The sequence below is a fragment of the Notechis scutatus genome, chromosome 1, assembly GCF_049901735.1.
Source record: "Notechis scutatus isolate UNSWTSFEM ecotype Mainland chromosome 1, rNotScu1.2, whole genome shotgun sequence".
In the NCBI taxonomy this organism is placed as follows: Eukaryota; Metazoa; Chordata; class Lepidosauria; order Squamata; family Elapidae; genus Notechis; species Notechis scutatus.
In genome coordinates this window covers 301,921,842-302,030,737 of record NC_142009.1, presented here as the reverse complement: position 1 = coordinate 302,030,737, position 108,896 = coordinate 301,921,842, and the positions used below count along the sequence as shown (strand labels likewise).

The 108,896-nt window shown below is 41.0% G+C and overlaps 3 protein-coding genes and 1 pseudogene across 3 annotated transcripts; all 4 read left to right on the top strand.

Annotated features, from left to right (window-relative positions):
• The first annotated feature begins 12,338 nt into the window (after positions 1-12,338).
• LOC113419805 (alpha-1-antitrypsin-like) lies at positions 12,339-17,775 on the top strand (annotated as a pseudogene).
• Positions 17,776-34,879: 17,104 nt separating this feature from the next.
• On the top strand, positions 34,880-42,745 carry LOC113419808 (alpha-1-antitrypsin-like). Its single transcript, XM_026679376.2, has 4 exons — positions 34,880-35,599; positions 38,370-38,640; positions 40,085-40,232; positions 42,113-42,745. Exons 1-4 carry the CDS (start codon positions 34,936-34,938, stop codon positions 42,314-42,316), a joined length of 1,287 nt encoding a protein of 428 aa, XP_026535161.2. The 5' UTR covers positions 34,880-34,935; the 3' UTR covers positions 42,317-42,745.
• Positions 42,746-51,737: 8,992 nt separating this feature from the next.
• Positions 51,738-59,706, top strand: LOC113431869 (alpha-1-antitrypsin-like). Its single transcript, XM_087952129.1, has 5 exons — positions 51,738-51,768; positions 54,132-54,761; positions 55,655-55,922; positions 58,341-58,488; positions 59,444-59,706. The coding sequence occupies exons 1-5, from the start codon at positions 51,747-51,749 to the stop codon at positions 59,627-59,629; spliced, it is 1,254 nt and encodes a 417-aa protein (XP_087808255.1). The 5' UTR covers positions 51,738-51,746; the 3' UTR covers positions 59,630-59,706.
• Positions 59,707-65,702: 5,996 nt separating this feature from the next.
• Positions 65,703-102,086, top strand: LOC113419691 (alpha-1-antitrypsin-like). The gene is made up of 5 exons (XM_087952130.1): positions 65,703-65,810; positions 86,460-87,089; positions 87,974-88,241; positions 90,604-90,751; positions 101,826-102,086. The coding sequence occupies exons 1-5, from the start codon at positions 65,789-65,791 to the stop codon at positions 102,009-102,011; spliced, it is 1,254 nt and encodes a 417-aa protein (XP_087808256.1). The 5' UTR covers positions 65,703-65,788; the 3' UTR covers positions 102,012-102,086.
• Positions 102,087-108,896: the final 6,810 nt, after the last annotated feature.

The window sequence follows — 108,896 nt, the reverse complement described above, 5'->3', positions numbered from 1 at the left end:
TTCGGTTTGTCTATTTCTGAAGGGTCTGAAAAATTCGTCTTTGTCCCCTTCCGGCCATCCTTTTCCCACCCAGCTTAGGACTCGCGCCAGCCGCTTGTCTTTATTTGTTTCTCTGGCAATGTCTGGCGCGGTCACTAGTGGGTTGGGCATTGTCTCTATTTGGAATACCTCCGTCGTGGGAGCCGGGTCATCTTCGAGGTCAGGCAAGGGTGAATGGCTCAGGGCGTCTGCGTGGGTGATGTCCTTCCCGGGTCGGTGAATCAGCTGGTAGTTGTATGCTGACAGGAACTCAGACCACCTTGTCATTCTTGGTGATAGAATGTTCGGTGTGGCCTTATTTCCTGCCAGGATCCCTAGCAACGGCTTGTGGTCCGTAATGATTGTAAAAGTCCTACCGTAAAGGTATTCGTGGAATTTCTTGACTCCGGCGACGACTGCTAGGGCCTCCTTGTCGAGCTGGCTGTAGTTCCGCTCTGGTTTTGAAAGTGTCCTTGATGAGAAGGCGATGGGTGCTTCCCTCCCGTCTGGTAGCTGGTGGCTGAGGATGGCGCCGATCCCAAAAGGCGATGCATCGCACGTTACCGTTAATGGCAGAGTCTCGCTGTACTGGATTAGTACCGCGTCAGATGTTAGCAGTTTCTTTGTGTTGTTGAAAGCGCTCTCCTCCCGTTCTCCCCAGGTCCAGGTGGCTGTTTTATCTAACAGCCTATGCAACGGTTCCGCCACGGTCGCCTTTTGGGGTAGGAAGACATTGTAAAAGTTTAACAGTCCCAAGAAAGCCTGCAGTTCCGTTTTGCTTTTGGGTCGTGGCGCTTCCTTATGGCTCTCAGTTTCTTTTCTGTGGGGTGGATGCCATGTTTGTCTAGGAGGTACCCTAGGAACTCGACCCTTTCAGCCCTTAGCTGGCACTTCCCTTTTTTGACTTTGAGTCCCGAGTCTCTGAATTTCTTCAGTACCTCCCTCAACCGGTTTTCTAGTTGCTTTTCGTTTTTCGCGGCCACCAAGACGTCGTCAAAGTAGGGCACCACCCCCTCTATGCCCTGGAGGAGTCTTTCCATGAGGCTTTGGAAGACCCCGGGTGCCACGCTGACTCCGAACTGGAGCCGGTTGCAACGGAAAGCCCCCCGGTGCGTTACGATGGTCTGGGCTTCGGCGGTTTCGGCGTCGACCGGCAGCTGCTGATAGGCTTGTGCCAGGTCGAGCTTTGCGAAGACCCGGCCTCCCCCCAGTGAGTGCAGAAGGTGTTGCACAACTGGGACGGGGTATGCGCTTTGTTGGAGCGCGTGGTTGAGGGTGGCCTTATAGTCCCCACAAATTCTCACGGACCCATCTGGCTTGATGGGGGTGACTATTGGGGTCTCCCACCTGGCATGGTCGATTGGCTCCAGTACCCCTTGTGCGATGAGCTTATCTAGCTGCTCATCGATTTTGGGCTTGAGGGCAAATGGCACCCGTCTGGGCTTAAGGCGGATCGGTGCGATGGTCGGGTCAATATTGAAAGATATAGGGGACCCCCGGTACTTGCTTAGGCTGTCATCGAAAACTTCCCGGAAGTCCTCCACGAGCGCCGCTTCCCAGTCCGACTCTGCGGTATGGTGGATTCCGGTTACTTCAATGCCTAGCGGCGCGAACCACTGTAGTCCCAATAGGCTCGGCCGATCCCGGTCAACGATGGTCAGGGGTAGTACTTCGGTGTGGTTCTTGAATGTGACTTTAAAATGGCCTCTGCCAACTACAGGGATGCGGTTTCCCTGGTAGTCTTTGAGGGTTAGAGCTTGATCTTCTAATTCCTTTCGGCGGATTGAGGGGACCAGGCGCTTGATGGTGCGCCATGAGACCATGGAGAGGGAGGACCCGGAGTCCACCTCCATGTCGCATGGCTGGTCTTCTATTCCCACCATGACGTATACTTTCCTGGCGTCTCTTGTTGATGAATGGCCGACGATGACGGTCTGGTGCGTTTCCTCCCTTTGCCTTACTTCGTTGAGCCGCCTGTTCCGACCTTCTTGGCTCCAACGGCTCTCCGACTGTCGGTCTCTGTGGCTGTTGGTGGTGTTCTCTTGTCTGTGCGGGCTGCCATCTCGACGCCGTGGGCTGTAGCGTCTTCTATTTCTGCACACTTTGGCGATGTGCCCTCGTTTCTCGCACTGCCGGCAAACGGCATCTAAGAACCGGCAGTCCGATCGGGGGTGATCGCCTCCGCAGCCAGCGCACTGGAACCTCGACTTGCAACCTTGGTTTTCCCGTCGCCCTCGGGCCGCTTGCAACCGGTGGATTTCCTCCTCCTCGTCCTCGGTTCCCGAGAAGGAGTCTATGTCACTGTGGTGTGTGGTTGCGTCCCGGGGGTCGCTCTCGGGTCGCTTCTCGGTGTTTGGTGCCGTCTCGCTGGTCGCTGCTCGGGGCGTGATGCTCGATTGTCGCATCCGAGCCGCCGATTTCTTGGCTGCTTCTGCCGCGGATATGTCGGTGAGGGCGTCGGCGAGGGAGATGTCGCCCTTCGCCATGATGCGGCTCTGGAGGATGGGGTCTCGGAGCCCCAGGACGACGCGGTCTCGTAGGGCCTCATCTAGGTTGGCGAACTCGCATAGGCCGCCCAAATCTCATAGGGCCGCTATGAAGTCGCCCAGCCCTTCGCCATCGCGCTGGTCCCGCCTGTAGAATTCGTGCCGACGGATGAGGATGGGCACGACGGGGGCGTAGTGGCTTCTCAGCAGGGGCTCAAGTTCATTCCATTCCATGGTTTTAACGTCCTCGGGCTTGGCCAAGGCTTTGGCCGTCTTAAATACGGTTGGTCTGCAGTGTGCGAGGAAGACGGCCCGCTTCTTGTGACCGTTGGCATCTTTAAGATTGCTACACTCGAGGAACATCTGGAACCTATTGGTATAGGATTCCCAGTCCTCGGTAGCGGGATTGAAGGGCGCGGGTGGCGAGTTGACGCCGGCCATGCTGCTTGCCGCTGTGTGCCGCTCCGCCACGTGCTGGGTGGTCTCTTTGTCTCACGATCCCATCCTCGTCGCCAGTGTTAGATCTGAGGTGGATCGGGTCGGATGAGACGCGAGACCATTCTGTGAGTTCAGCTCTTTATTTGAAATAAGAACAGTCTGGGAATACAAGCCACGGCAGCCCTTCATATAGGGCTGGCTCGCGGCTCGACGGCCAATGGCAGCGCTTCGAATCTCCCGCGATCGGCACAGCCAATCGCGGTAGCTTCTTAGCGCTCCAATCACGGCCGGGGTGTCGACCAATCAGGTCGTTGTCCGTCGGGACCAATCGGTTTCGAGGGTTTGGAGTATGCTAATACAGCACACTTACAATTATCACAGCATCCCCATGATCAAGTGATCCAAGTTTGGGCATTTGGCAACCAGAATGTTGTTTACAACACTTGCAGCTTCCTGGGATTCTATGATTGCTGTCTGAAACCTTCCCAGCTGGCTTTCCACAACAAATCAATTGGGAAACCTGGATTCGCTTAACAATCATGGGGAAAAAGTGATAAAATCAAGCACAATTCACTTAACAACCACTTTAGTTAGCAAGGGAGATTCTGATTCTAGTTCTGGTCATAAGCCAAGCACTGCCATAACTTTATTTCTTTTTTCTAACCCTGGCCTACGACAGTAGTCCCTTGGCAGCCTTCATTCTCAATTACTTTTCCACACATAGCTATTTTCCCCTCAGTTATTATAGTTAGTGGTAGAATATAACAAACAAGTGAAACAACAAAATATAGTAATGATTATGCAATTAAAGCAATTGTCCACATTGTGGTGATGAAAATAAACGTGATAAACATGATAAAGAAAAAGGAACATAAAAAGAAGAATGTATGTACTATATTTATGAGTGTCCAGGTGTGTCTGTGTTACTATTATTACTATTTCTCAAAATTAACTGTACTCAGACAACACGCTGTTCAAGTAGACATTGAATTTTTTTATGTTTTGTTCCATTGTACAACCTTTCATGCCACAGTTGTTAAGTAATTCACTGCAGTTGATAAATTAGTAATGTCAAGATTGAACCGCTTTGCTTCTTTCATCCTTAATTCTTTTCAACATGTCAATGAACTGGGGGGAGGGAAGGGGGAAATAGAATGCTGAGAATGAGTGCATGGACAGTGAGAGCCTCGCAAACATCGAGGTCACCCCTGCAGGTGCTTGAGAAAGAGATGGACTGTTCCCATAACAAAATGACATCTCATAACTGGACAATGTGATCACCCAGGGTGGGGAGAAGAGGGAGCTATTGTTTAACTAAGCAAGCATTTGCACAGAAAACTAGAGTTGGTTTTGTTTCTTCAGTACCAAAATGGTATATCCAATAAAGTTTTATTTTTGGGAAACTTTGGGAAATTTTGAGGTGTGAGAGGAAGGCAACTAGGCCCTAAAGATGGTGTAGGCCTCTTCTTGATTGAAGGCCTTAAATTAACAATATATAATAATGCTGGCCGAGCTGATTTTGCAACCGTGGCAAAATATTAGTAATCCAATGAGATTTTGCAAGCTTTGCAATACGTTACTACCTGCTACTTCTGCAAAAAGCAGATATTTGCTGGACAATCAAAAATAGAGCTATTTTGGATCACAAATGTCTGGGAAATAAGAAAAAGGGGAACTGAAAGTAGCAGATGGTGAGCGGTTGGGAAAGAGTTGGCATATACCTACAAGTGGGTACCAAGTGATGGACAGTATGTGGGAATAGGGAAGTATATCCAGTAAGATTACATACCACTGGGTGGGCTTCAGAGGAAGAAGGGTATAAAAGAAGAGGGTAAATCTCAAATAGGGGCCACCGATGGTAGCTATCCTCTCTGGAATTAGCTGCTATTTCTGGACCTCCTTTCAATGGATTGTTTTTAGTAAGTATTATCTTACTTGAAATGCTGTTATGTTATGATGGCTTTTCATGTTCCAAACTACTCATGAAATAAACCTCTGATCTCAAAGTAAGAATTATTGCCTGTGGTTTGTCTGTGTATTTCTTTTACTAAATTATTTTTATAACAGGGCGACTTCAAAGCTCCCGAGAGTGTTTCCTTATTTTGGGTTCACTAGTTGGACAGTTGACAAGTAACCTGGTAGTTAAGTGAATCTGGTTGCAAAAGATGATCACATGACTTTGGGATACAGCAACGGTCATAAGTAGGAACCACTTGCAAGCATCTGAATTCTGATCACATGATTATGGGGTTGCTGCAAAAGTCCCAGCTGGGAAAAATGGTCCTAAATCACTTTTTCAGTGCCGTTGTAATTTTGAACTAAACGAATGGAATTAATAGGCAGCGTGCTAAAGAGGAAACATATCTTGAGTTCTAGTAGTGAGGTATTTTAACTGTTTGGGTGATTACTATCAACATCTCACCTAATATTAAGTTGCTATCATCACCTTGCCTGGCTGATTTTATAGTATCACATTATCTGGTAAAGCACTGCTTTTTTTTAACACATTCAGGATTATGTGACATTCTTGGTTTTTTTTTTTTTAATTGTGCCATTTTTATTTATTATTCATTATTATTTGTTATTATTATTTTATTTATTACTATATTATTTACTATTCTTCAAATCAGCAGTTTTATCTTGAAAATACCACAGACCAGCGGTGGGATTCAAATATTGTTGCCACCGGTTTAGTGGGCGTGCTTTGGTGGGCGTGCTTTGTATGCGTTGCGTGCATGCGCGTGCCAAACGCACACTTTGTGCAGGCGTAGAGGCATTCTACCTTGCCTCCTGCAAGCCTGCATGATCTCCCGATCGCTTCAGCAGCTGCCCCGCGGCACTCTTCTGTGCCACGCAAAGCAGCTGCACTTCAAATTCAGCGGATAAAGGTGAATATGGAAACCCCGGGCGGGGGGGTGGGCCCAACAGCAGAGCCATTAGAGTGGCAGAGAGAACCGGTTCGGTTTCCTCTGCTCATTGCTCCAACCGGCTCTCCAGAACCGGGCAGAACCGGTCAAATGCCAGCACTGGCTTGTCAGAAGCTGTGGCCTCCCTGCTTAATTACCATAGAGCTCTGAGGCGAAATTACAGCTTCTGTGGAAAGGCATAATAATGAGATTCCCTTAGGTTTGGCACACTTAAAGGGAAGGCTTTTTATTTCATGGAAAAGTTCCAAAGTTCCCAGAATTACAAATTATGATCCTGTGCCACCTGCCAAAACATTTTGGTTCCTTTCTTGAGTGACTCTATTTCTTCAGTCAGTCAGAAGAGAGCTGGAAGGGACCTTGGGGTCTTCTAGTCCAATATGATCAACCACTTTAAATTTTCTTATACAGTCCAAATTTTTGAAATGGGTAACCTGAAGCTACCTATATATATTAAAAGGATCCAAATCAACCATTAAATTTGTGGAGAGTCTGCATATTTGTACTATTCATAATTTTGTTTCTGTACCACCTTGAAAAATATAAGAAAATTATTTTTCTTAATTAATAATGTTCATTAAGTATGATCAATATTACAGCTATGTATCTGATCAACTAACAATTGAGATACCGTGAAACAAGAAATAAATTTAAAAAATTAGGTGTGAATTGTTTTTTTTTATTTACAAAGTCCTGCATTTATTTATATTGAGAGAGAGAGAGAGAGAGAGAGAATTGTGTCAGATATAATCACCCATTTGGCTAACAAGAGTCCCTGCATTCACAAGGGGTTCTAGTTTCCCAAATATAAAGAGAGAGAGAGAGAGAGAGAAAAAGAGAGAGTTTTATAGGCATAAATGAAATTAAGCCCTCCCCAAATTAGGCCTATTTTAAGGAATGGGGAGGGTGGGGGCGGTAGGTCACCACCAACGCCAAGGTCAACATCCAAGCCATCACCACTCACCCGCCCGAGGATTGCAAGGGGGGAATTAAGTCACCCCTGAAAAGATCGGCCTAGCCGGTTTTTGGGGGCTCCTCAAAAAAAGCTAAAACCCGTGCCTTATTATATGAGAAACATGGTGGAGGTGGGGGGGGGGGGGGGGGGGGGGGTGTTTGCTGCCATTAAGTAAGCTGTTACTAACTAAAATTCATAAATTTCTTTTTAAAATGTCAGCTTGTCTATAGATTTCATGGTATCCTTAAATATTTTGAAATTTAGTGTTGGTGTCAGGATTGGGGATCCTGGGCGGCATATACAGTAAGAATGGAAGCATGTAGAGCTGTCCCATCCCCTAACATACTGTTACTGTTGCTTCATCTATTTACAAGAAATAAAATAAATGTTAAAACAAGAAAATAAAAATAAATGTTCTTTTTTTAAAAAAAAAAAAAATCCTTCCTTCCTCTTGCCATTCCCTTCTAAGTGAGCATTTATTGCACTGATACTATTGCTAAACTCTTATTTCTTTCATTATGTATTTTGTTAGAGTGGGTATAGTATAATGTTGGTCTCAGCTTGAAAAAAATTAGATGGATGACTTGGTATAGTAACTTACAGTCTACCCTACTTCTACATTACTTCTAGTTGTAATTTTATGGTAGGGATAAAATGGAGACCATTTTATATTCGGCCTTGAACTTCCAAAGAAAAAGTTGACAAATTGTGTGTGTGTGTGTGTGTGTGTGTGTGTGTACGTATGTGTGTATGCATGTGGACAGTGGACAGCCACTTGCTAGAAATGGTATAGAGTCTCCTGCTTGAGCAGGAGGTTGGACTGGATCATCTACAAGGAGGAGGAGGAGGAGGAGGAGGAGGAGGAGGAGGAGGGAGGAGGAGGAGGAGGAGGAGGAGGAGGAGGAGGAGGAGGAGGAGCCCCGAAAAAATGACTAGGCTGTCTTTTCAGCTTTGTTCGGGTATTTTCCCACATCATTATAGTTATGCTTTTAAAGTTGTAGCGACGTTTCAGCAGAATCTCATCTGCCATCATCAGGCTTGTGTATTGTGTTCGTCTGTGAGTCAGGCTTTCACAGCTGTTTCTGTTTTAAATTTGGTGCTAGCCTACTGCTGTGTTAGAATGGTTTTTTTCTTCATCTTGATTGGTTGGGAATCTTGGTCTGTGTTTATTGGTCTTGGAGTTTGCTGTGTTCTGCTTGATTGGTGTTTCTAATATCTTCTGTCTGTTTTGTAGAGTTTTTTTGTCTTGATTGGCTGGCAACATTGTGTTTCGTGTATTGGGGGCTTTTAGTGTGGCTTGGCTTCGGGTGAAACCTAGGAAGCTAGGTTTCATTCGGGTGCCTGGTTGGGGTGTGTTTCGGCTGGAGGTATTGGGGGGGGGGTGTCTGTTTGTGCCCAGGTGTTTGCCTGGCTGGTGTGGAGATTTTTTTGTTTGTGAGTGCAGGCTTCCAAATAATTGACAGTCTGGTGGAGTCATGTCTTCTATTCATGCTTTCTGGTCTTTTTTCAATCTCTATGGCTTCTCTGATAATTCTGTGGCTGGGGTTTTCTATAGTGGCTAGGGTTTTGGTGTCACTGAAGTCGATGCTATGACCTGTGGCTTTCATGTGTTGGACTAGTGAGGAAGTGTGTTCCAGCTTTTTTACTGCATTTTTGTGTTCCTCCAGGCGGGTACTTATTCTTCTATTGGTCTGTCCAATGTATGTGGCAGGGCGTGATGCACAGGGTACTTCATATATGCCTTGGTTTTCCTGGTCAATTTTATCTTTGGGGTTTCTTAGGATGGCTGCTATTTTTCTGTCTGCTTTGAAGGCAGTCTTGATGTGATGCCTCTGTAGTATCTTACTGATTTTGTCTGTAGTACCTCTTATGTAGGGCAGGACAGCTGTTCCATAGGTCTGTTCATCTTCTAGGTCTCTATTATGTCTCAGTGTGTTTTTGTGGATCAGGCCTGTGATTTTGCTTTTGTGGAAGCCGTTGGCTGTCAGTACTTTTGTCAGGGTGCATAGTTCAGTATTTATGTGTGTCTTGTCTGCCAGGCATTTGGTTCTGGCAATTAGTGTTTTGGCCACGGAGTTTATCTGTGCTGGGTGGTGGTGGGATTGGGCGTTGAGGTAGCGGTTGGTGTGTGTTTTCTTCTGGTATATGGTGTGTCCTAGTGTGCCATCTGTTTTTTTGTAGATTAGTACATCTAGGAATGGTAGATGTTTGTTTGTTTCCGTTTCCATGGTGAATTTGACTTTGGGGTGTGTGCTGTTTAGGTGTGTTAGGAAATGGTTTAGGTTTTCTTTTCCATGGGGCCAAATAACAAATATGTCATCGATGTATCTTAACCATAGTTTGGGTTTGTGGGTGGCATTTGCCAGGGCTCTGGATTCAAATTCTTCCATGAACAGGTTTGCAATGATGGATGACAGTGGTGATCCCATAGGGGCTCCTTCAATTTGCTTGTATCTTTGTCCTTTGTATATGAAATATGTGTTGGTTAAGCAGTGTTCTGCTAGTTCCATGAGGTGTTTGGGTGGTTGGTATTTGTTTTTGATGATTTCTAAGGTTTCTTTTATCGGGACTTAAGTGAATAGTGAAACCATGTTGAAACTTACAAGCAGATCTTTTTGTTCCATGTGTAGATCTTTGATCATTTCTAAGAGGTGGTATGAGTTTTGTACATGTGAAACTGTTGCTTCAGCATGGGGCTGTAGCTGCTTTGCTAGGTATTTGGCTAGGTTTTGTAGCAGTGCTCCTCTGGAGCTGACTATGAGTCTGAGAGGTATGCCTTCTTTGTGTATTTTTGGGAGGCTGTATAGTTTGGGGCATCTGGAAGATTTTTCTTTCTCTTGGATCTCTTTGCTCATGTTGCTGGTTGGATCTCTTTGCTCATGTTGGATCGTCTGTTGGATCTCTTTGCTCATGTTGCTGGTTATGATTTACATATATATCTATCTATATCTATATCTATGTCTATATCTGTATCTATATCTATATCTATATCTATATCTATATCTATATCTATATCTATATTGCATTTATGCGTGTGTGTGTACACACACACACACACACACACATCAAGCTGCCTTTCTAGCAATAATAATAATAATAATAATAATACATACATAATAATAATAATAATAATAATAATAATAATTATTATTATTATTATTATTATTATTATTATTATTATTATTATTACTGTTCGAAAGGCAGCTTGATATGTTTTGTAGTTACAGGCATTAAGCTAAACACTAGGAAACAAAGCCAGTTACTCTCTCTCTCTCTCAGCCTTAGGAAGAAGTTGTCAAGAAAACTGCAGGGACTTATCCATAGTTACCTCAAGTCAAATTGAATCGAAGGCATAACATACATACATACATACATACATACATACATACATACATACATACATACAATTGTTACTAATAATAAATCAATAAAATGATGGACGACCTAACTACCCAAACTACCATTTCATATGTAGTAAAAATACACACAAAAAATGCAAAAAAAATTCCTGCTTAGCTGATTGGACCTTAGCTGATTTGATAGCTACAGCTATCAAAGCTACAGCTTTTCTCGGAGAGGTTTCAAATTAAAACATCACAATTCTTTGGGGAATCTTGTCCTAAGAGTCCTACTAGAAAAAAAATATTTTCATCTAAACTATCCTAATATTTTATTGGAACTGTACAGTTTTTAAACAATTCTAATGTGTTTCTTCAAAAGGTATAAATAATACAGTATACATAATATGGAATGTAAGCAGTGATAGTAATTCAAGCAACTAAAATATCTGAAAGTAGAGAGCAAGAAAACAGACTAAGCAGGACTTGATATGACATTTTAAGAGAAAGATTATCTGGGAATAAGAAATCAGCCCACAAAAAAACATTTCTCTATTACCAGGAGAACTGTACAAGTTGGTTGACCAAAAAAAACCCCACCCACATACAGACAAAAACTATTCTACAACTATGACTAAGGAAGGATTCCAGTAGAATTACATAAAATTACAACTAGAAGTTATGCAGAAATAGGGCAGACTGTAAGTTACTATTCCAAGTCATACATCTTAGTTTTTCCATAAGCATGAAATATATGAAATTATTTCATGTGCATGAAATATGTGAAAATTAAGAATATCTCAAATTGAGAAAAGAACTTTAAGATAGATATGGTGAATATAAGAAGTAGCCTGCTAGATCAGACCAAAGTTTATAATCTGCTTCCTTGGTGAAACTCAAATACAATACAATACAATACAATACAATACAATACAATACAATACAATACAATACAATACAATACAATACAATACAATACAATACAATACAATACAATACAATACAATACAATACATGACCTCAATAACATCAACCCTCAGCAACACATGAGTTCAACAACCCTCTATACTCACTATACTCACCCAGAAATGTTGATAATAGCATAATGACCAACAGCATTTAGATTTATATACTGCTTCACGGTGCTTTACAGCCCTCTCTAAGCGGTTTACAGAGTCAGCCCATTGCCCCCAACAATCTGGGTTCTCAATTCATAGAATCATAAAATAACAGAGTTGGAAGGGACCTTGGAGGTCATCTAGTCCAATCCCCTGCTCAAACAATTTACTGACTTTGAAAAGATGGAAGGCTGAGTCAACCTTAAACCCATTGGGATCGAATTGCTGGCAATCGGCAGACTTAGCCGGCAATACTGCATTCTAACCTCTGCACCACCATGGCTCGGATAAAAGATATAACCTCTAACACTGGGAAAATATGTAGCTGTTATAGATAATTGTTTTCAAACATTAAAAAAGAAAAAGAAGGGTTATTTTCCCTACGGGTAATAAAAATATAATAAACATATAAAATATAAAGTCACACCACCACCAACATTGCTAGGGCAAGCCACTGTATGTTAAAAGGGAGCAAACTGCACACTCACTAGTACTAATGATGGCATCTAATTTGGGTAATGAAATGTCTGCAAGCGAACAACCATTTCCAAAACACCAAGGACTCCACACAAATGTAAGAAACAGCTGGGCAAATATGTGGGTCAATATAAGAAACATTGGCAAGGAGAGAACCAACCTAGAACTAAGGACTTAGAACAATGCCTAAGGGATGATTGTGCTATAAATGCTCATTCTTAGGACAAGAATCTAGAGAAAGATACTAAAAGTGTTAAAGAGGTAGAAATAAATAAAACTGGATATAATATAGTAATTGATATTTTCCTGTAATCAGTATGGAACTTTAATGAATGAGACTAGGGTAAATATTGCCTGTTTAAGTATATCATTAAATTCAACTGATATTTTCATTTGAGAAATAGTGATTTGTTGAGAAATAGTGGCATCCGCTGGTGGGAACTAGTATAGCATTGTAGCAATATTTATTTATACCTATAACACACCAGAATTTAATTGAATTGTCTCTTAAATGAATCAAATCAAAAATAATCTGTTAAATGAACAAATGCATTTTCTTTTTTGGAATTTCTTAGAGGAGGAAAATGAAAACCATTTTCTCTGTTGTTTATCACTGGAATCCTTGCTGACAATTCTTACCCACACATTTCTATCCATCCTAACGAGAATAATTGTGACGATCACCGATATGAACCTAACCCAAGAGATGCCTGGACACCAATGCAAGTATTAGTTTACAGTAATTCTGACTTTGCCTTCAAGCTCTTCAGGAAGATCTCTTCCAGTGAAAGCCATCAAGGTGACAGAAGCAATATTGCCTTCTCACCCTTATGCATCTCCTCCGCCTTTGCAATGCTGGCCTTGGGTACAAAGGATAACACTTTAGATCTGATTTTGAAAGGACTTGATTTTAGGCCATCAGAGATCCAGGAGAGGATGATAAATGAAGGCACATGCTAAATAATAGAGGAGCTGGACACCAGATGGAAATCGGGAAGTTTCTCTCTGTGCAAAATCAGCTAAATCCTGAAGAGCAGTTCTTAAATGGCCTCAAAAACTTCTATGGAGGAGACATTTTGGGGGAAAATTTTAAGAACACTGTAGCAACTGAGCAGCACATCAACAGTTACATCAAAAGGAAAACCCGTGGGAAGATTTCTAAGCTTGTTGACGAAGTCGATCCCATCACTGAAATTCTGCTAATTAGCTATATTTATATGAAAGGTAAAACAAATTAACAGGCTTTGGGGCTCCTCCCCCCCGCCCCCCGCCAGTCATAGCTGACCTCAGTTTCCTGGCACATTATTATATTATGGTCTAGGCAGGCATTCAATGGAATTATGAAACTGGAGGCGGGGAGGGTACACAAAGAACCTCTGCCTCCAATATGCCTAGCGCCACACTGACAGTTCTCAACTTTGCTAGATAACATCAAAGAAGAAAAGGTAATAATTGTATTCGAGTTCATTCTGTATGCCTTTCTGCTTTGCCTTAACCTGCTTTTTTTAGGGGGGGGGGGGCTTGCTAATCCTTCCTCCTACCCACACAACCTTTGTTCTGACAACTGATTTCTGCTCAGCAGGGAATCTTACTCTGATGGTTTGTGTGAAACAGCCACTTAGGAGTTAGTACCGCTGATACCTATCTTTAGAAACCATAAATTCAAGCTATTTAGTTATGCATTGTGGCTAAAGTTATATTCTTCCAGCAGCCAGGTTCCAAAGCAATATCTGGCTTCAGAATCAAAATCAGAATCAGAATTAGAACTGAGTTGGAAGGGATCTTGGAGGTCTTCTAGATCAACCCCTGTTCAAGGAGGGGATCCTATACCATTTCCTTCTCTTGTAGAACTGTGCCAGAAGGGTAGCTATCCTCACAGTCACTGAATTGCACAATTCTTTCAAAAGACTGTGCTTTATTACAATCCAGACAAACACACCCTCTATTTCAGAAGCAGCCCTACAAGGGTTGAACAAGCATCCAAGGCTGTATTTTCCTGGCAACCTCCCAAGTCAGTAAATACCAAATTAAGACTCCCTCCCTCTCTTCCAGAATTTATCACACCAATTTCTCTTAACTCCTCAATTGTATGGCCCACAGTGTCAACTCGTGAAGCTTCCCTAACCTGCTCCCAAGTTGCCATAGGCAGCGGGATGGGAAATGGACCCTTGTAGCTGCATTGAGGAATTTGCACCTCAGTCAAAACAACAGCACATCCTAGCTGGCCAAAGTCAAGGCCATCTCCACAGCAATAACCGGAGGGAGAGACTTCTACAACCCACAAAATTGCTTTGTTGGGGAATGTGACTGATGACATACCTTGGGGGGAGGGAGAAACAGGTCAGAGGGTCAGAGGCAAGGTGCAAATTGAGTGGGTTCAGAACTGGCTTCACTTGGTCTGTGCCGACATGACACTCCTAATAAACAATTGGATTTTTCTTGAAACTTTGCTTTTATTAGGGCATCAGTCAGAACCCTGACACACAGTTCAAAATTACTTGCTTATTTATCTCTTCTTTTCTAAATTAAATGGAAGAAGCCTTTTAATCCAAAGTACACAGAGGAACACAACTTCTATGTGAATGCTCACACGGTTTGAAAGCGCCAATGATGTTCCAAATGGGCATGTTTGAAATTGGACGTGACGATGATAAATTTTGTACGGTTTTGAAAATGCCCTATGAAGGCCACACTGCTGCATATTTTATCCTCCCTGACAAAGGACAGCATGAGAGGGTGGCCAGCAGCTTGTCATGTGGAGTTTTAGAGAAATGGAAAAGTATACTTTCAGAAAGGTAAGTAAGATAGATTAAGCATTAAGCACAACAATGGTGGGATGAGCTTCTAAAAGCAAGAATGTATTTAGATATACAATCTGTGTCCCTTCAGACTGCTTACCCACTAATGGCAGATCCTGGAAGTCATTCAGCAACATCTGAAGAGACACAAATTTCCTACCTACACAGTGAAAGAAAGATCTTCCATTGTCCCTGGGAGGAGGTAGGGGAGAGAAGTCAAAGTAAATGCAAAGTCAGACCACATGAAACAAACCAAAACAGTGATTGGCATAAGCCAACTGAAGACTAATTACCAGCCAGTTGCTTCTTATGAATAAGGCTTCAAACTAAAAGCCATATTAACAAACAAACAAACAAACTTGTCCAAAAATCTGACAGAGCTAAAGGTATCCAAAGTATGTTGATGTGTGAGAATGACTTTGGCAGATCGTAGCAAGACCCGCAGCCTAGGCAAGACTTTCCATTCAATAAGCTTGTGCCAATATATTTTTAAAAGCTATTTATACATGTACTAGGAAGCCCAACAAGCTTTCTGTTCACCATACTATCAAATCTGAATTTTACAGAAGGAACAGTGAAGGTAGCATTTTAGTAAGCCTGTGAAGTCAGCAAAATTGCAGTCAGCAGCTCTTATTCAGTAGCAGTGACTATGATAGCATAATATTATAAGTAGCTAAACTGAATATTAATTTGAGCTGAGAGATGGTCACACTAGGCATTAATTCCAACAGGAAAGCAGCTATCCATAAATAAAGGATGAACTAGTCAACTTGTAGGATTCTTAAGTAAAGCAGGAACAAATAAAATGGGTTTTCTGAAATGCCACAGAAATCGAGCTTTTAGATATTTGTGCCAATATTGTTCACAGATTTTGTTCAGTTGTTATGGTCATAGGGAGAGAAAATAGGGAGAGAAAAATTATATGAAAATATTCACAAATGGGCCAAGGACAGAAATTTTAGCTTAGTAGTTTAAAAGTTTGATAATCATCTAACTGTAGCCCAATCTTGTGAAAGTCCATTCCACCTCTTTTTCATCAGATAAGCCAGGTTTGCATTGCATTCTTAATGTAACTCAGAAATCTTTCTTCGACAGCAATATAAATGTTTATATACCAAAATGCCTGGTAAGTGGAGAGATTAAGCTGAAGAATATAATGTACTCTATGGGGGTGGCTGATGTATTCATTGACCAAGCAGATCTGTCCTGAGTTACAGGACAGCCCCAGCACAGGCTCTCAGAGGTAAGATACAAGTTCCGCCCTTTCCTGTAGGAGGCACTAGATAGATATACCTGCTTCAAAATTTAGCATGCAGTATGTGTAGACTTGCACTGCTGGTTTATATCAATTGAAACATGATAACTGCTCAAAATAATCTTAGGAATTATACTTTGGTAAAGGTGACAGTATTTCCTGTTAAGAACAATCATCTGTGTTTGTTTATTTGACTACTGTAAGTCTAGAAAGAAGTCTCTGTTCATGGTATGCAAATATTTTACTATAATGTATTTCAAAATGCGTAAGTGTAGCATATTGGCCTTTTGTGTTTAATGAATTTTTAAAAAGCATACATCCCTTTGGAGTGTAGGAAAATGATTGATAAATGCCTTCAGAAAATACATAATTATCAAGGGACAATTATAGTTCAGACTCTATAGTTCCATAGAAACTTACTCTACTCATTATGTGTACCTATTCTCTGCTTTACTTTTCCTATGAAGTCCTGTTTCTTCTAAATATCTTCTCTGAAAAACCAAAGACAATTCAACATAGGTGGGATCATCTCTTTTGGTTTATGAAAGAAAACAAGAACTTGGGTGGATGGGGAGATGGTGTTTCTGCAACTGGAAAAGGGTTTTCTTAGATCTTCCCCATTCATTCATTCGTCTTCTTTAAAATAGCTTTAGAATCCTGGATATAGCAATCTAAAACAGATTTATGTTCATCTAAAAACAAAATGACATGCTCTTTCTCTCCCTATCTTTTTTCTCTACGCTATTTGTTAAGTTTGAGGCATGGGTTTAATGAACGGAGACCAGACCATAAACCGTGAACTTCAGCTCTTTATTCACAAGCATAACAGAGGCAAAACCCCGGCTAGCAGTCACTCTTTTATAGAGTAAGCTGCTATCCGGATAACCAATGGATAGCGTTATAGCGTTTGAATCTTGGCGTGGCCCGCCAACAGCCAATCAGATTGCTCGGAATGAACCAATCATAACTTGCCATTATATGGGCCAATAGGAAGTGCAGGATTACGATCCTGCTGTGCAAATGAATCTTTATTAAATACATTTCTTTAGTTCACAACACTATTCATAAAGCTGTGATAATGATTGATGAGAAAGAAACAGAAGCTTCAACTGCCACTTCCAGGGACCTGGTGCTCATGTCTGCATCTACTGAAGTAACATTTAATAGGTTATTCATAGCAATAGTTCAAGAACAAAATACTGAAAGTATATTATTCATGGCAAAAAAATTTAAACCCTGCTGAGGAATAGGTCAGAATGCACCTATTAAGGGCACATATTAGAAAGCAATAGCACTTAGATTTATATACTGCTTCACAGTACTTTACAGCCCACTCTAAGTGGTTTACAGAGTCACCATATTGCCCCCAATAATCTGGGTCCTCATTTTACCAACCTCAGAAGAATGGAAGGCTGAGTCAACTATGAGCCAGTGAGAATCAAACTGCAGAACATATTGGTCTGATCACTATTGACTTTCTTGCTGATTTGAGAGGTGATAAGAGTATAAAATGGCTGTCCCCATTCCTGCTTTAAACCTATCATTAAATTGCTTTAGAAATTATTGGGAAGCATTATTGTTCTGTTCCCTTAGCAAGTCCATTATTTGCCCTTAGGAGTTAAGGCTGAAGCACTAGAACAGCTTCGTTCAACAACTGTCTTTAATCAGGTGGTATTTAATGAGTAGAAATGGCACAATTTTAACTCCAGATATTTAAATTTCCTCCAACGCTGAACCAGCTAAATACTCTTTGGATCTGGGAATTGTTCACCTTTGATTTTGGATGGGGTAGAACATCCCCATTTGGGACTAGTGTATAACTTAGAGGTGCTGGTCTCACAAATGCTCACTCAAAGAGGAGGTAGCAGCTATGATCACAATAACCTTTGCACAGATTTATCTTGTGTGCCTAACTATGCTCATTCTTAGGGTAGGAGGCCATTCAGACAGTAACCAATGCCCTAGTCATCTCACAGTTGAACTTCTGCAAAGCACTTTATATAGGGATGCCCTTGAAGAGCTTTCAGAAGCTACACCTTGCCCAAAATAGTAGTAGAAGGAAGTCCTGGGCCACTGCAATATATGTCACTTATTATTTATTTAAAGAACTTATATAGTTGCCTATCTGACATAGTAGTCATCAGTGGCTCCCAGCAAAACCAATAAAAACAACACATACACCCATCCCACCGAAGTGCCATAACAACTGCTGTCCCAGATGTTGTTCCAAAGGGTGATAAGAAGGCATGCTTCCTTGGACTCATAAAAAGACAACATTTAATAGAAGGGATCTGGAGCATACTCACTCTGCCAGAACATATTGAACAGGTAGAAACAGTTGTAGGTAGGCGATCTCTCAGATATCCAAGTCCTAAGTGCCATACTATCATTGATGTTTGTTATGTTACAACAGCCACCACAATCCACCATTAGATCAGTTGGAGATTGAGATTCCTCCAGCCTATATATTCATTTATTTACTTTATTCTATTTGTTTGCCATCCATCCCACTTCGAAGTGACTCAAATATTGCTCTCTTTAGTTCTTTCATTCTGCACAAGATAATCTTTCTTTGCATGTCATCTGATCAGAAATTTTCAGTGCACAAATTTTATCCATTGCTACCCATATCTCCATACCTCCATCTCTACGTGCCTATATATCTTTTTACCACCTATTTGTATGACCAGAAACATTTGTTGAGTTTGCCCCAATTTACAACTTTTCTTGCCGCAGCTGTTAAGTGAATCTTTGCATTTGTTAAGTTAGTAGCATGATTATTAAATGAATCTGGAATTCCCATTGATTTTGCTTGTCAGAAAGTCGCAAAAGCTGATCACATGATCCTAGGACACTGCAGCCATTATAAATATGAACTAGTTGCCAAGTGTCTGAATTTTGATCATGTGACCATGGGGATGCTGCAATGGTTGTAAGTGTGAAAAACGGTCATAAGTACTATTGCCATTTTTTCAGTGCCATTGTAATTTTAAATACTCACTAAATGACTGTTGTAAGTTGTAGTTACAAAATGAAGTCTAAAGTTTAGTAAATGAATACAGGCAGGGGTGGGATGCTACCGGTTCTGGCCGGCTCTGTAGAACCGATAGCTCTGAAGAGCAGCAGACACCAAATCGGTTCTGTGTCTGCTGCTGTTTGGCCCTACCCGCCCGCAGCACAGCTGAGGTTGAAAAAGCAGGAAAAAAGTGCTTTTTGAAACACTGCGCACCCGCTGTCCTGGTGGCTCAGCTAATGGTGTAATACACGTGCGCGCAAAAGGCAAATACTGAACTGGTAATAATGCTGGTTGAATCCCACCCTGAATACAGGTAGTTCTCAACTTACAACAGTTTATTTAATGACCATTCAAAGTTATAATGGCACTTTAAAAAAAGTGGCTTATGACCATTTTCCATATTTATAAGCATTGCAGCATCATATGATTTATATTTTGATGCTGGTTCATATTTATTGCTTGCAGTGTCACAGGATCATGTGATCATCTTTTGTGATCTTCTGATGAGCAAAGTCAACGGGGAAGCCAGATACACTTAACAACCATGTTACTAATTTAACAACTGCAGTGATTCACTTAACAAATGTGGCAAGAAAAGTCATAAATGGAGGCAAAACTCACTTTACAAATGTCACACTTGGAAACATAAATTCTGGGCTCAATTCTGGTTGTAAGTTGAAAACTACCTGTTCAAAATTCAATACCCTAACCCCATGATGGAGAACCTCTCTGTGGGCACGCATGCCATCACCCCAGCCCGACTCCAAATGCATTTCTCTATCACATTTCTCCATCGCGTTTCACTCAATCAGTTCCAACTTCTCGTGAAAGAAAAAGATCTTGCGAAGTTGGAATCGATTGAGTGAGGGGTCCCGTCCTCCTCCTTGAAGCCCATTATGATGCGGAGTGACAATGCGACCCATGTGGCTCTTTCACCTCTCTGCTGCGGCTTCCTGTGGCCCTGTCATGGCAGAGGGATGAAAGAGCTGTCACCCTGGCGTGGCGTGGCGATGGCCAGGGCCTTGGTGCGGGAGCGAAGCGCCCCTGTGCGAGAGCGAAGCGCCCCAACGCATGTTTCCAGCATGCGCTCCTCTGTCCCAAAATGGGATTGGGGGGGGAGGTAGGGAGAAGGGAGCAGGGGGAAAGGTAAGAGGGCTTCTAGGAGGAGAAGCCCAGCTGTCTTTCCTTTTGGCATAGGGCAGGGGGAAAACCCAATAAAAGTCCAATTTCCTCCCCCCAAAAATGGGGAAAATAAAGGCCTGGTAGTCCACAGTCCAAAAACGGGGGTGGGGTCTGTTCATCAGAGGATCGGAGAGGAAATCAGTCGAAATCTCTGGTGGGAGGCTATTCAGAGAGGAATCTGCCTGGTTCTCCTCTTCCCTCCCCTTAGATTCCCCCCACACACACACACATTCTTCCCTAGCCTTGTTTTAAGGGGTGGGGGAAGCAAGGTGGAACAATAGTAGCTAAAAGGCTGCGAGGGGGGTTAGGGCTAGGGTCTATTAAAGATGGGGATGGAGAAAAGATGCCATTCCTTTCCCAAGGAGCCAGGGAAAGCAGAATAAAAATAGGTGTGTGTGTGTGTGTGTGTGTGTGTGTGTGTGTGTGTGTAAATAACAGCCCAGGATAGCTTGAGCCACAAACGACAGCTGTTTTATTTTTGCTGAGAGCTTCTAAGCTACACAGGATTCTTTAATAAATACTAACAATAACAAACTATAATATACAGGATTAAAGGAAGGAAGGAGGGGGGGGGGGAAGGAAGGAAGGAAGGATGTGATGGCCCTCCAGAGGCTACTGCACTACAGTCCCATCATTCCTGATCTGTGCTGTTAAAGAAATCCAGTGCCACCAAGGAGAAGTCAAGTTGTGAAAGAGTGATTGAAATTCCTCACAAAACCTCCTTATTCAGGCTAAATTGCCATGTTGGCACTTTGTGATAAATAAGTGGGTTTTGGGTTGTAGTTTGGGCATTCGGTCCCTAAAAGGGCATCACTGCCCTAACCTAAGTGAAAGAAGGGAAAAAGGAAAGGGTGTTTAGAACAAGTGCCATGGTGGTTCAGTTAGAATGGTTAGGAAGTTAGAATGCAGTACTGAAGGCTACTTCTGCTGACTGCTGGCTGCCAGCAGTTTGGCAGTTCGATTCTCACCAGGCTGACGGTTGACTCAGCCTTCCATCCTTCTGAGATCAGTAAAGTGAGGATCCAGATTGTTGCTGATTCTATAAACTGCTTAAGAGAAGTCTGTAAAGCATTGTGAAACGGTACATAAATATAAGCGGCATTGCTATTGCTATTTAACGTGGTTCACCTGTGTTAAGTTCTCACCATACACTACAAAGTGCAGTGGTTTGCTTTGCTCTAACAAAGGAAATATGGAGATGGAGAAGAAGTTGCTTGGGAAAGCAAGAACCAAGAGGATAGTCTATTCCAAAAGGCAAAATCCAGAATTTTCTTCCTATGGGCATCTCCCCTTTATAATAGTTAAGATGCAACTATTCTTTTTCTTATATCTTGGCATATCACTGTCCCTCATTTTTCACCTGTCTCCATGTTACCTTCTTTTCTATAGTTTAGCCTAATAAGACTGCTATTTTTCTTTAAAATTATATTTTATTTTTTGCCTTTACCTTCTTAAGGCTGAGAGAGCAAAGGTCACTCAGCTGGCTTTGGGCCTAAGGCAGGACTAGAATTCATATCTCCCAGTTTCTATTCCAGAACTTTTAAACACTACACTAAATTGATTCACTGACATTAGAATCCACCGAAAACCATTCTGATAGGTCATCAAACTTCAAATGTCCTTTAGACTTCCTGAAATCAATGATTTCTGGGTCAAAACCTTTATGACCCTGTCGAAATACAGTATTTGCATTATACCTAAAGCATGATTAATATTTAGCTAAACAATTATCTGTAAGGTTTTATCCACTGTTAATCTTCATCGTTGGTTATTGGCATCTTAATGGAATTAGGACCTCTATATTCATTTGCTCGCTTTATTTGCTTAACTTCTTAGCATAGATAGAATGTTTTTAGAAACTTCCATAGACACTTCAGAACCAACAGACAGTACTCTGGCTAACTCAAGTTAACAATATAACCTGATAATTTATTACATTTCTGTACAATTGCAACACATTTGGGGGAAGTACATTTATAATTTATCTGTCAAACAATATGTTCCATACTAGCAGGCTTGTAGGCCTGCATTCCTATTGGTCCGGAAAAGCCGGGCCGTGATTGGACAAAACTAAGCGTTCTGATTGGTTCTTATTTGGCTGCTGCGATTGGGTAAAACCAAGCGCGGCAAGCTCAAATACATGTCATAGGCTGCCTAGCCGCAGCCAGCTCTATAAAAGGAGCTGCCTCGGCTGGGAGTCTTGTCTCAGTATCTGGTTTCCTAATAAAGAGCTGTTGTCACTACTTCGAGTCTCGTCTCTCCTTGGGACCCACCGCCCAGACTTAACACTGGCGACGAGGATGGGATACTGAGACAACAGAGCTGACTAGCACGTGGCAGATAGCGCATAGATGACCTGCAAGATGGCCAGCAGCGCCGTGCTACCCGCACCATTCAATCCGGCCAGCGAGGACTGGGAGTCCTACATTGATCGTTTCCAAATGTTCTTGGAATCAAACAACCTGAAGGACGCCACCGGCAGCAAGAAGCGAGCGGTTTTTCTAACCCCCTGCGGACCCGCCGTTTTTAAAATGGCCAAGGCACTCGCAAAGCCAACAGACGTCAAGACCATGGATTGGGATACCCTAGCTCCCATCCTCCGGAACCACTACGCCCCGGCGGTGCCGATTCTCATCCGTCGGCATGACTTTTACCAGAGGGATCAGCGCGAGGGCGAGAGCATTGGAGAGTTCGTAGCCGACCTGAGGGACCTAGGAGGCTTGTGCGGATTCGCCAATCTAGACGAGGCCATACGTGACCGAGTCATCCTCGGCCTGAAAGACCCAACTCTCCAAAGCAGACTGATGGCTAAAGGGGACATCTCCCTCGCCAACGCCATAGCCGAAGCCACCACAGCTGAGGCCACCCGTAAGTCAGCGGCGTGAATGCGGCATTCAAACGGAAATGACCGGCAACCCACCAGCGAGACGGCAACCGCAGCAGACAAACACACAGCATCCACCCACCACGGCGACATCGAATTCCCTTCTGACAGCGAAGAGGAAGAAATTCACAGACTTCAGTCGGAACGCGAGCAACAAGACCGGCACAGTCGTAAGTCGAGGTACCAATGTGCCGGCTGTGGAGGAAATCACCCGCATTCTGAATGCAAGTTCCTGGACGCTGTTTGCCGTTTTTGCCAAAAACGAGGGCATATTGCCAAAGTATGCTGTAACAAACAAAATTCCAGCCCCCGACGACGGGGAAACAGCCCAAGAAGAAGAGATGGCACCCCCACCATAAACCAGGACCGCCATAATGACAGCCAATGGAACCGGGACAGCCGACCCAGAAAGTTCCTCGAGGTACCCAGAAGAGAAGAAACGCACCAAACAGTCACCATCGGCCATGCTTCATCAATAGACGCACGAAAGATACGTGTAGAGGTCAACATCGAGAATCAGCCTTGCACCATGGAGGTAGACTCCGGTTCCTCCCTCTCTATGGTCTCCTGGAGGACCATCAAAAGACTAATTCCCAGCATCCGCCGCCAAGAGCTAAGCGACCAGAAGCTAATATTAAGAGACTATCAAGGTAATCATATTCCGGTCGTTGGCACTGGACATTTTCAAGTTTCGTTCAGAAACCACACCACCATCCTACCACTCACAATCGTCGATAAAGACAGACCCAGCCTACTCGGGTTGCAGTGGTTCGCACCGTTGGGGATCGAGATGGCAGGCATCAACCACACAGAAGATGAAAACTGGGAAGCAACGCTCATCCAGGACTTCCAAGAAGTCTTCAGTGAACATCTAGGCAAGTACAAGGGGTCCCCTATCTCCTTTAATCTCAGCCCTGACATCGCTCCCATCCGTCTCAAGCCGCTCCCATCCGTCTCAAGCCTAAAATAGACGAACAATTAGACAAACTAATAGCGCAAGGCGTGTTAGAACCCATCGATCATGCCCGTTGGGAGACCCCAATTGTCACCCCCATCAAACCCGATGGCTCCCTGAGAATTTGTGGTGACTACAAGGCCACCCTCAACCACGCATTGCAGCAGAGCGCCTACCCGGTGCCAGTAGTCCAACATCTCCTGCACTCACTAGGGGGTGGCAAGATCTTTGCAAAGCTCGACCTGGCTCAAGCTTATCAACAACTGCCAGTCGATGCTGAAACCGCCGAAGCCCAAACAATAGTGACACATAGAGGGGCGTTCAAATGTAACCGGCTCCAGTTTGGGGTCAGCGTCGCACCGGGCATTTCTCAAAGTCTAATGGAGAGATTGCTGCAGGGAATTAAAGGAGTCGTGCCCTATTTCGACGATGTTCTGGTAGCAGCCCCTACCAAAAAACAATTGGAAAAACGACTGAGGGCGGTCCTACAGAAATTCAAAGACGCTGGCCTCAAGGTGAAAAAGGAAAAGTGCCAATTATGCACTGAAAGGGTTGAATTTCTTGGCTACCTCCTTGACAAACAAGGAATTCACCCCACAGATAAAAAATTGAAAGCCATCAAAAACGCCCCCAGACCAAAGAACAAAACGGACCTCCAAGCTTTCCTCGGACTCATTAATTTCTATAACATTTTCCTACCCCAGAAAGCGACTGTCGCAGAACCTCTGCATAGACTCCTTGATAAAAAGGCTTCCTGGATATGGGGACGGCGAGAAGAGCACGCTTTTCACCAGATAAAAAACCTTTTGACTTCAGACGCAGTCCTCATGCAATACAATGAAACGCTACCTCTGACTGTTACTTGCGACGCATCGCCTTTTGGGGTTGGCGCCATCCTGAGCCACGTTCTACCAAATGGAACGGAAACCCCCGTTGCATTCTTTTCCAGAACATTGTCCAAGCCACAGAGGAACTATAGCCAGCTGGACAAAGAAGCCCTCGCCATCGTTTCAGCAGTAAAGAGATTCCACGAATACATTTATGGTAGGACATTTTCCATTATTACAGACCATAAGCCCCTACTTGGCATATTGGCGGGTGACAAGCCCACTCCACACATCTTGTCACCTAGAATGACAAGATGGTCTGAATTTCTTGCCGCTTATAATTACAAATTGATACATCGCCCTGGCAAGACAATCTCGCACGCCAACGCTTTAAGCCGCTCCCCTTTGCCAGACTTACAAGAAGACCCAGTACCCACATTACCAGTCTTGCAAATTGAAACAATCTCCATTCCACCAGTAACCGTGCAAGACATCGCCTACGAAACTAGGAAGGACAGATGTTTGGCGTGAGTTCTCAGCTGGGTGGAGAGGGGATGGCCAGAAACCGAGCCAAACGAACTTTTTAAACCGTTTAAAAGCCGGCAAACTGAACTCTTTTCACAAAGAGGTTGCGTGTTGTGGGGAGATCGGGTAGTAATACCAGAGACACTACAGAAAAAAGTTTTAGACTTGCTGCATGACGGGCACCCTGGTATTGTGCGCATGAAAGCCCTGGCCAGGAGCTACGCTTGGTGGCCAGGCATGGACAAGCAAATTGAAACCTGGGTCGCCGCTTGTAACAGATGCCAAGAGACTCGCTCGGCTTCCCCTAAGGCCCCACCATTAGAATGGGAAACACCCAGAGGCCCTTGGTCGCGCATCCATATTGATTTCGCAGGGCCAACCAAGGGGCACACCTTCTTAATCACTGTTGACACTTATTCAAATTGGCTCGAGGTGAGCACAATGAAGACAACCACCACGGAAGCTGTCATCAAGAAATTAAATAGACTTTTCGCGACGCATGGTCTGCCATTTGTCATCGTTTCTGACAATGGGCCACAATTTACCGCCTTGGCTTTTGAACAATACTTAGCAGACCGCGGCATCCGACATGCATTGACATCACCAGCTCACCCGGCAGCGAATGGTAGAGCTGAACACATGGTTCAATTTACAAAAAAAACTCTGCACAAAATGGAACATGGCAACATCCACGAGAAGATCACCAGGATGCTTCTTCTACAACATATCACACCAAATACCACCACCAACAAGAGCCCAGCAGAGCTATTAATGGGCAGAAGACTCAGGTCACCTCTAGACCGCCTGCACCCTGCTTACACTCCAGAAAAACCCCTTGGTTCCAGCAGCAAGCACCGCGCCTTCAAGGTAGGAGACACTGTATTTGCCAAAAACTTTACAGGGGACCCACTTTGGATCCCTGCAAAAATCACCCAAGTCACAGGCCCCCGCTCCTACCGGCTCGAGACCACCGATGGGAGGTCGTGGAAACATCATATTGACCAGCTAAGATCCAGGCTGGCCGCTTCCCCCCATAGACTCTAACCAAGAAATCAGGGGGGGGGACCTCAAGTTCAGAAAATGAACGAACATCTGTACAAGTAGAACACCCCTCACAGACATTAAACAAAAACCAACAATACTTACCAGCCAGAAGGGAGTCGTGGTGGACGGGCACTTCGCCTGGAAGCAGCAGCCGGACAAGCTCCACCAGCCCAGAGAGCCCAGGCGGGAGCAGCGGAGCAGGCAACTCAACCGACCCGGAATCACCAGGCGGGAGTCGCAGCCAGAGGACCGGCTCACCCTTCCAGGCAGTTCCATCTTGCAGCTTGAGAGCGACGCAGAGCCCGTCCGAACCCGATGGTGAGCAGAGACATTGTGAACTGCGCAAGTCTAGTAGGCAGGTACGAAGACCCGCCTACTTGCGTGATTACATCACCCCGCCCCTTGGACGGAACCAAGAGGGGAGGGATGTTCCATACTAGCAGGCTTGCAGGCCTGCATTCCTATTGGTCCGGAAAAGCCGGGCCGTGATTGGACAAAACTAAGCGTTCTGATTGGTTCTTATTCGGCTGCCGCGATTGGGTAAAACCAAGCACGGCAAGCTCAAATGCATGTCATAGGCTGCCTAGCCGCAGCCAGCTCTATAAAAGGAGCTGCCGCGGCTGGGAGTCTTGTCTCAGTATCTGGTTTCCTAATAAAGAGCTGTTGTCACTACTTCGAGTCTTGTCTCTCCTTGGGACCCACCGCCCAGACTTAACACAATATGTTCTGAGCATTACAATAATTCATGTTCAATCACAGTGATGTCCTTTGATTGTTTGATAAATTCAAATATTAACTTAAAGTTAGGTTTCTCTGAGCTGAGGATGCCATGGAAATCCTGACTCAGAGTTTTGAAGCTGTCAGCATTTATCTCAGGTCACATCCGCTTGAACTTCTGTAGGCAAAGGGACTCATGTAAGAAGCATAAATAATATGGTGGACGGTTAGAACAGGAATGATAGATATTTATATAACATTACTGAACTCAGAATCACAATGACAGATCACCTAAAGATTGCACTGGAGATGACCTTCCAAATAGCTTCAGTTAAAATTGTGTTTGTGTATGTGTGTGTGTGTGTGTGAGAGAGAGAGAGAGAGAGAAAGACAGAATGTGTTTCTGCTCTCATGTTATTCCTCTGTACATATGTGCATTCAGAAGCACATATGCACTCTGCATGTAATGGGATGTCAGGGATGCGCAGAGAGAGAGCATTACAATGCAACCCTCAGCTATATTTTGAATGTCTTCTTTTGGGGAAAGTTGTTCTGCATTTTTTTTTGCCTGCAGTCCCCAACACGATCCAGTCCATTTCAAAACTGATCCTTCTACTGTCTGTTTCCGTAGAGTTATTCTGTTGAAGGACAGATAAGCAGAGAGTCCTTGACCCCCTTGTAAGCCGCATTTTGTGAAAACACAAGGTGCAGATTTCAAAACCAAGTAGATAAAGGAGGATTTAGAATGGGCACAACACAGGTATATTTGTTCAGATGACTCTGGTATATGTGTATTGCCCCATTCAGAGGAAAGTGTCCAGAGAGAATGCAAGAATCAAAGAGTTTGCTAACCAGCCACAAGAATGAAAAAAAATATTTGCCAGACTCAAGTACAGCAATCACTTTGCACGTGAGCATGAAACACAAGATCTGCCATTTATTAGCATCCCTTGTAAAGCCATAACCAACCCACGCACCCACCCACACATATCACACAAATTATTATATGGTATTGTTTTAACAGTCGTCTTAATGCAGCATGGAGTACCAACTCCTACTTCCTATATAAGGGAGAAAAAATGCAACCCCTGGTGCTAAACAAAATCCAGGAGAGAATAGGTCAATGTCGTATTAACAATAAAGCATAACTGTTATAAACTTCCAAAAGCCTAAATCCACAGGTGTCCAACCATGGTAATTTTAAGACTTGTGGACTTCAACTCCCAGAATTCCCCAGCCAGCCAGAAGTATTAAAATTGCCAAGGTTGGATATCCCTGGTCTAAATTCTTGTTTATAGGCAAGGGTATAAAGTTCTTGAAAATTCGAGGTCTTCGGTTTGGATTTATAGCAGTGGTTCTTTGAGTAGTCTAGCAAAAGGCAACTTATTAGGAGAAACGTCAAAATATTAAAAACTAACCTTTTGAGATATTGCTGCAGAATGAACTGTTCATTGTTTGCCCTTCGAACAAAATATTTATATATAAAGGAGATTGCTGGATCAGCTCCTGGTGGGATCTCCAGAAACTGCAGGACTGTTGCCACTTGCTGCTTGTGACTTCACTTCCTCTCCACCTGAAGACATTTCCCTAGCAGGACCACAACATGTATGGAAATTATAAGAGTGCATGCTGGAAATAATTTTTAAGATGCTGATTACACCTGCACATATCTGCATTTTGATGCTTTCATCTTCTATATAAAAACAAATTTCTCTATAAATGTGTGGACACCTGTATTGTGTAAGCCTGCAATCTGGACTGAATACCTCCAAAGTGTTGCCAAATTTCTCAGTCTGGTCAGGACTGTCTTCATTCATATTACCCTCTTATCATAAATGGAATCTTCCTGCGCTCCTTTGCTGGACAGCTAGTCTAAACTTTGTGTTTTCAGCTTAATAAAGCAGCGATGGATAAATTACAGTGTAATAGAATATATCAGCTAAATATCTGCTGTCCTGTCACATTTTCTGCTGTCCTTCCCACTTTTCTCCTGCTATGATGGGTGCAGGCTGAATGTATAACAGATAATATTTTCCCCCCCATACAGACAGAAACTTTCCTATAGGAAAGGAAGAGTGGAAGTTAAAAGAGGGTGGATGGGCCGGTAGAAAAAGAGACTGCTAGCTACCCTTAGTATTGGAGCATGGGAAAAGAGAAGATGCATGGCAATCCAAGATGAATTGATACCCTTGGCTGCTGATGGCTTGTCTATTCCAGAGGAATCTGAGAAAAGACCCCAAAGTATTCCTAGAGTGGCCTAGAGAGGAGAAGAAATGCAGAATGGACATGTCCTTCAGAAGGTAGAAAGCTGAAGTACAGAAAAGGATCACATCCTGCCACTCCTCAGAGAATGTCATCCAAGCATAAACTCTAAGGGTTAACATAGAATAACAGAGTTGGAAAGGACTTTGAGGTCATCTAGTCTGACCCCCTGCTCAAGCAGGAGACCCTATACCATTTGAGATAAGTGGCTGTCCAGTTTCTTCTTAAAAGCCTCCAGGGGTATTTTAGAAGACATTATATTCGAGAGGCATTGTTTTTGAACTGGGAGAAGATAAAAAGACAATATTACTTAAAAATTCCAAAATGGATATCAACTATTGAAGCTTTTTCTTATCCAATAATATATAAAAAGGAACAAACAGATATGGTGAGATACTGAGTGAAAAGGGTGAACTTAAATCTAGGCAAGCGTTTGGAAGAACAAGGTGTAAAAATGAATTGGCTTTCATATTTGCAAATGCAGTCTAGGCTTGATAAAGACTCTAAAGCAGAAGGTATTTATGATAAGTTGACTGATTTAGATAAAATTTTGATGGTTACTGATGAAAAGGTAATTTAAAAACTTTATGGACATTTATTAGAATTTAAATTGGAGGAGGAACAAGTTAAAGAAACGATGATTGCTTGGGGGAAAAATTTTGGATATGGGATTGATTTAGAAAAATGGCAAAAATTGTGGTCTCAAAATTATAAAATGACAATGTCAACTGCGAATAAATAAAATGTGTATAAGATGTTTTACAGGTAGCACCTACCCCCGACGAGACTTGAGAGAATGTTTAAGAATACATTGGATAAAGGCTGGAAATGTCACCAGATACCTGGTTCATATTACCATATGGGGTGGACATGTTCGGACACAAAGAAATATTGGACTAAAATCCACACATGGTTGGAAAAAATGGTAAAACAACATATACACTTTAAACCAGAGATCTTTTTATTGGAATCATACTGGACATATACAATAAAGAACTGAAATATTGGATTGTAAATGTTTTAACAGAGGCTAGAATTGTATTTGCGAAGAACTGGAAAAATGACAAAGTACCTATGCAGGAGGAAGATATTAAAAAAATTATGGACTGTGCTGAAATGAGTAAACTGACATTTGAAATTAGAGAACAAGAAGACAAGCAATTTTATGTGATATGGGATTTGTTTTATCAATGGTTGGATAAAAAGACATGGTAAGGTAACAGAATAGATAATTTTGTTATAGAAGTTTAATAGACTGATACAAAATATAATGTAGACATACATAACCATGATGACAGCATAATATAATATTGATGGAATAAATAGCAGGATAATTAATAATTGATAACTAGATAAGCATATGTTAGTTTGACAATGTGAATTGATATAAATTGTGAACAATGATTATGAAAGGATTGCACAAAAGATTCTAAATCAACTGACACACCGTATGTACAAAATGGAAGATGGTTTTATATATTTTTATGTATTGTCTGTGTATGTTTGTCTTAAAATAAAATATATATATATATAAAAAAAGCCTCCAGTGATGGGGCACCCACAACTTCTGAAGGCAAGCCATTCCTTTGAGTTAATTAATTAACTCATTCATTCATTCATTTATTCAATATAGCCACAACTGCATGACTGGGCCACTTTAAACTATTAAAAACTACAGAGTAACTACAATCTTAAAACATATTTTAAAATATACATAAAACCATACAAAAAGTGATAAAACCCACAACAGAAGTCTGAAGTAATCTAACAACCACTTTATAGGCTCCTCCACTGTACATTCAGATCCCCAGCCACAGGGGCACAGCTGTACCTGTTAAGACCTTATGAAAGGCTAATAGGATTGGAGCCAATCTGGTATGTGTAAATGTTGCAGGAAATGACAGACTCAGACCTTGGAATCCAAAAATAAGTTTTATTTGCGCAAAGGTTCAGAGCATTTTAGCCAGAGCACATCTGAATGCCTTTCTATAGATTTGACACCACATTTATACATTTCAGAAGTACTAAACCACAGAAATATGACTTGTCAGCATTTCATTGGTTACTTCGAATTCCAGCTACCCCCTTCCCTGTTGCTGGCTTAAAGTAGCTGGATTATTACAAATACAAGCCATCTTGCTAAACCATCTAGCTTCCTGTAGCTCCATCTTTTATAACCTTCTTTATGTTCTGCCTTATAATAATGACAGAGACAATCTAATCAGAATGGTATCACTTTTTTATATAAATGGGTTTGGAGCCTCCTCTTCTATTGGTTAAGCATAGAAGCATGTACTGAGAAACAGCTCCTGGGTCATGTGACCCCAAAAGAGGTGGTCTTAGAATGGAGCAATTGGCAGCATTCCAAGGTGCCGCCCATTTTCCTTTGCACTTGGAGAATTTGGCAGGAATTCTTTTTCTCTGTAGTCTGTGGATTTGGATCTTGCCCATTTTCAAACTCATTTTTCTCCTAGTTCCTCCCATCAAACCAGATTTAACTCTTTGTGGAGTATAATGCTTTGTGGATGGTTGGATGGACTAAGTCCTAAGGTTCCTCACATAGCTTTTTATAACATTCTGTTGGGCTGGAAAGAGTAACAAATCAGGGAAATCGTGCAGAGCAGGGCATTCTGGCATTCTTTTAACTCCTTAAAAAAGTTCATTTTAAAGTGAGGGGAAGGAAGAAAAAGGAGGATAATAGTGGAACCACTGGCAACGTTCCAACCTGTTGGCCAGCTGCTTCTTTAATACTTTTTTCCCTAGAATGCTTTCTTCCACAGCCTCACCTGGTTTAACCCATTTTTAACTTGATCTTTCTTTTACCAGCCTCTGCCACCTGACATCTGTGATTTGGATGTAACAGAAGGAAGCAATGAAAATAGTTTTTTTTTTTTGCTCTCTGACTTTGATAAAGCAAGTAAATAAATTTGGATTGTTGGGATTAATGAAGTGAATTAAACCAGCATCTTATCAGCTCATTTCAGTAGTATTATGACTAGATGTAATCACTGCATATTATGGAACAAAGACTTCAGAAGATAAAATGAATAACATATGTCAAAAATTGCAAACAGCAGAATCTGATTTTTATAAACAATTTGAAATGTAGAGCCTTTCAGAAGAGAACAAGTCTTGTCATGGCCCTGGTGGAAACTGACTGAGGGAGAGGAGGAACAGCTGACGGGGAGTGGAAGTGTGGCTCTGGAGGTTGTGGAGGAGGCTGGGGAAGGGCAGAGGCCGTCTGGGAAGTCAGAGGAGGACCCAGGCCCATCCCCTCTCCATCCTAGGGCACCCACGGAGGAGAGGATAAGGGAGAGGTGTGGTCTACTGGGGAGGAGAGGGCCTTGATCCTCTTCATGGGCTGCAGCTATGACAACTGGATAAGAGGACGGACATGCGTATGGGCGAGTGCTGGAAATAAAGCGTGGAAATATCTCTAGTTTATTGTTCCTCTCTGAGTTTGGCGTCCTTCCCAGTGTGTGTTCTGATATCTGTGGACGTCTTCAAGCCCTTATCTTGCCTGGTTTGTGTTGTTTTTTACTCTTTATAATTTATAGGCATTTTAGTTTAAACAGCATTTCCTCCTTCTTGTAATTGCCCATGTGGGAGTTTTTTGTCTCCAGTCAAGGATATTTGGAGCTTGGAAGCAAAGTGAAGGAATAAAAGGGGCTTTACCTGTTTTTTGTGACTGTGTTTATTTTGTATCCCACCCTGGGTCATCATAACTCTAGTTTTGGAGAGCTCTCTTGCTGATGGACAGAGTTCTGGGTCCAGAGGTGGTATTCAGCAGGTTCTGACTAGTTCTGGAGAACCGGTAGTGGAAATTTGGAGTAGTTCAGAGAATTGGCAAATAACACCTCTGACTGGCCCTATCCCCATCTATTCTCTGCCTCCTGTCCCAGCTGATCAGCTGGGTCTTCTTTTGTTGCCCTGCACAGGAGAACTGAGCTGGAAATCAGGTTAGTGGGGTGGGGAAGGAATGGGATTTTGCAGTATCCTTCCCCTGCCATGCCCACCAAACCACACCATGCCCACCAAGCCACCGGTACTAAGAGAACCAGTAGTAAAAAAAAATGAATCCCACCATTGCCTGGGTCCCTTTATAAAACTATTTTCCAACATTTCATTAGTTTATAAAGAATAAAATGAAACAACATGGAGTGAATAGTTTTGATATTACTGAGACTGGGAACTATTCCCATCAATTTACCGTACTTAATTCCTAGCCTCTTATTGGTTGGTGATAATATTTTGCAAAGGTCAGCTAAGCTACAAATAGATTGCATCACATTTTGCACTCAGGCTCCCTTTGCTAATCCCTATTTACTTTGTTTAATGATTAACAATGAATACTAACTCCCAGAGTTGTATATAAATTTCAATGATGTTTGTAATTCAGCAGAGTGCCATAAAATACTTTTGGAGAATTGTAAGTATCATATGCAATTTTCCTGTATCTTAGTTTATTAATGCTTCTGGCAAGATCTCTGCTTCCTGCTGTGGATTAGAAACCCTGGGTAACATCTAATTAACCTCCCTTCCGGAATAATGATTTCTGTTTACAGGATGGAGGACAAATGTACTCCCTCTCCTTCCTGCAGCCGCATATATGGCCTTAAAATATATTTCAGAAGGTTGTATATATCCAGTATAGCAGTTAGGAATAGGTCATCAAGTCTCAAGAAAAGGAAAAAGAGGCCATCACATTCCATGAGTGAAAATGCATGTAAACAATGTTAATCAGAATGAGATATATCTTCTCGTGTGATTCAGAATGCAGACAAAATTCCATTGTATTACCTCAGAAAAGCACAGTTACATGACGCTCATGTCACCTACTCTACTTCTTACCCAAAAGAAAGTGAGAAATCTCCCCAAAATGTGAGTTTGGGAGAACCTGATACCAATGCAGCACTATTCAATCTTGAGCCAGAGCTATTCAATCTTCTCCTACACAGAAAGATAGGCTATCAGTGCAGACTTCCTGAATGAAGATTTAATGCTGGCTTCTGACAAACCAAAAGAGTTTTTCAGACTGAGTGCTTAAATTAATAGCAAGCTAATCACAGACTTTTTCCCCCTCTATTATAAGAGAAAAAGCAGAACTTCCTAGTAATTTTGTAGACTTTTTTTTAGTAGACATGCTATATTTGGGGGGGGGGGGAAGGGTTAGAGTACTGGAGAATAATTTGCTAGTAGCCTGAAGAAATGGAAATAGTCAGCATTAAAGTTGCCTGAAAGATGAGGATTAGAATCCTCATAAACAACAAAATAAATATAAAATGAGCCTTTAGGATTTCAGACTGTTATAAAAACCCAAATATCTGGTCAAAAATGTATATTATTGTTTTAGAGAAAATGATAAAATGTGTAATTATTTTACAAATATTTAGAACAATGTAGTTTTTTGTTTTGTTTTTGGAACCACTGCTATTAAAATGCTGAAAGCACCATTGTAGAATGTGTGTATGTGTGTGTGTGTGTGTGTGTGTGTGTGTGTGTGTGTGTGTGTGTACATGTATATATGTATATATATGTAAATTTGTGAAATTAACTTCTAAAATTCCTTCTTATACTACTTTCAGGTAAGCTAAATTAATTGTGCTATGTAAATATATAGCTATAGGGCATATTCTACCATTCTTACATAATTCCTATGTATTTCTGGATTGTTCCTCTAATATCTTCTATAGGGACTACTAGCAGAAGATGTACAATGAAGTCCATCATCAATTTCTTGTTACTGATTAGTCTTCAAGTATGTTGCCATCAATTCCCAGAATATCCTGATCACGACCACGTCCATAAAGATAAAAATCCACACAAACATCACGAACTTCCTTTGGCAGAAGAAGGGCAGAAGTACCTAAACTATCATAAGATAGTTTCCAGTAATTCTGAATTTGCATTCAGATTCTACAAAGAAATTGCTTCAGATGCAACTGGCAAAAATATTTTCTTCTCTCCCTTCAGCATCTCAACAGCTTTTGCACTATTGACATTAGGTGCCATATCAGAAACTAAGAATCAGATTCACAAAACACTTGCTTTTAACCTCTCAGACATTGAAGAGAGAAAGATACATGAAGGATTCCAACATCTTATCAATGGACTTAGCCATCCAAGCAGTAAAGCCCGGCTGAACATAGGCAATGCCCTGTTCATTGAAAAATCCTTGAAATTATTGGCTAAATTTTTGGAAGATGCCAAAATGTTTTATGAAGCTGAGGGATTCTCTACCAATTTCAGTGTTCCCAGACTGGTTAAAAAGCAGATCAATGACTATGTGGGAAACAAAACTCATGGGAAAATACCTCATGCCATTGAACATTTAGACCCAGATACTGTGATGGTCCTTGTGAATTACATCTTCTTCAAAGGTAGGTAGAAGAACAGTTGTTTATAAATGGATCCACCTTTCTTTTATATCTTTCCAGTCATCCTGTAAGAGAACACATGCTACAGGAATGGGGAAGCCTTCTTCTTCTTGATTATATACTACTAAAAGGCTGCCAGTCTTGTACTGAGCATTTTATAGAAATATAAGAATGAAATTCAAGTATCTGGGTGGAGAAAAGAATATTCTTTTCCTTTTCCTGAACATTTTCTGATCTATCTATCTCTGTCTGTCTGTCTATCATTCAGGAGTGTCAAACTGGCAGCCCACGGGCCGGATGTGTCATGCACAGGCCACACCAGTGGTGCGCTGCTGGTGGTTCGGACCAGCTCATCTGTACCGGTAGTTACGACCACTGGTTGGGCCTGCCCATCCACGCAAACACTATCCCGTCCTATATATCTCACGTTTTTGCTTGCCCACCCTGCCCTCGCACCCCAGCTGCTTTCTGCACCTTGCCTGATCTACTCACTATACCCTTTAAACTTCAAAACTTATATATCTTTGAATATTAGGTAGTAGAAGAGAAGAGAAGAGTTGGAAGGGACCTTGGAGGTCTTCAAGTCCAACCCCCTGCTTAGGCAGGAAACCCTAAACCATTTCAGACAAATGGTTATCCAATCTCTTCTTTAAAACTTCCAATGTTAGAACATTTGCAACTTCTGGAGGCAAGTGGTTCCACTGATTAATTGTTCTAAACTGTCAGGAAATTTGGTGGAGACAAAACAGGGTACAGGGGGGAGGTTCAAAAATTACCCACCTGGTGCTTAGAAAACAACCTGCACCTGAACATCAGCAATTCAAAGGGGATGGTGTTAGACTTCCAGAAGAAGAGAGAGGAACCTGCCCCACTTTACATCGATGAGGGCTGTGTGGAAAGAGTTTCCTTCTTTAAATTCCTGGGAGTCTGCCTCAGCAAAAATCTCACCTGGAAAATCAACATGATCTAGGTGGCCAGAAAGGCCAAACAGAGACTCAATTTCTTCAGGGTCTTGCAAAAGAACAAAGTGGAACAACAACTTATGACCTCCTTTTACCGGTCCACAATAGAAAGCATCCTCACTCACTGCATTACGGTGTGGTATGCTGGCTTGACAGTCACGGATAGAAAGACATTACAGAGGGTGGTGAACACAGTGCAAAACATTGTGGCCTGTCCCCTGATACTACTAGACGACATTGCTAGGGCTCGCTGCCTTAGAAGAGTGAGGAAAATCCTCAGGGATGACTGACACCCTGGTCAGCACTTGTTTATTTTCTTACCATCAGGAAGGAGATATAGAAGGAGATATAGAAGCATAGGCAGCTGCGCAAACAGGCTGAAGAATAGTTTTTAATCATGGGCTGTCAGACTCCTGAATGGAAAATAACTTTACAACAACATAGTACAAGTGACTTGCGGAGCCGGCCAGCATGCAATAAGTTCATACGACACAATAGGGTTGTTTGTTTGTTAATAGGATTCACTGGGTAGGGATTTTCTGTCTTCACTGTGAGTTGTATTGTGTTGCGGGGGGGGGGTGCATTAATGGAGAACATGGAAACAAAATTGCAAGTCGTAATAACATATCTCACCTAATGATTGTGGTTATTCAGTTAACAACCAAAGCAGAAGTAAAGCTGTAAATCTGTCATAGACATGTGATGATTTGCATAACAATCACAGCACTTGGCAATGCAGTTGCAAGTCCCAACTGCACTTATTAAATGAGGAATATCTGTACTGCTAGCAGCTGGAAAATTTCAAGTTTTAGAAGTTAGGAAGGGAATGGTAAAAATATTTTTTTACAGTTGTGTTAAAAGGAGCAATTTCTTCCACAGTAAGTGTTTGTTATGTATTGTTGCTGGCTGCTATTTTATTATCACTATAGTTTTGGATTATTACTATTATTATTTACTTTGTTTTTAATTATTAGCTGACTAAAATCAGAATTATTGTCCCAACCTAGCAGTTCGAAAGCATGCAAAAATACAAGTAGAAAAACAGGGACCATTTTGGTGGGAAGGTAACAGCGTTCTGTGGGCCTTCAGCATTTAGTCATGCCAGCCACATGACCATGGAGATGTCTTCAGACAGTGCTGGCTCTTCGGCTTTGTAACGGAGATGAGCACCACTCCTTAGAACTGGAAATGACTAGCACGTATGAGCGAGGGGAACATTTACCTTTACTTAGAATCATGCATTTAAGATATGTGGCCGTACAAGTTGAATAAAGAAATAAATAAGTAACAAGGACTTCTGCTTTATAATTTTAAGGGAGGTTTCCAAGGATTGCTGAGGGAAAAAAAACCTTAGATCTGCCATCTTAGTTCTGCATGTTTCCTCAGTAATAAATTGCACTTTCACTATCACATACACATCACTATGCTAATGTGGAGAATATTGATTAATTAATGTTCAACCCAGTATTAGAGAAAACCTTTTATGTTTTGATCAGTTCATTTCCTGGAAACATTTGGTTGCATGACATGATCAGAAATTTCCGCAATCAGAGATTCAACAAATCTCAGGAAATCCTGAATGCTTTGGAAAAATTCCTGCCTATCAGAGAAGATGATCAAAGCATTGATCTTACTAAAGCGCACAGTTTCAGCCCTTCTATTCTGGTTGAGTGAAAAAGAAGAAATATTAGTGAGTAATTAATTCCTACTTTGAGGGGAATGAATTACTCAGATTATCCCCTATCTAATCTATGTCCCTCTGTCCCCCCCATTCCACAATCACTACCCTGATTTTCTTTTCTTTTTTCAAGCTTCCTGGGAAAAACCTTTTGACACTCGTTTGACCAGAAAAAAAGACTTCTATGTAGATGCAAACACAACAGTGGAGATTGATTTTATGAGACACACGGACTACTATAACATTTTCCGTGATCAAGATCTTTCTTGCTGGGTGGTAGAAATTCCTTATAAAGGAGATATTACGGCATTGTTTATTCTACCGGATGAAGGGAAGTTAGAACACGTGGAGGCAGCTTTGGTGACAGAAACCCTGTATAAATGGACAACCTCCTTGACGCATAAGTAAGTCTTTTCTCAACATTGTTACAATCCCCTTTCTTCTAAATTTTTATGTCTTGAATTAACAATAGCACTTAGACCTATATACTGCTTTATAGTGCTTTTACAGCCTTCTTTAAGCGGTTTATAGAGTCAACATATTGCCCCCAACAATCTGGGTCCTCATTTTACCCACCTCGGAAGGATGGAAGGCTGAGTCAACCTTGAGCCTGGTGAGATTCGATATGCTGAACTGCAGCTAGCAGTCAGATGAAGTAGCCTGCAGTACTGCACTCTAACCACTGTACCACCTCGGCTCATTAATTTGTTATAAAATAAATCACTTTTATATTGTACAAACATTATATGCAATATTGGCCGCAAATCCTTCAAGAGTTATTTCTAACAAATTATCAAGTCTATATTAAGCAAAAAAATATTTCTGTGATTACTTCTAATTATCTAAAATCTAGATATGACACTACATACAGATAGTCCTCAACTTACAGAGGTTCATTTAGTGACCATTCAAAGTTACAATGGCACTGACAAAAGTGACTTATGATCATTTTTCACACTTACAACCACTGTGGCATCCCCATGGTCATGTGATCAAAATTCAGATGCCTGACAACTGACTCCTATTTATGATGGTTGCAGTCTCCGGGGATCATGTGATCACCTCTTGTGACCTTCTGACAAGCAAAGTCAATGGGGAAGACAGATTCACTTTTCATCTGGATTACTAATTTAACAACCACAGGGATTCACTTAACAATTGTGCTTACTTACCAACTGCACTTAACAATTGTGACAAGAAAGATTGTAAATTGGGGCAAAATCTACTTAACAAATGTCTCACTTAGCAACAGAAAGTTTGGGCTCACTTTTGATTGTAAGCCAAGGACTACGTACATGGGTAAGCACCAAATAATTTTAATTAAAAAATGTTTACACCTAAATGAGATATGACTATGGAATTTGTAAAGATGGTATTCCTGATTGTTGACCAACAATTGTGATGACAGTATTCATGTAGAGAGAGAAGGAGAGGGAGAGAGGGAGAGAGAGAATATAAGGACATAACAGCTATCTCTCTGCATGGCATCTCTGCCTGCAAACCTATCTGAATAAAGAAACTGGAACTGGTTCAGTGTGTCCATGTGATTCCCCTGACTGAGTGTTCTTACTTAATTAGTTTTTAATCTATAAAGAAAAAGTGACCTCTTTCCCGTAGAGCTTTCCCCAACAAATTGTTTCTTCTTAAGTATTTTTTTTCTTAAGTAAGATAAATAAAAATAAATAATAAATTCATATACATATATATATACAAACACACACACACACAAACACACACACACATATACACAAAGCTTTTAAACTTTGAATGCAATACAATTTAATGGAACTACGGTCACAAAACTGAAAATATAATATTTGGATTGTTTTCTTTGTTTTGGTTAACCAGAAATATAAATCTGCACTTTCCTAAGTTTACCATTTCTACATCTTACAACGTCAAAGACTTGTTACAAAGAATGGGAGTGACAGCTATCTTTAACAACACTAGTGACTTATCTGGAATCACGGGAGAACGCAATCTGAAGGTTTCAAAAGTACGTATTGGAGTGAGGTTGGTAGCTGGCGGTATTGCCCTTTTCTTCAAATCAAATACTTTAAAAAAAAAATTGAAAGCTTAGTTCTAGCCTCCATATAAACAAATATGAAGAACGCTTGAGACAGGCTTCCACTTCGTTGCTGCTGCTTCTTTTCTTTGATTGTCTGTCTGCCTATCTATCTATCTATCTATCTATCTATCTATCTATCTATCTATCTATCTATCTATCTGTTAGGTTTGGGAAATAATGGAGACCAGACATCTGACCAGTGACTTCAACTCTTTAATAATTGTAAATAGAATAGAACAGAGCAAGGCTATGGGCAACAGCAACCCTTTTATAGGGTTATCTGCTACCTTGTTAACCAATGACATGTGCAATAAGTTCAAACTTATAACCAATGAGAAGTGTCCAAATAGTGGCCAATCAGGGACTACTTATGGACCAATCCCTAGTTGTTGTATAAGGGCCAATCAGGTATGCAGGTTCCCAAACCCTGATTTGCATTTATGCTAGTAACTTTTATTGATTCACAACACTATCTATCTCTATCTATCTATCTATCTATCTATCTATCTATCTATCTATCTATCTATCTATCTACATCTATCTATCTATACACATAGAGAGAGAGAGAGAGTTGTGTTAAAATGGAAGGAGAATTGCATTCTGATTCATATACTAACAATAGCATAATTTGCAGAGCAAATTAAACATCCAAGTATTTCTATTTAAATTGAATAGTGTTTGATGCCTTAAGCACTACACCAAATTGCTCTCGTGTGCTAATGATACTCAACTCCATCTCTAATAGTGCATTTCTCAAGGCCCACTGGATCCAGTGCTTTTGCATCTTTGGTTCTAGAGATGGAGGCACACTATCTGAAACAGAATTTTCACAATCCAGAGGTCCTTCTAGACTCATGTCTCTTTCAAACAAAACAGGTGGCAGCCATAATTGGATGCGGGGGGAGTGTTGCCCATAACTTTTCGGGAACACCAGTTGAAGATTATCTGAAAGCTATAACTGGCCCATAATGTAGTGGCACGGGCAGTTAGAGGTATGTCTTGATACACCCATGTTACACTTCTGCTCCACAAGCTGCACTGGCTCCCAGACTTTGAATGGTTGTCACCTGTTAAGCCCATGGTTCCATGGGTTCAGGTTGTGGGACTGCTTTATCCCATTTTTCTATCAATTAAAAGATGCACAAATTTTAAAAAAATCAAAGTCTTTTCCCTAATTGACACAGATCCTCTTCAACTCATGAACATGAACACAAAAGCCCTATTTAACAGCTTCCAACATAATAAAGTCATCAAAATAACTATTAATGCATATCAGTGGTGGGATTCAAATTTTTTTTACTACCAGTTCTGTGGGCATGGCTTGCTGGGTGTGGCAGGGGAAGGATACTGTAAAATCTCCAGTCAGCAGTGGTATTTGCCGGTTCTCTGAACTACTCAAAATTTCCACTACCGGTTCTCCAGAACTGGTCAGAACCTGCTGAATTCCACCTCTGATATGTTTGTGTCATGTGCATATGTACAATTACACATATCCCACTCTTCCCCAAAACTCCCCATATAAATTGGATGTGGTGACTTTCCAAGATGCCAAAGCATTGGCCCTGCTAATTTCTTTCACCAGATATATTCTAACCTACCATATACATTTCCCCCCCAAAAATTTTTTTAGTTTTGGATATACAACATGAGATGCCTTAATACACATGCCTTAATACTGTGTCAAACAGAACAGTTACTTCAAGGATCTTTCATGGGGAAAAATCCTCAGACAAAGATTATTACAATATCCATCTATGACTAATGTAAGGTAAAGCTTTTATTGGTTAAAACTGTTTTTTTTCCTACAGGCCATTCATAAAACTATGCTGAATGTTCATGAGAGTGGTACAGAAGCAGCAGCTGTCACTGTCATACAATTTATGCTACGTTCTGCTATAATCAAACCTTCACTTTTTATCACATTTGACAGACCTTTCCTGATGATAAGTATAGCTAAGTCAACGGGCAGCATCATTTTTCTTGGGAGAATTATGAATTTGGCCGAAGAATAAATATTAAAATATGTCATTTTGTTCAGGTAACAATCAAAACACCTCCCTAAAAGCAATGGCTAGGTCCGGACTAACAGAAGACAATCTGCAATTTCATTATAATTGATTGAAGTCCATTTTTTGTGAGGAAAGTAAGAAAACATCTTCAAAATGGTTTTACAATAAACTTGTTGTTAGGTTCTGTCATCTTGTAGGTCACTCTTTTATACCACCATTTGAAAATCTGTAGCTAATTTCTAGAGTTGGGAAAGAGCAATTCTAATTGCCATATCTCAGTACAATATTCCTGGGTTAGGAAATGTTCTGGGGGAAAAGAAACACTGGACAATTCTTCAATGAGCCTTTAAGCATATACAGGTATATGGAATATGACAGAGGTGTACAGTATACATTGTATATAATATGGAAATAAATACATTTTTGGCTTAAGCATGATGAGTCTTTTATATTCAGAAATAAATAGCAGCGGAAAGTGCAACTAAAAATATTTCTGTGTTGCAACTGATCCCTAACCATACAGATTTCTGTTTTAAATATGATGTTATCAGGGCATTAAGGTAGGTAAGTGGTGTGGTGGCCTAGAGGTGAAGTTCTTGCCTCACAATCAAGAGGCTATGAGTTTGATCCTAGGTAGGGGCAGATATTTCTCTTTCTGGGCATGTATATTCTGTTGAATATAACTCCGCATTGGTGACAGAAAGGGCATCCGGTCAGTAAACACTCAGCTTTGTTCAGTTGCCTAGACTCCACCCCACAAGGGATTAGGGGGCCACTAAAAGGAGATGAGGAATGTGCATAAAATGTGTTTTCAATCCAGAACAAAATAGTCTCACAGAAAAGTTTTTGAGGTAACTGTTCCTTTGAAACAAATCTCAAAATAATTTGAATGATCTTTGTTCTTTGTACTCTTGTACCACTGTTTTTCACTATGGGATTGCAAGAGTGGAAAGGTGGATAATCCCTGCTAAATGCTGCTGACAATCCAATACGCAGACAATTTGGCCATAGGCATGATTATTTTTGTAAAAAAAATTAAATAAAATAAATCCCATATAAAACAATGAGAACATAGTTCCACTGTAATTAACTGCAAGATTTGTTTAAATTAACAGATACACCCCTCTGGAAAATTAGAATCCTTTTGTCAACCCTGAAGATGACATATGTGTAGTCATATTTTATTCTAGCTTTGTCTATTCTCTTTGTAGCTTCCTTTAGGCTTTTTGCAAAGGAATTGAATGGTATTTCAGGCTCGCCACTCTCTAGCTGTTGACAAGCGGGTATAGTATCTCTAGGGGGAACATTATGTCTAGGTGGCATTTTTTCCGTGGGAACAGAGGAGATGCCTGGAGAAAGGTGGAGTTTGGAGTCACAAGACTGATGGATTTTGATTGGAGATTGATTACAGATTGTGATTCTGGGGGGAAGTTTCAACTTTTGCTTTTTACTGGGTGTAATTCCGGAATCTGACCAGAATCGCAATTACACCAAGTTCTTGCCAATTTGATACATTCCTAATAAACAGACTTTAAAGAAAAGATGGATGTCTTGGATTTTACTTCAGGGGGCATATTATGTGGAAGCTTGACACCTTTCCATTTTCTTAAATAAATGCTATAGATTTCTGAATCAACTGATCACAGATCAAAGACCTTTTGATCTGTTTTAAACATTCTGTTTAAACACCTTTTAAACATTCTTTTCAATTATTTTGTCTCCTCTATGAGATTTTGTTAATGCAATGATATTGAAAATCCCTTCCTTCCTTCCTCCATCCATCTATACATCCAACTATCCACCCATCCATCACTAAGTAGACTTTTCTTAAACCATTTCCCCAACATCTGTGACTGAATTGCCCAGAAATATTTCACAAGAAGAGTCCTCCACTCCTCTACTCACAACAGAATACCTTATGCTACCAGTCTTGAAATTTTAGGCTTAGACAACCTAGACCTATGCCACCTTTGGCCCGACCTAAGCATAGTACATAAAATTATCTATTGCAATGTCCTACCCATACTTTAGCTTCAGCCACAACAGTACAAGAGCACACAATAGATATAAAATCAAGGTAAACCTCACCAAATTTGATTGTAGCAAATACGACTTCAGCAACACAGTTGTCAATGTCTGGAATACTCTACCTGACTCTGTAGTTTCTTCCCCCAAAAACCCAAAAACTTTAACCTTAGACTGTACTACTATCCTAAGAGGTCTGTAGGGGGCGTGCATAAGCGCACCAATATGCCTACCACCCCTGTCCTAATGTTCCTTTTTATTTGTATCCATTTCATGTGTTAAAAATCATTTTTATGCTTATTCCTTGCTTGACAAATAAATTAATAAAATAAATTTTTCATATCTTCTGATTCTGGAGGAAAATGCAGCTTATGACTTGGTCTTGTCAGTTCACCGAATAAAGTATTTTCTTACTCCATTTCCCCAAATATCTGTGACTGGACTGCCCATTGGCAGCATATCCTTACCCTTTATTATGGCTAAATTTTATGTGGAGATCGATGAAATTCTGTCTGTGTTTTAAAGAGAGAAATAACAGTAGTTATTTAATCGTAATTGTAAAATGAGGATTACCTGTAAGGAAGATGAGCTTGATGGAAATATGCCGGGTCTGTTACCTGGGTAAAGGGAGCGGAAACATTGTTTAAACTCTGGGAAACAAAATAATATTCAGAAGTGACTCAGAAGCATAAGATAAGGAACTTCTTTACCTTTTTCAGCCTCTCTTCTTGCATTGATGTCAAGAGGCTTCCCAAAAATAATTTCATATTAGAATTTGATTTCTGGCATTTGTTGCTGAGGAACATTGAATTCAGTGAATAATCCCCGGTTTTTTTTCCTGGCTACAGCTTCTCTTTCAGTTGGTGGCTTTCCCCAGCTAGAAGATCTCACTGCTGATGATTCTCTCCTTCATCCTTAGTTTATATAGTCTGGTATACACAAATTCTTTACCCAAGGTATCCCCTCAAAAATGACTTGTTTCTTACTGTTCAGCTTTACTTTGAGCTTGCCCAAAGAGTTTTTAAACAAACAAACAAACAAAAATCAAGGACTAAACCTGTAGCAGACAAGTCTTAAGAAATAGAAGTATGCCTGTAGTTCCAAAACACATGAACAGACACAACCATAATTTCAGCTGGGAAACTGTGAACATCCTAGAATAGGGGTGTCAAACTCAAGGCTCACGGGCCATATCCAGCCTGCAATGTGGTCAGATAGGGCCTATGGGGCCGGCCCACATCACTTCAGCCCTATCTACCCAATGCAAAGAGGAAACATTGGGCCAGCATGGCTTCCTCCTGGTCTACCCAGTGGGGAGTGGCATCAACTGGCCACGCCCACCCAGTCAGCCACACTCACCCAGTTGGCCATGCCTACCCAGCCCCCCAAGGTCAACCACAGCTCGGATGAGGCCCTCAATGAAATTGAGATTTTAGAACAGTCATAGAAGAAGCTAAATCCTAGAACAAGCCTGTCCTAGAACAAGCTAAATCCAAAATGCTAGGGAATTCCTGGAAGCCGGGCCCTCAGAAAAATCAACCATCAACAAACACATAAAAATAAGCCAAATTTAAGATCATTCAAAAAAGACTATTAAAGAAGCTAAAAGGAAACGAAAAGACAAGAATATCAGTAACAAAACCCAGATAAGCAGGGATTAACACCAGGCAAACAGTCAAAAAGAAAACAATACTTTAATCAAGGAACTACCAGAAAAAAAATCAAACCCCCATCAACAACATTGCCAGGACAAGTTTATAAACTGGGGGCGAACTCTGCACTCACTAGCACTGAAGACGTTACCTAATCGGACAATGAAACATCTGCAGGCAAACAACCAAGCTCAGTGAGCTCCATGGACCCTACAGTTCAACCTTAAGCTATAAATATTATCTTCTATTGATAAGGAGTCTAGAATGAAAAACAAGGATGGTTGAAAATACTGCATATATTTATTATAGAGAAGATGTTGGGAGCCAAAATATGTATCTTCATTTATCTGAATAGTTGTAATGTAGAAGCAGGGCAGAATTGTTCAGAGTTGCATCATAAGACATAACAAGAAATAATACCTTTAAGAAATAGATTTCTGTTGGACATAACGAATAATTCCTAAAGGTAATAATTATTCAATAATGGAACAGCTTGCCCTGGGAGATGATGGACTCTCCTTCACTGGATTTATTTCAACAGAACCTAGATGGATATCTGTTAGCGCTTAATACTGTAATTGTGAATTCTAGTATTGGGTAAGAGATTGGATCAGATGATTTCTCAAAGTCTCTCCTTCTTCTACCCTGCTGCCTTTCAGATGCTTTTGGACTATCACTAATAGAATTCCTGATGATATGGCCAAATGATTTAGGGTTGAGCCCTGCCATTTGTAAATCTTTCAGTACTCTCTATCTTACTTGGAATTCTGTAACTCAGTTGCTAATTATTACTAAACTAAGCAAATATCTATGACTGGCTGAACTGGTTCATTGTTATTTGTTCTGCCTTCAGTAAATAATCTAGCAGGTCTAAGTCCTTATGGTCATATGATTAATCAAATAATATTTTTAAATGCAGTTTCTTTATAACATATATAAAACGTGCCTCAAATGCTTCCATTATTTAGCTTCTCCAGGCTGTATTATGTAAACGTTTCCAATATTTAGAAGTTTCTAATTGATTTAATTTCCCAATTGTAGAATGTAGAGTGATCATCGTCCCAAATCAGTCAAACAAAATCATAGCAAATTTATCGACAACATAACCATAATTATTAATCATGATGCTAAATAATGTTTGCATGTTCAGGATCATCCTAATATGATTAAGAAACAGGCACAAAATACTAATGCTGCACTAAGGAACATCTTCTGCACTTCCAATACATTACTGGTGTTGCTACTGTAAAAAAAAAAAAAAACAACTATTAGCCTTAAAAGGCCTTGGTTTCATCCAGCAGGGACATTCTTATGATTTAAAATGATTAGATTGAGTCATGGAAAGGATCATTTTTACTCTGAATGATTAACGGACATAATGATATCTTTTTTAAAAAAAAAAAAACAAGTTTTATTAATTTTTAAAACACACAAATTATCATTATTCATTACATGTTTAAACCTTTTTCATTGTCAATTTAACAAGTCAGATAAATTATGATTCTGTTTTAAACCATTTCCATACAACATACCAAAACCTCTTATTCAATTTCTCTTTACTTCTCTTTACTCTTATTCAATATCATTATTATTATTTCATCTGTTTCTTTCTGACTTAGTTACCATTATTCTCATTCTATATTTCTACAAGTTTTAACTAATTCTCCCCCAAAAAGACATATACACACAACACACAAAACATAAAAAAATCTTTTTGGAAAGTAACTTGGACCCAGGTGTCTCTCTCTTCATGGACTTCAATTATATTCATGCTCATCTTACATATCATTACTTATTTTATTTACCATTCTAAGCCTTCTATATTAACTTCCCACATATTTCACACTTCTTACTTCTATCTTAATTAATCATCTTAGTTTGAATCATTATATTTATATCTTTTGTCCATTTTTATCATCCCTTTGTCTCATTCCTTATATAAAAAAAAAAGAAAATAAGTTTCTCCTGAAATCATTAATCAGAGTATGATGCCTTTCTATCTCCCCTAAGTTAATCAAATTAATCTTTAAAATAATATCTAATACCCAATCCGATTTTGCTTGGTACATTCTATCTAACTAATACATCCAACATAATTAAGTACATAATTAGACAATAAATCCAAATATTAAAAAGAGATACTATAATAAAAATTTTATAATAACATCAATACCATAGTCTTATTAAACTCTTTAATTAAAACAATATTCTAAACCTCCCTATTATTAAGTTTTAAAGCCAATCATTTTTAAACATTTTAACATTTTAATCTCTTATCAACTCTTAAACCATTACAATACTACCATCTCATCTTATGTACCTTGCAAAATCTTTTTTTTAAAAAAATTATACTTTATCCATTATCCATAAAAATTTCTTTTTTTCATTTAATTTCAAAACATTGTAGCTTTTCTCCACCTTTTCCCTTTCTTTCTTCTCCCAACAAACCTTTCTACCCCCTTCTTCTAGCCTCTGCCTTACCAGCTTCCTTCTCTGTCGTATTCCTTTTCCCTTTTGTTTACTATCATCATATTGGTTTTGCACCTTATTTTTCCCTTTCTTAAATGTTTTTTTAGATCTTAAGTCCTTAAGTCCTTTAGTTTTCTTCTTTTCTCTTCTTTTCTTTTCTTTCTCTCTTCCTTCTTTCTGGATCAAATTCTGAGATTCATTAAAAATGGCTCCTTCCTTTCTTTCTTGTTCCTCTGCTGTCTTCATCTGTTGTAATGTTTGTTGATAATTAGTAGCGCCATTTCTAAAAAGGAAAGCTTCTTCCACACCATCTTTACCATTTTTTTTTTGCTTGTTCATATTCTTTTCTTAGTTCCTCAACAGAAAGAGCCATTATAAATCTTTTCTTTTCTTTTCCCCTTCTTTCTTCTTACAACAACCAGAATATTCAAAAGAAAATAAAAAAAATAAAACAGTCCCAAAGTTATCAGTCAGTCCAAACCAAGGCAGAGTTCTCACTTTCTCCTTCTGGGGTAATATCAATCCAAGAGAAAGAAAGTCCAAATCTGTTTAAAATCTTATTACAATATATTCTAGTCTTCAAATCCTTAAGGCATCTGCTCCAACAAAGTCTTAGCATACAAATATTTTCTTTTTAATCCTCTCTCTTCCCACTCATCGCTTAAAACCAATTTTCACCTAAAAGAAATAGGTTTCTTAATATCCAGTTATTTATTCCGTAGGAAAAGAGGGAAAGCTATCCTTTCAGCACCTTCAAACAGCCGCTTTTTTCCTCTTCTGGCAGGTATTATTCAGAAAGTCATACTTTTCAGGAATTTTATTAAATATGTCTTAGAGTCCTAGGAGCCAAGAAAAACTTTCTCCTCTCAATCACTTTCTCCACTTCCTCCTGCGCATTCTTACCCGGCTGCCAGCTTCTTTGTGGCGGCCATTACAGACCGCCGCTGCACCGTCCTGGGAAAAGGGGTTCTGCCGGCCAGGGAGGGGGTCTGCAACACCCCCAAACCCTTCTCCGGATCCCCACTACCTTCAGCTGCCCCTGCAGGGCAGCCTAGCTCCGCACCCGTCTGGGTCGGAGCCCCAAAACGGCTAGCGCGGCAGGGATCGCGCAGCTTCGCAAATCCCTGCCCCTCGCGAAGCCGACAAACCGGAAGTCCGGACATAACGATATCTTAAATGAGTGAAAAAAACCTTGAATATTATAATTTAGAATTTAGAAAGCAATTGGCTGTCTTCCATTTTCAGAAGAAGCTGTTGTTCCCAGTTTTTGGGATGTCAGAGGAGCAGAAGATTGGAAGCTATTTTTATGATATTTTCTCAGTCTTGTGGAATGGCCTCCTGTGAAAAGTGTGTTTGACCCTAACTATAGTCACCTTCCAGAAGCTTCTTAAAATGAATTTTTTCTGATAGGTTGATCAGTTGAGCTCTGATTCCAAATGCATTCTGAAATGCAGATTTCCCCATTTTTGATTATTGTGTTTTTATACTTTCAATATTATTGTTATTGTTGTTTTTGATGGTGTGAGATTCTGAATGTTAATATACAATTGCAACACACACTCACATTTATGGGGGGGAGAGAGAGAGACAGAGAGAGAAATTTGCTTGGGTTTTTTTGTATTTATAAATTAATTCATAAGTACAGGATTTTCTTCTTTAACTAAAGCTTTTGTAAACTCTTTAACAGGAACCTAAATGTTCCTTTCTAAATCTTTGGACTTGGTGTTGGTGGCTATAAATCTAAAAAAAATACTGTGCAGTGGTTTCTATTCTCTGTTCTAATTGTGATCTAGCTGAAGTGTTCCAACCAGGGGAAAATTATAATGGAGCATTGAACGTATTGAATTATTATTTTTTCCATCCTACCAAATGCTTATTGTGTGAACTAAACTAAAAAAAAAAAGAATTGGATCTGTGTTCACTTGCCAAGCATCTGGCAAACCATACAGGTCATATTTCTGTGATGTGAAAGTACATGCAAAATGTGTTTATGAGGACCCAGGATTCTCTTCATTTGCAGGGATTGAGTGTGTTTACATCTATTAAAAAAACAATTACTACACATGCATTGTAGTACATAGCAGCAAATGTAACATGCATGAAAAGTTCATGTCTGAACATCCAACCCTGTGAAAGTTCAGCTTGTATTAACATACCCTGCAGATTATGTCCAATCCTGGACAGTAGGTTAGGAGAATGATAGAAAGTTTTCTCTTCCATTTAAAAACCATCAAGTCCAAACCAATTTGACAAATAGAAAATTATTAAAAAGGGAGAAGAAGGGATGTTTTGTTCCCTGTCAAAAGAGCAGAGTAATGGTTAGATGGGTAGATCGAATGCATACTGTTTTACTAAACATAGTAAACCTAATGAATTTCCATTCCATCATTGTTATCGTCGTCATCATGTGTCATGTGTGTAACACACATACATCCCCACAGACACCATTTTTGCCATTTATTGGGAATGTGGTTCATCTTTTTTAACTAAGCAAGTCACTATCTATCTATCTATCTATCTATCTATCTATCTATCTATCTATCTATCTATCTATCTATCTATACTCTATCTACCTATCTATCTATCTATCTATCTATCTATCTCTCTATCTTTTATCATCTAGTTTCTGTCTAATTTCTATGCCTGCCCATCTTTAGCAAGTAATCCTGAGTCACAAACAAACATAAAACAGTTAAAAAACAATTACAGTATAATAAAAATTAAACATATATGGCTGCTGAGAAAAAGCCATCACATATATTAATTGTAGCCAGGAGACAGGACCCTTCACATCCTCAGGGCCCCAGGAAGAGGAACAAAGCCAGTCTTCAAGGATTTACAAAAGGCTGGCAGGACAGGATTGTCCCTGATCCTAACTAACCAGCTATTAGAAAAAGCATATGTACCTAATTTTTGAAAGCCATAGCTATAGGCCAAGGGTCTTCAAACTTGACAAGTTTAAGACTTGTGAACTTCAACTCCCAGAATTCCTGAGCTAACATGACTGGAGGAGGAATTATGGAGAGGAGGACTCTTCCATAAGTCTTAAAGCTGTCAAGTTTGAAGACCCCTGCGTATAGGCAATCAACATTAAACGGGTTCCTGAACTTTTCATTTATTTCGATTGCTGAATAAGCCATTTTTTGGTTTGCCAATCTTTAGGCAAAGTTTAAAATAAATATGTGTGTATACCTTTGGTTAATGCTTTACTGAGTATTTCCACACCATTCTGCAATCTGATGTGCATAAATAGCAGAAGAAAAAGGACAAGAGGCCTGTTTGAATGAATGAAAGTTCTCCATAGAGACAGTGAGTAATCTCATGGGGTAGAAGTGTGGGTTTAAAGTCACTTTATAAAGCTTATTTGTCTTTTCCTGTAGTTTTACAAAGGTTATAAAGTTGAAGAGACTTCTAATGTTAGAAGTGTAGTAATCATGTATTCTTATATTTACAATGCTATAAAATAGCATTTTAATCATTTTACTAGAGTAAACAGTTGTGCATTACCTCAGAAGAAAATACTATTTAAAAATGTGTGTGTGTGTGTGTGTGTGTGTGTGTGTGAGAGAGAGAGAGAGAGAGAGAGAGAGAGAGTTCACTGATACAAATAAAATAATACAATTTTCATTGTAATGCAAATTTAAGCTCTGAATTGGTGTATGTAGAAAGAATGCAGATTACCTAATTATTTACGTGGGAAAGTAGCAGAGAAAATAAGTATTTATTTTGTAATACATTTTATGTATGTAATACATTTTGCATCATAAGTCCACATGAAAAACAAAGAAGTATAGAACTTTATATATTGTTAATAAAGAGTAGAACAGATGCATTTACATATTAAGATTTTATATAAAACATAAAATTATCGTTAAGAAGACAGGAGAGGAAAACTATTTTCATTTGGCAAAATATAAATACAGAGTCTAAAACAGGGTAGGCAACTATGGCAACTTTATGACCTGTGGACTTCAACTCCCATAATTCCTGAGCTAGCATAGGTATGCTGACTGAGCAATTATGGGAGTTGAAGTCCACTGATCATAAAGTTGCCATAGTTGCCCATTTCTGCTCTAAAGTACTTTGCAACATGTATAGTTGAAGTGAGAGGCAGGTGACCAATGGCAGGCTTTGTGTGGGCTTCCTCAGAGAGAATCAGGAGGGGGTCAAGCTATTTTCCAAAGCTCCTATACGCCAGACAAGGACTAATGGATGGGAACTGAACAAGGAGAGATTCAACCTGGAACCAAGGAGAAATTTTCTGACTGTGAGAACAATCAACCAATGGAATAGCTTCCCTTCGGAAGTTGTGAGAGCATCATCACTGGAGGCTTTCAAGAAGAGACTGGACTGCCATCAGTCAGAAATATTGTAGGGTCTCCTGCTTGGGCCAAGGGTTGGACTAGATGACCTACAAGGTCCCTTCCAACTCTGTAAATTTGTATCTGTATCTGCTAAATATAGGTGTAGATTCAACAGCTGATAAATTGTGAGATGTGCTCACAAAGTACGGGTGCCCATATGCAGCATTCATCAGAAAAGGTCAGGGCTTCTTCGCCCAAGTGACCAACTGCCATTTCTCTTGAATCGAATATGTGTTTTGATCTCTGCTAACTAAGTGGTGCCTGGAATTTACTCTCACTGATCTAAAAGGTGCCTTTCCTCTAGCTGTAATTGCCCTGTTTAGGATTTAAGTTTTTTTTAAAAAAAAAATCCTTGAATAATCTTGCACTTTTAAAGAAGCCCATTAAAAGAAAAAGAAGGGGAGTATTTCCTTTAAAAAATAACAACAACCAGAGGTATGATAGCAGGTTGTTAAAATTATATTTGTCACCCAAATTGGCAGCAATGTCCTCTGGTCCTGAGCATTCCAGATTTTATTGGTAACAAATCTTATAACGATTAAATATAAGGTTAACATTTTATTACCAGTAGAAGTTTTTTAAAAAAGAATGACAGGTTTTTAAAAACTCAGCCCAATCTATAGCATTACAACAAACTCTGGCCCTCCTAATCTTATCATGAATGAATCTCAGAGGCCTTACTGATGCCCCAAAGGTTTCTTGGGTTTTTTCTTTCCTTGAAAATATTTTGTTGTGAAGAAGCTTCTTGGATGAAAAATGAAATGTTTTCAAGGAAAGGCCAGTGGCCTTTTGAAAAGCACCTTTCAGACAACCATGACCTGGATGATTGAGAATCTCCACAGACATTTATCAAAGCTGATACATCTGTGTGTCAGGAAGTGCTTATGGTTGTTATTCTAAATATACAGAAAGGATATGGTTTTTCCAGAGTCAGCATGGATTATTTATATATTTGAATGCTGGATGTTACCAAATTTATATAGGGTGGTCTTCACCTTTAATTCCTCCTGCAAGTAGCTAGGTATATATTGCACTGCAGATAGGTTGCACATAATTAGCTAAAATATGTACCAAAAATGGTCATGACTACAACATGATGTGATTTGAAATAAGTACAGCATAAACTTATATTACGACATTCTTGAATTGAAAAAACATAACAATGTATGATCAACATCCTTTCATGCTGACCTTCAGCTAGAAACCAAAATACTGCAAGACTGTAGCAGAAAATGTATTTTACAAACACAGTTTATGATAAAAGTTCTTTCTTTATCCCAATTTTTTTTTTTTTTTTTTTTTTTACAGAACGAATTATCAGCAAGATGAACAGAATCATTCACCTGAGCTTGGCCTTGATGGTGTTTTCTCTCGTCAGCCATGGCCACCATGATGTCGATCATCCCCACGATCATCATGACCCTAAGGCTGCTATCAAGATCCAGCGCAATGTTGCTGATTTTACCATTGAACTCTACAAAATCCTGGCTGCAAGATCACATGAAGAGAACCTTATTTTCTCACCCTGCAGCATTTCTATGTTGCTTTCAGTTCTGTTATTAGGGACAGACTCTAACACTCATGCAGAGATTTTAAATGGCCTTGGCTTTAACCTGACACACATTCAGGAAGATGAGATCCACCAGGGGTTTCATGAACTTCTCCATGTGCTTACGCATTCAGAGAAGGATTACAAGCTGGATATTGGGCAGGCCCTGTTTTTAAAGGAAGGCATACAGCCATTGCAGACATTTTTAGATAAGATTAAGGAACTCTATGAAGCAGAAATCCAAACCACCAAGTTTCAGGAACCAAAAGAAGCTGAAAAGCAGATCAATGATTATATAAAGAAAAAAACACACGGGAAAATTGCAGAACTAGTCAAGGATCTTGACCCAGAAACAGTCTTTGTTCTCACAAACTACATATACTTTAGAGGTAACCTTCACAAGGAAAAGGAATGATTCCTTCACTAAAGGAAATATCCAAAGATGCTATTTGAGACAGAGTAAAGCTTTTTAAGTTTGGTGAATGAGGGATGGAATTGCTCAAATTCAGGAAAAAAAAACATAATTTCTAATCAACACAAAGTACATGCACTGAAAAACTACCACAGTACAGAAATTTAAGTATATTCTTTAGCTATTGTATAACTACTTCACTACTGGGGGTTGTACGAAACAGAAACTGTGCACTGTTTGTAACTACATTACATGGTTTTTCACTTCTGTGGTATTATTTTAGGAATGGTGGTTCCAGTTTTTGAAAAGCACCTAAGAGAAAGACCTCTTATCCAAAGTGGCATAACTGATATTATCTCAGACTAGTGGGCATTATTCCAGTTCTTCATAAAACTGGATTATAAATGCAACTAAAATGTACCCTTGTAGAGTTTAAAAACAACAAAAAGAGAAATGGACGGACTATTCTAAATAATTCTTCTTGATGTAAGATCACAGGCTACCCCTCTCTATATCTGAATAGCATATAAGTCCATAGGGCTGTGCAGAATTTAGAATGGGTGTTTTTATCTTCAACCAAGGCTGAAGTAAAATGTATCATGAAAGAAGGTACCTGGCCATTTTCTTCTGACACCAATACAGCAGCTGCATTGCTTCACTGCCTGACCAGTATTTATGCTGTGCGTGTGCAGAAATCGGTCCCAGCTTTGCAAGTGCTGGTCAGCATAAGCAAATGAATGCAGAGCATCTTACTAGTTAAATTATACCACCTCTTTGCACAGCATCTTCTTGAGGGTGAACCTAATTCGCCTCCTGCAGGTTTGATACGCTTATTCAGATACGACTATGGGTCTTTTTTGTTCTCTTTAGGCAACTGGAAGACTCCTTTTGATCCAGCGTTCACAAGGGAAGAGGACTTCTTTGTGGATCACAACACAACTGTCAAAGTCCAAATGATGCACAGGACCGGTTGGTTTTACTACTATTTTGACGAGCAGCTATCTTGCACAGTACTGATGATAGGCTACAATGGTACAGCCACCACCTTTTTTGTTTTGCCTGATCCTAAAAAAGAGAGGGAATTGGATGCAAGTCTGTCAGTAGAAACTCTGAAAAAATGGGCAAAGAATGTACACAGGTAACATTTCTTTTTACTGCTTCTATATTTCTCCATAGTTAGTATATTCTTAAAGGATAATTAAAAACGGTTTAGTGTCCATGCGTTCTGTGCTATGTTCATCCAAAAGGTTCATATCTTGGTATTGTTCCCCCATGTATGAGAATGGAAATTTGCTCATTAGTTCTTAATCATATTAACAATTATTCTTCCTTCCTGCTTGTTACATGTTACCACATGTGTTTGCAAAATAGTTCGAGACATGCCATTCAGAGATTGATATGTTCCTGTGGAAAATTCTGCACTGTTATTCCAAAGTGGTGAGAGAATATCCTAGAGGACTGAATGATGATAGAAGGAGGGGGCTTTGGTGAGGAGATGCCAAACCCACCTCAAAAGCCTCACACCAAGAATAAAGCAGAGGGCAGTAGCTCCCTATCTCCTCTACATAAAAAATATAAATATATATTTGCTCAAGTCCCATTTGGCCTTACAATGTTGTGTTTGATCCTTTCGTAATACTCTGATACTCCACTAGTTTCTTGCAATCTCTTCAGTTTTATTCCTGTGTCTTAATTAATCTCAGTGAGACCGGCATCTGGGTCTGCCATAGAGGTACAATTCTGCAAAATGGTGACTGTAGCATCATGATAGAAAAGTGGTGGGGTTTGACACTTGATGTGGTTACCATCTTGTAGATTTTGGTGTTCCGTGCAGACACTGGCAATTAATTCCCTTTCCCAGATCATATCAACAGTTCAAATTAGAGGTACTAATCACTTGCTGATCATAATTTGGAGCAGTAATTCTATAGGAAAGTGAAACATCAGGTAGTGCCTGATTTATAATATCAGTTCATCATTTCCCTGGTTAATCTAATCAGTTTATGACTATGACTTGTGTCTTCCTGCACTTTATTCCTGACTTTATTTTTGGGAAGCTGGATGTGAAGGTTGCAAATGACAATCACATGACCATAGGACAATCACTATTAAATCAAACATCCCCCCCCCCTTGTTTAAGCAATCTTTCTACACTATGACAGAGGGAGAGGAATCACACAAGAAATCTCTTTAGGCCAGCTTTCCCCAAGCTTTGAGGACTAGTGGGGCGAGGGGGGGAGGGGATGGTTCCGCATGAGTTGTGGGCAAGTGCACACAGCTCCATTTGCACACATATGTGGTGGCACATATGCCCGCTGCTCACACAAATGGAGCTGCCTGCACACACTCACCCGCAACTCATGCAAGTGGAGCTGCGCATGCGCGGGCACTCGCCCACTGCTTCTACGACTCAGTTCCAAATGTGCCGCGGTCCGATACTGGGTCGCAGCCCAGGACCCCTGCTTTAGGCAATCAGCGGACATGTCCTAATACAGAGAGCCCTCATAGAGTAACTACCTTGGACAGTGGTAGTGGAAATGCAACCGTAATAAGCAGTGGTAAAACAAATAATTTCTGACCAATGCACATATATCCAAATTTCTGTGCCTGACCACAATGCACACCAGAATGAGAGTAACATTGTGAGAGCAAAAATCAATACCTACCTGTAATGCATTTCAGTATTACCCAGGGGAAAAAAGGATACAGGTAGTCCTCAAGTTACAACTGCAGTTGCGCCAAAAATTTCTGCTGCTAAGTGAACTGCTGAGTTTTGCCCTATTTTACCACCTTTCTTGCCACAGTTGTTAAGTGAATCACTGCAGTTTTTAGGTTAGTAACATGGCCGTTAAGTGGATCTGGCTTCTCCATAACATTTGTTAGTCAGCAGTTGGCAAAAAGTGATCACCTGATTCCAGGACAGGTGATACGAGACAGTTGCCAAGCATCTGAATTTTGATCATGTGACTATGGGGATACTACAATGGTCATAAGTGTGGAAAAACAATTATAAGTCACTTTTTTCTGTGCCGTTATAATTTTGAACAGTCACTAAACAAATTGTTATAGGTCAAGGATGACCTGTTTTAACTATCGGATGAAAGTTCTTCAAGCTTGTTGGAAGCAACTGATGTAATGAAAATGAAACTTGAGTTTTATTTTGGTCTGATACGTTATTTATTGATTTATTATATTTCATTTGCTTGACCTTCTTATATGTTGATGTTTTAATTTAGTTGTAAGTCACCTAGTCCTAGAGTCACCTAGTGGTTGGGCAGCCTGTAAATTCATTCATTCAATCAGTCTGATATTCATTTTGACAACAAAACCTGTTGATTCCACTCAAACATTTCAAACAGATCCAAAATGGTTGCTATGATAGCAACTAATACCAAGGATTTCTCTGTTAAAAATCCAGCTTCCATGTGACAATGATGGCTTTGTTATTTATGTTGTGTGTGTTTGTGTTTGTTTTACTGATATTAGTAAATATTACTGGGTGTCCTTCTTAACTTTGCGGCATCTAGAGTGAAAATGTCTTTCTGTCTTTCTGAAGGGCTACAGCATCGGTCTCCATCCCCAAGTTTAGTATTTCAGCCACGTACAGCTTAAAGGAACCCCTCTCCCAGCTCGGTATTACTCAAATCTTTACCGATCATGCCGATCTCACTGGAGTCACCGGGCAGCCTTTGAAACTGTCTAAAGTAAGTAAAATGTTTATATTGTTTGCATCATTTCAGGCAGGTTTTCAGCAAGATGAAGCCAGATTTCACAGAAGCAATGTTAATGAAGGGGACTATATGAAAAGTCTCACCCTTGCCAAAAAGAAAAAAAAAAAAAGAACGTTCCCTTCCAACTGCCATTTTGTAAGCAACGTATGTGCATCAGATTGTCTTTCTGGCATCATTTCGTGCTTGTTCATCATTACAAAAAGGATAAAGATTGAGATGGCAGCTGTTTGTTAGTGGCTGAATTAGAGGAGGCCTACTAGTAGCCCCAGGTAATATTAGACCTAGGTATCCTGACCTGTGGATGAGGATGCTAAGGTTCAAAGATAGCCATGGCAAATTGTTCTGCCCTGATCTTTTTCTATTTGAAAAATGGTGTCATTATTATTATTATTATTACCTTTATTGTCAGAGTACAACATGTGTACAAAGAGATTGGCTGAGCCTCCCTTCGTGCACCCCCCGCAACACAACTCACAGTGAGAACAGAAGTCCCTAACCCAGTCCCAATCTTATTACATTATATGACCTTGTTGCACAACGCAACGGCCCTGCAAGTCTGTCATACTATGTTGAAAGTGCTTTGATTAAAACATGCATTAGTTATAAACATTTCTTTGTTTAAGCCAAAATATTGACCAACAATATTCACTTTTGGAACTTTAAAAGCTATTTAAATTTCTTCAATACTGTTTGGTTCCAATATTCAATAATATACAAATGGGGTTTCTTTGGTTCCTTTCTCTCCTTTTTGCCTTGAATGACTATATTTTACCTCGTTCTTTTCACAATGGTTCAACCAAGCATTTTGTTTAGCATAGTTAACATAGGCCTAGTAGTGCAAACACAGAACAGTGTAACAAGTTGTCATCATTTCTGAAATATTTTTCTCTATGCCAAACTTTGAATGTTTTTTTTCTTTTTTTCTCAGGTTACCCACAAGGCTGTGTTGACTGTTGATGAAACTGGAGCTGAGGCAGCAGGAGCTACTGCTGCAGAAGCCATTCCTATGTCATTGCCTCCAAGCTATACATTTAACCGTCCTTTCCTAGCCTTCATTTTTGATAAAAAGGTCAATGCTACATTATTTGTGGCCAAGATAAAAAACCCAGCATAGCCGTAAACAATAACAAAACCCCAGAGTGTATTGGATTTTGAATTCAGTTCAAAAATAAAATATCATTGGAACATGAATTTCAAAAAAAGAAGGATTTGGGTGTTTTTTTTAATTTGCAAAGGAAAATTAACAAACCTATTTAGTTCCTGTGTGAATCCTCATATGAAATGAAATGGTTTATAAATAGAAAATAAAATAAATGGGGAAGTGTTCAGGTGGATTGTCTGTAGACTGATGGCAAAACTGAGTAAAATAGTCCCAAAAATATAAAAAGATTCATTTCCTTTGATAATCAAGATTAACTAGACCAGGGGTGTCAAATTCAAGGCCTGCAGGCTGGATCTGGCCCATGGGTTGCTTAAATCTGGCCTGCAGGGCCCGGCTGGAAATATCAAAGGAGCAGTTCACAGTGCCTCTTCCAGCCAAAACAGGCCATGGGGAGGGGCATGTGCAGGGGTGGGATTCTACCAGTTCACACCTATTCGCTAGAACCGGTTGTTAACATTCTAAGCAGTTTGGAGAACGGGTTGTTAGAAGAAATTACTGGCCTAATCCTGTAAGGAAGGCAGGAAGGAAACATTCTGGTGTTGCTTACAGAAACTGCCTCTCCGTTAACCCTTATTACATTCTTGGCAGGATTAAACTTCCTGTCTCAGGAACTTCTCTGGAGTTTTTCTTCCCCCTCCTTTGCTGGTACTCTGCTTGTGTGGAGTGACCATTCAAAGTTACAATGGCACTGAAAAAAGTGTCTTATGACCATTTTTCAGACTTACGACTGTTGCAGCATCCCCACAGTCATCAGAGGCAAGACGAGGAGATGCGTGCCTCAATGTGAGTGATATTGAGTTGGTCACACCCAGCCAATAACATGACCACCAAGCCACGCCCACCAACTAAGCCACACCCACAGAACCGGTTGTTAAAAATTTTGAATCCCACCCCTGGGCATGTGGCCCCCCTGTGGCCAATTTTCAGCCTCCACAGCTTCCTGCAGCACTCTGTTGGCTGAAAATGGGCCGCACGGAGGCCCTGCATGGCCCGTTTTCAGATGGCAGAATGCTGCAGGAGGACTGAATTGGACTGGATTACAATTATGTGGCCTCAAGTAAGTGCCTGATCGGGATAGAAAACAAGCAACATCCTATGTTAATACTACAGTTTAATGCCAGATTTTACATATTGCAAGCCCATTTAATCTACAATCAACAATCTATAATTGACAGCCATTTCTATTTACTATCCTGGAAATTTATGTCTGCTATTAGATCTTGTATTATCATGCTATTTATGCTATTGTGTTTTTATTATTAGTTGAATAATAAAAATACAATAGTATAAATAGGTTTTCAGCCTGGAAAAGCAATTTACTATTAAACAATGAGGTATAAATTTAGAAATAAAAAGTTTAGTGGAGTATGAAGAATAAGTAATAAATGTTTCCCAGTAATATCTGATAGAAGAGATAGGAAAATGGTTATAGTAAAGAACTGTGCAATGAAAGAAGAGAAAGGAAAAAATGCATCTTGAGCCTGTGTCAATGCCCACCCTGGCCACTCCCACCCTAGCTACGCCCACCCAGGGATGGGATTCTACCTGGTCGGACTGATTCTATAGAACCGGTTGTTACGATTCTGTGCAGTTCTGAGAACCGGAAAATTGCGCCACTAGCTGGCTCCTCCCCTCCCGGCCACTCACTCCTTACCTGGCATGCACGCCATCCAACAAGCCTCCCTTGTGCCTTCGCCTAGTTTTTGGTAAGTTGCTATTTTTCCTTTTTTTTCCACCATCAGCTGTTCTGACTATCACTGTGATATTTAGATTAGCTAGAAACCAGGAAATAGTTGGATTTTTTGCTTTCTAGCTAATCTAAAAGCAGAGCTGAACCTTAGGACTGAAGCTTCTATTTTTCAGCGCAGGCAAATAGATTGCAGAATGGTAGATCTCTGAGTGAATCTGTGATTCTGGGAGCAACTCAATCTGCCTGCCTGCTTTGCCTGATTTTGAGTAAAAGTTGCTCTTTTTAAAAAATAATCAATTCAATATTTACATACATGGTGTGTATTAGTTAATTTTGTGAGTTTGCTTGCAAGCAAATTTTATGTGACAGACCATAATTTCAGCTGGGAAACTGTGAACATCCTAGAATAGGGGTGTCAAACTCAAGGCTCACGGGCCAGATCCAGCCTGCAATGTGGTCAGATACGGCCCATGGGGCCGGCCCACATCACTTCAGCCCCATCTACCCAATGCAAAGAGGAAACATCGGGCCAGCATGGCTTCGTCCTGGTCTACCCAGTGGGGAGTGGCCTCAACTGGCCACGCCCACCCAGTCAGCCACACCCACCCAGTTGGCCATGCCTACCCAGCCCCCCAAGGTCAACCACAGCTCGGATGAGGCCCTCAATGAAATTGAGATTTTAGAACAGTCATAGAAGAAGCTAAATCCTAGAACAAGCCTGTCCTAGAACAAGCTAAATCCAAAATGCTAGGGAATTCCTGGAAGCCGGGCCCTCAGAAAAATCAACCATCAACAAACACATAAAAATAAGCCAAATTTAAGATCATTCAAAAAAGACTATTAAAGAAGTTAAAAGGAAACGAAAAGACAAGAATATCAGTAACAAAACCCAGATAAGCAGGGATTAACACCAGGCAAACAATCAAAAAGAAAACAATACTTTAATCAAGGAACTACCAGAAAAAAAAATCAAATCCCCATCAACCACATTGCCAGGACAAGTTTATAAACTGGGGGCGAACTCTGCACTCACTAGCACTGAAGAGGTTACCTAATCGGACAATGAAACATCTGCAGGCAAACAACCAGGCTCAGTGAGCTCCATGGACCCTACAGTTCAACCTTAAGCTATAAATATTATCTTCTATTGATAAGGAGTCTAGAATGAAAAACAAGGATGGTTGAAAATACTGCATATATTTATTATAGAGAAGATGTTGGGAGCCAAAATATGTATCTTCATTTATCTGAATAGTTGTAATGTAGAAGCAGGGCAGAATTGTTCAGAGTTGCATCATAAGACATAACAAGAAATAATAACTTTAAGAAATAGATTTCTGTTGGACATAACGAATAATTCCTAAAGGTAATAATTATTCAATAATGGAACAGCTTGCCCTGGGAGATGATGGACTCTCCTTCACTGGATTTATTTCAACAGAACCTAGATGGATATCTGTTAGCGCTTAATACTGTAATTGTGAATTCTAGTATTGGGTAAGAGATTGGATCAGATGATTTCTCAAAGTCTCTCCTTCTTCAGGGACTTTCCTACCCTGCTGCCTTTCAGATGCTTTTGGACTATCACTAATAGAATTCCTGATGATATGGCCAAATGATTTAGGGTTGAGCCCTGCCATTTGTAAATCTTTCAGTACTCTCTATCTTACTTGGAATTCTGTAACTCAGTTGCTAATTATTACTAAACTAAGCAAATATCTATGACTGGCTGAACTGGTTCATTGTTATTTGTTCTGCCTTCAGTAAATAATCTAGCAGGTCTAAGTCCTTATGGTCATATGATTAATCAAATAATATTTTTAAATGCAGTTTCTTTATAACATATATAAAAAGTGCCTCAAATGCTTCCATTATTTAGCTTCTCCAGGCTGTATTATGTAAACGTTTCCAATATTTAGAAGTTTCTAATTGATTTAATTTCCCAATTGTAGAATGTAGAGTGATCATGGTCCCAAATCAGTCAAACAAAATCATAGCAAATTTATCGACAACATAACCATAATTATTAATCATGATGCTAAATAATGTTTGCATGTTCAGGATCATCCTAATATGATTAAGAAACAGGCACAAAATACTAATGCTGCACTAAGGAACATCTTCTGCACTTCCAATACATTACTGGTGTTGCTACTGTAAAAAAAAAAAAAAACTATTAGCCTTAAAAGGCCTTGGTTTCATCCAGCAGGGACATTCTTATGATTTAAAATGATTAGATTGAGTCATGGAAAGGATCATTTTTACTCTGAATGATTAACGGACATAATGATATCTTAAATGAGTGAAAAAACCTTGAATATTATAATTTAGAATTTAGAAAGCAATTGGCTGTCTTCCATTTTCAGGAGAAGAAGCTGTTGTTCCCAGTTTTTGGGATGTCAGAGGAGCAGAAGATTGGAAGCTATTTTTATGATATTTTCTCAGTCTTGTGGAATGGCCTCCTGTGAAAAGTGTGTTTGACCCTAACTATAGTCACCTTCCAGAAGCTTCTTAAAATGAATTTTTTCTGATAGGTTGATCAGTTGAGCTCTGATTCCAAATGCATTCTGAAATGCAGATTTCCCCATTTTTGATTATTGTGTTTTTATACTTTCAATATTATTGTTATTGTTGTTTTTGATGGTGTGAGATTCTGAATGTTAATATACAATTGCAACACACACACACTCACATTTATGGGGGGAGAGAGAGAGACAGAGAGAGACAGAGAGAGAAATTTGCTTGGGTTTTTTTGTATTTATAAATTAATTCATAAGTACAGGATTTTCTTCTTTAACTAAACCTTTTGTCAATTCTTTAACAGGATCCTAAATGTTCCTTTCTAAATCTTTGGACTTGGTGTTGGTGGCTATAAATCTAAAAGAAATACTGTGCAGTGGTTTCTATTCTCTGTTCTAATTGTGATCTAGCTGAAGTGTTCCAACCAGGGGAAAATTATAATGGAGCATTGAACGTATTGAATTATTATTTTTTCCATCCTACCAAATGCTTATTGTGTGAACTAAACTAAAAAAAAAAAGAATTGGATCTGTGTTCACTTGCCAAGCATCTGGCAAACCATACAGGTCATATTTCTGTGATGTGAAAGTACATGCAAAATGTGTTTATGAGGACCCAGGATTCTCTTCATTTGCAGGGATTGAGTGTGTTTACATCTATTAAAAAAAGAATTACTACACATGCATTGTAGTACATAGCAGCAAATGTAACATGCATGAAAAGTTCATGTCTGAACATCCAACCCTGTGAAAGTTCAGCTTGTATTAACATACCCTGCAGATTATGTCCAATCCTGGACAGTAGGTTAGGAGAACGATAGAAAGTTTCCTCTTCCATTTAAAAACCATCAAGTCCAAACCAATTTGACAAATAGAAAATTATTAAAAAGGGAGAAGAAGGGATGTTTTGTTCCCTGTCAAAAGAGCAGAGTAATGGTTAGATGGGTAGATCGAATGCATACTGTTTTACTAAACATAGTAAACCTAATGAATTTCCATTCCATCATTGTTATCGTCGTCATCATGTGTCATGTGTGTAACACACATACATCCCCACAGACACCATTTTTGCCATTTATTGGGAATGTGGTTCATCTTTTTTAACTAAGCAAGTCACTATCTATCTATCTATCTATCTATCTATCTATCTATCTATCTATCTATCTATCTATCTATCTATCTACTATCTATCTATCTATCTATCTATCTAACTATCTCTCTATCTTTCTGTCATCTAGTTTCTGTCTAATTTCTATGCCTGCCCATCTTAAGCAAGTAATCCTGAGCCACAAACAAACATAAAACAGTTAAAAAACAATTACAGTATAATAAAAATTAAACATATATGGCTGCTGAGAAAAAGCCATCACATATATTAATTGTAGCCAGGAGACAGGACCCTTCACATCCTCAGGGCCCCAGGAAGAGGAACAAAGCCAGTCTTCAAGGATTTACAAAAGGCTGGCAGGACAGGATTGTCCCTGATCCTAACTAACCAGCTATTAGAAAAAGCATATGTACCTAATTTTTGAAAGCCATAGCTATAGGCCAAGGGTCTTCAAACTTGACAAGTTTAAGACTTGTGAACTTCAACTCCCAGAATTCCTGAGCTAACATGACTGGAGGAGGAATTATGGAGAGGAGGACTCTTCCATAAGTCTTAAAGCTGTCAAGTTTGAAGACCCCTGCGTATAGGCAATCAACATTAAACGGGTTCCTGAACTTTTCATTTATTTCGATTGCTGAATAAGCCATTTTTTGGTTTGCCAATCTTTAGGCAAAGCTTAAAATAAATATGTGTGTATACCTTTGGTTAATGCTTTACTGAGTATTTCCACACCATTCTGCAATCTGATGTGCATAAATAGCAGAAGAAAAAGGACAAGAGGCCTGTTTGAATGAATGAAAGTTCTCCATAGAGACAGTGAGTAATCTCATGGGGTAGAAGTGTGGGTTTAAAGTCACTTTATAGAGCTTATTTGTCCTTTCTTGTAGTTTTACAAAGTTTATAAAGTTGAAGAGACTTCTAATGTTAGAAGTGTAGTAATCATGTATTCTTATATTTAGAATGCTATAAAATAGCATTTTAATAATGTATACCATTTTACTAGAGTAAACAGTTGTGCATTACCTCAGAAGAAAATACTATTTAAAAATGTGTGTGTGTGTGTGTGTGTGTGTGTGAGAGAGAGAGAGAGAGAGAGAGAGAGAGAGAGAGAGAGAGAGAGAGTTCACTGATACAAATAAAATAATACAATTTTCATTGTAATGCAAATTTAAGCTCTGAATTGGTGTATGTAGAAAGAATGCAGATTACCTAATTATTTACGTGGGAAAGTGGCAAAGAAAATAAGTATTTATTTTGTAATACATTTTATGTATGTAATACATTTTGCATCATAAGTCCACATGAAAAACAAAGAAGTATAGAACTTTATATATTGTTAATAAAGAGTAGAACAGATGCATTTACATATTAAGATTTTATATAAAACATAAAATTATCGTAAGAAGACAGCAGGGGAAAACTATTTTCATTTGGCAAAATATAAATACAGAGTCTAAAACAGGGTAGGCAACTATGGCAACTTTATGACCTGTGGACTTCAACTCCCATAATTCCTGAGCTAGCATAGGTATGCTGACTGAGCAATTATGGGAGTTGAAGTCCACTGATCATAAAGTTGCCATAGTTGCCCATTTCTGCTCTAAAGTACTTTGCAACATGTACAGTTGAAGTGAGAGGCAGGTGACCAATGGCAGGCTTTGTGTGGGCTTCCTCAGAGAGAATCAGTGCTAAAATGATCCCCTTTCCTACTCCAGCCTGCCATTAAACCTTTGCATGAGCTGAGAAAAACCTGTAGTTCTAGTTTGTAGAAAGCAAGGCAGCTTTTTTTTTTTTTTTTTGCAAGCTAGGAAGTTTTACTTTAGGTACAGTATAAGATTTTCTTTCCAAGTCAAGTTCTCCCCCTTCTCATTGTTTGCATTACCTATCTCAAAAGTGTGGAAAATGGCCCTTTTGATTTTCAGCAGTCACATGCTAAATTTTTGAGAAATCCCCAAGGGCTACAAAGTAAAAGGGAGGGACTTCAGGGATGAAACAGACTTTCACACCCTAGGGTAGGAGGACAAGGCAAGATAATAAGGGTAAGATACAGAAAGGTAATCTGGAGAACAGGTTTGCATAGAGCATGGCAATTGTATAGGCCCTTTCATTTTGAGTTGAAGCTCAGGGTTTCTCTGTCATCACCCATTTGTAAAGTACAGAAGTGAACCAAGATGATTAGGGGACTGGAGGCTAAAACATATAATGAACAGTTGCAGGAACTGGGCATGGGTAGTCTAGTGAAGAGGAGGACCAGGGGAGACATGATAGCAGTCTTCCAATACTTGAGGGGTGCCAGAGAGAGGAGGGGGTCAAGCTATTTTCCAAAGCTCCTATACGCCAGACAAGGACTAATGGATGGGAACTGAACAAGGAGAGATTCAACCTGGAACCAAGGAGAAATTTTCTGACTGTGAGAACAATCAACCAATGGAATAGCTTGCCTTCGGTAGTTGTGAGAGCATCATCACTGGAGGCTTTCAAGAAGAGGCGGGACTGCCATCAGTCAGAAATGTTGTAGGGTCTCCTGCTTGGGCCAAGGGTTGGACTAGATGACCTACAAGGTCCCTTCCAACTCTGTAAATCTGTATCTGTATCTGCTAAATATAGGTGTAGATTGAACAGCTGATAAATTGTGAGATGTGCTCACAAAGTACGGGTGCCCATATGCAGCATTCATCAGAAAAGGTCAGGGCTTCTTCGCCCAAGTGACCAACTGCCATTTCTCTTGAATCGAATATGTGTTTTGATCTCTGCTAACTAAGTGGTGCCTGGAATTTACTCTCACTGATCTAAAAGGTGCCTTTCCTCTAACTGTAATTGCCCTGTTTAGGATTTATTTTTTTAAAAAAAATCCTTGAATAATCTTGCACTTTTAAAGAAGCCCATCAAAAGAAAAAGAAGGGGAGTATTTCCTTTAAAAAATAACAACCAGAGGTATGATAGCAGGTTGTTAAAATTATATTTGTCACCCAAATTGGCAGCAATGTCCTCTGGTCCTGAGCATTCCAGATTTTATTGGTAACAAATCTTATAACGATTAAATATAAGGTTTACATTTTATTACCAGTACAAGTTTTTTTAAAAAAGAATGACAGGTTTTTAAAAACTCAGCCCAATCTATAGCATTACAACAAACTCAGGCCCTCCTAATCTTAATCATGAATGAATCTCAGAGGCCTTACTGATGCCCCAAAGGTTTCTTCGGGTTTTTTTTTCCTTGAAAATATTTTGTTGTGAAGAAGCTTCTTCGATGAAAAATGAAAGGTTTTCAAGGAAAGGCCAGTGGCCTTTTGAAAAGCACCTTTCAGACAACCATGACCTGGATGATTGAGAATCTCCACAGACATTTATCAAAGCTGATACATCTGTGTGTCAGGAAGTGCTTATGGTTGTTATTCTAAATATACAGAAAGGATATGGTTTTTCCAGAGTCAGCATGGATTATTTATATATTTGAATGCTGGATGTTACCAAATTTATATAGGGTGGTTTTCACCTTTAATTCCTCCTGCAAGTAGCTAGGTACATATTGCACTACAGATAGGTTGCACATAATTAGCTAAAATATGTACCAAAAATGGTCATGACTACAACATGATGTGGTTTGAAATAAGTACGGCATAAACTTATATTACCACATTCTTGAATTGAAAAAACATAACAATGTATGATCAACATCCTTCATTGCTGACATTTAGTTAGAAACCAAAATACTGCAAGACTGTAGCAGAAAATGTATTTTACAAACACAGTTTATGATAAAAGTTCTTTCTTTATCCCATTTTTTTTGCAGAACAAATTAATACTACAGTTTAATGCCAGATTTTACATATTGCAAACCCATTTAATCTACAATGAAAAATCTGATTGACTGGACTTGAACCCAATTAATGTGATCTTCAAATGAGCAAAGGCCTGCCAGGATCCTACAGTGAGATAGAATTGTAGAATAGCCCCAAGGAGATTTCAGTCTTATCAAAACAGAACCTTCCTAAAACTTTGGAACCACAGTTCTCCAGCATCCCTATAGTAGCCCAGCTAATATGGTATCATAATCTGGAAGGATATCCAAAATCTGACAAAGAAATTGGACAATTCCCACCTTTTCCGCAGGTATGAATCCCCAGCTGTAAGTGAGAATAGGAAACTTATCATCAATTTCCTCGGGTGAGAGGAAACCTCCCTGGTACACATTTTTGTGTACAAATATTTTCTCTATCACAAATTTCTACCAGTTCAAACTGTATTCATGCTACCCCAAGTAAGGCCACCTAATTTTCTATAGATAAAGTGATGGACTTTTCTCTATTTATCCCTACAAGTCATAGAAACTTCTCAGAATTCCTCAATTTTTAAACTGTCACATCTGAATCTGAACACAGGCTCCGTTCATTTTTGCCATTAGGATAATCTTTATGCAATTGCCCTCCAGCTGGTGGCTGTTTGCATTTGATTGATTAGACAATTGCAGAATCAACCACTAGTTGGTTTAGGCAGGTGTAATTGCAAATGGGCCCAAGGATGATGGGGGGGGGGGAGGAGAATGGCATTGAGATAGCATCAAGATGAAATCATAGTGAATATTGTTGGCATTGCCTAAACAGAGAATTTTGAACACTTCCAGAGAAATATGAATTGATGTTGACTGTATTCCCGCCACCACCCATGGACTACTTTTCTATCCTAGACATTCACTAGCTAAATAAAAGGGGAAAGTAATACTTCCTTTGAGTTGCACTCAAATTCTGGACATATCTGGACATTCTTTTCACATCACAGATGTGATGTGACTTTGCACTGACTTCTGGGAGATTTTCTTGATTCCTCAATTCAGGACCAGTCCTTTCCTACCTAGGTGATGGCCTACTAACCAAGGCTGAACTGTTTTAGTTTTCAAGACTAGGCCAAGATTCTGCAACCTTTCGAGGTTTGGTTGAACAAAATATACTTAAATTATTGAGAAAGAATTCCAGTGTTGTCAAGATGGGAGAATTGGTAGTGACACATTCAAGAATGTAAGAGCATCTCGTAGAGGGTCATGTTCTTCTTGCTGACAATGCCATTGATCCTGATAACTGGATATTGCTTCCAACATCAGAGGCCATAATGTTCTTGATATTGGCTGCTATACATCCTGAGTAGCAGGGAGGTACTGCTCTCCATTTCTCTTATGAACCAGTCAGGCCACTTTTGAGGTAAATACTCCCACACCCCTTTCACATTTGTAAATTAGGAAAGGTACTGTTTGTGGAATTCTAATCCATAAACCTTCAGCATTCAAGTGCATACTTGTTCTTTTTCATCATCCAACTCACTTTCATATCTCCAAAATCTACTATTGCAATATATTGTATTTATAGAGTAATTATACTCTCAAGCATGCTCTTTTGCATCTGTGGCAACATTGCACCACACGGTTGTACGTATGTAGCAGCCACGCCCAGAAAAAGGTTTGTAGAGATTTAAAAAACGGTTAACTTTTAACTTTTGTTTTTGGCATCAGGGCTGCTCTGTGTACCCTCTGCGTACCCTCAGGATTGTTGTACTCTCTTCAGGAAGAGTTGTATTCTCTTTGCAGAGCCTTGAAAAAGTGAAAGCAGCTTTTTTAAAAATTCTACGAAGTGCTTCAGCCCCATCCAGGAACATAGGAAAAGAGTTGGTGGATTGCTTTAAGATGTTGCCTCTCAGTAGCTGTCTTTAGCCCTTTTCTTTTTCATCCTCTTTCTCTATGTGGCTGTGATATGTAAAATGATACCTGTGAAAATATAAAGCTATGGTAATGCCATCTTTATGTTAACCTAAGATAATTTACTGGAATGTTATGTAAGAATTCTCTATTGTTTTGTATAAAGATTACATATTTGGCAGGTTATGCTGACCAGTGTCATGTTAATGACGGAGATTATTGAAAATGGGAATGGGTAAACAGGACAAGGGCACAGATGCTATGCTACGATAACAGGGTTCTTGCGTAGGGAGATATGTAACTTTGATAGATTGTGAACAGGGCAGGAAAGGGGCAGAGACTGTATATTTGAACCTGTATATAAAGCCCAGCCTTCCTGGGAGCCATGTTTTCTGCCTAAAGGTGGAATTCCCTTTTGCAAAAGCTTCATAATTAAGCTCTTATATATTGTTCATGCATCTCCAGATTTCAGTTGTCTGAAATGGTTGATTTTTATCACAGTGGCTCTGTGGGAAGAAAAGGGTGAAGGTCAAATGGCATAAGGCAGTAAAGACAGCTGGGCTGGAATTTCCAGATCATTTGGGGCTTTGTCGACAGGGGGGTGTTTGTGTGGTTGCTTCTCTCCCTTGAATTCTCCCAGGCATTTGTTTTGCACCCCGCTTTGAAGGTTTCTTGGTTGTTCAGTCCATTCAGTTGATTTATACCCCACTATGGAAGCTTCCCAGACATTTTGTGCTTTCTGAGCAAAGTGTCTTTTTGCTGCACTGCTGTGCTAGGATAGGACAGCTACAGCTCCTCTTCCTAGACTCCTCATGCTTGCACTAGCTGCAACACCCCCATAACTTGCATGTGGCCTGCACCGGGATTTCCAGGGACTCCCTCGCCTACTAAGGCACCCCACATTCCACTTAACAATCATGCCTGGAAAAGCCATGATACAGTTTTAAAGTTGAGTCAGGTCATATGGAGAAAGTGCTTAATGGACTTCAGTGATTTATGACCAAAATTCCAGGCTAAAATTGTGGTAGTAAATCAAGGACTACCTGTATTACCACATTCTTAAATAGAAAAATAAAATAAAAAATAAAATATCAATATCCTTTCATGTCGGCCTTCAGAAGCCAAAATGCCCATAAGACTATAACTTCTTGACTTGTATATGTGTTCTGATCAAAGCTAAGGAATTCACTCTCATTTATCTAAAGGACATTTTTCTTATAATTCTAATTGCCTAGTTCAGGGTAAAATAAAACTTGAACAATCTTGCACTTGTAAAGAACCCCATTAAAAGAAAAAGGGAGTATTTTCCTTAAAAAACAACAGCATAAAGATATCATTGCAATTTGTTAAACTAGATAGATATAAGAAAGACACAAGCATAAATGTGCTTGATTTTTATGAACATTTATACATTTCTAAATTGGCAACTACAGCCTTTTCTTCAGGGGTGGGATTCAAATTTTTTAACAACCGGTTCTGTGGGCGTGGCTTAGGTGGTAGGAGTGGCTTGGTGGTCATGTGACCGGGTGGACATGGCTTGGTGGTCAAGTTATTGGCTGGATGTGGCCAACTCAATATCACTCACATTGAGGCACGCATCTTCTCGCCTGGCCTCTCAAGACTGTGGGAATGCTGCAACAGTCGTAACTGTGAAAATCGGCCATAAGTCACTTTTTTCAGTGCCATTGTAACTTTGAATGGTCACTCCACACAAGCAAAGTACCAGCAAAGCAGGGGGGAAAAACTCCAGAGAAGTCTAGTCCTGCCAAGAATGTAATAAGGGTTAACGGAGAGGCAGTTTCTGTAAGCAACACCAGAATGTTTCCTTCCTGCCTTCCTTACAGGATTAGGCCAGTAATTTCTTCTAACAACCAGTTCTCCCAACTGCTTAGAATGTTAACAACCAGTTGTAGCGAATAGGTGTGAACTGGTAGAATCCCACCCCTGCTTTTCTTCAATTAAAGCTTCTGCCATCCATAAATTCTTTTTTAAAAAATTATCATGCATAATAGGATTTTAAATGTTCCATCCTAAATCTTTAGGTTTCATGCTGGTGGCTATAAGTCTAAAAGAAATACTTTGCAATGCTTTCTATTCTCTTTTATAATTGTGATCTAGCTGAACATTCTAATTAGGGGAAAATTGTAATGCAGCATTGAACATATTGAATTATTTCTTTCTTTTCCATCCTGCCAAATACTTGTTATGCCAACTAGACTTTAAAAAAAGATACTGGACCTGCTTCACTTGCCAGGCATTCTGGAAACTATACAAGAATTTCTGGGAAATGGAAGTACATGCAAAGGTGTTTTTGAGGGCCCAGGATTTTTGTTCCCCATCAAAAGAGCAGGTTAATGGTTATACAGGTTGATGAAATGCACACTGTTTTACCAAACATCATAAAACCTAAAGAATTTCCATATCATCATCATCATCAACAACAACAACAACATCTCTATATGTCATGTATGTAATATGCACACACATAAATCCCCACAGACATTTTTGTCATTTATTGAGGATATAGTTCATCTTTTGTTCCTTAGCAAATATCTATCTATCTATCTATCTATCTATCTATCTATCTATCTATCTATCTATCTATCTATCTATCTGTCCAATCCAATTTCCAGGACTGCCCATCTCAAGCAAGTTATTCTCGGCCATGAACAATCCTAAAACAGATAAAAATAATTACAATATAGTGCAAATTAAATATGTATGGCAGCCAAGAAGAGGCATCATAGATATCAATATAGCCAGGCCTTCCGGTTTGTCGGCTTCGCGAGCGGCAGGGATTTGCGAAGCTGCGCGATCCCTGCCGCGCTAGCCGTTTTTGGGGCTCCGACCCACACGGAGTGCGGAGCTAGGCTGCCCTGCAGGGGCAGCTGAAGGTAGGGGGATCCGGAGAAGGGACTGGGGTGTTGCAGACCCCCTCCCTGGCCGGCAGAACCCCCTTTCCCAGGACTGGTGCAGCGGCGGTCCGTAATGGCCGCCACAAAGAAGCTGGCAGCCGGGTAAGAATGCGCAGGAGGAAGTGGAGAAAGTGATTGAGAGGAGAAAGTTTTTCTTGGCTCCTAGGACTCTAAGACATATTTAATAAAATTCCTGAAAAGTATGACTTTCTGAATAATACCTGCCAGAAGAGGAAAAAAGCGGCTGTTTGAAGGTGCTGAAAGGATAGCTTTCCTCTTTTCCTACGGAATAAATAACTGGATATTAAGAAACCTATTTTTTAGGTGGAAATTGGTTTTAAGCGATGAGTGGGAAGAGAGAGGATTAAAAGAAAATATTTGTATGCTAAGACTTTGTTGGAGCAGATGCCTTAAGGATTTGAAGACTAGAATATATTGTAATAAGATTTTAAACAGATTTGGACTTTCTTTCTCTTTGATTGATATTACCCCAGAAGGAGAAAGTGAGAACTCTGCCTTGGTTTGGACTGATTGATAACTTTGGGACTGTTTTATCTTTTTATTTTCTTTTGAATATTCTGGTTGTTGTAAGAAGAAAGAAGGAGAAAAGAAAAGAAAAGATTTATAATGGCTCTTTCTGTTGAGGAACTAAGAAAAGAATATGAACAAGCAAAAAAAAATGGTAAAGATGGTGTGGAAGAAGCTTTCCTTTTCTTAGAAATGGCGCTTACTAATTATCAACAAACATGACAACAGATGAAGACAGCAGAGGAACAAGAAAGAAAGGAAGGAGCCATCTTTAATGAATCTCAGAATTTGATCCAGAAAGAAGGAAGAGAGAAAGAAAAGAAAAGAAGAGAAAAGAAGAAAACTAAAGGACTTAAGGACTTAAGATCTAAAAAAACATTTAAGAAAGGGAAAAATAAAGTGCAAAACCAATATGATGATAGTAAACAAAGGGGAAAAGGAATACGACAGAGAAGGGAAGCCGGTAAGGCAGAGGCTAGAAGAAGGGGGGTAGAAAGGTTTGTTGGGAGAAGAAAGAAAGGGAAAAGGTGGAGAAAAGCTACAATGTTTTGAAATTAAATGAAAAAAGGAATTTTTATGGATAATGGATAAAGTATAATTTTTTTAAAAAAAAGATTTTGCAAGGTACATAAGATGAGATGGTAGTATTGCAATGGTTTAAGAGTTGATAAGAGATTAAAATGTTAAAATGTTTAAAAATGATTGGCTTTAAAACTTAATAATAGGAGAGGTTTAGAATATTGTTTTAATTAAAGAGTTTAATAAAATTATGGTATTGATGTTATTATAAAATTTTATTATAGTATTTTTTTATTATTATTTGGATTTATTGTCTAATTATGCACTTAATTGTGTTGGATGTATTAGTTAGATAGAATGTACCAAGCAAAATCTGATTGGGTATTAGATATTATTTTAAAGATTAATTTGAGTAACTTAGGGGGAGATAGAAAGGCATCATACTCTGATTAATGATTTCAGGAGAAACTGATTTTCTTTTTTTCATAAGGAATGAGACAAAGGGATGATAAAAATGGACAAAAGATACAAATATAATGATTCAAACTAAGATGATTAATTAAGGTAGAATTAAGAAGTGTGAAATATGTGGAGAAGTTAATATAGAAGGCTTAGAATGGTAAATAAAATAAGTAATGATATGTAAGATGAGCATGAATATAATTGAAGTCCATGAAGAGAGAGACACCTGGGTCCAAGTTACTTTCCAAAAAGATTTTTTTATGTTTTGTGTGTTGTGTGTATATGTCTTTTTTGGGGGAGAATTGGTAAAAACTTGTAGAAATATAGAATGAGAATAATGGTAACTAAGTCAGAAAGAAACAGATGAAATAATAATAATGATATTGAATAAGAGTAAAGAGAAGTAAAGAGAAATTGAATAAGAGGTTTTGGTATATTATATGGAAATGGTTTAAAACAGAATCATAATTTATCTGACTTGTTAAATTTACAATGGAAAAAGGTTAAACATGTAATGAATAATGATAATTTGTGTGTTTTAAAAATTAATAAAACTTGTTTTTTTTAAAAAAATATATATAGCCAGGAAACAGGTCTCTTCAAATCTCAGAACTTTGAGAAATTGGTCTGCCGGCACATCATTTCTGGTAATCCGCATACATTTGATAAACATCAGTTTGCATACAGAAAAAAATAGATCTACAGAGGATACTATAGCCATCACTCTTCACACTGCTCTGACTCATCTAGAACAGCAGGGGTGGGGGGCTATGTGAGGATGCTTTTTGTGAATTTTAGTTCTGCGTTTAACACAATTCTTCCACATAGACAAGTGTCTAAACTTCTGGACCTTGGGCTTTCTAATTCAATCTGCCTTTGGATTATGGATTTCCTGTCTGGCCACTCACAGAGGGTCAGATTAGGTAATCATACCTCTTCAGCCCTTATTCTTAACACTGGTACACCACAGGGTTGCATGTTCAGTCCCTTACTCTATACTCTTTATGTGCATGACTGCATTCCCACTCACGCTAGTAATACTATTGCTAAATTTGCAGATAAAACAACAACTTATCTCCGGGGGGGATGAGTCTGCCTACCGAGATGAGCTGGACCAGTTGCTTTCGTGGTGTGGAGACAATAACTTGGTCCTCAACACCAATAAGACCAAGGAGCTTATAGTGGATTATAGAATGAACAGATCAGACATCCAGCCCTTGCTTATCAATGGAGAGCGAGTGGAGCAAGTGGCCAGTTTTAAGTTTCTGGGTATTACCCTAAAAGAGGACCTGACCTGGGGTGCCCACATTGCAGCCCTGGTCAAAAGGGCCCAGCAGAGATTATACTACCTGAGACTTCTCAGGAAATAACAACTGAATGAAAAACTGCTGGTGACCTTCTACCGCTGCACCTGAGAGAGCATTTTAACATACTGCACCTTTGTGTGGTTTGCCAATTGCACAGTGGCAGATAGGACAGTGCTCCAGAGGGTTAATGCCATTGCCCAGAAGATCATTGGTTGCCCTCTCCCCTCTTTGGAAGAGCTTTATAGCTCTTGTTTAATGTGATAATTGGTGCATTCAGTCGTTATCTGGTGGCATAAATTTTTGTATCGGCTTTTGAAGTTGGCAACGTGACTAGATTTGTTTTTCCGCCAAAGTGATCTCTTTTTGGATTGAAGCTTCCTTATTGTTATGGTAATCTGTTTTTTTCTGGGTTTTGGAGTTGTTATTGGTACATATAGTTTGATGACTCTTTTGACTTCAAGTAAAAATATGTTGTAATGCTCTTCAACAGTATTGCATCCAGTGAATACAAACTGCCAATTAAGGGATGAGAGATCATTGTCTATAAGATCATAGTTGCCTTTTTTGAAGTTATAATTGGGGATCACATCGTTGTGTTGATTTTTGTGTGGACGTATGTTGAGACAAAAGTCAATCATGTTATGGTCACTGTTGGAAAAGGGCTCTTTAATTTGTATTCCGTAAATTGAATTCAAACTATTGCAGAAGATGAGATCGAGGCAGTTGTTAAGTCTAGTATTGTTGGTTACTAGTTGTTCCAGTCCCAGGTTTGTTGCAGCATTGTAGAAGGTTGCATGTATGGGTTCAGTTTTACAATCAGCTGAGTGGGAATTTAAATTCAGGCTGACTAATCAGCTAGGTTGTTTAAATGGAGCTGGGTGATTTATATGGAGACTATAAATTCTCCGTGAGTCTCCTTTGTTCTCCCCAATTGGTGGCCGTTTAGAATTATTTTTGGTGATTTGATTTAAATAGAGACTGTAGACATCATTCCAGTTCTTCCATCTTCAGAATTCACACTCAATCTCAGTTTCAAAAGGCAGTTTTCCTGAATAAAAACCTTCTTCACACCTCTTCTACATCCCGCATCCCACATCCCGCGGGAACACAAGGCTTGCATCACTTGCATTGTGAACAACACGAGGTAGTGAGGGGAGGGGGGAAAGGGCAATGGGGGGGAGAACTTGCCCCACTCGCCACACACACCTCGCGTGGCCACCGGGCTGCTTCCTTCCACTTCTTTCTTCTTCTGCTTTTGGCTGCACACAAGGAAAGCAGCCAAAGTCTTTCTTTCTCCCCCAAACTCCGCCAGAAATGAGTCTTTGGGACCATGCAAGGCATCCTGCTCCAAGAGGCTGCGCCAGTGCGACAAGTCTCACAAAGACTCATTTCTGGCAGAATTTGGGGAGAGAAAGAAAGACTTCTGCTGCTTCTGCTGCTTTCCTTGGATGAAGCCAAAAGTCTCTTTCCCTCTGAAAATGGAGCTAGAGACAGTATCCTGTGATCCCAAATAAAGAATGATCAATTGGTAGGAAAACGGAGTGGGGAATTTTCCTGCAGACTTTTGGGGGGATTTTCCCAGGGTCTCTGGTCTGCGGGATTTAAAATTATGAATTTGGTGGCCCCTGAGGTCCAAAATGTTGGCGACCCCTGCTATAGCCAATCAATGTTATGGGTTCCTGAAGGTTTACTTTGATTGCTGAAAAAGCCGTCCTTTTTTTTTTTTTTTTTTTTTTAAACAAGTTTTATTAATTTTTAAAACACACAAATTGTCATTATTCATTACATGTTTAAACCTTTTTCATTGTCAATTTAACAAGTCAGATAAATTATAATTCTGTTTTAAACCATTTCCATACAACATACCAAAACCTCTTATTCAATTTCTCTTTACTTCTCTTTACTCTTATTCAATATCATTGTTATTATTTCATCTGTTTCTTTCTGACTTAGTTACCATTATTCTCAATCTATATTTCTACAATTTTTAACTAATTCTCCCCCAAAAGACATATACACACAACACACAAAACATAAAAAAAATCTTTTTGGAAAGTAACTTGGACCCAGGTGTCTCTCTCTTCATGGACTTCAATTATATTCATGCTCATCTTACATATCATTACTTATTTTATTTACCATTCTAAGCCTTCTATATTAACTTCCCCACATATTTCACACTTCTTACTTCTATCTTAATTAATCATCTTAATTTGAATCATTATATTTATATCTTTTGTCCATTTTTATCATCCCTTTGTCTCATTCCTTATAAAAAAAAAAAGAAAATAAGTTTCTCCTGAAATCATTAATCAGAGTATGATGCCTTTCTATCTCCCCCTAAGTTAATCAAATTAATCTTTAAAATAATATCTAATACCCAATCCGATTTTGCTTGGTACATTCTATCTAACTAATACATCCAACATAATTAAGTACATAATTAGACAATAAATCCAAATAATAAAAAAGATACTATAATAAAAATTTTATAATAACATCAATACCATAGTCCTATTAAACTCTTTAATTAAAACAATATTCTAAACCTCCCCTATTATTAAATTTTAAAGCCAATCATTTTTAAACATTTTAATATTTTAATCTCTTATCAACTCTTAAATCATTACAATACTACCATCTCATCTTATGTACCTTGCAAAATCTTTTTTTTTTTAAAAAAAATTATACTTTATCCATTATCCAAAAAAAGCTTCTTTTTTTCATTTAATTTCAAGACATTGTAGCTTTTCTCCACCTTTTCCCTTTCTTTCTTCTCCCAACAAACCTTTCTACCCCCTTCTTCTAGCCTCTGCCTTGCCAGCTTCCCTTCTCTGTCGTATTCCTTTTCCCTTTTGTTTACTATCATCATATTGGTTTTGCACCTTATTTTTCCCTTTCTTAAATGTTTTTTTAGATCTTAAGTCCTTAAGTCCTTTAATTTTCTTCTTTTCTCTTCTTTTCTTTTCTTTCTCTCTTCCTTCTTTCTGGATCAAGTTCTGAGATTCATTAAAGATGGCTCCTTTCTTTCTTTCTTGTTCCTCTGCTGTCTTCATCTGTTGTAATGTTTGTTGATAATTAATAAGCGCCATTTCTAAGAAAAGGAAAGCTTCTTCCACACCATCTTTACCATTTTTTTTTGCTTGTTCATATTCTTTTCTTAGTTCCTCAACAGAAAGAGCCATTATAAATCTTTTCTTTTCTTTTCCCCTTCTTTCTTCTTACAACAAAACCAAGGCAGAATTCTCACTTTCTCCTTCTGGGGCAATATCAATCCAAGAGAAAGAAAGTCCAAATCTGTTTAAAATCTTATTGCAATATATTCTAGTCTTCAAATCCTTAAGGCATCTGCTCCAACAAATCTTAGCATACAAATGTTTTCTTTTTAATCCTCTCTCTTCCCACTCATCGCTTAAAACCAATTTTTACCTAAAAGAAATAGGTTTCTTAATATCCAGTTATTTATTCCGTAGGAAAAGAGGGAAAGCTATCCTTTCAGCACCTTCACAGCCGCTTTTTCCTCTTCTGGCAGGTATTATTCAAAAAGTCATACTTTTCAGGAGTTTTATTAGATATGTCTTAGAGTCCTAGGAGCCAAGAAAAACTTTCTCCTCTCAATCACTTTCTCCACTTCCTCCTGCGCATTCTTACCCGGCTGCCAGCTTCTTTGTGGCGGCCATTACAGACCGCCGCTGCACCGTCCTGGGAAAGGAGTTCTGCCGGCCAGGAGGGAGTCTGCAGCACCCCAAACCCTTCTCCGGATCCCCTACCTTCAGCTGCCCCTGCAGGGCCTAGCTCCGCACCCGGCTGGGTCGGAGCCCCAAAAAGCGGCTAGCGCGGCAGGGATCGCGCAGCTTCGCAAATCCCTGCCGCCGGCCGGTCGACAAACCGGAAGCTCCCCTTTTTTTTTTTTTTTTTTGCTAGTCTTGAGCAATGCTTAAAATAAACATCTCTGGAAACTTTTGGTTAATGTTCAAGGGAATATTTCCACACCATTCTGCAATATGATGATATAAATACAGGTGAAGCTAAAAAAATTAGAATATTGTGCAAAAGTTCATTTTTTTCAGTAATGCAACTTAAAAGGTGAAACTAATATATGAGATAGATTCATTACATGCAAATCTCTCCTGGCTCTTGCTAGGCTTTGGGAAACCAGACCCTGCACACTAAGGCAGCAAGCTTCAAGAAGAACTTCCTAAAACCTATTCTTTGCTTTAACCCCTCCCTCACACACATTTCTTTGATAAAATAAGAAAAGCTGGGAGGGACAGACTTGTTGATCTTTTCTGTGCTAAAACTAAACTCCCTCCCTCTGCCCTCCAATCTCTATCCCCTTTTACAATTTAATTTGCTAAATTTAACTGCATGCTGGAAAGAGGGTGGCAAAACCTGGAAGCTATTTATCTTGAGTCCAGGCTGAAGAGTAAAGGGATGAAACAAGCAAAGAAAACCTTTCTGCAGCTTTTTGCCTTGAGGAAATGAAGAAAACATTCAGCTCAAAAAGTTTTGTCAGCTAGAGCACAATATGTGCAGCATTTGCTGGGTCCTTGCAAAGATTTTCCCTGTTTGTCTGGCTGCCTTTAGGACCCAGGTAGGAAAGGACCTGCAAAGACCCAACATTTGCTGTTTGTTTGCTGCATGCGTTGTGTTCTTGCCAGCTAAACCTTTTGAATTTTTTTTCCTTCAATCCCTCAAGGCAAAAACAAACAAACCAGAAAGCTTTTCTTTGTCCGCATCATTTGGCTTCCTTGGGCACCGGCTTGGACATTGAGGAAGAGCCAGTTTCAGGGACATTCAAAAGGGACTATGGGGCGCACCAGGAGAACAAGGAAAGCTCTGTGTCAGTCCTATAAATTGGGTGAATTGGGAAAGAGCAGACAGACAAACAGCTGGCTGTGCAGTCTATCGAAGAGGGACAGCTGCAGCTAGTGAGCACAGAGAAGGAGGAATTGTCACCAAAGTCGCACAGAGCTGAGTGGAGGGATGCGCAAAAGAAGTCAGCAAGGCGAGTAGCACTTATGCAAGGAGACAGCCTCCCCACTCCTAATGAGCCACTCAGTCAGCGCCTATTTACCTTGGCATTTTGACCCTGGTGGCTGTTGGGGACACCTTCCATAATCTCCATAATCTCTTGATTCATGAATGCTCTTGACTCGTTGCTTTAAACTTGTAGAGATCATGGGGTTTTTTTATGCCTTGGATCCATGGAAGCCACGTTGTCCTCATGCCATGGAACCATTGGAACTGAGCTGCTTTGAACCTGTTGAAATTGTGTTACCTGCACTGACATCTGGAGAGTTGTGGTTGCTTTCATTGGGCCTTGCAATCAGCAGCTACAATCATTTTGCTTGGAATTCAGATTACAGATTACAGATAATCAGAGTTGGAAGGGACCTTGTAGGTCATCTAGTCCAATCCCCCGCTGCCCAAGCGGGAGACCCTACACCATTTCTGAAAAATAGCAGTCCAATATCTTCTTGAAAGTCTCAAGTGATGGCGCTCCCACAACTTCCGAGGGCAAGCTGTTCCATTGGTTGGTTGTTCTCACTGTCAGAAAGTTTCTCCTTGTTTCCAGGTTAAATCTCTCCTTGTTCAGTTTCCATCCATTATTCCTTGTCTGGCCTACAGGAGCTTTAGAAAATAGCTTGACCCCTTCCTCCCTGTGGCAGCCCCTCAGATATTGGAAGACCGCTATCATGTCTCCCCTGGTCCTTCTCTTTACTAGACCAGCCAAGCCCAGTTCCTGCAACCGTTCATTGTATGTTTTAGCCTCCAGTCCCCTAATCATCTTGGTTGCTCTTCTCTGTACTTTTTCTAGAGTCTCAACATCTTTTTTATAATGTGGTGACCAAAACTGGATGCAATACTCTAGGTGTGGTCTTACTAAGGCTTTATAGAGTGGTATTAGTACTTCCCTTGATCTTGACTCTATCCCTCTGTTAATACAATTTAGGATTGCATTAGCTTTTTTGGCAGCTGCTGCACACTGCTGGCTCATATTTAGCTGGTTGTCCACTAAGACTCCAAGATCCCTCTCACAGTTACTGCTATTGAGCCTGGTTTCACCCAGTCTATATGTGTACTTTTGGTTTTTCTTGCCTAAGTGTAGGACTTTACTTTTCTCTATATTGAATTTCATTTTATTAGATATGGCCCAGTGTTCTAGTCTGTCAAGATCCATCTGGATCCTGAGCCTATCTTCTTGGTTGTTAGCTATTCCTGCCAGTTTAGTATCATCTGCAAATTTGATAAGTTCCCCTTCTATTCCCTCATCTAAGTCGTTAATGAAGATATTGAAGAGTACTGGGCCTAAGACGGAACCTTGTGGCACCCCACTGCTTACTTCCCTCTATGTAGACTTAGACCCATTAAGGACTATTCGTTGAGTACGGTTTGCCAGCCAGTTGCGAATCCATCTAGTGGTGGTGCTATCTATTCCACTTTTTTCTAGCTTACTAAGAAGTAGGTTGTGGTCTACTTTATTGAATGCCTTGCTGAAATCTAAATATATTATGTCCACAGTATTTTGCTGGTCTACTAATTTAGTCACTGTGTTGAAGAATGAAATAAGATTGGTTTGGCATGATCTGTTTTTAATGAACCTGTGCTGACTGCTAGTTATTACTTTATTTGTTTCTAGATGTTGGCAGATCTGTTTTTTTATTATCTTTTCCAGTATCTTCCCAGGTATTGATGTTAGGCTGATTGGTCTATAGTTTCGTGGGTCTGTTTTTTTTCCTTTTTTGAAGATGGGAATCACATCAGCTCTTTTCCAGTCCTCTGGTATTTCTCCGGTGCTCCAGGATTTTTGAAAGATATGGTGCAGTGGTTCTGAGATGACCTCTGCCAGCTCCTTTAAAACTCTGGGATGTAATCCATCAGGCCCCGGTGATTTGTTTTCATCAAGATCAGACAGGAATTCTCTTACTATTTTTTTGCTTATTTTAACTTTTATTTCTAGTCTGTCTTTTACAGTTATGTTTTTGGTGGGTTGAGCTATAGTTTCTTTTTGCGTGAAGACGGATGCAAAGAATGAGTTAAGCAGTTCTGCTTTCTCTGTGTTGCCTGTTACTTCCTTGCCATCTTCTCTCTTTAGTGGACCGACTGTTTCCTTGATTTTTTTCTTGTTATTTATATGTTGGAAGAAACTTTTTTATTATCTTTGACTTTTGTTGCAAATCTTTGTTCGTTCTGAGCCTTTGCTATCCTGACTTCGTCTTTGCAGATTCTGGCTATCTGCTGATATTCTGCGTTAGTTGTATGTCCTTCTTTCCATTTTTTGTACTTGTCCTTTTTTTCTTTCAATTTGCCAGAGAGATCTTTGTGCAGCCATGCTGGTTTCTTCTTGGATTTCTTGTTTTTCTTTCTCAGTGGTATTGTGCTGGTCTGGACTTCTATGATCATACTTTTTAGAGTTTCCCAAGATTCTTAAGTTGTTTTCCCCTTTAGGATTTTCATCCATGGAATCTTTCCCAAGTTCTCTCTTGAGTTTATTGAAATCAGCTCTTTTAAAATCCAAGACTCTGGTGTCATTATGTTCTGTTGCTTGTGTTTGTGTTATGTTGAATTCTAGCATGACATGGTCACTCTCACTCAAGGTTCCTGAAGTTTCAACTCCCTCTATCACTTCTTCTCTGTTTGTAAGAATTAAATCCAGTATGGCTGTCCCTCTAGTTTCACCCTCTACCTTTTGGACAACAAAGTTGTCAGCTAGGTTGGTTAGGAACTAATTTGATTTCTTACTTGGTGCAGAATTAGTTTTCCAATTGATATCAGGATAATTGAAGTCTCCCATTACTATTGTTGTGTGTTTCCTGCATATGTTTGTTAGTTGGCTGGCAAAAAGGACACCCATATTTTCTGCTTGATTGGGTGGCCTATAATATACACCTATGGCCATGTCATTCTTTTTTTCTTTTATATTGACCCATATGCATTCTAGGAGGCTTTCATCTTTGGTTTCATGCATTTCTGTAGCAATATATTGGTCCTTTACATACAGTGCAACTCCACCTCCTCTTTTATGGGGTCCGGTTTTTTTGAATAGATTGTATCCTTCTACCAGTATGTTCCAGTAATGGGTTTCATCCCACTAAGTTTCTGTTATTCCAACTATATCATATTTACCTTCATGTATTCGTAGTTCGAGTTCACCCTGCTTGTTCCCCAGACTTTGTGCATTTGTATATAGGCACTTGAGATCTTTATGTCTGACACTGTGTTTACTATCTACATAACCTGTGTTGTGCCTGCCTGTCCCTACTTTCTTGCCACCTGTTTGATTAGTGCACATGGTATGGCACTCACTATTAAATGCTTGGTTTTGGTTGGCATCAAGGTTGATAATCTTACCTGCACAAACATCTATTCACTAGTTCACCTTGCTGTTTACCTGTCAGAAGTTCATTTATTCACTTTGCTGTCATCCTGCCTTGAGTTCTTAGTTTGCCTTGCTGGTTTTGTCCCCATGCTTTAGGTGCAGAAGAAACTGCAGCTTATCTTGCTCCTGATGCTTTTGCTATGTCTGGTCAGTGTGGTATTCACAGAGGTTGCTTGAAACTGACCCTAAGGGCTGCACATGCACAGGTGGAGAGTTTCCTATTTTAGCTTCTAATTTTGAATGGGTGTGTGTGCAAATCAACGAGTTTCCCCTTCCCTTTTGTTTTATATTTGTTTTTTGTATTTGTTATTGAACAAATGTTGCTTTCTGCTGGAGGGAAAGCATTAAAGCAAGGTGCTATGTCTTCAGTTCTCCCTCTGGTCTGTTCCAGCAGGGGGCACCCAGCCACACCTGATTGGTCACCAGTTTGACAGCTCAGTATTAAAGGAGCTGTCAAACAGGCCAACAGCTGTTGCCTCACGGCTGAGCTGAGCAGTCACATTTAAAGTGCCTGAAACTTTAAATAAAGACTGAGCAACACACAACCTCTGTTTGTGTGTTTGTTTCCCAGAACGAAGCACAAGGGAAAGGTTTGGGGGAACTTGTCCTAAAGCTTCTGCCTGAGAGTGCAAGATCTGGTTTCCCAAAGACTAACAAGAAGTAGGAGATGTTTCCAGTCTCCATTCCACCAGCTGATCAGGGCAGAACATTTTTATTTATTTTATTTATTTATTTTGATTTGTCAATCACTTACAGGATAATAGGTATAAGTATAAACATGAGTAAGAATACAGGAAATAGGTACGAATAAATGGGGACAGTAGGACAGGAACGGAAGGCACAATGGGGCACTTACGCATGCCCCTTACAGAACTCTTAGGAATGGGGTGAGATCAATAGTGGTTAGTTTGAGGTTAAAGGAGTGGGGGTTAGAGGATGTAAAAACAGAGTCAGGTAGCGCATTCCAGGCATTGACCACTCTGTTGCTGAAGTCGTACTTCCTACAATCAAGTTTGAAGCAGTTTACATTGAGTTTGTATCTGTTGTGTGCTCTTGTATTGTTGTGGTTGAAGCTGAAGTAGTCATTGACTGGTAGGACATTGTAGCAGATAATTTTGTTCTGAAAATCTAGGGTAGTATTTTTTTGCCCCAGAAAGGCAGATACAACTTGGCAAAAAGTAGAACCTTCCTTCACCATTTTTTCTCACTGGCAAGATAGTCAGCATTTGGGTGGGAATGTGTGAGAGCCACCCAAGAGGCAGGAAGCAGAGCACGGCAGAGAGGACGCTTTGGGAGACCTGAAGCAGGTGGGCTTGTGGCTTCAGTAATCCTCCCAGGAGGAGTCCCATCCCTGAGGCACCCCATGCTCCACTTAATGACCCACTCATTTATTTAACATATGCATCGGGGACCGTAGGGATGGCTCTCCATTACTTGAGGCAGTTCATTTAACATTTGCCCTGAATTTCAGCCCTAACGAGCAGGTTCTATTATGGTGATAACTCAAAGACTACTAAACATAACAATTTATCATCAACATCCTTTTATGCTGACTTTCATCTAGAAGCCAAAACACCCATAAAACTGTAACTGAAAAAGGTGTTTTAGAAACACAGTTTATAATAAAATAAAATCCCTCTTCTTTATCCCTATTTTTCTTTGCAGAAAAAATTATCAGCAAGATGAACAGAATCATTCATCTGAGCTTGGCCTTGATGGTGTTTTCTCTCGTCAGCCATGGCCACCATGATGTCGATCATCCCCACGATCATCATGACCCCAAGGCTGCTATCAAGATCCAGCGCAATGTTGATGATTTTGCCATTGAACTCTACAAAATCCTGGCTGCAAGATCACATGAAGAGAACCTTGTTTTCTCACCCTGCAGCATTTTTATGTTGCTTTCAGTTCTGTTATTAGGGACAGACTCCAACACTCATGCAGAGATTTTAAATGGCCTTGGCTTTAACCTGACACACATTCAGGAAGATGAGATCCACCAGGGGCTTCATGAACTTCTCCATGTGCTTACGCATTCCGAGAAGGATTACAAGCTGGATATTGGGCAGGCCCTGTTTTTAAAGGAAGGCATACAGCCATTGCAGACATTTTTAGATAAGATTAAGGAACTCTATGAAGCAGAAATCCAAACCACCAAGTTTCAGGAACCAAAAGCAGCTGAAAAGCAGATCAATGATTATATAAAGAAAAAAACACATGGGAAAATTGCAGAACTAGTCAAGGATCTTGACCCAGAAACAGTCTTTGTTCTCACAAACTACATATACTTTAGAGGTAACCTTCACAGAGATATTCCTTAATGAAAGGAAATGTCCAAATATGTTATTTGAGACAGCTGTTTAAGTTTGGAGAAAGAGGGGTGGAATTGCTCCAAGCAGCAAGTCCAGAAAAAGATAATTTCCAATCAACACAAAATGTTTTCACTTGAAAACTAGCCCAGTACAGAAATTTAAGTGGGTAGGTGGGTGGGTGAGCCTATGTTCATGCATGCATGCAAGTTATACTCACATATAAATACTTCACTACTACGGGTTGTATGAAACAGTTTTTCATTTCTGTGGAACCATTTTAGGAATAATTGTTCCAGTGTTTTAAAAGCACCTAATAGGAAGCCACCTAAAGCGGTATAACTTAAATTATGTCTGAATAGTAGCCATTATTCCAGTTCTTCTGGATTACAAATGCAATTAAAATGCACCCTCGTAGAGTTTGAAAACAAAATGAAACAAATAGACTGCTTTAAAGAAATCTGCTTAATGTAAGATCACAGGCGACCCCTCTCTCTATCTGAATAGCATATAAGTCCATAGGGCTGTGCAGAATTTAGAATGGGTGTTTTTATCTTCAACCAAGGCTGAAGTAAAATGTATCATGAAAGAAGGTACCTGGCCATTTTCTTCTGACACCAATACAGCAGCTGCATTGCTTCACTGCCTGACCAGTATTTATGCTGTGGGTGTGCAGAAATCGGTCCCAGCTTTGCAAGTGCTGGTCAGCATAAGCAAATGAATGCAGAGCATCTTACTAGTTAAATTATACCACCTCTTTGCCTCAGTAAAGAAGAGCACAGCATCTTCTTGAGGGTGAACCTAATTCGCCTCCTGCAGGTTTGATACGCTTATTCAGATACGACTATGGGTCTTTTTTGTTCTCTTTAGGCAACTGGAAGACTCCTTTTGATCCAGCGTTCACAAGGGAAGAGGACTTCTTTGTGGATCACAACACAACTGTCAAAGTCCAAATGATGCACAGGACCGGTTGGTTCTACTACTATTTTGATGAGCAGCTATCTTGCACAGTACTGAAGACAGACTACAATGGTACAGCCACCACCTTTTTTGTTTTGCCTGATCCTGGAAAAGAGAGGGAATTGGATGCAAATCTGTCAGTAGAAAGTCTGAAAAAATGGGCAAATAATGTACACAGGTAACATTTCTTTTTACTGCTTCTATATTTCTCTGTAGTTAGCATATTCTTTAAAAATGCGTAAAAATCAGGGGTGGGATGCAAATATTTTTACTACCAGTTCTGTGGGCATGGCTCGTTAGAAGTGGCTAGGTGGTCATGGCCATGTGACTGGGTGGGTGTGGCTTCTTCTCTTTTTTTCCAGCACCCCCCACACTCCTTTTTTTGGCTTCCTGAGCCTCAGGGAAGACTCGGGGGGGGGGGCTTTCCTGAGGCCCAGGAGGCCAAAAACAGAGGGGGGGGTGGTGCGCAGCAAAAACAAAAAACCTGTGCATGCCTTTTTGCCTCCTAGGCCCCAGGGAAGTCTCCTGGGCAGAGCAGTAAAACAGTGAGGGAGATCCCGGGACCGCTGATCATTGGAACAGCTGATCATTGGGAGGGAAATATAGAAATACCTTAAGGAGTGACTGGACAGGGAGGGGACGGGATGGCGGAGAGGGGCAAGGCCAATCAGGGGCATGATTTTCTGGTTCTCTGAACTGCGCAGAATCATAACAATTGGTTCTATAGAATCGGTCCGAACTGGTAGAATCCCACCCCTGGTAAAAATATTTCAGTGCCTGTGCATTCTTTGCTATGCTTTTCCAGAATAATTGCAGAGAGTTGATTTTAAGTTAGAGACCAGCAACCTAGGGCTGTGCATGTTTCTCTAGAGTTTCAGGTGCATCTCTTGATGTTGTCCCCGTGTATGAGAGTGGAAATTTGCTCATTAGTTCTTAGTCATATTAACAATTATTCTTCCTTCCTGCTTGTTACATGTTACCACATGTGTTTGCAAAATAGTTCGAGACATGCCATTCAGAGATTGATATGTTCCTGTGGAAAATTCTGCACTGTTATTCCAAGTGGTGAGAGAATATCCTAGAGGACTGAATGATGATAGAAGGAGGGGGCTTTGGTGAGGAGATGCCAAACCCACCTCAAAAGCCTCACACCAAGAATAAAGCAGAGGGCAGTAGCTCCCTATCACCTCCACATAAAAATATAAATATATATTTGCCCAGGTCCCATTTGGCCTTACAATGTTGTGCTTGATCCCTTCGTAATACTCTGATACTCCACTAGTTTCTTGCAATCTTTTCTGTTTTATTCCTGTATTTTAATTAATCTCAGGAAGGCCAACTTCTGGGTCTACAAGATGGTAGTGTGAGTGTGATCATCCTCCCTTTATCTGCATTTATTAAAAGTAGTGGGGATTTGACACCATGGTGAACATCTTGTAGATTTTTATCTTCCATTCAGGCATTGCAAATTAATTCCATTTGCCAGATCAAATAGATAACCTGAATTGGATCAAAAGCACAATCTGAATCAAATGAATATTCCAATTACAGGTAGTACTCACCGATCATAATTTGGACTGGCAATTCTATTGTAAAGTGAAAATCAGACCGTGCCTAATTTATAATGTCAATTCATCAATTCCAGCTGCATCTATTAAGCTAATCACCTTGTGACTTCAGACATCTTGTCAGCTTGACTTGCTTGTTGGATGCTGGCTGTGAAGGACACAAATGCCACCCACATGACCACAGGACATCACTGTAAATTTTTTCCCCTTTTCCTTTGCTTGCTTAAGCAATCTTTCTACACAACAATGGAGGGGGAGGGGAGCATACAAGCAGTCTATTTAGGCAATCAGTAGTCATGTCCATAATACAGGACATGACTACTTGTTTAGCAACTGCCTCAGACAGCGGCTGTTTGCAAATACAACAGTAAATTTCCTTGGGTGGAGGGGGCAGGTTCTTTCGAAAGTTTGCAGTTCTGGTCAGTTGATTATGTTATATGTTACCAACTTTTCCTCCTTTAAAGTTGATAAATGGAAATGTGCAAGATGAGCTAAGATCCTGAAAATAAATGTAATATTGGACTAACCGTTATTCCATTGATTTCAGATGTGAACTAATCATAAATAAGTCATTTAAATGTCTCAATCAAATTTGTGGGTTAAAAAAAACCCCAATCTTTTGTAGAATTATTCTGATTTTATCCAAGAGAAGGAAAATATCTCCCATGCTTTTTCCAATAGTAAGAATCTTTCTTACTATTTTAGTTTAGTTGTAAGCCACCTAGAGTCATATGGTGGTTGGGCAGCCTATACATTCATTCAATCAATCAATCAAGTCTGATATTCATTTTGACAACAATGCCTGTTGATTCCACTCAAATATTTTAAACAGATTGATAACAGTTGTTATGATAGGAACTAATACTGTACCAAAAATCAATAACTCTGTTGTTTGTGTTTTACTGATATTACTGGGTGTCCTTCTTAACTTTGCGGCATCTAGAGTGAAAATGTCTTTCTGTCTTTCTGAAGGGCTACAGCATCGGTCTCCATCCCCAAGTTTAGTATTTCAGCCACGTACAGCTTAAAGGAACCCCTCTCCCAGCTCGGTATTACTGAAATCTTTACTGATCATGCCGATCTCACTGGAGTCACCGGGCAGCCTTTGAAACTGTCTAAAGTAAGTAAAATGTTTGTATTGTTTGTATCATTTCAGGCAGGTTTTCAGCAAGATGAAGCCAGATTTCACAGAAGCTGTTCTGTACGGTCATTACCATTCTTGTAGAACCGCGTAGTGATTGGCCAAGACGCACGGCGAGCTGATTGGTCGAGCGAACCGCACGGATTGGCCCGCCGCGAATCTCCGCGATTGGTGGAAACTAATCGCGGGAGATTCAAGCGTGCCATTGGCGCGGCCGCCGCGGCCAAAGAATAAAAGCCGCCGCTTTTCTTTCGGACCCGAGCCGATCTCGGGAATCAATAAATGAGCTGAACTAAAGTCACTGGCTCCGAGTCTCGTTCCTTGCGACGGACGCAACACTGGCGACGAAGGTGGGATCCCAACCCTGATCCCCATCGAGCACGTGTCCTGAGGAAACGAGACCGACGAGATGGCCAGCATCGTCCCGCCCGCACCCTTTAACCCGGCTACTGAGGATTGGGAATCGTACACCGACCGATTCCTGATGTTCCTCGAAAGTAGCAATCTAAAGGATGCAAACGGGCAAAAGAAAAGAGCTGTCTTCCTCACACACTGCGGGCCCGCAGTGTTTAAGATGGCGAAAGTCCTTGCGAAACCCGAGGACGTAAAAACGATGGACTGGGCCGATCTCGAGCTGTTGCTCCGAAACCACTATGCCCCCGATGTGCCCACCCTCATCAGGCGGCACGACTTCTATCGGCGAGACCAGCGAGCGGGCGAGAGCATCAGCGACTTCGTGGCTCACCTGCGAAATCTTGGAGGCATGTGTGGGTTTACGGATATGGACGAGGCACTCCGAGACCGCGTCGTCCTGGGGCTCAGAGACCCAGTCCTCCAGAGCCGGCTGATGGCAAAAGGCGACATCGCCCTCGCCGACGTCCTTGCAGACGCCACCGCAGCCGAGGCAACCCGGAAATTGGCGGCTCGAATGCGGAGGCCCGACACTGGGGACCGCAACCCGACAACCGAAGCAGGCATGGCCACCGAGATGCGCTCCGAAGCAAGCCACCGAGAGACCACCACACACCATGGCGACCTCGACTCCACCTCCGACACCACGGACGAGGAAGAGGACGTGCATCGGCTCCAGGCGGATCGAGACCGGCGCGATCGACGGAGTCGTAAGTCAGGGCAACTGTGCGCCGGGTGTGGGCGACCACCCTCGATCGGAGTGCCGATTTTTCAATGCAATATGCCGGCACTGTGATAAAAGAGGCCACATCGCCCGAGTCTGCCGACTCAAGAAGAACTACAGCCCCCGGCGGCGAGACGGCAGCGACTGGAGATGAGACGGCACCCCCCCCCCCAGGCCCAGAGACCGCCAAGCTGAAAACCGATGGAGCCGAGACGGATGGGGCCGACGAGACGGCGGGAACCGGCGGAGAGAGGAAACCCACCAGACGGTTGTCATCGGCCACTCATCCAGCGCAGACGCCCGGAAAGTATATGTGGAAGTGGGCATCGAGGGCGAGCCATGCAAGATGGAGGTGGACTCCGGGTCCTACCTCTCCATGGTTGCATGGCGGGAAATCAAGCGTCTGGTACCCACAATCCACAGGAGAGGACTGGAAAGCCAGAGCCTAATCCTCAAGGACTACCAGGGGAATCGCATACCGGTAGTCGGAACAGGCCAGTTCGAGGTAACTTTCAAAGGGCGCACAGCAAGGCTTCCCCTGACGATCGTGGACCGAGACCGCCCCAGCCTTTTGGGACTGCAGTGGTTCGCGCCGCTCGGAATCGAAGTAACGGGCATCGACCACATCGGGGAGGCCGACTGGGAGGACCAACTCGCAAGGGACTTCCAGGAAGTGTTCGACGGCACCCTAGGCAAGTACCGAGGGCCCCCTATTTCGTTCAGCCTAGACCCCAGTGTTCCCCCAATACGCCTGAAACCACGGCGGGTACCATTCGCACTCCGGCCAAAAATCGATGAGCAAATAGACAAGCTCATCAGACAAGGGGTCCTCGAGCCAATCAACCATGCCCAATGGGAGACCCCCATAGTCACCCCAGTCAAGCCCGATGGGTCGGTGAGAATCTGCGGGGACTATAAGGCCACCCTCAATTGCGCATTGCAGCAGAGCGCCTACCCCGTCCCAGTAGTGCAACACCTCTTACACTCACTGGGGGGAGGCAAGATCTTTGCGAAGCTCGACCTGGCGCAAGCCTATCAGCAGCTGCCGGTCGACGCAGAAACCGCCGAGGCGCAAACCATAGTAACCCACCGGGGGGCTTTCCACTGTAAGAGACTCCAGTTTGGAGTCAGCGTAGCCCCAGGAATTTTCCAGAGCCTCATGGAGAGACTCCTGCAAGGAATCAAAGGGGTGGTACCCTACTTCGACGACGTGCTGGTGTCGGCAGCCAACCAAAAAGAACTGGAGGGTCGCCTCAGGGAGGTCCTAACAAAATTCAAAAATGCGGGGCTGAAGGTTAAAAAAGAGAAATGCCAATTACACACCGAGAGGGTCGAGTTCCTGGGGTACCTGTTAGATCGGCACGGAATTCACCCAACCGAGAAAAAAATCAGAGCAATCAAGGAAGCCCCCAGGCCGAAGAATAAAATGGAACTACAGGCATTTCTAGGACTGCTTAATTTTTACAATGTTTTCCTGCCCCAGAAGGCGACCGCGGCGGAGCCTTTGCATAGACTCCTGGACAAGGCGGCCCCGTGGACTTGGGGGAAATGCGAGGAAGCCGCCTTCAACAAAACCAAGGACCTGCTCACCTCGGATGCCGTCCTCATCCAATACAACGAGACCCTACCGCTAGCTGTCACATGCGACGCATCACCCTTTGGCGTCGGTGCCGTCCTCAGCCACACTCTCCCCGATGGAAAAGAAGCACCCATCGCCTTCTTCTCAAGGACTCTCACCAAACCGGAAAGAAACTACAGTCAGCTAGACAAAGAGGCCCTGGCTATCGTTGCCGCCGTCAAAAGGTTCCACGAGTACATCTACGGCCGGACCGTCACCATCGTCACCGACCACAAGCCACTGCTGGGAATCCTGGCAGGGAACAGGGCCACCCCGAACATTCTATCCCCAAGAATGACAAGGTGGTCCAAATTTCTTGCCGCCTACAGCTACCGGCTTACACACCGACTCGGTAAGACAATCACCCACGCAGACGCCCTGAGCCGCACGCCGCTACCGGACTTGGACACCGACCCAGAACCCACGACAGCCACCCTTAGCATAGAGACTCTGCCCGACCTACCCATAACCGCGTCAGACATTGCCCGTGAAACCAATAAAGACAAACGTCTGGCGCAGGTATTACATTGGGTAGAGAAAAGGTGGCCCGAAAAGGACGACGACGAAACCTTCAAGACATTCCGAAACCGGCAAACAGAACTGTCATTACAAAAAGGTTGTTTACTTTGGGGGGACCGGGTTGTTATTCCGGAAAAATTACAGGGAAAGGTATTGGAATTGTTGCATGAGGGGCACCCAGGCATCGTTAGGACAAAGGCCTTGGCCAGAAGTTACGCCTGGTGGCCAGGAATGGACAAACGAATCGAGGCCTGGGTGGCAGCATGCAACAGATGCCAGGAAACCAGGCCCAGCCCTCCTGCCGCTCCAATCCTGGAATGGGAAACCCCTAGGGGACCATGGTCCAGGATTCACATAGATTTTGCCGGGCCCACGAAAAGCCACACTTTCCTCATCACGGTAGACGCTTACTCCAACTGGTTGGAGGTAAGCAACATGAGAACTACCACCACGGAGGCCGTCACCAAGGAACTCAGCAAACTATTCGCAACCCACGGCCTCCCAGACATCATCGTATCCGACAACGGGCCCCAATTTACCTCGCTGGAATTCGAAAAATTCCTAGCGGAGCGGGGGATACGACACGCGTTGACAGTGCCGGCACATCCGGCGGCGAACAGGAGGGCGGAACGGATAGTTCAATTTACAAAAAAAAAACTTTCCAAAAGATAGAAAACGGGGAAATCCAAGAGAAAATAAACAAAATGCTTTTCATACAACACATAACCCCGAATACAACAACCAATAAAAGCCCGGCAGAACTACTGATGGGGAGAAAATTAAGGTCCCCACTCGACAGACTGCACCCCACATACAACCCAGAAAAACCCCCAAACTCCTCAAGCAAAGACTGAATATTTAAAACAGGCGACGCAGTATACGAAAAACCTCACCGGAGACCCACTCTGGATACCAGCAACCATAACCCAAGTGACAGGTCCAAGATCGTACCGCTTACAGACAACCGACGGACGAGCATGGAAACGACACATCGACCAATTAAGGTCAAGAATAGCCACGGGAAACACAACCGACACGCAAACAAAAGCAAACACAGAAGGGAACCCCCCCAACACAAACCAAGAGGGGAGGGAAGGCCCCAGGGACCAAAACCCACAAGAAAGAAACCAGGAATACTCACCGGAAAGCAGCCAGCTCGACACCTCACCAGGGAGAAGCAGCCAGGCCAGCTCAACCAGCCCGGAAAGACCAGGCGGGAGCGGAAACCGCAGCTCAACCAGACCGGGTAGGGACCGGAGGGAGCTGCGACGAAAGGCCCGGCTCAGCCTTCCAGACGGTTCCATCGACAGGGCAGAGAGCAACACAGGACCCGACCGAACCGGCCGGGAGCCAAGCACCAACTAACCTGCGCAGGTCAAGTAGACAAGTACGTAGCCCCGCCTACTTATGGGACTACGTTACGTAGGACCCTACCAAGAGGGGAGGGGTGTTCTGTACGGTCATTACCATTCTTGTAGAACCGCGCAGTGATTGGCCAAGACGCACGGCGAGCTGATTGGTCGAGCGAACCGCACGGATTGGCCCGCCGCGAATCTCCCGTGATTGGTGGAAACTAATCGCGGGAGATTCAAAGCGGTGCCATTGGCCGCGGCCGCCGCAGCCAAAGAATAAAAGCCGCCGCTTTTCTTTCGGACCTGAGCCGATCTCGGGAATCAATAAATGAGCTGAACTAAAGTCACTGGCTCCGAGTCTCATTCCTTGCGACGGACGCAACAGAAGCAATGTTAATGAAGGGGACTATATGAAAAGTCTCACCCTTGTCAAAAAAAAAAAATAGAACATTCCCTTCCAACTGCCATTTTGTAAGCAACGTATGTGCATCAGATTGTCTTTCTGGCATCATTTCGTGTTTGTTCATCATTACAAAAAGGAAAAAGATTGAGATGGCAGCTTATCCATGCTGAGCTTTTCTTCAAACTGACCCCTCAAGAAAAGCACTGGCCAGCTTAGAAAGACACAGATGTCTTTTATCCACAAAGTCCCAGAAACATGAGAGAGAAAGTGAAATGGACTTTTTAAAATATATATAAGGAAAAAATGCAATAACAAAGTGTATAGAACAGGAATATATCCAGGGGGAGAAATCTAGTGTGTTTGGACACATTCCATCTATTTCTCTTGTGGTTACCAAAAAAATTTGCTAGACTAAGAAATTGGAGGGGAGGAAATGAACTACAATATAAATAAACAGCAGACTTGCCTGACCTATCCATATTTGCAGAGAACTAAATTAATCATGGTTGCTATACGGTTCCGGGTGATTAAATAAATAGCTTTGCACAGCACAAAATCTGTCTAAAACTTTTGTTTGAAAGGATGGAACACAGCAGTGTGGAGATCCAATTTAACAACGCAAGAAACTCAGTTTGGGGTCTGAAAAGGCTCCAAGCAATATGATTTTGGAAGCCTAAAATGATGTCCAGAATGGCTATTTTAATCTTCTTTGGTTTGTCAGTGGCTGAATTAGAGGAGGCCTAATTGTAGCCCTGGGCAACATTAGACCCAAGAATCCTGATCTGTGCATGAGGATGCTAAGCTTCAAAGATGGCCATGTTATTGTGCCCTGCTATTTCTCTGCTCAAAAGATGGAATTAAGAGGGGGCTGAGTTAAACATTCATTACTTATAATTTTTAAGCAAAATAATTACCAATAATATTCACTTTTGGAATTATCATTATTTCAAGTTCCTCAATACTATTTAGTTCCAGGAGCAAAAGGAGGCTCTTTGGTTCTTTTTATCTTAACTCACTATACCCACGATGGTGAATCTATGGCAGGCGTGCCAGAAGTGGCACGCAGAGCCATTTCTCTGGGCACGCAGAGCCATCGCCCGTTGCTCTTCCTGGTTCCGGTGCACCGGCCAGCTGGACTTCACGTGTGCATATGCACCAAAAACCAGAAGAGTAGCCATGCACGCTCCAGGAAGATGAACTTGTTTCCAATGTGGGCATGTGCGTCGGCCACTTGGTCTGATTTCTGGTGCGCACGCAGGTGCAAAGACCAACAAAGTTCATGTGTGCATGCCAAAAGACCCAGAGAGCATCAGAGCTGAGAGGCAGGATGGGCGGGCCGGAGCTTCCCACCTTCTCTGTCTGAGTGGGGTTGTTTGCACAGCTCCAGCCCAAGGTGCATCCGTGTTCTCCAGAGCACCTGGCCGGCTTGGGTGCCCTAGAAGAGCCCCCTGCCCCCCACACAGCCCCCTTCCCACCACTTTTGCCAAAGAGATACAACCGTTTCTGTCCCCGGCGTTTCTCCCACCCAGCTCAGCACACCGCCGATCAGGCCCTCAGCGGCATCTCCATTCAGGCAGCTCGCTTCCCCGCTGGAATCTTCTCCTCTAGCATTCCACCTGGAAGCGGCAGCCCAACAGCCACTGCTGCTGCCGGGAGCAAAGGGGCAGTGGAGGCATGGAGGCATGGATGGGCAGGCCAGGGCTTCCCTCCCACCCACCCAAGCATGCTTCTTTCACAGCCCCAACCCTCCAGCCCACAGCACTGATGCACATCTGTGCTCCGGAGTGCCTGGCCAGCTTGGGTACCCCATAAGAGTTGGCCAGCCCCCCTTCCCACCACTTTTGCCAAGGAGGCGCGACCGCTTCTGTCTCCGATGGTCCTCCCACCCAGCTCAGCACACCAGTGATCAGGCCCTCAGCAGTGTCTCCATTCGGATAGCTTGCCTCCCCACCAAAAGCTCCTCTTCCAGCATCCCGTCTGGAAGGGGCACCACAACAGCCACCATCACCAGAGGAAAGGGGGCAGTGGGGGCGAGGACAGGAGGGCTGGGGCTTCCCTCCCTTCTTGAATGGCCCCAGCCATCCTGCCAGCAACTCTGCTTCCCTTGCTCTTTTGGGTTCCAGCACACTGGCCAGCTCGGACATGAGGCAGCCATCCACCCAACCAGCAAATGCTGCCCTGCGCACCCGAGCCGGCCAGGCACTCCAAAGCACAGATGTGCATCATTGCCACGGGCTGGAGGGTTGGGGCTGTGCAAGAAGTACCCTTGGTGGGGAGGGAGAGAAGCCCTGGCCTGCCCATCCATGCCTCCGCTGCCCCCTCACCCCTGGCAGCAGCAGGGGCTGTTGCACATAAGGTGGGCGTCCACATCATTCTCTGCAATAAATAAAGAGAAGGCATCGCTTCTGGGTGATTTCCTGTCTGGGGACAAAATCCAGGTGATCCCAAGGAAGGAGGAATTTGCATTCTGTCTGGGTCCCCTGCCTTGAATGGGGAGGGAAAAAGATCCCTCCTCCCTTCCTTTTCTTTGGATTGTTTTGTAGCTACAAATAACTGAATGAGCCTGACATACTCAAATATTCAGTGCTCAAACCCATCAGAATTCTGCCTCCTTCAGCAGTGCCCTTTGCTTTGGGGCATCTGTGGACCGCCCCTTACCCTCCCCCTCCCTCCTGTCTCTCCCTTCATAGGAGTTTTCCTCCTGGATCCACTGCCACAAACAATCCGGAGTGCATTTGTGATGCTCCCTTACACGTCCCTTCTGTAGCTGAGCCAGGCTCCCTCAACCACCCTCCCAAAAGACCCAAGCACTGCCCAGCAGCCCCAGCAGGATCCAATGGGGTCCCTGCCCCTGTTGGAGAGAAAAGGGATCCAGCCGGAGAGCTTCTCAGAGAGGCTGGATGGGAGGAAGGAAGAGGCTCCTGGGAGGACAGAGCTCTTGGAAGGGCTCAATGGCCGGCCCCCAGGCTCCTTCTGGCCCTCCAGCTCCTTCTGGCTGCCACCAGAAAGGGCTCGGCTGAGTCCAAAGGGCAGGAGACTTGGAGGATCTCCAGGGCTGCGGAGTCCTTTGGATGTCAACAGAGGGAGCCAGAGGGGGGCTGAATGCTTTGGCTGATGGGGAGGGAGGGCACCCTGTTAGGAATATACACCCTAGCAGAACGTGCAACGGCAGTCTAGCAGGCAGGCAGATATGTGAGATAAAACATTGTAGTAGCTTACACTCAGTAAGACAGATATACTGTGCAAGTTAAATAGTTTTTATTCCAGCAAGAGTTATAGCATAGTCAAAACAGTCCATATGTCATACACTAAGTTCAGTCAGTCCGGGGGTTAATCAGTTTGCAAAGTCCAGTGTCGAAAAAGAGTTCATTAAACTTACAATATCAGTCCAGTGATATATCTCTTTTGCAGTCAGAGATATGAAGAAAAATCAAACCCCTTTTCTTCTCTCAGCAAACACGCAGTTATCACCATCAATCCAGTTTGTCAGCATTCCAGTAAAAGCCAGGGAAACAGTGAGCTCTCTTGCTCCCTCTTATGGTGATTTTACAACCGCACCCAAAATACTTGGTTTACAGTTTAAAGTGATACATACACTTAAACTCACTAACATAGTTTATATATTATTTTACCCAAACTAAGTTAGGTAACCAATGTTATCCCTAACACACCCCCTGTGAGAAGGGTGGGCAGCCTTGGAAGCTGCTTAAGGGAGGGAGGGAGACCAAGATCCTCTCCCCTCCCTCTTTTCTCTTTTGCTCCCTTGACACTTCCTTTGTATGGACTTGATGGCATCCTTTCCCTTGATGGCATCCTTGTCTCCTTGGAGCTCCCGCCCTCCACCTTGCCCTGCCAGGCTGCCCCAGAGCCCCTCCAGGAAAGCTGGGCCAAGTGCCAAGGAGCTTCCTCCCAGACGGCGGCCAAGTCAACACCGCTTCCTTCCCATCAGGGCTCTGTCTTGAGAGCCTGCGGAGGTCCCGCTGAGGGGAGGGGGAAGGGGGGAGGCAGGTGGGAAGGGGAGCTGCGTGGGGGGGGTGGCCAGCTCTTCTGGGGTGGCACAGGAACTAAGCTGCATGGGTGGAATGCCAGGAACAGAAACAGTCGCGCCTCCTTGGCAAAAGTGGTGGGAAGGGGGGGCTGCACAGGGGCAGCTGGCTTTTGTGGGACACCCAAGCTGGCCAGGTGATCCGGAGCACAGATGCGCCATGGACTGGAGCCGTGCAACAACCCCACTCAGGCGGAGAGGGAGGAAAGCCCCGGCCTGCCCACCCTGGCCCTCAGCTCTGCCCCTCTTTGGGCTATTGCACTGCCTCTTCCATACGGAGGAGGAGGAGGAGGGCCTGCCTGTATGGCTCACAGGCATGGAGCAGTTGACCACTCAGCCAGCAAATGCTCACCGGAGGAACGCCAGGGTAAGAGGTGTACTGACTGGGAAGCAGTCACACTCCCTTGGCAGAAGTGGGGGGTGTGTGTTTCTGCTGGCTTGTTCTCAGTGGAGGGCTGGAGAGGGGTGCTTCATCCCGGCCAGAGTTGGGGCAAAGCTCTCCCACCTTCTGGCTCCACAACCCAAACCCCAGGAACACTGATGCCCCTTCCCTTTGAGGCCAGGAAGGGGCTCCAGCTTTCCAACAGAGGGAGGCGGCATTACCCACCCAACTTTCTTTCCCTGTCCAGGGCTGTGGAACCGGGTCGTCGGTAGGGATCATCCCGACAGGGATCAGGGAGGCAGGCAGGGAGGTGTGAGGACCCCTGAAATGCCAGGCAGAACCAGCGCATGCGCACCAGCCAGCTGGTCTGCGCATGCGCACCAGAAACCGGAAGACCAGGCATACCGGAAACCAGAAGATCATGTGTTTTTTCAGTTTTCAGCACACAGGAGTGCTCATGCTCCCGCCCACGCTCCATTTTGGCACAAAGTGCCAAAAAGGTTAGCCATCGCTGCACTATATCTTACCTGTTTCTTTTCACAACTGTTCAACCCAATGTTTTTCAAGCTTGGTGACTTGAAGACATCTGGACTTCAACTTCCAGAAGTTATGAAGTCTTAAAAACACTGATTTAACAGATAACAGATAATCAGAGTTGGAAGGGACCTTGTAGGTCATCTAGTCCAATCCCCCGCCGCCCAAGCGGGAGACCCTACACCATTTCTGACAAATGGCAGTCCAATATCTTCTTGAAAGTCTCAAGTGATGGCGCTCCCACAACTTCCGAGGGCAAGCTGTTCCATTGGTTGATTGTTGTCACTGTCAGAAAGTTTCTCCTTGTTTCCAGGTTAAATCTCTCCTTGTTCAGTTTCCATCCATTATTCCTTGTCTGGCCTACAGGCGCTTTAGAAAATAGCTTGACCCCTTCCTCCCTGCGGCAGCCCCTCAAATATTGGAAGACCGCTATCATGTCTCCCCTGGTCCTTCTCTTTACTAGACCAGCCAAGCCCAGTTCCTGCAACCGTTCATTGTATGTTTTAGCCTCCAGTCCCCTAATCATCCTGGTTGCTTTTCTCTGTACTTTTTCTAGAGTCTCAACATCTTTTTTATAATGTGGTGAACAAAAATGGATGCAGTACTCTAGGTGTGGTCTTACTAAGGCTTTATAGAGTGGTATTAGTACTTCCCTTGATCTTTATTGTATCCCTCTGTTAATACAACTTAGGATTGCATTAGCTTTTTTGGCAGCTGCTGCACACTTCTGGCTCATATTTAGCTGGTTGTCCACTAAGACTCCAAGATCCCTCTCACAGTTACTGCTATTGAGCCTGGTTTCACCCAGGCTATATGTGTACTTTTGGTTTTTCTTGCCTAAGTGTAGGACTTTACTTTTCTCTTTAAAATTTTCTCTTTAAAATCTTCCCTCAGGAGAACCCAGCACTCACTTCAGCAGTGCATGGCTAAAATTGGAACAAGACAGAGAAAGTTAATATAATTCTAGTAATGCAAAGTCACAGATCTGTGTAACAAGTTATCATCATTTCTGAGTTATTTTTCTCTTCTTCCAAATTTTGATTTTTTTTCTTCTTTTCTTCTCAGGTTACCCATAAGGCTGTGTTGACTGTTAATGAAACTGGAGCTGAGGCAGCAGGAGCCACTGCTGTAGAATTCATTCCTCTCTCAATGCCCATCACAATTACTTTTAACCGACCATTTTTATTGCTTATTAGGGATCAAAATGTTACATTATTTATGGGCAAGCTTATAAACCCAACACAGCAGTAAAACAACAGCAACAAAACCCCAGGGTGTGCTGGATTTTGAATACAGTTCAAAAATAAAGTATCACTGGAACATGAATTTCAGAGAAAGAGAGTTTTTTCCCTCTGCAAAAGTTAAAAAATCTATTTGGTTCCTGTGTGAATCATCATATGAAACTGATAGTTTCTAAATAGAAAAAAATAAATAAATGTGGGAATACTCGGGTGTATTGTCTGCAGATTGAAAAGAAAATTGAGTAAAACAATCCAAAAATAATGTGGGAAGTACACCCCCAAAGGATAGTGCCAGGAACCACTAAAACAGTGCCAAAAGACTTAAAACAGCTCTTCCCCTTTAAGGAATTTAAACCCCAGCAAAAGCACCAGCTGATAAGAATACTTAAGTAGAGCAATAAAGATAAGTGGAATCAGGCTAAAAATAACTCACTAAACTAAGGCACACCTTTCTCGTCCCAGGCTTCTGGTACAGCATGAGACAAGCAGTTCAACACTACAAAGGCTTCCACACAAAGTTAATTTATTGGATTTTATTAGCTATCCTCAAAGTATAACTCACAGTTATGTCTAATCAGCACAACACCAGAACTCCCTTTTCCTGTGTCCCTGACAGGATTAACCCTTAGGACAGGAAAAACAAAAGACCCTGGACCAAGATTAACCCAGGAAAACAAAACTCAGGGCAATCAGAAACACATCACAAAACAAACACAAAACCCATCAAGCTGTAGGAGCTTCAAAGGGGAATTAAGCATAAAAGGCAAACTCCCAATCTTGCTAGTTAGCTAGGAATGCTTGAGATGTGTCACTATTTCTTCTTGCCTTCCTGAATTAAATGATTCTGCTTTCTAGCAGCTTGCTTTTGAAGCTATTTCTTCTCAGCATTTGTGATTGCTTCCCAGTTGGGGAACGAACCAAGGAGATTTCTCCCAATAATATAAAAAGTTCCATTTCCTTTGATAATCACGATTAACTAGGTAATTTATTAAGTGCAATCAGACCAGTGTCCTTCCACTTTTTTGCAAGTTCCAGTCTGGGTCAGTCACTGTGATCAAAGCTTTATTCTTCTGTAGGAAGTTAGCATCGACCTCTTTCCTAGAAAATTGAAATATCCTAGGAAATATTAAAAAGACAGAATATTTTCCCTAAAAAGAGTAGAAACTCAGAAGCAGAAACTCACCTCAGAAGTAGAAGCTCACCCCCACCTTTGTTAATGGGTGGGCCATTAAGGCCTGGGCCAGAATACTTTATATAACAAAGATCTCCAGGTAAAGCTATAGCAATTGCTCAAAAGCCCTTTCAGTGCATCATCATCCAGCAAGGCTCAACCAAGCCTGGAACTCAGGACAGCCTACAGAGTTGCCCCTGCATGGCCTCATGGGAGTCTGACAACCAATTAGAAACAAGCTTCAATTCAAATCCCAACAAAGGTTATAAAACCCAGGCACTCTCAGCATATCAGCCCTTTTTTCTTGATCTCTTCCTTCACCTTGAAGCATGTGATCATCCTTCCTTTTCACTCTGGAGCTCCAGGCCATGTGATCCTGTCCACCATTAAACCTTCCAAACAGCCTCCATGTTTCCAGTGTCTTTTTCCCCCACTTGGAACTGAACCCAGAAGGATTTTGCTTCCAACACTTCCAAGCTTTCAGATTCAGGCTGGACCCCATCCTCAGAAAATTTCTATCTCTCCAGAATATGTGCACTGGACTGTTCAATGTGTTACATTTATATGCTTCCCATTGGGTGTGGCTTTTAGATGTTAATTAAGGAGTTTGTGACTGGCTATTAAGTCATTAATTGGTGTTTCCTTGTGCTGCACCCTTAGTTCCAAAGTATCTGATAGGCAGGAGGTAAATCAGCATTCCTTTTTTTTTTGCTGAAAATTTTAGTTTATTCAAAGAAGATTAAAATACAAAACAATAATTTTTTAAAAAACAAAAGGAAAAAAACACAACAAAAAAGACATCAACAAGAAAAAGTGTTTTTCAAAAAAGACTGACACATAACATCCTCCTTAGTTAAATGCTGATTAGTCTAATACAGCAATGTTGGTTTTCCACCCCTTGCTAAACAGGCCAAAAGAATTTAAAACTATTACACTAAACTAAAGCTACTGTTGTAAGGAAAATCCATCTGATTCAGTTCTAAGCTAGGAGAAAGACACTGGAAACAACATGGAGGCTGATTGTATAAGAAGTTTTATAGATGGCACTTTGCACCAACGAAACTGGCAAAGATGTTTAAAGACAAATCAGCTAAATGATGGAAGTGCCATCAGACACCTGGAACATATTACCATATGTGGTGGACATGTGTAGAAGTTAAAAGATATTGGATAAAAGTACTCACATGGCTGGAAAAAATGATAAAGCAACATATAGATTTGAAACCTGATATATTCTTACTAGGGATGGTGCCTGAATGTTACAGCAAAGAAAAAGCATATGTCAAGATTCCAGCAATCACCCTAATTAAATCATGATTCTCGAGCCAAATGTCAGCTCTGGAATTTATTGCTATCACAGAGTTGAAGAATGTTGGGTGGTGGTGGTGATGTAATTGAATAGTTCTAAAAGGGAAAAAAAAGTTTAGTTTGAAAGTTCAAGATTATTTAGTATGTCGCACTAAGAAATTGCAGCTGCAGAGTAATTGGTTCATGTGATTAATGAGGTGTAGAAAAGTGGGAGGGGGAAGGTTGAATTTTGTGGGAAGGTCTGGGAATGATTTCAGTTCTGAAATTTCACAGACGTTACCAGTAGAAGGTTATAATGAAGTATTCCGAGTTTATTTTTGTGTCGGAGTTACTGTTTAAACCGGACAATGGCTGGAACCCTGACATTATTTCAGAACTCACTTTTTTCTAACGGGGCTTTAAGCTGATACCCCAGAGACTTTTTTTCCCAGCGATGGAGAAAGCTCAAGAATCAGCCAACACTGAAGGTGAGCAGGATGGGGCTTGTGTGTGGGGGGGGGGCGCTCTGGAGCATTAGCTGAATCTTTCAGCCCCCCTTTGGAGGACATGATGGATGCCTTTAGAATGGCAGAGGAGAGAAAGGATTTGGGAGCCAGGCCAAGACGTTCCAACTCGTGGGAGAGTTGCAAAACAACTTTACACAGACAGCCTGAAGAAAAATCTTTCCCTAGCCCTTTGAATACAGCAAAGGAAGCAGGCTGGAGGGAGGAGACCCAAATTGAGTCGGAACTCTCTCAAGATGATAACCCCAAGATTGATTTTGGGAGCTCATTGATGGCGGAATTACCACAACAATTCCAGCAATTAAAAGTGGCAAGCTTAAAAGCATTCTATTGGTGGGGATATATGCTCCCAATAAAAATCAGAATGAATTCTATAAAATCCTATATGAGAAATTGATAGAAATTGGCAACCCAAAAGTTTGTATATTTGGAGACTATAATGCAATTACAAATAACAATCAAGACTATGCATGTGAACAAAAATATATATATAAAAAATGGAATATATTGCCCAAGTGCTTTTTTGAGATGGCCGAAGAATTAGAACTAGTGGATGCTTGGAGGAAGGTGAACCCAGGGGTGACTCAGTTCATTTTCTATTCCAATCCGCATAAATCATGATCTAGACTAGATATGGTATGGGTAAACAGTGACTTACTGAAGGAGATTCAGGACATAAAGATTTTAACTAACACCTGGGCAGATCACAACCCGTTGCAGATAATCTGGAAAGACCCAACCCACAAGAAAAGTAGATGGACACTTAACTCGCAACTATTGAAAGAAAAAGACTACATCCAAAAAATCAGGGAAGAATTAATTGTTTTCTTTAAATTTAATAAAAAACAGGATACCTCATTGCAGAACCTCTGGGATACAACAAAGGCATATTTAAGGGGAATATCTATAGCATACATAGCAAATAGAAATAAAAAAGATGGGAAAAATGAAATACCCTAACAAAAAAAAATAAAAGATTTGGAAAATAGACAAATGGAAACTCTGGGAGATGAACAAATTAAAAATGAGCTGGTACTATCTAAGCATGAAATGAACATTTTAGATCAGGAGGAACTAACCAAGAAGCTACAGTATATAAAACAAAATTATTTTGAACATGCAAATAAACCTGGTAGATGGGTGAAAAAAGAAAACCAAAAAAGAACAATATACCAATTAGTGGACAAAAATGGAGTAATAGAGACAGATTTGGAAAAAAAGAAGGTAATTGTAAGAGAGTACTTTGGGAACTTATATAAGCAAGATACAGTTGATCTAAACAAAATAGAAGAATATTTGAAAGAAGGAGTTTTACATCCGCTACCAGAGGACAAAAAGGAGATACTTAATAAAGAAATTACTTTAAATGAATTAAAAGAAGCTATTAAAAAACAAAAAAGCAACAAAACCCCAGGCCCAGATGGCTTTCCAAGTGAGTTATATAAAGAGATAGGAGAGGTACTAGAAAATGTGTTGCTAGAGATCTGCAATGAGATATTACTGGAAGCTAAAATTCCAGAATCATGGAAAGAAGCTTATATTACATTAATTCTTAAAGAGGTTGCAGATGCCAATCAAATAAAGAATTATAGACCAATATCTCTTCTAAATTCAGTCTATAAAATTTTCATGACTGTAATGGCAGAAAGATTAAAGAAAGTGCTCAATGACAAAATTCACCCTGACCAAAACGGATTCCTTCCCATGAGACAGATTAGATATAATATGAGAATGATAATAGATATATTAGAATTTTATGAACTGCACCCAGGAAACCAAGTGGCTCTTGTTTTCCTGGATGCGCAAAAGGCCTTTGATAATCTTAATTGGGATTTCATGAAATACCAGATTAATCTGATGAAATTTGGTGGTAATTTTGCAAAGATGCTAAATTCTATTTATGCCACACAAAAGGCAAATGTACTGATAAATGGAGAAGTTACCAAACCATTTGAGATAAAGAAGGGTGTCAGGCAGGGATGCCCGCTGTCACCTCTGCTTTTTATAACAATTCTAGAAACATTATTGGACAGTATTAGATCAAACAAAGAAATTAAGGGAACAAAAAGGAAAAGTCAAGAGTACAAATTACAAGCATTTGCGGATGACATGGTCTTTGTCATAGAAGAACCAATAGATTCGGGACCAGTATTATTAAATGAAATAGATAAATTTGGCAAATTGGCAGGATTAAAAATTAACAAGGAAAAGACTAAAATGCTAGTAAAAAATTAAACAAACAGTAAACAAAAAGAATTAGAGGAAATGATGGGATTACAAATTGTGAATAAGATCAAATATTTAGGCATTTGGCTAAGACCTAGAGCATCAACCCTGAGGGAGGATAACTATATCAAATTATTGCAACAAATTGGAAAGGATCTGGAAAATTGGAGTAAAATGCAAATCTCATTATTAGATAGAATAGCAACAATCAAGATGAATGTATTACCCAAAATTTTGTATTTATCTTAAACAATTCCAATATTATTGGATAAAAAATTCTTTAAAGACCTGGATAAAATTGTTATGAAATTCATTTGGGCAGGGGAAAAAACAAGAATAAAAAAAATCTATCTACAAGATAATAAAAGCAGAGGTGGCTTTGGACTTCCCGCCTGGGAGACCTATTACAAAGCAGCGGCACTAGTGTGGAGAAAAGACTGGATTAAATTGGGAAATAAAATAATCTTAACACTTGAGAGCCATGATTTACAAATAGGGTGGCACGCACTTTTGTGGAACCCAAACAATAAAAGCCATTCATATTTCTCCAGACACACTATACATAAATCTCTGATTAAAATTTGGACAGATATTAGAAGGAACCACTACACTAAAATTCCGAGGTGGCTTTCAACAATGGAGGCGACGTTCCATCCCAACACAATGGATATTAGCAAAAAGCTCAAATACCACCAAATTCTAGACAATGAGGGAAAGCTTAAATCGATTCAGGAGTAGAAACCCAAGAAATAATTATTGACAATTGGTCCTACTTTCAAATAAAAATGAGATATAATCGGGATGTAAAAGATTATGGATTTGAAATAAAAGACACTCAATTAGATAAAATACTCCTGGGCCCGGAGAAAAATATGATATCTAAATTATATAATTACCTACTAAAATACGAATTGGCTGAGGAAATTGTGAAAGGACCAATGCTAGCCTGGGAAAAAAAAACCTTTGGTTATAATATAGATCTGAACGACTGGGAGGAAATCTGGCAAAGGAATCTTACATTAACAAAATCAATACCATACAAGGAAAATCTATATAAAATGATATATAGATGGCATCTGGCACCCTCTAGATTAGCTAAAATATATCCAACAGCAAACCCAAGCTGTTGGAAATGTAAAGAGAAATTCGGTACCTATTTCCACCTTTGGTGGACATGCCCTGAGATTAAAAAATATTGGACAAGGATAAGAATATGGATAGAAGAAATTATTGAATGCGGACTGGAGTGGAAACTGGAACTGTTCCTCCTGGGGATAATTAAAGGGGACTATTCTCCCAAAGTGAGATACCTGATCATCCACTTACTAACAGTGGCGCAAATTTCTTTGGCACAATTTTGGAAAAGGCCCAACATACCACCGATACACATTATTATTCAAAAAATTTATGAATGTGCTGAAATGGAGAGGCTCACACTCAAATTAAATGGGAAGGATGATTCAGAGTACTACCTGGTCTGGGATAAATGGTACAATTGGGTAGAATGCAAGAAAAAGAATGTACAGAATAAATGAACCCAGGAAACATATTATATATAGTTGTATATACTGAATATATAAAATAATGATTTCAAGCTTCTACTCTAATACATAAACATTATGAAGGTTCTAATGATTAAATAATACAGTTATAATCCAATAGCAATAGTAGAGTAACATGTGTTACT

What these genes read in the sequence shown, in the direction of transcription:
- LOC113419808 (XM_026679376.2), top strand. Translation starts at nt 34,936, where the DNA reads ATGAAGTCCATCATCAATTTCTTGTTACTGATTAGTCTTCAAGTATGT. An exon ending in GAATTACATCTTCTTCAAAG is followed by an intron (nt 35,600 to 38,369) that starts GTAGGTAGAAGA and finishes TCTTTTTTCAAG; the next exon opens with CTTCCTGGGAAAAACCTTTT. An exon ending in ACAACCTCCTTGACGCATAA is followed by an intron (nt 38,641 to 40,084) that starts GTAAGTCTTTTC and finishes TTGGTTAACCAG; the next exon opens with AAATATAAATCTGCACTTTC.
- LOC113431869 (XM_087952129.1), top strand. Translation starts at nt 51,747, where the DNA reads ATGAAAGTTCTCCATAGAGACA. An exon ending in AAACTACATATACTTTAGAG is followed by an intron (nt 54,762 to 55,654) that starts GTAACCTTCACA and finishes TGTTCTCTTTAG; the next exon opens with GCAACTGGAAGACTCCTTTT. An exon ending in AGCCTTTGAAACTGTCTAAA is followed by an intron (nt 58,489 to 59,443) that starts GTAAGTAAAATG and finishes TTTTTTTCTCAG; the next exon opens with GTTACCCACAAGGCTGTGTT.
- LOC113419691 (XM_087952130.1), top strand. Translation starts at nt 65,789, where the DNA reads ATGAAAGTTCTCCATAGAGACA. An exon ending in GAAAGTTCTCCATAGAGACA is followed by an intron (nt 65,811 to 86,459) that starts GTGAGTAATCTC and finishes TTTTCTTTGCAG; the next exon opens with AAAAAATTATCAGCAAGATG. An exon ending in TGGGCAAATAATGTACACAG is followed by an intron (nt 88,242 to 90,603) that starts GTAACATTTCTT and finishes GTCTTTCTGAAG; the next exon opens with GGCTACAGCATCGGTCTCCA.